Source organism: Acomys minous (assembly GCF_964271855.1).
Source record: "Acomys minous genome assembly, chromosome: 2".
NCBI classification, from domain to species: domain Eukaryota; kingdom Metazoa; phylum Chordata; class Mammalia; order Rodentia; family Muridae; genus Acomys; species Acomys minous.
The window spans coordinates 71,676,261-71,801,734 of NC_140484.1; the positions used below are offsets into that span (position 1 = coordinate 71,676,261).

A 125,474-nucleotide genomic window follows, 5' to 3' on the forward strand; every position below is an offset into this window, starting at 1 on the left:
CTCACTTGAGCGGCAGCATGCTCTTTAGCTGGGAGGCCTGTTCCGGAAAGTACTAGCTGGGGAGGGGGGAGGGCAAGGGTGTGTCCATTACAGTAGGGTAGCTTAGATTGGTAGCTGCTGAGACCCTTGTGAAACCAGAAGAGGGCAAAGGGTGGGCAGGTGTGGAGTGAGGCCAAGGGTAGGGGCTGGCCTCTCAGATCAAGCCCCATCCTGCCTTGTCTTCCTCAGGCTTTGGAGCCATTTGAGTTCAATAAAACTTTTATGTGGTAAGAGACTTGCCCTTACGATGTGTGTGTGGACAATTCCCTGAGCAATGGGAGATGCCAGTCAGAACTGCAGCCCCGGGGTCTTGCCACTTGTGTGGTCGGGGGTTCAGTGAGACCTTAGTGTTTGAAGTTCCTGGCATGGTCTGTTTGCCCATGGGCACTGAAGTTCATGCCCCGTGCCTTTGCATGCTGCAGATTCAAAGGGACCGGTTGCAGGAGGTTCAAAATAGTCCTCAACTCTTCCTAAACAAAGGGTCTGTGCTTAGGTCAAAAAGCACGCATGGGTGCATGTACCTAGGTACAGCTGCTCCCCACTGTACCTTGGCTTAACCCCATCCTGCACCCCGAGTGGGCACTCCCAGCCACCTCCAGTAGGTCTTTTCTCTAGGCTCTTGAGACTGGAGCAGGCAGCTACCTTTTAGCTTCGCCCAGATGGGGCAGGGGCCTGTTTGACCAAGATTAAGGAACCACCCCTCCAGCCCCTTTCCCCCATGGCTTGAGGCGCTGGGTTCAGTTGGTCTGCCTTTTCTGGGGCCCTGTATCAATTGAGGGGACCACCTTGCTTCTACCCTGCTTTCCAATCCCAGTTCCAGTCTCTGGGACTGATGCAGACGTCACATCAGTGAGCCTGGAAGAGAAGAGTACGGACCATTGTGAGTTTAGCAGGGCAGGGCAGCTTACACCTTGGGGAGTCTTTAGGGGACACATTTTGAGACAATGCCAACTGGGAGGACTTGGAGCCCCCTGAAGGTTTGCTCTATTTCACAGAGACAGCCAGCCACAGAGGGCAGTGGTGGTTCAGTCACTGTGTCCAAGACGAGACTTGACATTCCTACTCCCTTCACCCGGCTCCACCTCTGCCTGGAGCTTGGCCACATGGGCACAGCTGAGTGTCTTTGGTTTTTGGGTTCTGGGGTCATTTCCATCCTTAGGGCCTTCAAGTTCATAAAAAGCAAATAGCTTCTAAGGCCATTTCCAACCAGCTGGGTGTGAGCTGCAGCTCTGGAAGGGACCGTATGCTTCAACCTGTTTGCCTGGTTTTCGAAATTAAAAGTGCCTTTGAAAGTAGAACATTATTGATAAGTGAAAGACCTTAATGAACTTAATGCAATCAACCCCTGCTGTAGCTGCCTCTGCCGCTGCCTCCGCCCCTCCTCCCTCCCCCCTCCTCCCTCCTCCCTCCTCCCTCCCCCCTCCTCCCTCCTCCCTCCTCCCTCCTCCCTCCCTCCTCCCTCCCCCCTCCTCCCTCCTCCCTCCCTCCTCCCTTCTCCCTCCCCCTCCTCCCTCCCCGTGCTCTTCCCCTTTCTCCTCCTGAAATGCTATATCCCTATATAACTCAGACTGGCCACAAACTCATGCTGCTGAAGCCCACCGAGTGCTAAGAGTACAGGTGTGCGCACCACAGCATATATATAAGGCTGGGGACTGGCCCTGGGGCAGGGGAGTACCACTTAGGGAGAGTTGTGCCTCTTAGATGCTTAGACAGACTAGCAGTTACTGAGACCTTCAGCACTATACCGCAAATGGAGCTATATCCAAAGATGTCATACCTGGAATTTTATTTTCTAATTTTGAGACAGTCTTTCTATGTAGAAAGACCCCAGCTGATGTGGTACACTTTATGTTGACCAGGCTGGCCTCAAACTCACAGAGATCCACTTTCCTCTGTCTCCCGAATGAAAAGGCGTGTGTTGCTACGCCTGGCTTCATGCCTGGATTTGAAACACTCCGTTCCATAATTTTGTGGGTTTTTGGGATTTATTTGTTATAGTACTGGGGCTTGAAACCAGAACCTGGCATTTGTTAGGCAGGTAGTGTTCTATCACTGAGCTACATCTTCAGTTTAAAATATTTTTTGTTTTTCCAGATATGGTTTCTCTGTGTAGCCTTGGCTGTCCTGGAACTCACTCTGTAGACCAGGTTGCCCTCAAACACAGAAATCCACTTGCCTCTGCCTCCAAGGTGCTGGGATTAAAGGTGTGCACCATCACTGCCCAGCTAAAATATGTAATTTTTAAAATGATTTTTTGGAGATAGTCTTACTATCTAGTCCTCTTTAACATGGAATTCCCAATGTAAACCAGGCCAGCCTCAATTCACTCTGCGTCCTGGTGAAAAATGGGTTTTTGCTGGGTTGTAGTAGTGCATACCTTTAGCAGTTAAGTGTCTGGGTACAAGGCCAGCCTGGTCTACAGAGTGAGTTCCAGGACAACAGGGAGGGTTACACAAAGAAACCCTGTCTCAAAAAAAAAAAAAAAAGATTTTTTCTTTTCTTTTTTTTGTTTTTTGTTTTTTGTTTTTTTGAGACAGGGTTTCTTTGTGTAGCCTTGGCTGTCCTAGACTCACTCTGTAGACCAGGCTGGCCTCGAACTCACAGTGATCTGCCTACCTCTGCCTCCCGAGTGCTGGGATTAAAGGTGTGCACCACCACACCCAGCTTCCCTTTTTTTTTTTTTAAAGACAGAGCTTTACTTTGTATAGCCCAGGCTAGCCTCTGATTCATTATGTAGCTCAGGTTAGCCATGAACTCATGATAACACTCTTGCTTTTGCTTCCCAAATACTGGTGGTTCAGGCTGAGCTGTCTGTCTTGCCTGTAGCCAGTTTTTGTTTTTATAGATTTGATGTGTGTGTGTGAGTTTGCCTGCACATGTGTATATATAATAAGAATGTTCCTGGTGCAGAAGAGGGTGCCCACTCCTCTGGAACTGAAATTACAAATGGTGCTGAGAACTGAAGCTGGGTCAAATGCTCTCCCCACCCCCTGCCCCCCCCCCAATCAGATATTTTTTTCCTAAGGAGTTAATGCAACAAGTGTTCTTGACTACCCGAGCCATCTCTTCAACCCCTGGATTTTTATTTTTTTTAATCCATTGTTTATTTTGTGTGTTTGTGTATGAGAGAGTGTGGATATATATGTAGGCATGGACTTTGTAACAGAGCCCTGGACCTTAGCACAACTGACTCCATGATGGGCGTGTCATTCAGGCTGTAAAACTCAGCACAGAGACAGCACCACCTACCAAACTAAAACAATGGCCTAATCTGTCAACCTCCATAGCTCTGGGAAAGTCTTTGTATGTTCTATTTTGGCTTCTGTATTTCTGCTTCTGGCTAAATGTTCTTGTTAACTGAAATATGTCAGCCCAGGACATGGTTTTTGTGCTTAAAAAGCACCCCCTGAAAAAGGCTCAGGCTTACACTAGGACTCTGAACACCCACTGTAGTCACTGGCTGGCTAGTACTTTCTATTGGCTCAACCCGATGTCTGAGTCGTCTTCTCCGGTGGAGACCCCCCAACCAGCACGACAAGGCTGTGGCCCACTTGTGGAGGTCAGAGGACTACTCCCACGGATTCATCCTCTCGCTCCACCTGTGGGTTCCAGGAGTTAACGCAGGGTTTCAGGCTTAGTAGCCATGCCTAGGATATGATTATGCCCTGAGCAAACAGACTCTGTCCTCAGAAACTCAGTAGAACCCGCTCTCAAAAGCTGGGTTTACACCCCTCATAGAGGGCCAGGGAGAGCCAGGGGACCCATCTGAGAATCCAGAGCACCTATTGTACATAACTGTGCCCTAACTGCACATGGCCTCAGAGAGAGAGAGAGAGAGAGAGAGAGAGAGAGAGAGAGAGAGAGAGAGAGAGAGAGAGAGAGACAGACAGACAGACAGACAGACAGACAGACAGACAGACAGACAGACTAGGATATGTGGATGGACTGGGAAAGCTGAGCCAGCAGTGCTCTGTGTAAATGTCTTTGGGAAAGCTGTCATCCCTGCTAGATCCTGACCTTCCTGGGCAGCCTCTGCTTAGGGGGAGCACCCACATTCCTGTAAGCAGCCCTCGCCTGTGCTCTGTACATATGTCCACTAAACTCATTCGTTCTCCGGAGTGAACTTTGGTGAAATAGTGCCTCGGTTTGTGGTTGGTAAATGTCATTTACACCTCCCCTGGAAAGGAATTTTTGCAACATACCTTCTGGGCCATTTTGCTGGCTGCTGGAGCATGTGTGTGTGTGTGTGTGTGTGTGTGTGTGTGTGTGTGTGTGTGTGTATATATTTGGTTAATTGGTTGATTTGCTATCCTGGACTCACTTTGTAAACCAGGCTGGCCTCATACTCACAGCGATCCTCCTGTCTCTCCCTCCCTGAGTGCTGGGATTAAAGGCGTGCACCACCGCTCCCAGCTTATATATTATTTTTAACAATATCTTGTTTTTATTTTACGTGTCTGAGATTTTTGCCTTCATGCATGTGGACCACATGTGTGCCTGGTACCTGAGGGGCCCTAAAAGAGGACATTGGATCCCCTGGAACTGTTGCAGGTGGTTGTAAAGCCACCAGGTGTGTTCTGAGAACAGGACCTGGGTCCTCTGCAATAGCAGCGAGTGCTCTTAACCAGCAATCCGTCTCTCTAGCCCTGAAACCTCTGTTTGTTGTTTTGGGTTTTTGAGACAGGGTTTCTCTGTGTGGGTTTTTTGTTTTGTTTTGTTTTGTTGTTTTTTGTTTTGTTTTTTGAGACAGAGTTTCTCTATGTAACCTTGGCTGTCCTGGACTTGCTTTGTAGACCAGGGTGGCCTCGAACTCACAGTGATCCATCGCCTGCCTCAGCTTTCTGAGTGCTGGGATCAAAGGTGTGTGCCACCATGCCTGGCACTCTGAAACATTTTAAATTCAGCTTCCAAACATGCTTGTAAGCTCTTGAAAGCTAAGAGGCGTAAGCAAAATGTGTAGGGGCGTTGGTCCTTCATGTTATTTGTCTCTTGGTATCTGGGGGTGGGAGTGACCTGTTCTACAACACACACACACACACACACACACACACACACACACACACGTGCAGTATTTGCACTTGACATGGGCATGCTTCTCCCTCACACCGTTTGCTTGTTTGTGGTGTTGGGAATGGAACCCAAAGCCTTTTGTCAGCTACACAAGTGCTCTGCCAGCACGTCACATCCCAGCTCCGCCCTTACACCTTAACTTAGTTCTAGATAATTCTAACAACTAGTGTAGTATAGATGCTACATGGCTGTTTTACTATATTAAGGAATAATGATGAGAAGAGAAATTTGGCATGCATTCAGGGAAAAGGCAAATTTTTGGAGGTGCTGAAGATCAACCCTATGGCACCCCGTGTGCCAGACACTCACCTGCCACTAACCTCCACCCCCAGGGGCCGGGACACTTTTAACTTGCGGTAGGTTGGGTTAGCAGATATGAAAGCTGAGCACAGAGGTCAGACTGTATCTAAAAACAGATCAAACAAGTGAGAGTGGGACAGAGCAGCTCAGACTCCACCTCTTTCCTTCGTGCCACTCCCGAGGGACCGCCGGAGTCCTTCTGGAGAGCAGCGACCCAGACAGAACACATTTCTCAAGAATCCACCACAAGCTCCAACACGCGGCCTAGCTGTTCAAGGTCCCACATGCCGTCCTGTGGTGCACTGTTCTACACACAGGCTAGGAACAGTGCTCAGCCATTTGCAGCTGTCACCTTCTTTCACGTTGACAGGACTGTGTGCAGCGTTTTGTTGTTGTGGTTGGTTTTGTTTTGTTTTGTTTTGTTTTTGAGACAGGGTTTCACTGTGTAGCCCTAGCTGGCCTGGAACTGACTATGTAGACCAGGCTGCCCCCAGACCCACAGAGATCTGCCTCCCTCTGCCTCCTGAGTGCTGAGATTGGAGCAATGAACTACCATAGGTAGTCTACCACACCCGCAAGGGACTTTCCATGCAGAACAGGCGGGCCTTGAGCTCACTCCTGCCTCGGTCATCCACGTGGCTGGGATTACAGGCATACACAGCCACACCACACAGTTCTTTGCCTTCTTCATTCTCTCTTTCTTTCAAGCAAAGGATTTTCTAGGGTCCACACAGTATGTGCTGCCCTATCACGATTCCAACAGCTCACAAAACAAGGGGTTGGGGGTTGCCATCATCAGGGGTTTTTATGGCTGTGATAAAACACCGTGAGCAAAAGCAGCTTGGGAAGGAAAGGGTCCTTTTCATTTTAAAGCATCATCTAGGGACGCCAGGGCAGGGACTCAATGCAGGAGAGAATGCAGAGGCTGTGGGGGAATGCTGCTTACTGGCTTGCTCACCCTGGCTTGCTTGGTTTCTTTCTTTCTTTCTTTTTAAAGATTTATTTATTATTATGTATGCAGTGCTCTGCCTTCATGTATACCTGCACACCAGAAGAAGGCATTAGATCACATTATAGATGGTTGTGAACCCCATCTCTCATCTATGGTGGGAGAACAGGCGGCACTCTTAACCACTGAGCCATCTCTCCAGCCCAGTTTGCTTTCTTATATAAGCATCCAAGACCGCAAGTCCAGGGGTGGAACGGCTCACAGTGAACTGGACCGTCACACACCAGTCATCAACCAAGAAAACGCAGCAGAGGCTTGCCCACAGGCCAATTCAGTAGGAGAAATTTCTCAATTGGGCTCCTTCTTCCAAAATGAGTCTGGCTCAGGTCAAGTCGACATCAAACTCGCTGGTACGATGCTGTCGTATTGTTTTATTTCCATTTAAACCTCTAACTTAATAAACATCAATAGATGTAGATCTAAACCATGCCAAACGGGCTTTTGAGGGATCTTCAGTAGTTTTTTGGTTTTTGTTTTGTTTTGGTTTGGTTTCTGGTTTTTTGAGACAGAGTTTCTCTGTGTAGCCCTGGCTGTCCTGGACTCGCTTTATAGACAAGGCTGGCCTCAAACTCACAGAGATCCGCCTGCCTCTGCCTCCCAAGTGCTGGGATTAAAGGCGTGCGCCACCACGCCCGGCTTCTTCAGTAGTTTTAAAAACGTATAGATAACTCTATTTGAGTATGTGCACATGAGTGTAGGTGCCCCCAAGACCAAGGACGCTAGGTCCCCTGAAGCTGGGTTTATGAGCAGTTGTAAACTGCCTGATGTGATGCTGGGACGCTTTGCAGAAGGACTGAGTTCTCTGTACTGCTAAGCATCTCTTAAGCTTTATTATATTATATTTTATTTTATTTGAGACAGGGTTTCTCTATGTAGCCTTGGCTGTCCTGGAACTCACTCTGTAGACCAGGCTGGCCTCGAACTCACAGAGATCCACCTGCCTCTGCCTCCCGAGTGCTGGGATTAAAGGTCTGTGCCACCACTGCCAAGCTGTCTTCAGCTTTTAAAACAGAGTATAAGCCGGGCAGTGGTGGCGCATGCCTTTAATCCCAGCACTCGGGAGGCAGAGGCAGGCGGATCGCTGTGAGTTCAAGGCCAGCCTGGTCTACAAAGTTAGTCCAGGACAGCCAAGGCTACAGAGAGAGACCTTGTCTCAAAAAACCCATTTTCCAAAGAATGAACTGCCAGGTTGTTTCAGCATCTTCTTCCATCTAGTGTCTCTCTTCTTCTTCTTCTTCTTCTTCTTCTTCTTCTTCTTCTTCTTCTTCTTTCTTCTTCTTCTGTCCCTCCCTCCCTCCCTCCCTCCCTCCCTCCCTCTCTCTCTCTCTCTCTCTCTCTCTCTCTCTCTCTCTCTCTCTCTCTCTGCCTCTGTTTGGAATTAACCCACACTGTTAGCTTCAGGACAAGGTTAGCTGCCTGAAGTCCATGATGGCAAAGGGGGAGAGGGGTGTTGAGATGTGAAATGTCACCCATGGGTTCATATGTTTGATGAACACTTGGTCCTCAGCTGGTGATGCTGTTTGGGAAGGCTGTGGGCCCTTCAAGGAAGCGGAGCCTCGTTGGAGGAAGTGGGTCAGGGATGGGTTCTGAGCTTTTTCATCCCGTTCGTTCGAGCTCTGCTTCCCAACTGCGCATGCGTAGGAGGACACCCATGCTCCCAGCGCGTGCCTTCCCCGCGCACTGCCTTACAGCCCTTCTGGAAGTGTAAGCCAAAACAAACCTTCCCCTGTAATCTTTTTTTTTTTCCAATATTTTATTTAATTTATATGTGCTGGTGTGAGGGTGTCAGATCTTGGAGTCAAAGACAGCTGCATGGCAGCTGCTGGGAATTGAACCGGGGTCCTTTGGAAGAGCAGGCAGCGCTCTTAACCACTGAGCCATCTCTCCGCCCCCACCCCCACCCCAATCTTCTTAGGGTAGCGCACTTTATTGCAGCTGCAGAGACACAAAACAGAACAAAAAGCCAAACCCAGTACGGGAGAAGAGAAGCAGGGCCGATTATTTTGGTTCTGCTTGGTAAAACGCATGAGGGGAACACATCCGTTTAAATGAGCCCGGCTGGAACGCTGCACTAGCACAAACCCATCAGAACTGGACAGACCCCCGCACCTCCTGGATAAACAGACTCAAGCTCGTGGCATCAGTCACTTTCCTGTTGCTGTGATAAAACAATCGCACTCAAGGCAACTTATGGAAGGAAGTTTATTTGGGCTTATGGTCTCAGGGGTGGGGGTGGGGGAAAGTCTTTGGTGGCGAGGATGCTCAGCAGCCAGAGGCAGGCACGACAGCAGGAAGCTGAGAGACCACAGCAATCGCAAGCATAAAGCCGAGAGTGAACTGCAAGCGGGCCAAGTCTTTAAACTCTCGACCTCTCTGAGCCTCCGATGGGGACCAAGTGCTCAGCCGCCTGAGCCTATGAGGGCCCTTTCCCATTCACACCGCCACATAGGCGCTTTTTCCTGGGGCTCCTTGAACTTCTTCTGGGTGGAAGCTGGGACCTGAATGGAGCCTGGAAAGGCAGAGCCTTGAAGGATGCGATACCAGCGGCTCATCCTTGCTGTTTCTCTACCTTCCCGCAGCCTCCGCTGTCAGTTCAATGACATCGCATCAGGCAACTGCTCTATCCCTCCCTACCCTGTGATGTCACCAGAGACCCCCAAGGTGAGCAGGCTACATACCCTAACCTCAAGGAGCTCACCGAGAGGTAGGAATTCAATACATCATCAGAGAGAGCAGATACAACCCGGCAGACGGAGGCAAGCACAGGCTGGTGTAAGGTGCAGTGTGAAACCCTCCCTTAGCCAGGACAGCGGGAGGCAGGCATGTTCCAGGAGGGAAGAAGACATGAGATCGAATGCAGCCACACAGGATGGAGAATGACTCTGAAAAAGGCCGAGGCAGCTGCAGCCCTGGGTAGAGAGGCAGGAAAGAGACGTAAGAGATGGGTCATCGTCAGCAGAGGCTTGGGAAGGCCTCCTGAGGCTCACCAAGGGATGTCGCCTTTGCTCAAGAAGAAGGCATCTGCAGTAGCAATGCAGTGACACAGCTGGGGTGTGCTTGCTGTCTGGCGACAGAGTCCCGCCTAGCCTCCAGGCAGGAGAGAGAGAGTGTGTGGGGCAGATCCAGAAGGCTGGGACAGCGTGGGGCACTAGGGAGGGCTGGAATATTACTGGGTTCTGAGCTGACAGTTCCTCCAGGTTTATTGCAAAGATTCTCTCAGGCGGACAACAAGGCGGGCTAGCGGAAGGCAGGCTTCACCGATGGCCCTCCTGGCCTCCCTCAGCCGACTTGCCATGCACCTGCGGGATAGTTTAGGAATGAGCTCTATGCTCCAGAGAGAGAAACCGAGGACCAGGAGCAGCCATGACTAGCCAAGGAGAGGGTACATGGTGGCATGCGGCTGAAGCTGGTCAGCGCCAGGGCTGTCAAGTCTATTCCTGGGCCGCCAGTGTATGAGGCCCAGGCCTTAGTCCTTGTCACTGGTGTGGAGGGGTTCCAGACAGTCCAGATCTTTGGTCTCTTCCCCAGAGACTGCCAGAGGGTTAGCGTCTTCGTCAGAGCTTCCGCTTGGACCAGCCCCGTCAGCCTCCATCTTCTCCTTCAGGTTCCGTTTGAAGAAGCCAACCTGTCAGAAGAACACAGAAGCTGAGTGGGCACACAGGCCTGACTGCTTGAGCTTGGTTCCCAGAGCCGCCGCCACCCCAGCGGAAGAAGACAGGCTCCTGAAAGTTGTGCTGTCACTTCTGCCCGTGCAGTACGGCATGCCTCCCCCACCGCTCCCCACCACTAACAAGTAAAGATTGAAACAAAATTAGATTTATGTATTATTTTGTGTGTGTGCGCGCATGTTTTGTATGCACGTATATTTATGCACCAAACACATGCCTGATGGGTGAAGAGGCAGTGAGCCTTCATGTAGTTGCTGGGAATCGAACTCAGGACCTTTGGAAGAACAGACCGTGCTCCTAACCTCTGAGCCATCTCTCCAACCCTTGTAAAAAATTTTTTTAAACTCTTTTTTGTTTGTTTATTTTATTCATTGCATATGAGTGCTTTATCTGCTGACAAGGGCACTAGATCATATTATAGATGGTTGTGAGCTACCATGTGGTTGCTGGGAATTGAACTCAGGACCTTTGGAAGAGCAGGCAGTGCTCTTAACCTCTGAGCCATCTCTCCACCCCCATAAATATTTTTTAAAAGCTTTAAGTTTGGTAGTTTCTTCTTTAGACTCATCTGAATGCCATGTGTCAGCCAGGCGTGGTGGCGTGAGTCACCGTCCAGGAGGAGAAACAGGAGGATCTTGAGTTTTAGCCATGTGGGCTACATATGCTGCTACTCTCTTTGTAAAAATGTCATGTAGGGCCGGGCGGTGGTGACACACGCATGTAGAGGCAGGCGGATCTCTGAGTTTGAGGACAGCCAGGACCACATAGAGAAACCCTGTCTCAAAAAACCAACCAGCCAACCAACAACAAAACAAATGCCACATAGGCTAACGCTGTTGCTCAGTTGGTGGAGTGCTTGCTTAGCGCACAAGCTGTTTCCCAACACTGCATGAAGCCAGGTGTGGTGGCTCAGGCCTGCATTCCTAGCACTGGGGGGGCAGGGGCAGGAGATTCGAGGGTTTGAGATCATTTTCAGCAGTTGTCAGGTCAAGGCCACCCTAAGGCATCTCAACAAACAAAACACAGAACGGGGTTGGAGCGACGGCACGGCGGTAGAGTGCTCAAAGCTGTTGCAGAAGACCTGGGTTCAGGCCCCAGCATCTCCCAAAGCTCCAGAAGACCTGACTCTCTCTTCCAAACACTGTCTGTGGGTTCCTGTGTATACAAGGTAGGTGGATCGCTGTGAGTTCGAGGCCAGCCTGGTCTACAAAGTGAGGCCAGGACAGCCACGGCTACACAGAGAAACCCTGTCTCCCCAGCCCCCCTCCCTTATCTTTAGACAGGGTCTCCAGAGGCACCTCGTGCTGACCTTGAACTTTCAGAGATTCTACCTCTGACCTCCAAGTGTTGGGACTGCGGGTGTGCATCACAGCACCTGGCTGCTGCTGCTGCTGCTTCTTCTTCTTCTTCTTCTTCTTCTTCTTCTTCTTCTTCTTCTTCTTCTTCTTCTTCTTATTATTATTATTATTATTATTATTAAAATTATTATTTTGGGGCTGGAGAGATGGCTCAGCGGTTAAAAGCACTGTCTGCTCTTCCAGAGGTCCTGAGTTCAGTCCCCGGCAACCACATGGTGGCTCATAACCATCTCTAAAGTGATATAATCCCCTTTTCTGGCTTACAGGTGTACATGCAGACAGAGCACTCATATATGATAAATAATTAAATAAAATCTTTTTTAATTAATATTTTATTTTATTTACATTAGTATTCTGTCTGTGTGAGGGTGTCAGATCCCCTGGAACTGGAATTACAGACAGTTATGAACTGTCATGTGGGTGCTGGGATTTGAACCTGGGTCCTTTAGAAGAGCAGCCTGTGCTCTTAACCACAGAACCATCTCTCCAGTCCCCCACACCTGACTTCTTTTCTGAAACTCTGGAGCTTTTTTTTTTTTTTAAATAGAACCTCTGCCCCTTGTCACCCCTATTTTTTTTTACTTGTCTAAATCTCAGTTCAAATGCTACCTCTTCTTGGTGACCTCCCCAGACCTCCCGACCTGCACCAGGCATCTCCGTTATAGGTTTCTGAGTCCACAGACCCCCGGGGTAGAGCCTTCTTTATGTTCACTCGTGTCCATGTCCCATATTGTGACTGTGAACATCATATGAGTGAGGACCATGTACATGTTACATGTCTGTCCTAAGATGGGGCCTAGTGCAGTGCCCAGTGACAGAGTGCATATGCGTTACCTCTTTCCTCCCTCAACCTGGACCTGGCTGGGCCGGTGTTGCCCTGAATGCTGGGGAAGTCTCTCTCACTTGTTCATTCGCTCTTACAGACCTATCTGTGGAAGGATGGAGCAGGCTGGGTCCTGTTTTGGCTCTTACACTCCCCATTCCAGCATGCCCCTCCTGGTCCCTTTGCCCCAGCTGCCTTGGCAGTGCTGGACCATCTGGAGCCTCCTACCTTGTAGAGTGCTAGGAAAATCAGCAACAGTAACAGCAGCCCCCCAGTGCCGCTGAGCACGTACAGGTGAAGCATCTTCTTCTCGTACACCACATCGACCTTCATGAGGACCTGGGGGGCGAGGACGGCCAGGTGAGGGCGGGAAGAGCCCACCCGCCCTAAACATCCCTGTGTGCCTGGTCCTGCCCCTGCTCTCATTTCATATGGATTGTATCATAGCTTTGGCTCTGGCTCTCTCCAGCCTATGTGTCACCCACTGCACTCACTGGTCACGTGGCCACATGGACCACAGGCTACCCTGAGACTTGCTATTGGCCCCAGGAGGAAGGGCCTGAGCTGGGCATTTTACCCTAAAGAACCTGATTGCTGTGTTTAGATCCATCTCTGGCCACCCTGAACTACCTGACCTGAACCACCCTGGGCCTCTGTGCTCACTGCTCTCTCTTCACTGACGACTGGGCTGGCGGCCCTGTGGCCTTAGATCCTCAGAGCTAATCTGTAACAGCTCAGACAAGGGAGCCCCGCAGCGGCTTGCGGCTTGCCTCTCAGTGAGGTAGGACCTCCCAAGCTTCACAAGGATTTGGATTAGAGTAAGCTCTGACTGGGCCAAGCTCCCCTTCTCCCACATGGCCCCTCTATATGCGCTCTGCGTGGGGTCCCCGAACCTCCCGGCCTGGCCTCCGAGGTACCTACCTGGACCTTGGAGCCTTTGCTGCCGTACAGATGGAAGTGCTTGCTGCTGTTGAAGGAGATGGTGAGTGAGCTGCAGAGGCTGAGTGTGGAGGAGGCCTGTGGAGGGAGCAGAGTGTGACGACAGGACTGAGACCCGACACCTGGGCCCCACTTGCACTGAAAAGGAGGGGAGCAGATCCCGGTGAGGGGGCCCCATTCTCTGCCTCGGCTTGGTTCTCCACCGTGTCATTCACTCCTCAGTGTCAGAAGGGGACTTCGTCAGACAGGACATGTAACTAGCATTGGCAAGCAAGTGTGGGGGGTGCATGGCTCTAATCTCACCACTTGGGGGCTGGAGAGATGGCTCAGTGGTTCAGGGCACTGACTAACTGCTCTTCCAGAGGACCGGAGTTCAAATCCCAGCCCTCACATGGCAGCTCAGAACTGTCTGTAACTCCAAGATCTGACACTCTCACATAGACATACTTGCAGGCAAAACACCAATGCACATAAAATAAAGGTAAAAAAAAATATTTTAAAAAATTAATTAATTAAGCTCACCACTTGGGGAGGCCAAGGTTGGAAGCTCATGAGTTACAGACTAGTCTGGCTGCATAGAGACACCCTAACTCAAAAGCAAAGCTTAGGTGTGGTAGTGGACCTAGCCTTTAATCCCAGCGCTCAGGAGGCAGAGGCAGGTTGATCTGTGTGAGTTCTCGGGCAGCCTGATCTACATAGAGAATTCCAGGGTGACACAGAAATCTTGTCTCAAAAAACCAAAACTGAAGAAAAGAAAAACAAACAAACAAACAACCCGAATAAGCCTTCACCACCAAAACAACCCTATACACTTGAAACAAATCCAGGTGGCTTTGCTGTTGTTTGTTTGCAGCTATGCAAACCTGGGTGTTTGCAGGGACCAATGGGGGGCAGGGAGCACATGTGGGAAGCCCAGCCCCACCACTCCGAAGGCAAACAGAGCCTCAACACTCCTCGGTGCCAACTACAAGCAGGTGCTACCTTGATTTCCTTCAAGAGTTCCACGGTCCCGGTCAGTCGGATGAGGGTCTCCCGCCTGAAGACAATTGGGCAGCGGAACTGGACTCCAGGCACACAAGGCTGCGGTGGTCAAGAACACTGGTCAGCGAGGCCCAGCATTCACAGCCGACTGACTGCCCACCTCCAGCCTGATTCCTCAGCTTGCACAGCCATACCTCAGCGTCGTCGTCGTCGGGTGGCCTCTTCAGGTCCTCAGAGTGGCAAGTGACAGGAGGATCCTAGGAATCAATGGTGGGGTCCTTCAGTAGGTCTGAGGCCACTTCCGCCCCCCTACAGCACTCAGGCACCCCCACGCTCCTCCCCAAGAGAACCATTTGTTTAATTCAGACATCCACACCCGCTTCCTACAAGTTCAGTACATGTGTTTCCCGCCACATTGCCCTCTTCTCCGTGGAACTTACCGTCTGTACAGTCCATGTGTGTGTGATGGGGTCCTCACTGTGAGGCCGCGGCACGCCCACCAAGGCCTCCAGTGTCGGGGTGCTGTGGTCGTAGGCAGAAGGCTGAATCTTCACCTGGGAAAGAGCAGACACCGCAGAGCCTGAATGGCAGCTACCCCGACTACCAACCACCCTGTGCGACCTGAGGCACTGCCCAGGTGAACTCTGGGGCCTGCTACTTGCTAGGCAGGACATCTCAGCGGACCACACCTGGCCCTGCTCCAGCGCGTTCTTGCAAGTGTGAATAAGAGCACTGGCTGCTTTCCTAAAGGACTCAGGCTCAGCTCCAAGTACCCACATGGCAGTTTGCATCTGTCTATAGCTTCAGTTCCAGAGGACACAACACCTTCTTCTGGCCTCTGAAGGCACCAGGTATGTAAGTAGTGCACAGACATGCATTCAGGCAAAACACTCATGTGCATAAAAAGATAAATTAAATTAAAACAAATAAAAATAAAAGAAAGTGTGGTGAGCCGGGCTTGGTGGTACACACTTTTAATCCCAGCACTCAGGAGGCAGAGGCAGGTGAATTGTTGTGAGTTCAAGGCCAGCCTGGTCTACAAAGTGAGTCTAGGACAGCCAAGGCTACACAGAGAAACCCTGTCTCAAAAAAACAATAAATAAATAAATAAATAAATAAATAAAAGTGTGGCTTTGAGGACCCTTCCTTATGGAAGTTCATACCTGGTAGAGATGCTGGACTTGTTGGGTCTTGGGACCTTTAGGGGTGAAACTGATATAGAGTGTGGAGTTCTCCTGGCTGTGGAGAGAGACATGCAGAGATGGGGGGTGGAAGGAATACGGTTCAGACCCCTCTGGGCCTCCAGCACTGTGCTGAGGTCCTCACAGGCACCTTGTCAGTCGGCCCTTTGGAACTCAGGCCACTAGAGAGAGACGACTGAAGCCGTGGCATCAGGGCCACACCTTGGGGACCGCGTCTTCGCTACCACACGCCACCTCACTGTCCTGGGTGACCATCTCTTCCTGCATGGCTTTCCCATGTGTCCCGCCCGCCCTCCGGCTTCCTGCGGCTCACCTGCCCACTGCTCTCTCCCAGGCTGCCAGTGTGGGAGGTTGCCCACACCTTTCCCCACTCTCAAGTCCGCCTCCCTGCCTTTGCTAATGCTCCACTCTCTGTCCCCTGCCTGGTCCTCATCCCAGGGCCTCTAGATGGAAGTGCAAGGCCACCTTTCTCCACGCGCCTTCCGTCTCTCCACTACCTGCCCTGATATTTCATATCAACACCTTCCTGCTCGACACTTAATGCTCCGAAGCCCTGGGGACGGAAGCTGAGACACTGGCTCTGTCCTCACCCCATAGAACCACTGTGTAGTGACCACAACACCCAACTAGAGACCCTTTGCTTCCCGCTGCTGCCCACTGAGCGCCGACACCACTGATTCCACGTGAGTGGGTCTGCTCTGACTAGATGTTAGGGGCCAGAGGGCAAAGGTCACTCTGGAACCGGTCCTTGCCTCTCCGCCAGCTCTGCAATGTCAGGAAGGCAGGGACTCCAGGGCAAGTGGACACAGCCAAGCTTTGTTTTCGGACAGACTTGAGCTTAGTCCTTCTTAGCTGCATGGCTCTGGGCAAACGGCGGTGGTCTCTCTGAACCCGTGTTCACCAGTGGGGGTGCAGAGTGGTGACAGGAGTAAGGGACCCTTCAGAGGGAGTCTGCCACCAAGGAGCTCTCAGACACAGCTCTTAAATGGGTCTCCTATTTTGGACCCCTGGAGCCTGTTGTAACGGGGCTGGGTTGAGTTCTGAGTTCTGAGCCTGTGATGTACAAGAGGAAGAAGGCTGGAGGTAGTGGGGGACCCCGGGTGGCAAGGACACCCAGATGGGAGGACACAGTAGAAGGACAGTGTGATTGGGCTCAGCGACACTCACTCCTCAGTGAGGATATTCACTGGGTACAGGACAGGGATGCGGGTGGTGACTGAGTTGTCCTCCAGAAGGCTTAAGTCCTCGTTCTCGCTGTGAGGGGCAAGATGGAGAAGACACTCGTTAGAAGAGCGCGGCTGCGGCTCCTGGCGGTCTGACCCCCAGCACAGGCGGCTGCGGTTCCTGGCCGTCTGACCCCCAGCACAGGCGGCTGTGGCTCCTGGCGGTCTGACCCCCAGCACAGGCGGCTGCGGTTCCTGGCCGTCTGACCCCCAGCACAGGCGGCTGCGGCTCCTGGCGGTCTGACCCCCAGCACAGGCGGCTGCGGCTCCTGGCGGTCTGACCCCCAGCACAGGCGCGTAGACAGCCCTGCTCACCAGCGCACAGTGCCTTTCAGCTCGACAAAGTCTCCCCAGGATGCGTTGAGTAGCGTGTTAAACATCACTTGGAGGCTGACCTGGCAGGGAAGCAGAGATGAGGGAAAACGGCTCAGGAGCAGCCTGAGGGGTCACCAGCCCCCCGCGGTGACTGTGGAGCGTGAAGCGCGTGTGTCTCTGGCACTGCGTAGGTGTCCCTACCGGACAGATGAGGAAACTGAAGCTCTGGGCAGCTGAGTTGCGTGTGCAAGATCATAAAATGGGTAGCCCAGTCTCGGGTTTGCCTCAACCTGAATCAGGCTCAGGGATGCAAAGCCGCTGTGTATACTGCCCCCTTGTGACAGGAGAGACTATTCTTAGCCAGCCACCTGCTCCCTCCCCCTGGGCTGCTCCACACTCACCTCTTGGTCGGCTTTGAAGATGGGAGAGCTTACATTGCACGCCAGTTTCTTGGTCAGGAGATCGGACTCGTCGCTGAGCTCCTCGCAGCTCACAGGCATTTGGCTGTGGGGCTGAGAATGACGAAGCTTGTTGGTGGACAAGGTCCCAGGGTCCCTCAGAGGCCACTAACGCTCAGGGCTGGTAGCTCCGAAGACTCTGGTTGACCCAGAGAGGGGGAAGAGGAAAGCGGAGCTGAACCTAACAGTGCTAGTCTCTCAGGAGGCTGAGGCAGGCGGGTTGCCTGAGCCCAGAAGCGTGAGTCCAATCTGGGCAACATTAGGATGCAATATTAAAGAAACAAAACAAAACAAATCTTGTAAAGTGAAATAAGCCAGACGTGCAGGACGCATGCCGCGAGCCCGTCGCTGCCTGCGGTCTGATATGTAAATTCATAGAGCAGTACATGGGAAATTGAGAGACGCCCAAGACCAGGAAACGGTATCTATTGCTTAGTGAGCTTGAGAGGATCTAAGGGTTCTGAAGAGAGTAATATGACAAGAGACTCAACCCAATGCCACTGAGCTGCATGGTTAGAATGCTAAACTTATAGGCATTCACCACAATCAAAAAAAAAAAAAAAGCTAAAACTCAACCTGAGTTCAGTGCCTGGGAATCACATGGTGGAAGGAGAGAAACGGGGCCTCCAAATTGTCCTCTTACTTTCACACATGTGCTAGAACACGTGTGTTCTGACACTTGTGCACCTGGGTACACACACACACACGCATAGACGTGCAAGGTATGAAATATAACAGCTTTAAAAATTAAAAACCTAGGAGAAAATAACTATGGAGATAAAAAAAAGCCAACTGGAGCCGGGCGTGGTGGCACACACCTTTAATCCCAGCACTCGGGAGGCAGAGGCAGGTGGATCACTGTGAGTTTGAGGTCAGCCTGGACTACAAAGTGAGTGCAGGACAGTCAAGGCTACACAGAGAAACCCTGTCTCAAAAAACCAAAAAAAAAAAAAAAAAAGAACAAGAATTGAGGGGGCTGGAGAGATGGCTCAGCGGTTAAGAGCACTGCCTGCTCTTCCAGAGGTCATGAGTTCAATTCCCAGCAACCACATGGTGACTCACAACCATCTATAATGTGATCTGATGCCCTCCTCTGGCCTGCAGGTGTGCATGCAGGCAGAGCTCTGTATACATAATAATAAATAAATCTTTTTTTTGTTTTTTTGCTTTTCTCTCTGTGTAGCCTTAGCTGTCCTGGACTCACTTTGTAGACCAGGCTGGCCTCGAACTCACAGTGATCCGCCTGCCTCTGCCTCCCGAGTGCTGGGATTAAAGGCGTGCACCACCACACCCAGCTAAATAAATAAATCTTTAAAAAAAAAAAAAAAGAACAGAAATTGAGGCTGAGTGTGGTGGTGCACACCCTTTATCCCAGCACTCGGGAGGCAGAGGCCGGCAGATCTCTGAGAGTTTGTCAAAAAACAAAACCAAACTAAAACAAAAATAGAAATTGCTTGTGTATGGATTTAGTTCAGTAACAGAGCACTTGACTAGCATGTTCAAGGCCCGAGACTCAGTGGCCAGTGCTGCAGAATACATCTACACAGCATAGATGCGGTAACTGCTGAGCTGTCCACATAAACTCCTTGAACTTCTCCATGATTTCCAAGCTTCCGTGGTGACCATTGTGGTTTTTGTTTTGTTTTTCAAGACAAGGTTTCTTTATATAACAGCTCTGGCTGTCCTGGACTCTCTCTGTAGACCAGGCTGGCCCCTGCCTCCTCAGTGCTAGGATTAAAGGCGTGTGCCACCACGACCAGCTACTTATGATTATTAAAACAGTAATTTGAAAAGTAAAAGTTCTGTCTTTGGGGAGATAAGAGTTTCAATTTTCTAGACTGGTCTCGACCTTACTATCTAGCCAAGGAGAGCTTGAGCTTCTAACCCACTCACCTCACCCTGCCCCTACCCATGCCCCCGCCACCCCCACCCCACCCGGACCTCCTTGGTGCTGGGGTTACGGGCAGGCACCACTCTTCCCAGCTGTATGCAGTGATGGAAGGAACACAGCACTTCATGCGTGCGTGCTGGGCAAGCATTCTAAGTTACAGCCCCTAAAAGTTCTATTCAAAACGATGTACAATACTGCTTAAGGGGCTTCAGCTGTCTCCTGAGGGCTTTATTTTCACGTTGCCAAGCACACTAAAGCCACCACCACCCTAAAGCTTCCTTCAGGCGCTCTCTCTCTCTCTCTCTCTCTCTCTCTCTCTCTCTCCTTCCTATTTATTTTTATATTTTAGTATTCATTGTTTTAGCTGGCTCACATCTTTAATCCCAGCACTCAAGAGGCAGAGGCTGGTGGATCTCTTATATGTTCAAGGCCAGCCTGGTCTACATAGTGAGTTCAGGCCAGCCAGGGTTCCGTGGTGAGACCCAGTCTCACAAAACAAAACAAAATATATAAATACTTTGTTTTTCTGCATATGATTGTGTACCTGAATGTGTGTACACACACACACACACACACACACACACACACACACACACCCCACACATAAGCACCACATGCATGTAGGAGCAAACCACCAAAGTCAGAAGAAGAAACAGAAGCCTTGATATTGGGTGCAAACCTGTGTGAGCTTTTTGCCTGGGCACAGAGTCAGGTCTTCATGTGTACAAGATAAATTTACCTACTGTCTGAGCCATTTTTCTAGCCCTATTCCAATGTCCCAGACTCTTTTTTTTTTTTCCTTCTTCTTCTTCCTTTTTCTTTCCTCCAAAAAGAGAACTCAAGGCTCAAAGAGCTTATACCCAGATAGGGGTGGACAAGCAGCACCGGGCTGGGCGAGCAGATGGGACTCTCAGAACTTGTACTCAGGTGATCAGGGACGCCCAAAATTCACTGTGGGAACAGGAGCCAGTGCAGGAAACCACCCAGGCGGCAGGTGGTACCCTCGGGCTCACCTTAAGCATCTCCACTTTGCGGAAAGACAGTCCCCAAGGGAAGAGCAAGCCCAGTTGCACCCAGTAAGCATCTTCTCCCAAATTCTTCAGCGTCCACTCCACAGCAAGGCTGGCAGAGGACGTCAGACGTAGGGCTCCAGAGCTGCAGATTGGGGGGAGGGGGTCAGAGGAAAGTCATGGGGGCCAAGACGGCAGGGAACAGCATCAAGGTGAGGGCTTCAGAGCTGAGGGAGCTGGCTGACCATAAATACCAGCTGCTATGCTCAGGCTCAGCATCCTAACACTATCTAACCCCAATGCCAGCTCTGTTAATGACTGCCTTTCTCAGAGGACAGTGAGGCCCAGAGAGGAAGCGCCCTTCCTAGTGGGCACAGCCCACGGGTAAGGGTCTTTTGACACTATCTCAGTATCCTTTGCAACCACCTCAGGAAGGCTGAATTGAACCAGGGGCCCAGAGACAAAGGCTGACAGACCTGGCTGGGGACGAGAGGGCCAGGTTTGCCTCACACTTCTTGTCCTCACCACAGTTCTTCTCAAAAGGGATCTGAAAGGCCAAGAAGGGACCAGGAAGGAGGCTCAGACCCAGCAGGGCTGACAGGGTCGCCAGGCCCGTGTGGCTGCCTCTTCTCCCTCTTACCTCCTTAGTCACTGCATGCACGGACGGCCTCAGGATCGGCTGCATGTCCCTGGCCTGCTGAGCATGGAGGAGGGAAGACAGTGCTGAGGTGAGTGAGTGGGTCTTGTGACGGGACAGAAGAGGCTCAGGGTTTAGCAGGGATGACTGTGTTCTTTCCCACACCCTACCCATACCCACAGCCAGGGACATGTTCATCTCTAGTGACACTACATAACGGGAGGGTGAGGTTTGGGGCGCCTCTTCCTCCCACAGATGGGTATCTGGGCTGGGACAAAGCAGCCTACAGTCCCACCCTCAGCAGGAGCTCTTGGCTGCTCAGCCTCACCTGCCTGTCTGAGGCCCTTTCTCTGTGGTTTGCCTCTGCCAATCCCTCATCCTCCTAGGCCTGCTCTTCAACTCCTAGAAATTCACTGCCATTTCCTTCCGACCCCGCACCCCACCCCCAGCATTTCCTGAGCTTATCCTCCAGACCAGTCCCTACCTCACCCCCATAAGATGTCAGAGAGTAAAACAGAGAGAGAGAGGGAGAGAGAGAGAGAACACGGCAGCATCCACAGTGGGTGAAGGATGCGGATGAGACAAATACAGAGATGCTTTGGAGCATGGGAAAACGGCTCCTAACGTAGCTGAGGGAGTGTCCTGAAGCGATGGCATCCCTACTAATACTGTATTTGGATCTAGAATGCCCACCTCTCTGTGTGTGCCAGCCTATGGTACAACTGGAAGGTGGCAGGCCCTCTTAAGAGCTAGCTCCTACTTGGAGAATGTTTTATGCCACTGGAGGTGTGTCCTTGAAGTTGACACTGACGCAACAATCCTCTCCTCTTCTATCTCTACTTCCCAGCCACGGTGATGCAAGTAGGTGGTGGCTTTGCCATGCACTCTGCGTCATGATGCGTGCCTGCCATAGGCCCAAAGCAACAGAGGCAGGGAGGGTCATGGATGAGCCCAAGTGAACCCTTCTTCTTTATAAATCGAGTATCTCTCTGAGTATTTGTTACCATAACGGAAAGCTGCACTGAAAAAGGAAAAAGAAGCCAGGTGAAGAAAATGGAGAAGAAAGTTCAAAGGATACCAAGGCCCCAAGGCAAGATATACTGTGCCTCCCCCAAGGCAGCTGCTTGGACTAGCTCCAGGACAGTGCTTTAAAAGGAGCAAGAAGGCATAACAGAGTCCAGGTTCTCCCAAGCCTGTGGGGCAATGCTGGGACACTGAGATTATATTCTGAAGGTAGTGGGGCCCTGGAAGGCCTTCACAGGTTATCACGGTGGGATTGTCTAGAAGACTCCGGACTCTTCTTTAAGTGGAGAGTTCCAGCACTCTCTGCTGCCTGCTCAGCATTCACACAGATGCCCACGACCCATGCCGCCATGAGCCAAGTGGTGTCCAAGGCCTTGAGCCCCTCAGCTGTTTTTCTTAAAGAAGCAAGGGTCGTTTCCCTATCTCCCTTGACTATATCAGAACCACCACCACCACCCCAAGAAACCCGGAACTAATGACACTTTTCAGGAAGGTGTTGACACTGACGGTGACCTCAGGTGCTCGGTCCTATGTGCTGGGTGTCCATCAAAGGCTGGGCAGAGCCTGCTTGGAATCCCAGCATAAGATTCCTCACCTCTTGCCTTTAAAACAGTATCCACTTCAAAACAAAACAAAACAAAGTCCACTCTCCACTTTTTATACTACGTTTCCTAGCCTCTCTTGCAGCTAAGTGTGATCATGTGACTAAGTTCTGATCCCTGGATGTCAGGGAAAGTGTTACGTAGATTTCTAAGGAGCCGGGCTTCAAGGGAAGCTGTGTGCCCTCTATGGGCACTGGCCAGGTGCACAGACGTGACAGCTACAGCCCAGGCATCTGTGAGCACAAGATGTAGCCACCACGGAAACCACACAGCCAAAAGCAAAAAGTACCTGCTCTTTGGTCCTTGCAAATAGTTTGCTGTTCCTGATTTAGAATCACAAAAGCCACACAGCGTCCACCTGCCTTGTTCAAGAGAAAGACCTCCCACATGATGGAAGGACATGATGAAAGGAAAGAGCTTTCTCCCAAAGTTATCCTCTCTCTGATCTACACACACACACACACACACACACACACACACACACACACACACACATTAATACACGTAATAGAAGAACTGGTTTGATGTCTGTCAGTCTTAGCTGGGTGTGACGGCTCACACCTGTATCCAGCAGTTAGGAAGCTGGGATAGCAGGCAGGATTAGCAAGCATTCCAGACAACCTTGCCCCGCCCCCACCAAAATCCCCAAATGAACACCAACAATCAAACTCACAGACAGACAGCTTTAACGTAACCCTCTCTGGTTTGAAGTGGAGTAGGCCTAGCAGGGACCTTGGCCTGCCTAGAGCAGATCCAGTTGCCTCTGTGTGGATTCAGAAGCCCGGTACCACACACTGAAAGGCCGGACCCTCTGGGCTCCCTCCCTGACACGGTTGTGCTCCCTCGAGGGTTCCCTGCAGTGCGGTGTCCATCATCCACCCAGATCCAAATGACAAATGGCTGTTGTCTTTTGCCTCGCACAACATTTCATTAACACGTCTCCTCCTGTCCACCCACACAAAGGGCCCTGCTTCACACCTGACTACAGCCCAGTGGGACACCACCACCACCACCACCACAGCGTCCTCCCTGCCTCCAGGTTCATGTTGGTGCAGTGCAGCCCACACCAGGGCTGGAACCAGATGCTTAAATGTCTGCATGACAGTAGCAAGGCCTCCTGTCTGGTCCCACCCTACAGGGCTTAGGGTGCCTCTATTCATAGTGGGTATGCATATGACCAAGGCCCAGTCCCTGGCATTGGGTTAGAGATGTGACTATGACTTGGTCGCAACAAAAGGAAGGACTCTTCTGGTTGTCAGATGTCTGACAAAGGTAACAATGCCATATTGCTATGCGACACGAAATATGAAGAAATCTTCCTCAGCTTGGCAACAGGCCACATGCCTGTAATCAGGATTCAGGGGGTGAAAGCAGGTAAGCCAGGAGTTCAAAGACAGCCTGGGCTTCATAGAAAGTTCCACACCAGTCTGGGCTACATGAAGGAGGCAGGGGGAGAGAAAGAAAGAGGAGAGACAAGGATGGTTGATGCTTTTGTCCAGGCATCTGGAGACAGATACACACAAAGCTAGGCCTGTGTTTCAGGCGAGGGGCCAACACACACTCTTGTTTAGAGGAGGTTTTAGTTGGGTTTCTGACACCGACACTAAAAATGCCCCAGAGGAGCTGAAGAGATACATCAGCAGTTAGCAACACTGACCACTCTTCCAGAGGACCCAGATTCAATTCCCAGCACCCACACACGGTAGCTCAAAACTCCAGTTTCAGAGGGCCAGAGACCTGCTTCCATGAAGGCATGGACACACGTGTAGTGCAAATGAAAACATGCAAGCAAAACGTTCACACAAATAAAATTAATAAATTTTTAAAAATTAAGCTCACGAATATACAGCATTTCCTTTTCCCACATAAAACGTCTTTGATATTTCCACAATGCCCTTAGCTTCTGACTCATCTTCCTCTTGTGTTTCCATCACCCCAGTGCCTCCAACATCTTTTTGCCTGTGCCACACTATGGTCTTACCTTTCCTTCTCTTGGAGACCTCTGGGTCACCTCTATGGGCAACCTTGCCTTACTTACTCCTCCAGATCTCTGGTATACGTTACTGTAGCCTGGTCCCTAATTTGAGAGCAGCGCCATTGAAGAGGATTGTCACCATGGCTTCTCTGGCAGCAGACTGTGAGCTCCCCCAGGGCAGGTGGACAGCCACAGAACCAGTGCCCAGAGGTGGCGTAGCACACAGGTGGCCCCAGTCAACTCTGCGTACGTGCAGTGCATATGTAGCAGCCGGTACACTGTGCTTGTTTCTTGTAGGCGCTCTGCCATCACCTTCAAATCCCAGCACTGGGCCAGGCAGGGTGCACCCATCGTATGATGCCAAAGGCACAGAGTGAGCTTGACAGTCACCAAACAGAAGGCCACCAGCTCGGGAAGAGTCCCACAGAGGGGAGGCTCTCTTTGTGGGTAGAAAACAGTCCTGGGAGATGGGCGGGGACGGAGTCCACTGAGGTTTTGCCAGGAAAGCCCATAACTGGGTTCCCAGGCCACCTTTCCCCCAGACCCTGCTGGCTCTCACCAGCCCAACCACTTGCTGACTGTGGAGAACTTCAAAGTGAACATCTTACCTCTGGCACTGCATAGGGGGTGTCTGATCTTGGGGATTGGAATAGATATTTCCCCCTCATTCGTTTTATAGCACCCCAATTTGGCACTGAATTGAACACACAAGGGAGCGAAGGTTAATTAAGGCGCCCTGCCTTTGCAATAACAAGGAATAGGCTCCGGCCCAAAGCGAGGCCTTCTGAAGTGTCTTCCCTGGAATTGTGTGCGCTGCATGATGCTAGAAAGCAATGCAGTCAGAGCTGATGCTCAGCAGGGACCTGGACCCCTCAGACTCCACCCACAATCGGCTCTTCCTCAGATCCCTCAGAGCCACCGCCCTGGCTCCCCTTTCTTCCCAGGAGTTTGTTCTAAATACAGACGCCCTTCCCGCTTAAACAGCACATGTTGGCTTTACTACTGCTAACTAGACTTTCCCAGTCTTCCCTTTAACCATGCGCGCCCCTCCCCCCCAGCCAGCCTTACCACCTTTTGGTCCCTAGGTGTTCCTTCCTCCTCCACCAGAGAGAAATTCAGAGAGACGTTGATAGGGGAGATGAGGTCTTGAATGCAGACCTGAGGGTGAGAGCACACTGTCAGGATGAACGGGACCACTGAGAGCATGCCTCGTCTGTGCCTCACCAGCGATGGCGCTGTAGTAGTTACGCGTTAAGACCTATCATTTTCCACTGCATACACTTAAATGCACTAAACAAACTTATTATTTGTCAGGTGTCTATAATGTGCTTCCCAGTACAGACCAAACCCCATGCTAGACATCACTAGTCAACCCCACAGTTTTCCACAGGATTGTAATGGAAGACAGCCCAAATCCCATGCTAGACCCCATGCTAGACATCACTAGTCAACCCCACGGTTTTCCACAGGATTGTAATGGAAGACAGCCCAAATCCCATGCTAGACCCCATGCTAGACATCACTAGTCAACCCCATGGTTTTCCACAGGATTGTAATGGAAGACAGCCCAAATCCCATGCTAGACCCCATGCTAGACATCACTAGTCAACCCCACGGTTTTCCACAGGATTGTAATGGGAGCACTTGAACGCTTTGTGGGCTTGGACTCCAGTGGGTGGGAAGAATTAAGAGGTGTGGCTGTGTTGGAGGAGGTGTGTCACTGAGGTGGGCTTTGGGGTTTCAAAGGCCCATGTAATTTGCACTTAGCTCTCTGCCTCCTGCTTGTAGAGCAGATGTAAGCTGTCAGCTACTTCAGTGCACGTTCTCTGCCATGATGACCATGGACGACTCTCCCTGAGACTGTGAGCAAGCCCCCAGCAAACCCTTCTACAAGTCACCTCGGCCATGGTGTCTCTTCCTGGCAGTGGAAAAGCAACTAAGACACCGTGGTTAAGTTGATCCTGGTGTGGAGGTTCATGCTTTAATACAGGAATTTAGGAGGCTCGCCGTGAGCTCCAGGCCAGCGGGGCTACAGAGGGAGATGTTTTTCAAACAATGTTTTGAAAATTGTCCTGGGGTGGGGTGGGGGGCTGGAGAGATGGCTCAGTGGTTAAGAGCACTGCCTGCTCTTCCAAAGGACCCGGGTTCAATTCCCAGCACCCACATGGCAGCTCACAACTGTCTTTAACTCCAAGATCTGATACCCTCACACCAACACACATAAATTAAATAAAATATATATTTTTTAAAAAAATTGTCCTAGGGAGCTAAAAAGGTGGTTTTATTTGTTAAGAGCGCCAGCTGCTGTTCCAGAGGACACAGGTTCGATTCCCAGGCCCCACATGATGGATCACAACTTTCGGTAACTCTAGAGCTAGGGGATCTACTGCCTTCCGGCTTCCTCAGGCACCAGGCATACAAGTGGTACAAAGCTATACATGCAAGCCAAACACCCATATGCAGAATACACGTATGTATACAACATATGCATAGTATTAGGTATTATGTATATATCTGTTTTAGGCAGCCATTATCAAATTTCATGCAAGAACATTCCAGAACAAGTAAGCCATTAGCTCCTTGGCAAATTTGTGTTTTCAGTTCCCAGCATTAAAAGGGTGGCATGTGAGGAGCGGAAGGACACAGTGTGTAGTTAGGCACAAACCAAGACCGTGAGTGGGTAACAGTTGAAGGTGAGGACGAGCTCCTGGGCAGTGCTTCTAGTTATGACAGCCCAGAGAAGAAACCTAACGTAAGTAACAAGCAAACCCCATCTAGACATTTTGACAACTGTCCAAAATAGTATTTAAAAAGAAATGGGCCAGGCCTTTAATCCCAGCACTTGGGAGGCAGAGGCAGGCGGATCGCTATGAGTTCAAGGCCAGGTCTACAAAGAGAGTCCAGCACAGTCAAGGCTACACAGAGAAACCCTGTCTCAAAAAAAAAAAAAAAGCAAAGAAAAGAAAAGAAAAAAGAAAAGAAAGAAAAAACTAAAGAAAGAAAGAAATGAGCCAGGGCTGGGAAGATGAGTCAGGGGTTAAGAGCACTATCTGCTCTGTTCTTCCAGAGGACCTGGGTTCAATTCCTGGCATCCACATAGTGGCTAACAACCATCTATCATGAAGTCTGATGCTATCTTCTGGTGTGCAGGTGCACATGCAGATAAACCACCATGAATGCAAGTACAAACCAGCCAGACAGGGTTGGGCTGGAGAGATGGCTCAATGGTTAAGGGCACTTGTCTGCTCTTCCAGAGGTCCTGAGTTCAATTCCCAGCAACCACACGGTGGCTCACAGCCATCTATGATGAGACCTAATGCCCTCTTCTGGCATGCAGGTGCACACGCAGGCAGAGCACTGAATACATAATACATAAATAAACCTTTAAAAAACAAAAAACAAAAGTGTTGCACAGCAAGATCCTGTCTCAAACAAAACAAATAATGAGGACTAGAGGAAAATGCCCTGAAGGGTGTTGTGTCGACCACTGAACAGCAAAGGAAATGATAGTACAAAGAGATCCATGTCACCTGCCACCGCTGTGTGGTGACAGAGCTAAGCCTACACCCACTGCTTCCCACTGCAGTCAGCCCTTCCCGGAACATCAGCACAGGCTCCCTTACTGGGAAGTGAAACTGGAAGTCCATGCAGGATTTTTCTGGGGTGACAAATGTGCTCCCACTGAACTTGTGGCTTCCTCCTGGGAACAGACCTCGGCTCCGTGTCCGATGGCCATCCAGCTGCAGGGTGTAGCTAAGGTTGGCAAGCAGGCGACCTGGGCAGGGAGGAAGGCAGGAGGTGAGTGACGGGAGACCCTCCTTGTGCTGGGCAGAGGGCAGGAGGGCAGCACTGACCTTGAAAGCGGGTCGTGAGGGCCTGGATCTGGAAGCACACCTTGAGCTTGACCCCTTTCCTCGGCTCCTGGACGGCTGAGTAGGAGCACTCCACCTCATGTACTGGGATCTCGTCTGGGGAGAAGGACATCTCAGTGACAACGTCCACCACGGGCCTCGAGCTGCAGAGCAGAGAACACTAAGTCTCTCCCTTGGGCACATCCCTGCTGGGTTGGTGACATAGACTTGGGAGCTCTGTCCATCAGAGGACAGATGACTGTTTCCGTGTCCTATCAGAAGTCTCTCAGTGACCATTAGGGTTCCCCCTAGCTCACTACAGACTTGAGATCTATTTTCCTATAAAGAGATGATCTTTGGTTTTTTTTGTTTGTTTGTTAGTTTTTGTTTTGTTTTGTTTTGTTTTTTCCGAGACAGGGTCTCTCTGTGTAGCCTCAGCTGTCCTGGACTTGCTTTGTAGACCAGGCTGGCCTCCAACTCACAGCAATCCACCTGCCTCTGCCTCCCGAGTGCTTGGATTAAAAGCGTGCGCCACCACACCTGGCAAGAGATGATCTTTGTAAAAAGGGAGATCATGGCAGTGAGATGGCTCAGGAGGGGTACAGGCATGGACCACCAAGCCTGATGGCCTGAATTTGATCCCCAAAGGAGAGAACAGGCTCCTACAAATTGTCTTCTGACTTCCACTTTCGTACCATGGCACACACATGTGCCAGTGTGAGCACACACACACATAATAGAAAAAACAAACAAACATTCTTGGTTTTGAGACAAGGTTTCACTATATATCCTTGGCTGGCCTGGAACCTTCTCTGTACACCAGCCTGAACTTGAACTCGCTCCCATCAGTTGTCCCCTGACACCCTGTACGGTGGAAAAAGACAGCCGGCTCCCACCAGCCGTGCCCTGACACCCTCTACGTGCATACTCATAAGCACACGCTGAGCAAATATTAATTAATTAATATTTTTTTTTAAGAGAGAGAGAAGAACAAAAGAAATCAGAGTGTGTGTAGTAGCGCACAGCTACAATCCTAGTACTGGTAAGCCTGGGACAGAAGACCACAGCCTGGCCTAGTGAGACCCTAAGAGGGGGAGAGAGAGACCCAGTTACACCACATAACACAGTGGGGGATTCTGTGCTGGGTTTTGTGGCATTGGGAAATGAACATAGAGATGTGTGCACATTGCCATGTAATATAGATAGACAGACAGACAGACAGACAGACAGACTTAGACAAGGTCTTAATATGTAGCTCCCGGCTGACCTGGAAATCCCTCTGTAGACCAGATCGTGCCATTTAATATTCAGAATAAATTTCAAGCTCTTTATTACCAATAATGCCTTGCCTGTCTCAGTTGTCTTATGCCTCCCACAATGCCCTCTGGGACAACCACATTCCAGCCTCACTTCCCCTATCCTGCCAATCTTCCATCTTCCTTCTGGCCTTGGCACATGCTGGGCTTCCTACAAAGCCCTTACCTAGGCTTTCTGCTGGCCCGACACATTCTCAGCTCTCAGCTCTTGGCTCCAAGCCCGGCCCTTCAGAGAGGCCCCAATCTGCAATAGGCTGTCACTGCTACTGTCTCACAGGAGCCTGCTCACTTCCTTGTAGCACTCAGCATCTAACTGCTGATTTAAGTTTTCATTACACAAATCCTCACACACACTCAGGGCCCATTGTCTGACTCACGGTTCAAGACACAGCATGTGCTGGGCATGGTGGCACGCTATAATCCCGATGAAAGGAGGCAGAGGCAGGAAGACTTTGGCCTCAAGGCTAGCCTGGACTACCATACTGAGCTCTAGGCTAGCCTGCATTGCACTGTGACACTGTCTTAAAAAGACAAAACAGGCCGGGTATGGTGGCGCACGCCTTTAATCCCAGCATTTGGGAGGCAGAGGCAGGTGGATCACCACGAGTTCGAGGCCAACCTGGTCTGCAAAGCGAGTCCAGGACAGCCAAGGCTACAGAGAGACCCTGTCTCAGGGGGAAAAAAAAGTCAAAACAAAATCCCCCAAACGAGCACGCACACACCACACACACACACACACACACACACATGCATCTTTAAAGGCATAATCTGTAATAATATCCATCTCCTGTATCATGACACTAACAAAGCAGGAAATATCACACCATCACTTCAAAAATGGAGGCATTTGGGTCCCAAGAACTCAGGCCAGAAGATTTTAACTTCATACAATGATTTTTTTTTTTTAGGACCAGAAACACTTGGGTGCAAATCCCATTTCTGCCTCTCAGTAGCAGCTGCTGAGCCAGGCGTGAGACATGGAAGCCAGGAAGGAGGGCCGGCCTCATAGTCAGAGAGCAGAGCCCCAGCTGCTCCCTGAAGGAAGAGAGCCGTGATGGTCAGGGCAATGCTGGACACCCCCTTACCTCAGCACGATCACTTGGCCCTTGGCTCCTACAACCACATCTGCCAGCCTGTCCCCTCCAACGTCCTTCACCCCATGGATGGAGCGTCCAAACCACTGGATCCCCGGGGACACCTGGGCTCCTTGTATTCGCTGGGAGCAAGAGAGAAACGGATGCTAAACCAACCGGAGAGGAGGCCAGGTGAGGGGAGTCAGACTCAGACTTGAAGCTTGGAGGCTTCAGGGTGCACGGGATTGCAGTTGGGTGGGCAGGCAGGGTCCCTTACCTGGCTCGGCTGGGGACTGAGCCCACCAGGCTGCCCGTTGAAGATATACACAGCCCCCTGCTCCTCCAGAGGGGCTCCAATGGCCACGTCTGTCAGCTCATCTCCGTTGAGGTCTGTCAAGGCAGTTATGGCAGCTCCAAACCGCCCAAGAGGGTGGCCAGGGTCACCTTGCAGCTCTGAGGCCATTTCGAACAGTGACTGGAGAGAAGACAGTTCACACATTCACCTCTTAACCACAGCAAACCTTCCAGAATGTGACATTGTGGTAAACCCATTAAAGAGCACAAAAGAAATGTGTGACCAGGTCCCTCAAAGCGTCAGAATGCCACTGTCAGGCTGGCCTGCGCTAAGTCCAACCCAGTGTGTTTCTGTCTGCACGACCTTGCGGCTCTGAAGAGTGATGGAGCCTCCCAGCCTTGTGTTCATATTTGTACCATAAGGATTGTAGGTGCTTAGGAGCCGATCAAACAGTGAAATGAGGCCATGGATACAGGATGCTTAGCGCTGGACCTTGCACACTAATTCCTCAACTTATCAGCTGCTGTTTGTTGTTTAAAAGGTTTGGTTGGGGGCTGGAGTGTTGGCTCAGTGGTTAAGAGCACCATCTGCTCTTCCAAAGGTCCCGGGTTCAATTCCCAGCACCCACATGGCATCTCACAACTGTCTGTAACTCCAAGATCTGACACTCTCACACCAATGCACATAAATTTAAAAAAATTAAAAAAAAAAAAGGTTTGGTTGGTGTAGCAAAGCTGTTCCGAGTAACCCACACCTGATCAGGACTTCACACCTCCCCGACAGTCAGCACCCCCCTCCCCCTGGCCTGCCTCACTCAGAACCCTGGTTCTCACCTGTCTTCTCCGGTAAACGAACACTCGGCCTCCTCTCTGCTCTCCATAGAACATGGGTGCCCCAATCAGCAAAAGCTCTGCCTCTTTGTCTTGGTCCAAGTCGACACTACACAGCTCCCCACCAAAATAAGATCCAATCTGTGAGGACAGGAAGTCATCTGAGGAAGAGTCAGCAGGGCCAGCGGGAGAGGCAGGTCCCCTCCTGCCCCTCGGTCACACCATGCCCACCTTCCCCCACCTCAGAGGCAGGATCAAGGCGTGGCTTCCCCCTTGAGCTCATGGGAATTAAGACAAGTTGGGACCCTGTATACGAGTCAATGTCTTAAGGCAGAGTGACGAGGCGGGGTGGGGGGTGGGAGGGTGGGAGGGTGACAATTCCCCCCCCCGCCCCCCCCCCCGGCTGCCCTAAGCAGCAAACGTGATTCATCCTACACAAGCGCAGTGCTTGCAAGGCATGGCCAGTCATGGCTCATGTTTCGCTGGCAGGTGCCCTTCATGTCACTCTCACCTGAGTCCCCTCTATCTTCTGGGTCTGCTTCCAGTGTCCTCCGGCCTCTGGTGCTTGAAAGAGCAGCACTTGCCCCACATGCTGGTACCGTGGGGCTCCTGCTGCCAGGAGTGGCAGAGAGCTACGGGAGGGCAGCCAGGCCACAGTGTAACCTGATAAAACAGAAGTGAGGGACTGGAGTTAGAGGCACAAAGGATGCCGGAAGGAGAACCCGGGACAGTGGGCTCATAGCACGGACGCATGGAAATAGCCAGAAGGGCTTTTGCTTGCGCCATGTGCGTGAACAGCATTACTACCCCTGTACCTCTCAATTATGAAGGGCCTGCTCACTCAGGGAGCCGTCAGTCCTGGGCCTTCTCATACAGAGTGTCTGCTGAAGCATTATTTATCTTATTTCATGTATACAAGTGTTCTGCCTGCGTGTACATGTGTGTCCCGTGTGCATACTTAGCAACCACAGACAGCAGAAGAGGGTGTCAGATCCCTTGAAATCAGTGTCACAGATGTCTGTGAGCCACCATGTGGAATGCTGGGAAACCTCAGTCTTCTGCGAGAGCTGCCAGTGTTCTAAACCTCCGAGCCATTTCTCCAACCCTTCCCACAAGGTTTAATCAAGGAGCAGACGTGCACTCTGATTGGGGACAGAATCATTTCCTGCTAAGCTCCTGGATGAATGACAAACGGAGCTGAGTTGACTTCAGATGAACTGTGACCTCAAATGCCCGCCACCACGCCTTCCCCACCACAGTGTGCTGTGCCCCTCCCAACTGTGAGCCACAATGAAGTCCTTCCTTCTCTTGGCTACCTTTTCAGATTTCTTGTTTTAGCAACAAGAGAAGAGAGTATGCGCTTATTTTGTATCCTGCCAGTTTGTTGAAGGTGTTTATCAGCTGTAGGATTTCTCTGGTGGAATTTTGGGGGTCACTTATATACACTATCATATCATCTGCAAATAGGGATAATTTGACTTCTTCCTTTCCCATTTGGATCCCCTTGATCTCCTTTTGATGTCTTATTGCCCTGGCTAGAACTTCAAGAACTATATTGAAGAGATATGGGGAAAGTGGGCAGCCTTGTCTGGTCCCCAATTTTACCTACCAGGAAAGTGGGTCAGAGGGGAGGACATCCTATTGAGACCTTAGGTGAGAGAAGCCTGGGGGAATGAGGAAATAGAAGGATCCAGAGGGTCCTGGAAAACTGTATGACAGGCGGATCTGGGCCCTGGGGTCCTTCTCAAACTATGGCACCAGCCAAGGAAAATATAGGCAGTAAACTTCGAACCCCTACCCAGACTAGCCGATGGACAGGACATTCTCCACCGTTAAGTGGAGAAGGAGATCTGACTTTCACACAAACTCTGGTGCCCCATATTTGACCATGTCCCCTGGATGGGGAGGCCTGGTGGCACTCAGAGGAAGGATAACAGGTCACCAAGAAGAGACTTGATGCCCTATGAGCACATACAGGGGGAGGAGGTCCCCCTCAGTCACAGACATAGGGGAGGGGAGTAGGGGGGAAGCGGGAGGGAGGGAGGAATGGGAAGATACAAGGGATGGGCTAACAATTAAGATGTAATATGAATAAATTAATAAAAAAAGAAAGTATGCAATGTGCTCAGAAGAAGAGGGCAAGGAATGGGGCATGGTACGCATTCAGGAGGCAGAGGCGGCGGGGGTGGGGAGGGGTGGGGGCTGGGGGGGGGCTCTCTGAGTTTGAGACCAGCCTGGTCTACTGAGAGAGCTCTAGGACAGCTGGGGCTACACCGAGGACCCTGGCAAAGTTGATGTGCATACTGGAAACAAATAGCTGATGCGCTGCTGTTTGTACTCTTAACACTCAAGGGCCATGACAGGGTATCTGCAAATCCCATGCCAGCCCTGGCTACTCACAAGAAAAGACTCACAAGAAAGGGGAGGGAAGGAAGGAGAGGGCACTTAAGACACTTCCACTGTAAACATGTTACTTCAAAACCCTTTTTAGGACTGCAGCAGTAAAGAACACTGGCTGCTTTCTTTTTTTTCCCCAGAGGACCCAGGTTTGAGTTCCAGTAACTATGGTGGCTCACAGTTCCAGGGTACATGACTCCTCTTTCTGGTTTTTAAGGGCACTGCATGTATGTAATGTACAGGGATACATGCAGACAAAATTATACACATATATAATATATAAAAATATATAAATATATAAATCTCGCCAGGCGGTGGTAGCACACGCCTTTAATTCCAGCACTCAGGAGACAGAGGCAGGTGGATCACTGTGAGTTCAAGGCCAGCTGGGTCTACTAAGGGAGTCCAGGACAGCCAAGGCTAACATGGAGACACCCTGTCTCAAAAAACAAACAACAACAAAAAAAAGGAACAGCACCAGCTGCATGGAAGTGATGGAAGTAGTTCTGAGAATCAGATGAAACCACAGATATGAAATGCTCAGCATCTGCTAGTGAGAGCTAAAGGCTAAAAGTCAGCAAGAGACATGAAAGGCCAACCATATGGAGTGAAGTGAAGGAGCAGTGGGGTGAAGCCCCAGGGCAGCCTGGGAAGAGCAGCTCATGTTGGCAGGCAGCCTGGAGCAGCACCTGGTACGACCTCACAGGACATAAGCAGAAACCACACTGGCGACTGTGATTAGACACAGGTCTCTTCTCTGTGACTAGCATGATTTTTGTTTGGTTGGTTTTGGGTTTGGTTGTTTGAGACAGGGTTCCTTTGTGTAGCCCTGGCTGTCCTGGAACTCACTCTGTAGAGCAGGCTGGCCTCAAACTCACAGAGATTCATCAGCCTCTCTATCCTGAGTGCTGGGACTAAAGGCATGAACCCCACCACCCAGCTGATTTTTAAAAATTTAGTGTGTGTGTGTGTGTGTGTGTGTGTGTGTCTGTGTCTGTGTATCTATGTGTGTCTGTGTGTGTTTGGGAGCCAGAAGAGGGTATCAGAGTCCCTGGAGCTGGGATTACAGGTAGCTGTGAGCTGCCCAATGTGGATGCTGGGAACTGAACTCTGGTCCTTGGCTTGAGAAACAAACACTGTTAAACTCAGAGTCCCTATTCCCAGTTCGTTCCTGTCTAGAAAAAGAAATGTTCACATCTGTTATCTAGCATTTGGGAAGCTAAGAGAAAAGGCTTGCAGCGAGTCCCTGGCCAGCTTAGACTAGGAAAGACCCTGTCTCCAACTTTCTTCTTGAGAGAGAGAGTCAGAGACAGACAGACAGACAGACAGACAGACAGACACAGAAAGAGAGAGAGAGATATAGAGACAGAGAGACAGAGATTGGTATTCCATTTTTATTTTGAAAGCTAGTCTGAGCTACTTACTCTCCAACCAGAAAAAAACAAAAAACAAACAAACAAACAAACAAACAAACAAACAAAACAGCAGAAAAGCAAAATAGTTACCCAGATAGCCTGCTCTCACATCTGTGGTCAGCGATTCATGTCCCACAAATGTGACATCGTGCAGCTCTTCATTGAGGTCCAGAAAGCCCCCGGCCCAGTCCTTGGCCCCAACTGCTCCCACAACTGCATGGCCCTGCTCAGGGGAGGAGAGGAACGGGGTGAGTGTCATCCTGAGCCAGCTGAGTCCACTGTACCCACCAAGCACCCCTCGGCTCGTCACGGCGGGGCACCTTGCTGAGGTCTGCACTGATCCCGCTGGAGGACAGCTCCATGTCAAAGGACGTCAGGTCCTGTTTGCTTGTGCCTGAGGGGACAAAGAAGATCCAAGGAACAGTAAATAAGGAGACATGTGTGTGGACAGTGAGCAAGGGCACAACACCGACCTTAGGATCGGGTAGAAGGCATAAACTGAGCATTACAGAGTCACTGTTCCTCAGGGACCTGACTCCAGCGGACGGCTGCACACCCATTGGAACACAGGCAGTGCTGATAGGACTCAGGGTATTTGTTGTTTGGGGTTTTTTTTTTTAAATGAGGGCTAGAAATTGGGAGGAGCCATGGTGAGGGAGTCTGCAAGGAGCTATAGGGTGAGAGTGAGGAGGAGGATTAAAATACACTATATGTTGAGTCAGGAATGGTGGCACACCCCTTAAATCCTACCACATGGGAGTGGGGGCAAGAGGCAAGCAGATCTCTGTGAGTTCGAGGCCAGCCCGGTCTAGAGAGTTCTAGGACAGCCAGAGCTAAAATAGAACAAAACACAACAGAATTCTCAAAGATTAAATAAAATAGTATGTATTTTTCGAGAGGTCTACAACTGAGGGATGTGGTATACTCTGACCTCTGGAATCAAAGACCAAATAATCCTTCTGTCTGCAAGTTGCCTTAGCCAAGGCATTATATCACAGAAACAGAAAAGTAACTAAGACAAGGTTATTTTAAGAGAACTAGCTTTGGTACTTTGTTACAGAGGCCACAGGGGACCAACACAGCATGAATAACTGGTATTCTCTCTCTCTCTCTCTCTCTCTCTCTCTTTTTTTTTTGTCAGGGAGATAGGGTCTCTCTATGTAGTCCTGTCTGTCCTGGAACTCACGATGTAAATCAGGCTGATCTTAAACTCACTGAGATCCTCCTGCCTCTGCTTCCTGAATGCTGGAACTAAAGACACGTGCCACCGTGACTGGCCCTTATTGGTCTCATTTAACAGAAAATAACAAAAGTGAACGGAGAAGGCAGAGATGTGTCTGAGGTCACACAGCAAGAGGCAGCAGGGGTCCTTGACCAAGTCGGCCTAGTTCCACCCTGTGCACCACAATGTGTCTTCCACTGAGTGTGGCACCTATGTCCCAGCACAGGGGACTTCCCTATGCACTGCCTCCTGCTTGGGTGCCTGAGGGAAATGTCCCCGTTATCAGCCTTCCATCTGCTGGCTTTGTCCAGAACCTCCTCATCTTCTCGGTCAGGAAAGGGTGCCTGCGGGCTCCTCGCTGCTGGCTCCTGCCACGTTGCCCATCTTAGGCAATGCGCTGCCTACAATCAGCGAAGGTGGGGCGAGCGATCCATGTAGCTCCTCCCCCTCCCCACCTGCCGCCAGCGTGGGCGGCCACTCACCCTCGATCACGTAAATCTTCTTCTGCAGCTCAGTAAACAGATCCTTCAGCTTCTCAAAGGTGTCCAGGATCTTGACGAATTGCTCCGTGGGTTTTGAGGCAAATAGATGGAGGGTCTTCTGGCTCTCTGGGTTGTTAAAATGCCTCCCAATCTGTGAGAGAGGAGAGGAAGGAGTTGGAACGCCCCCTCCCCTCAAAAAACAAAAAACAAAAAACAAAAAACAAAAAAAACCTCTGACCAGTTTATTATCAGTCAGAAGACCTTGGCACAGAGAGGAAGAAACTCAGGGCTCAGGAGAAGAGGAGGGAGGACCACATGAGCCTGGAGACCATACCCCGATGATGTAACGGACGACGTCTTGGGCTGCGTCGATGTCCCCACTGTCGGTGGCCTCCCCATCTGTAATGATGATGAGCACCTTGGTAGCATCTGGCCTGGCACCGGACTCTTCTGTGAACACATTTTTCCTGTGTCCAATAAAAGGGCAGGTGAGATTCCCTCCCAAAGCTTTAGCCCAAGGCCTCCCCTCCCCCACTGCTCACTGAATCAGTGCCAATCACACAAAAGCCCTCTTCTCAGGGACTGGAGAGATGGCTTAGAGGTTGAGAGCACTGATTGCTCCTCCAGAGGTCCTGAGTTCAATTCCCAGCAACCACATGGTGGCTCAGGACCATTTATAATGTGATCTGATGCCCTCCTCTGTCTTGCAGGTGTACATGTAGGCAGAGCACTCTATACATAATAAAATAAATAAATCTTTAAAAAAAAAAGCCGGGTGTGGTGGCGCACGCCTTTAGTCCCAGTACTTGGGAGGCAGAGGCAGGTGGATCACTGTGAGTTCGAGGCCAGCCTGATCTACAAAGTGAGTCCAGGACAGCCAAGGCTACACAGAGAAACCCTGTCTTGAAAAAGCAAACAAACAAACAAACAAACAAACAAACAAAAGTCCTTCTCCAATCTACCAATCAGATGTTCCAAGCGTCCAGGTGTTCTCCTCGGCCCCTACCTCACCCTTTGAGCATCCTCCCCACCTCTGGACTGGTGAGCTTCGAGTTATTCTGGGTGGTCCAGAGGTGTAGCCCAGAGTTCACACATAGCAATAGGGAAGCAATAAGGCTTTGCCTACCCTCCATTCTGATCACACGACAGACACAATTTAGTCAGCTATAGGTGTTTGTCTATCTGAAATTCCAATGGGGAAAAGGACTCTGTGGCCAGAGACATTTGGAGTCACTTTTCCTGAGTAAGCGGCTCATCACCAGCTTCTTCCTCCCTACCATGCCTCTGCTATAGCAGAGGAATTTTTTTTTTAAATCTATTTTCAAGACAAATATTTTAGGCCATCAACCTATCAAGACAAAGGTTGCCTTGGGTGCTGCTGTATGTGTGCCACTGCATCGGAACCTGGGGCCCTGCAGTGCCAGACAAACATGCTACCACCAAGATCCCATCCTCGGCTCAGTTCTGGAAATTTCAGTCCACGATCATCCAGGTTCTATTGCTATAGCTGTTGTGGCCCATCATGCCAGGAGGATATGGCAGAGAGAAACTGTTCCCCTAGTGACCTGCCTCCCGTAGTGAGGAGACTCCAGCATCTGTGTTTGTACCATTTGACTACACCATAAAGTGGATCCAGGCCACAGCTGAGTGGACCTTGACCACCCACATCAGGCTCAGCTAACTATATTTTCTCCTCCTGGAAACTGGACTCGAGGTTGGCACATCTGAACTAAAGGAACTGAGACTGCTAACTTCCAAGCCAGCGTGGCTCAGCTATGTCCCCACCACAGCCTCTACAGAGAAGATGCAGTGGCCACCACACATCAACTCAGCCCCCAGAAGAGAGAGAGACAGAACTGCTTTCCTAGGTCATCCTCAAAGGCACGCTGCGTGCGGCTTGCTTTACATTCAACTCCGTGTGCTCAGCAGAGAAGAGAAAATGAGAAAAAGAGGTGAAATGGTAGAAAGCCTTCCTTTTCTTCTCTTCACACAGGCTGAGGGTATGTCACGGTGTCATGACAGGAAACAGGAGATGTACATTCTTTACTCCTCAAATTCGTCTCCTCTCCCAACCCTGTGCGTGTGCAATGTGTGACTGTGTTTGCATGTGATGACATACATATGCTAACGCGCATGCGTGGGAGCTTCCCTCTTGTTTGGGCCAGGGCCTTTTTTTGGGGGGAGGGGGGTTAGGCTGTGCTGTGCAATCAGACTATCTGTCACCGCAACCTCCAGGTGGCTCATCTCCCTCCTTGCCACAGCAGAGCCAGGGTTATGGAGGACAAGCGACACTATCTCTGGTCTTTGCATGGAATCTAGGCACCTGAACTCGGTCACCAAACTCACACAGCCACCACTTTTGCCCTCGGAGCCACGGCCCCAGGCCCTGATTGACTTTTGTTGTTGTTGTTGTGTTGGTTGGTTGGTGTTATTGTTGTTGTTGTTGTTGTTGTTTGAGACAGGGACTCTCTACAGAGCCCTGGCTGTCCTAGACCTTCCGAAATAGACCCAGCTGATTTCAAACTCACAGGGAGCCTCCTGTTCTGTCTCCTGTCTCCGGGGCCCTGAGATTAAAGGGGTGCACCACCACACCCCGGCTGCTGTTTTAGTTTTTGAAGATGGGGGGGTCTCACCATATTGCCCGGGCTGATACTGAACTCCCGGGCTCAAGTGGTCCTTCCTGCTTCTGTCTCCTGAGTAGTTAGGATGAAAAGGAGGCTCCCCTATGCCTGGCTCAAGGGAGTGGGGATTTTCCTAAAGATGTAAGTGTGAGTGTGCATGTGTGCACATGCCCGTGCACTCATGTGGAGACCATAAGGAGACCTAGTGTGCCTCCCTCTATCACTCTCTGTATATTTGCAGCAGGCTCTCTCCTTGAACCCGGGGCTCCTGTGTTCTTACCTACACTGGAAACCAGCAACCCCTGGTGATCCTGTCTCTGTCTCCGACACTGGGGTTACACGTGTGCATTGGATGCTCGGCTTGTTACGTGTGTATTGGGTCCCTAACTCTGGTCCTTTTAACTGCTAAGCCGTCATCCCAATCCTCTGATTTTGGGTGGTAGGGGGTGGGGGTGGGGCAGGGGGGTTCTTATTATGTAGCCCAGGCTAGCTTCAAACCTATAAAAACCTGAAGTCCTCCTTAGGAAGCCTCCCCAGGCTTCAATCAAGGTGTGCGTCAACCACATCCTACTCTCCGCTTGGATCTACACAACAAACCGCCCCATTCTACACCTGCCCGCTGATCTTCCGCTGCCGCTGCCGCTGCTGCCGCCACAGGAGCGAGCTCACACAGAACGGGTGCCCAGACCTGGGCACACCTTTCCTCCAAAGGGAACTTACACCACGTAGTTGATGGCACCGAAGGTGTTGGTCAACCTGCACATGTGCTTCACCGAGTCGAGTAGCACGTCGGGGTTTTCCTTGTGCTTGACATAATCCAAGAAAGTAAATTCTGTCTTGAACAATGTGGAAAACTGAACAGCAGCAAACTGGGAAGGCAAGAGAGAGATGGTTTGGCGTTACAGGTCCCTTCTCAATGACTGGTCTCTGCTTGCCCCCCCATGGGACCCCCCCCTGCCACCGCACCCCCACCCCCGTGGAACCAGGGCCCTGTGATTGCTGGTCCAGCACGGCCGCTCCGTCAACTTCCCAACCCCAGTCTCTGCTTCTTTTTTGGTTGGTTGGTTGATTTTTCGAGACAGAGTTTCTCTGTGTAGCCTTGGCTGTCCTGGACTCACTTTGTAGACTAGGCTGGCCTCAAACTCACATCGATCCACCTGCCTCTGCCTCCTGAGTGCTGAGATTATAAGCGTGCGCCACCACGCCCAGCTTCAGTCTTTGTTTCTTATGCCGACCCCCAAGTAACCCAATTTCACACCCTGCCTCAAATCGTTCTTTGGAAAAATTAAGATAAATATGAACGTGTGTAAAAACAAGCTCAAAGAAACCTCTGCTTTCTTATTTTATTTTATTACCTCTGCTTTCTTACCTAGAGATGTGGGCTCCTGGTCTCTGGGCTCACCTAACTCACTTGTAGGAATGGCTCCCAGTAACCATGTCAGTGAAGAAAACCCCTCAAGTGGCCAGAGATGGTCACCCAACTAAGGCTGAGCCAGTCAGGATCTCTTTGGAACTGGGGCTTTGCAGAAGGAGGACGTTAAAGTGTCCTTTTGGAACTTTATCATGCAAAGTTAGGAGTTTTCTACAGGCCATGAAATTTAAAGAAAAAAAGGGAGCCAGCTACAGAGAAAGTGGAGAGCACAGAAATACTGGGCCACTAAAGGCACCTGGTTCTTGATGCTGCCAGAGGAGTAGGCTCAACCGTGCTCACATGTTCTGGAGACACACCTCACAATATACCTAATGGCTAAAGCCAGCACATGGGGGAGGGGCTGGGGGTGGCATCTCTGGCCTGCAACTACAAGTCCTCACGCACGCGGTGTACCTGGGTACCTAAGCCAGCGACTACAAGTCCTCATGCGGGGGCGCACCTGGGTACTTAAGCCAGCGACTACAGGTCCTCGTGCACGGGTGCACCTGGGTACCTAAGCCTGTGACTACAGGTCCTCGTGCACGGGTGTACCTGGGTACCTAAGCCAGCGACTACAGGTCCTCGTGCATGGGTGTACCTGGGTACCTAAGCCAGCGACTACAGGTCCTCGTGCATGGGTGCACCTGGGTACCTAAGCCTGTGACTACAGGTCCTCGTGCACAGGTGTACCTGGGTACCTAAGCCAGCGACTACAGGTCCTCGTGCATGGGTGCACCTGGGTACCTAAGCCTGTGACTACAGGTCCTCGTGCATGGGTGTACCTGGGTACCTAAGCCAGCGACTACAGGTCCTCGTGCACGGGTGCACCTGGGTACCTAAGCCTGTGACTAAGGTCCTCGTGCACGGTGTACCTGGGTACCTAAGCCTGTGACTACAGGTCCTCGTGCACGGGTACCTGGGTTACCTGGTAGGAAGTGTTGCTGAGTTTCCTCATCACATCCTTCATGAACTCCAGGATTTTTACAAATTCCTGTTCCTCCAAGCTCCCTGAGCCATCGAACAGAAATACCAGGTCCACGTTGCCCTTCAGACACTCTGCAGAGACCACATGTAAACAGACGGGACTGAGTAAGTTTAGCCTGCTGGCGCTGGTTCCTGTGGAAGCCAGCTTCTCAGAGGTGTTTTTAACCCACTGGGTCTCCAAATCCTCACCCTGATAAGCAGGTCGACTTTGTAACATCCGTCCCCTCAGGCTCTGGGGAAAGTAGTAGCACAGGCCACTGAGGTAGGAGTTCTGGTCACATGACCGAGACAGTCCAGGATCACAGGCCTGAAAGAAGCAAAGGGGGAGGGGGGGGAAAGTTTAGGCTTCTTCTGTTATGTGTCTTTCAGGCACTATGCGCAGAGAAGGAGAGCCCTCAGAACCCCGTCTCCTCCCTCGCTTCCAAAGGGCTCTCAACGCAAAGCATGTTTGCCTTAAAGGGTCTCTGCATCCCCAGCGCCAGCTTCTCTGTCAATAAATGAATGCTCGCCATCTGCAGGATGACCTCTAACCTTACCTTATCACATGTTCTGTGTATAGCTGGGCATTGCCCCACGTTTCCAGGACTGCCCCTCCCAACCACACATCCTGCACTCACCAAATCCAAACCTCACTTTTCCAAAGTAGACAGTACGACCCCGTCCTTGTACTTATGCCTGCTCTGTTCTGTCAGGCTGCGATTTATAGACAGGGCTTTTGTCCTTTGGATATCTTTGTATCTCAGAGCCTTACTTCAGGGGATCTAGCACAGTGTTGACCTATAATAGTAGTTAACTAAGCAAGTTGCAATTAAACACTGCATCACATGGGGCACGGGGCCATATGCCTACAATCCCAGTCCTGGGGAGGCTAAAGGAAGAGGGCAAGTTTCAGGCCAGCCTGGGTATATAACAAGACCCTGTATCAGTAAAACTAAACTAAACTAAACACAACACCCAGCCAGGAGGTGGTGGCACACACCTTTAATCCTAGCAGTCAGGAGGCAAAGGTGGGAAGATCTCTGAGTTTGAGGCCAGCCTGATCTACCGAGGAGTTCCAGGACATCCATGGCTACACAGAGAAACCCTGTCTCAAAAAAAAAAAAAAAAAAAGCAACCAGGCATGGTGGTACATGCCTGTAATCCCAGCACTCTGAGAGGCAGAGGCAGGTGGATCTCTGTGAGTTCAAGGTCTACAAAGTGAGTCCAGGATAGCCAAGACTACACAGAGAAACCCTGCTCAAAAAAACAAAAAACAAAAACAATAAATAAATAGAAGCATCCTGGATACCGATGAGGTGTGTAGGTCAGTTACAGGCAGGGGTATTAATAGCTCAAGGTCAACCTCGGCTATTTCATGAGTTTGAGGCTAACCCAGACTATGTGAGAAAAGGAAGACACTGGCTCCTACTCAGTACTCAGTGAGCATCAGTTGAGTCAACTCTCTGATGCTGCTAACACTTCGTCAGATCTTTTATCTATTTCTTTTTCCTTTCTGAGACAGGGTCTCATTATATATAGCCCAGTCTAGTTTGTCACTATGCAATCCAGGCTGTCCCAGCTGCCCCTGTGCTGGGATCACAGGTCTGTTCCCCACATCTGGCTTCCCCTCCCAGCCCTTTCAACCTCCCTTTCCCAGCGGGCAGCTCTATGGTCTCTGATGTCATCATACAAAATTCTTACCAAAAGGTTTCCCTTGGCGGCTTCTGTCACCAAGGTCATTCCCAAGTACTTGGAGGTATAGTTAGAACCTGTAGGCAGCGGAAAGGCAGCGTGAGGGAACTCGGGCAGTCAGATGTGTCGAGGTCAGCCTCGGTTCTCCTGGGACCTCACTTCCCATCTCCTTCCCTCCTTACTCACCACGCAGGCTGACTGGTTGGCAGGAGCCACTGCTCGGATGACAGTGAAAGAGGCTCCCAGTGCTGTTCCCCTCACCTGGAGCTCCCACGACAATCCTGAGGAAAAATCTCCCGTGTGAGATGAAGTTGCCCAGGCCTTTGCCTACCCAGGCCCTCTTTTCTTATTTCCTACCCATTACTCCTTTTCTTTCTTTCTTTCTTTCTTTCTTTCTTTCTTTCTTTCTTTTTTCCCTCTTTGAAACAGGCCTGTAATCCCAGCACTCGGGGAGGCAGAGGCAGGCAAATCTCTGTGAGTTTGAGACAAGACTGGACAACCAAGCCCAGGACAACCAAGGCTGCACAGAGAAACTCTGTCTCAAAACACACACACACACACACACACACACACACACACACACACACACACGAAAATAGCATCTACTACATAGGTAGCTCTGGCTGTCCTAGAACTTGCTATGTAGCCCGGGCTAGTCTTGAACTCACAGAGATCCAAGTTTCCTTGCTTTCCCAGGTGCTAGGATTAAAGTCATGCATCACCACACCAGGCTCCCTTAAGTATCTTCCCCCGACCCTCGACCCCAAAACAGGATTTCCCTGACTGTCCTAGAACTAGCTCTGTCGAGGCTGGCCTTGAACTCAGAAATCCATCTGCCTCTGTTACTGAGAGCTGGGATAAAAGGCATGCTTCAGCACCTCCCAGCTATGTGTCCTAAATACTTCACAGTGACTCGAGGCTGCCTGTTGATAGCTTATGAGCTGGAACAGAGGTGCTTAGCAACCTTGACAACCCGAGTCTGACTTGCTCTCCAAGACCCGAGCGGTAGAAGGAGAGATCTGCCTCCAGCAGCTGTCCTGACTTCTACATGTGTGCTACAGTACACCCCAACAACTATAATAATCATATGTTTAAAAAAAAACTTGCTAGCCGGGTGTAGTGGGGCACACCTTTAATCCCAGCACTCAGGAAGCAGAGGCCGGTGGATCGCTGTGAGTTTGACACCAGCCTGGTCTACAAAGTGAGTCTAGGACAGCCAGGGCTACACAGGGTAACCTGTCTTGAAAAACAAAAAAAAAATCTTGCTGAGAAAGCAGTGCAGCTCTCACTCTTTAGGGGAGCTCTTCGGTACCCCCTCTTTCCTAATAGTCAAATAACATAATTCTAGAACAGTCTAGAAGATTCGAGGGTCAAAGAATGGCCTGTCAGATGGGCTTAGGACTTCATCCACTTAGATATCAATTCAAAAAGCTATTTGTGACTAGGTGTGGTGACGCAGGTCACCTCTGCCACTCAGAGACTGACAGGCAGGCGGATAGCAAGCCCCAAGCTAGCTGTGGGAATTTAATAAGACTCTGTCTCAAGCTAAAACTAGAAAGAATCCAGGCCTTGTGGATCCAGCACCTCAGAGCCAGAGGCTAGGGGTCAGAAGTTCAAAGTTACACTGAGCTACAGCAAGTCTGGAAACAGCTTGGTCTACAGAGACCCTGTCTAAAAGCCAACCTCACGTGGTCCTGAGGGAGCCTGTTTCTGTTTCAAAGGTGACACCTGCAGCCCCTGCTATGTGACAATCCCCACCCCCAACTCCAGGCCTTCGTGTCCCTGGGCAGATGTGGGGCCCTGCATACTCTGCTGGTAGAAAGGAGTTGAAAGGGTAACAGCTCACCCATCTCCGACCTGCAAGACCCGATACCCAAAATGTCTTCCAGCCGGTGCCAGGAAGCTCTGTGCATGCTGAGTGTCCAGGTTGTAGCTCCAGGCCTTGGCTGAGGGAAGCAAACCCAATCAGCTGTTTCTTGTCTGGACTCCCACATACCACGTGCTACCCCAGGGAACCTATTTCTCCAAACCCACTCAGGCTCCAAGATTGCCAACGCCCAGGCAGAGAAGGATGGTGCCAGGACCTTCCCTCCAGGGCTTAGACTGGAGTACAGGAGACCACACACTCTGTCTCGGGGCACAGGCAACTCCTCCCTGACCCTGAGGACTCAACTTCCCCTTTGACCTATTGACAAAGAAAGAAGGGGCAAGAAGGCCCGTGACAGAGAAAGTCCCTATGGGGCCCCCAAGCAGAGGATGACCAACAGAGTGCCCTGAGGCCCCACATGACCAGCCTGGAGGGTTCCCCATATCCTGAGCCCAGCAGTTGACTGACCTCATCCCCCCCACCTCTACCCACTATAATTCAACCCACCCCCACCCCACCCCTAATCCAGATAACTAGAGTGACATCTACAGACTTTAAACTGTCCTCTTCTGGCCCAACTTTCCTCGCATTCAGACTTAGCGCCCTGTGTCCTAGGATGTCAGAGGTGAAGAGTACCCTCTTTTGTTCAGGAAGGGAGGGCAGACCTCCAAAGGGGACAAAACTTGCCTAAAACTGCAAGGAGAGCTAATACCATGATAGAGGTGAGGTGGTAACCCGGTCCAGCCTTCTCCTCCAGTCCCTGGGTCCCACAACCAGCCACCTAAGCCCTGGAAGGCCCACTCGGCCTCCCGCCCTCTGTCCTGTCCTCTGTCTTGGCAATCAGGCTTCTGTGGGTAACGGCTTCTCTCTCAGGGACTCCCGGGTCCCACATCCCCTACGCCACCCACCCCTGAGAGTGGCTCCTTGTTTTCTTCAGCTCTACAAAGCCTCCTGGTTTCTCCCGCCACAGCCAAAGTCCCTTTTCCCCCTCCCTCTGGATTTCCTACCAAACAGCTGGAGAACCAATAGCAGCAGTCTGGGTCGGGTACTCCACAAACTCATCTGCGCCAAGGAGGGACCCGTGGGTGGGTCCAACCTCACTCTCGGAGAGCCTTGAGATCTTCTGGCAACCTAGACAGGGTGGAAGAGGGAAACGGCGATGCGTCTTGCATGGGGCCCCTTGCAGTGGAACTTTCTCAGGGCCACCAGGCTGGTGGCACCGGGGGTGGGGGGGGGTGAGGGGGGGCGGCGGGAGGCGTGTGCTCCTGCCGGGTTGTGAAACCTCGCAGTTCAGAGAGGAAGTACTAGCAGGTTAGATACATTTCCTGTGCCTGCTTGCATTTTCACATCATCCCAGAGCAGACAGCAAGGCGGTTAAATTACTGTCACTTCAGCTAAGCAGCATCTGCTCTCACACCCTGCCCGGAAGACTCTTCAAAGCACGATAGAGGGGGAGGGGTATGTGGGTTTGGATGGAGGAGGGGCAGTGGGGGGGGGGGAGAAGGGCTGTAATTATAATCTAAAACAAACAAACAAACAAAAAAAGAAGGTTGCCAGGAAACAACCCGAAGGCGATGTTGCTGAGCCACAGAGGAAGAGTGTGGGTGACAAAAAGATGGAGGCGCGATACAGCCTGGAGCAAGCTGCTTCTTCTTCTTCTCCTCCTCCTCCTCCTCCTCCTCCTCCTCCCTTTCTTTCTTCTTTCTTTCTTTCTTTCTTTCTTTCTTTCTTTCTTTCTTTCTTTCTTTCTTTCTTTCTTTCTCTCTTTCTTAGACAGAGTTTCTCCATTCAGCCCTGGCTATCCTGGAACTCACTCTGAAGAGCAGGCTGGCCTCAAACTCTGAGGTCAGATCCGCCTGCCTCTGGGGTCACTGGCATGTTCTACCACCACCTGGCTAATTTTGTTTCTTTAAAAAGAAAAAAAAGAAAAGAAAAGAAATCCTTAGGATGAAAGAAAATATCTGTAAAATACATAGAAGATGATGCAGGCATACTCAAGAATATGTATGAAGAACTCAGACAGACAGACAGACAACAAAAAGACAACTTTGGCAAGGGTGGCTGAGTGGGGGGGGGGTTGTCTTTTTTTTTTTCCTTAAAAAAAATCAATTACTGGGGCCACAAGCTGGTTCCGTGGATAAAGAGATTTGTGGTGTTAGCATGACAACTTGGGCTCCAACCTCAGAACCCACAGGAAGGTCAGCGTTGACCTCCACATGTGCTCCACCCATCGTACACACATGGTAATTTTAAAAAACCAAAGTTTTTTTTAAATATATTTTTTAATTAAAAATAAGCTATTATCTATCTTTTGCAGGGCAGGGGTCACACTGATGGCTTCATACTACTGCTCTACTGCCAAGCTATGCTCTTCAGTTCGTATTATTTATGGGTTTTTTGTTTGTTTGTTTGGTTGGTTTTTGGTTTTGATTTTTGGCTTTTTGAGACAAGATTTCTCTGTGTAGCTCTGGCTGCCCTAGAACTTGCTCTGTAGACCAGGCCGGCTTCAAACTCATGGAGATCCACCTGCCTCTGCCTCACAATGCTGAGAGATTTTTTTTTTTTAGACAGGGTTTCTCTGTGTAGCCTTGGCTGTTCTAGACTCACTTTGTAGACCAGGCTGGCCTCGAACTCAGAGATCCACCTGCCTCTGCATCCTGAGTATTGGGATTAAAGGTGTGCGCCACCACACCTGGCATCTAAAGATGATATAAAAATAGCCGAAAAACACATGAAGAGGTGCTCAACCATATTAGTCATTAAAGACAGGGAAGAGTCAGGCGTGGTGGCGCCCGCCTTTAATCCCAGCACTCAGGAGGCAGAGGCAGGTGGATCTCTGTGAGTTCAAGGCCAGCCTGGTCTACAAAGTGAGTCCAAGACAGCCAAGGCTACACAGGGAAACCCTGTCTCAAAAAACCAAAAAAAAAAAAAAAAAAAAAAAAAAAGAAAAAAGAAAAAGAAAATAAAAGAAAGAAAATCTAGAGGATGAGGCTGGTGAAATGGTCAGTGTGTTAAGCACTTGCTGGCAAGCCCGATGACTGCAGTTCAATCCCTGGAAGCCACACAGTAAAACTCAAGAACTAAGCCGGGTATGGTGGCACAGCCTTAATCCCAGCACTCGGGAGGCAGAAGCAGGCAGATCGCTGTGAGTTCCAGGCTAGCCTGGCCTAGGACAGCCAGGGCTAGAAACCTCATCTTAAAAAAACAAACAAACAAATAAATAAATAAACAAAAAACAACTAACTCTCCCAAAATTTGTCCTCTGACCCACACGTGCATGCCCCCCACAATCAATCAATCAATCAATAAAATGTTAAAAATAAAAATCCTGCCAGGCATGGTGGTGCACATCTTCAGACCTAGCACTCAGAGGGCAGAGACATACAAATCTCTGTGTTCAAAGCCAGTATGGTGTATAGAGCAAGTTCTAGGACAGCCAGGGCTACACAGAGGACACTTGTCTCAGATAGATAAATGGGTAGGTGGGTGGATGGATGGATGGATGGACGGACGGGCAGACAGATATCTAACAATTTTTTTTAACAGACTGGCATTGACAAGAAACCCTGTCTCAGATAGATAGATAGATAGATAACACATACTTTTTTTTTTTTTTTTTTTTTTTTTTTTTGGTTTTTCAAGACAGGGTTCCTCTGTGTAAACTTGGCTGTCGTGGACTCACTTTGTAGACCAGGCTGGCCTCAAATTCACAGTGATCCACCTGCCTCTGCCTCCTGAGTGCTGGGACTAAAGGTATGCGCCACCACTGCCCAGTATATATACCGTTTTTTAGCAGACTGGTGTTGACAAGGAACTCTGTCTTAAATAAATAAATAATAAATATCTAACATATATACTTAAAAAAAAAAAGACTAGAGTTGAACTCCTAGACTGCTGAGGGTGACTCTGGCTCCTTCTTCCCCCAGCACCGTTGTGTTGGCATCGCCACAATGTGCCACCACACCTGTGTTAGACAGGGCTAGAATTGACCCCAGCCTTCAACCCTCCTAGGTAAGCAATGGAGCAACATCCCTCTACAACCCAATTCTAAATAACAGCTAGTGCTGTAGAAGGAGCCTTACGCATTCCTTTATTAACTGGTTTTCTTTAATAATACAAATGCATACTTTTACCATTTATTTTAAAAATCATAAGAACAGGGCGTAGTGCTATGATTAATAGAAAGAAAATAACATGATAAGATAATAAGATGCCAGGCAACAGATATTATATGAGGTTTATTAAGTGAGCATGGGAAGAGAAGGAAAGGGGGGAGGGGTACCCCAGAGAGAAAGTAAGCTAGTAGAGCAGGTAGAGGTGAGGGGGGGGAGATAAGAGGTAAGAGAGAAGGAGGGAGGGAGGGGGGAGGGTTAAGGGGGGAGAGAGAGGCAAGAGAGAGAGTGGGGGGGAGGAGAGAGGGAGAGGGAGAGAGGGAGAGGGAGAGAGAGAGAAAGAGAGAGAGAGAGAGAGAGAGAGAGAGAGAGAGAGAGAGAGAGAGAGACATGGAGAGTCTGTCTTTTATAAGGCCCTGGGCAGGGCCACGCCCCCGTGGCAGGTAAGCAGTGACATCACAGGTAGGTCGACTGAAGCAGAATCCTAACGCATAGTGTCTCACGAACCTATAATCCCGGGCTACTGGAGAGGTTGAAGCAGGAGGATGGCACGTTTGAGCCTTGGTAACTTAGTCAGGAAGACCTTGCCTCCAAAGAAAAAGGAGGACGAGGAGGAGGAGGAGGAAATGGGCAGTAGCTAAGGGGAAGAAGCACTTGGCAAGTGCTCTAGGGTGTCCCCCGTGCTGACAGGGAACGGGTAAGACATTGGGAAAGGAGTTTCTATTCTCTCTGTGCTGAGCAACATTCTCAGCCTGCAAAGGTCAAAGGCTTTTCCCACCGGTTCCTGGCCCCGCCCCTCACCCCACCCCCTTCTCTCTCTCTCTCTCTCTCTCTCTCTCTCTCTCTCTCTCTCTCTCTCCCCCCTCCCCCTCTCCTCCAGGGCTTTTCTTTCTCTGTGTAGCCCTGGCCAGCCTGAAATTCATTCTGCAGACCAGGCTGTCCTGGAACTCTTGGTCCACCTGCTTCTGCCTCCCAAACGATGGGTGTGCCACTACACCCGGCTCCTACATTGTCACCTCAGTGGGATTCAGGTGGGACTTAATGTACAGTTTACCCCGACGGCAAAGGGAACCAGATCTTCTTCTAGTTTTGAGCCAGTCACGCGGAGAGCGAGTTAAGAGCTTCCAAGTTCCAGTGGAGGAACAGGAGCAGGGTGGGGAGATTCTCATTACCAAGGGACAAGTTAGAAGCCCAGCAGCAGTGTAGAGGGCAGGGAAAGGACGCCCTCAGCACGGGGCAGTCCCGAGTGAACCAGGGGATGTTGGTGCACTCAAGGTCAACCTGAGCTACATAGCGAGGTGGCCCAGCAGGCAAAGGCTGGTGGCTCTCAAAGTCCTGCCACTCCAGCTCCAAGGGCTCTGACGCCTCCGTCTGGCTGTCCTGGACTCCCCACGCTCATAAATTAAATAAAGGCTTTTTTTTAAAAAAGGAGATGGGGACAGATAGTCTCGTAAGATGTAATGTCATCTGTAAGGGCAGAGTCCTCGGGGCTGCCATGCCCAAAAAAGGGGAGGCAGAGAGAGGGAAAGACAGGCATGGCCTCTGGGCGGGGTGACACCCAGAGCTCTTCTGAGATACACCCCAGCCCAGTTCTCACATATGGCTGTCTCCTCCGGGGTCTGTGTTCATGGAGGGACGTGTGTATTTGAACCACAGCCAATACTTTGTTTTCCCTTCAGTTTAAGAACTACGATGCTGGGGCTGGAGAGACTGCTCAGCAGTTAAGAGCACTGGTTGCTCTTCCCGAGGACCCGGGTTCGATTCCCAGCAACGGCATGACAGCTCACACCCGTTTGTAGATCCAATTCTAGGGGACCTGGCACCTTCACAGACATACATCCAGCCAATGTATGGAAGGAAAAGAAAGACCAATGCACATAAAATAACAATAAATAAATCTTTTCAAAAAGAAAACTGTGAGGCTGAGGAAGCTGTGAGGCCCAAGAGTTACAGGAAGTCAGGGTCAAGCCAAGAAAGTGATTCTCCTGAGGAACTTAGCCACAATATCTCAGACTGGGACCACATGGGGGAAGTCCTGAAGCAGCTCGTGTGTCTCTCTGTCTGTCTCTGTCTCTGTCTCTGTCTCTGTCTCTGTCTCTGTCTCTGTCTCTGTCTCTCTCTCTCTCACACACACACACCTTTGTAGTCAGTTATCCGGTCCTTTGAACTTTGTTGTTGTTGTTGTTGTTGTTGTTGTTGTTTTGTTTTTTCGGTTTTTCAAGACAGGGTTTCTCTGTGTAGCCTTGGCTGTCCTGGACTCGCTTTGTAGACCAGGCTGGCCTCGAACTCACAGCGATCCGCCTGCCTCTGCCTCCCGAGTGCTGCTGGGATCAAAGGCGTGCATCACCATGCCCAGCCTTTCAACTATTTATCCCCGTTCCTTCTGTTCAGATTTTCCTTCGATCCTCTCTAGAACTAGTAGCCGTAACCACATCTCCCCCCCCCCCCCAGTTTTTCTCTCGAAGGGACCACCATATTTTAACCTCAGACACTTCAGGCCCTCTTCTGCTTTGTAAACTTCTGACAGCTGGCCATGGTGGTGCACATCTGTAATCCCAGCATTCCAGGCTGAGGCGGGAAGCATATAAGGTTCAGGCCAGTTTGAACTATGTAACGCAAAGCAAAGGCCAACCCAGGCTATATAGCAAGCCCCTCTGCCTCTGTGTGTGTGGGGGGGGGGGCAGGGGGAGGGAGGAATAAGGGAAGGGCAGAGGCACAGTGACGATGTGTGGTGAGTGTGAAGGCCACCTTGTGTCAGGAGGCATCCTTACCCCCAGAGAGTTATCCTTCTTGGTCTTTTGTTTCTGGCTTGGTTCACTCACGAGGTGCACTTGAGGCACTATGACGCTGCGTGTCCAATCGCCTCTCACCTGAGAAATGCACTCACTTTGCTCTCCTCAGCTGGCAGGCAGGCATCTGGGCTGTTTCCAGTCTTTAGTGACTATAAACAAAAGTACAGTGAGGGTAAGACTACCAGCACTTGACAGGTGGACCAGGGCAATCGAGCTCGAGGCTAGCTTGGGATACATGAGACTCTGTTAAAGAAAGCTGGGTACGTATGCTTGTTTTATGGTGCCAGAGTTTGTACCCAGGATCTTGTGCTTGTTGGCCAAACTCCTAAGATACACCCTTAGTCCTGGCTTTTTGTTTATTTGTTTACTGGAGTGTCAGTGTTTTGTTGCTGTGATGTTTCTGTTGTTTGCTTTCTTTATATATATATATATATATATATATATATATATATATATATATATTTTTTTTTTTTTTTTTTTTTTAAATTGTAGTGAGGTTACAAAAGTAGGTACAAGTCAAGCATGGGGGTGCATATCTTTAATCCCGGCACTTAGGAGGCAGAGCCAGGTGGATCTGCCTGAGTTCAAGGCCAGCCTAGTTTACAAAGTAAGTTCCAGAACAGCCAGGACTGCACAGCTACACAAAGAAATCCTATCTCCACAGGGTGTGGGGGCTCATGCCTTTAATCCCAGCACTCAGGAAGCAGAGGCAGGCAGATCATAGTGAGTTCGAGGCCAGCCTGGTCTACAAAGGGAGTCCAGGACAGCCAAGGCTACATAGAGAAGCCCTGTCTTGAAAACAAACAAACAAACAAACAAACAAAAAAGAATCCCTGATCCTTGTCTCAAACCAACAAACAAAAAAGACACAAAAAAATTTTTTTCTCTAAAAATACAGTTAACTGACTTAGAAAAAGAAAAGTTTAAGTTGGACGTGTTGGCTCACACCTTTAATCCCAGCACTTGGGAGGCAGAGGCAGGCAGATCACTATAAATTTGAGGCCAGCCTGGTCTACAAAGTGAGTCCAGGACAGCCAAGGCTACACTGAGAAACCCTGTCTCAAAAAACAAACAAAAAAAAACCAAACAAACAAAAAACCAAAAAAAAAAAAAAAAAGAAAAAGAAAAAAAGAAAAAAAAAGTTTGAAATTGCATTGCAAATCTAGGTGAGGGACATTTTAAGTCTAGATGGGAGCCAAGACTAAGTTCTGCAAACTGACAGAGTTAGTTTGCCACAGACCCACACAGAGTGCTCTTCTAGACGCCGTCTGGGCTACCCGGGGCCACGGCACACAGGTAGATTTATAGAGTGCCTGTCTATGTGCCAGAATCTGATGGCAGAAAACCCCAGGGGAATTCCAATGTAGTCGCTCCAGTGAGAAGGCTGCTGCCACATGAGGTCCCCGAGCCTTTCACAGTCCAGCATCAAAAACAAATGCAAGACTAGGAAGACCGGAGGCTCCTGCTCTCCCCTCTGCAGAGAGCTACAACAGGAGAAACCAAATCCACTCGCTGATCTCTGGAGGAAGGACCCTGCCTGCTGAGGCTGCTGGCGTTGTTTAGGGCAGGGCTCCGTGCTGGCGGGGGGCGCAGCCCTCACTGGAAACCCACTTCTAGGGCTACACCCTTCATTTCTGGTGAGGTAACGACAGCTCTGAGAAGCCCTGCTTCTAGTGTGACCTCAGTGCTCAGACAGAAGTCAACCATGTAATCAGGAAATGGCAATAGGGCTTGCAAAATTCGTCACCTCCCAAGATTGTGCCTGCTGCCTTTATTATCCGTCAAAGAGAGCACAGATCTTCAAGTCTCCACGAAGCATGGTACCACCCGGGCTTGAGAGATGGCTCAGAGGTTAAGCATGGTACCACTCACCGGCAATACTAGCCTAGTCCTTGGGGCTGTGAGTTCAAAGCCAGCATGGCCACACAGTGACATTGTCTTAGGGTTTCTATTGCTGTGAAGAGCCACCATAGCCATAGCAGCTCTCATAAAAGAAAACGTTAAATTGGTACTGGTTTACAGTTCAGAGGTTTACTCCACTATCACAAGGGAGGGAAGCAAAGTGGGGCGTGGTGGAGCACATTTTAATCCCAGTGCCTCCTAATGGCACCACTCCCTATGGGCCTATGGGGGCCACACATTCTGAATCAAAACCATAACAAAACAAAGGCTGGGAATATACCTCAGTGAAAGAGCGGTTGCCTTGTGTGATGGCTCTTCTTGTCTATCACCTGTCCCGGCCCCACAGGGTTTTCAAACGGGAACCTGGGAAGGGGTGCAGCAGTGAGAGAGGACAGGAGACACAAGCAACAGGAGGCAAGTCTGGATTCTGATCAAACCTCGTTTATTGAAAGTTTTCACCGGGTTTTTATAGGCACGGCGGCATGGGTATTTGTGCAAGCCGGGGTTGCTATGGATACCTAACTGTGAGACGCTTCAGCAGGTGTCTACCTTTACAGCTGCTAAAATCACAGAGGGGGGAGACATTCCAGAGATCGAGGGAAGTTGTAAAAGATCTTGTTAGTCAGGAACAATTTCCTGGAAATGCTGCTGGCAGGCAGCTGGCCTTTATCTGGTTTTACCAGTAGTCTTACTGGAAAAGCTAGTTTATAGCCAGAAAGGAGTAGCTCTTATTATGAGCTCAGGGGTCTTAAAATGACTGTCCCCCCATAATCAACTTGCCTAAATCTGGAGTTAAACCCAAATGGCTGGGTATACCTGTGAGGGATTTTTCTTCACTGGATTATATGAAGTGGGCAGACCCACCCTAAATCCACCTTAAATCTGGGCCAGACCTTCTGAGGTGGGGAGAGCCACCTTAAATCCCGGCCCTACCTTCTGCTATAAGTTGTAAGGAAGCTGCTGCTCTTGACCTGCTCACCCTCAATCTTGCTGGCAAGTCCATTCCCTCACTTGTGCTGGAGCTTACTTCTTTAGGATTCTGGCCTGTACTGAAGACCAGCTGAGGCATCCAGCCTCCTGAACTGAACAACAGTTGGATTCTTGGACTTTCTGTGGGAAGACAGCCATTGTTGTACAAGCTGGACCACAGCCTACAAGGCACTCTAATAAATCCTGTGTGTGTGTGTGTGTGTGTGTGTGTGTGTGTGTGTTTTATTCGTTCTATCAGGTCTGTTCCTCAGAGAGCCTTGACTAATACACCTTGCATGTATGTGAGGCTCTGTGTTTGATCCCCAGCAAGGCATAAATAGAAGAAGAGAGGGGCCAGGAACATAGCCAGCAGGAAAGGCACCCAGTGAAGCCTGGCGACCTAAGTTCAGTCCTAGGGACCCACACAGTGGAAGAAGAGAGCTGCTACCAGTGGTTGTTCCCTGGCCTCTGAGAGAGAGAGAGAGAGAGAGAGAGAGAGAGAGAGAGAGAGAGAGAGAGAGGAGACAGAGACAGGAGAAAGAGAGGGAGGGAAGGAAGGAGGGAGGGAGAACAGTGTGGGTGTGGCAGGGCACTATTGATACTTAACAATGGAGAATGGCCTAGTGTAGTGTTGTCCCGATGATGTAAACAGAATGAACAAACTACAGAACAGATGTGCTATCTTCCTTATCTCCTAGACAGGAAGTCTTTCTTTCCGGCCACTTCTCTCTACCCTCTCCCCCGACCCCACCCCACCGCCACCCTCCCCCAGACAGGGTGTAACAGTTCTGGCTCTCCTGGAACTCGCTCTGTAGTCCAGGCTGGCCTCAAACTCATGGAGATCCATCTGTCTCTGCTTCCCAAGTGCTGGGATTAAAGGCGTGTGACACCACCACCTGGCCCTCTGCCCCCCTTTTTAACCTTGGAAAGTGAGCTCCCTGGGCGTGCTAGGAAAGTGCTTGGAGCTATCCCCGAGACCCTGCCTTGTCTTAAATGTCTATTCCTTAATAAATGTATTCAGAAAGGGATATATTTTGAACTTGGTATTATTATTCTTTCTACATCACAGAGATGCTTTGAGTTGTATCTAGAGATAGAAAATAAAGTTTTAAGAAATGTCTAGGGGCTGGAGACCTGGCTCAGTGGTTAAAAGTTGAGACTGCTCTGCCAGAACAGCCAGGGATACACACAGAGAAACCGTGTCTCAAAAATAAATAAATAAATAAATAAATAAATAAATAAATAGCTCACAAAAGCCTTTCTTTAAGCCAGGCATGGTGGCACACACCTTTGATCCCAGCACCCGGGAGGCTGAAGCATGTGGATCTTTTCGAGTTCGAGGCCAGCCTGGTCTACAGAATGAGTCCAGGACAGCCAAGGCTAAACAGAGAAACTCTGTCTCAAAAAAACAAAAACGAAAAAAGAAAGCCTTTCTTTATATAACAAAAATGACATTTCTGTGTGCTGCTAGATAGGTACATATATAGATACATATATGAAATTTAAATTAAATGTACTTTTCCACCTGTACTGGGAACTGAACCCAGGGTCTTGCACTTGAAGGCAAGCACTCTACCACTAAACTAAATCCAAAACTCATCTTTTGGCCTTGTTTTGTTTTGAGACAAGGTCTCCTGGAGCTCAGGGTGTCCTCAAGATGACTATGTGGTCAAGAATAACACCGAATTTCTGATCCCCCTGCCTCTGCTTCCCAATTGCCAGGAGTGCAGGTGTGCGCCACCACACCTGGGTGCTGGGGATGGGAGCACCAGGAGTGCAGGTGTGTGCCACCACACCTGGATGCTGAGGATGGGAGCACCAGGAGTGCAAGTGTGCGCCACCACACCTGGATGCTGAGGATGGGAGCGCCAGGAGTGCAGGTGTGCGCCACCACACCTGGGTGCTGAGGATGGGAGCGCCAGGAGTGCAGGTGTGCGCCATCACACCTGGATGCTGGGGATGGGAGCGCCAGGAGTGCAGGTGTGTGCCACCACACCTGGATGCTGAGGATGGGAGCGCCAGGAGTGCAGGTGTGCGCCATCACACCTGGGTGCTGGGGATGGGACCCAGCGTGCTAGGCAAGCCTGGTCTTCAGCTCCATATTACTTTTTTTTATTTTATTTTTATTTTTCGGTGGCAGAGTCTCTCTGTGTACCCTTGACTGTCCTGGACTCGCTTTGTAGACCAGGCTGGCCTCAAACTCACAGCGATCCGCCTGCCTCTGCCTCCGAGTGCTGGGATTACAGGCGTGCACCACCACGCCTGGTTTCATATTACTTTTATAATCAGAAAAGATTAATGAAAGTTTCCAGGTGTTTTTGTTGTTGTTGTTGTTTTTGTTTGGTTTTTTTTGTTTGTTTTTTGAGACAGGGTTTCTCTGTGTAGCCTTGGCTGTCCTGGACTCACTTTGTAGACCAGGCTGGCCTCGAGCTCACAGTGATCTGCCTGCCTCTACCTCCCGAGTGCTGGGATTAAAGGTGAGCGCCACCACGCCTGGCTCGTTTCCAGTTTTTTGATAAACTCCAACAAGGCAGCATTGGCCTCTTCCCTCGCCATGTTCTTTCCATCCAGCAAACATCTGAAGAGGTCTCCCACCTTTTCAGGTTATGACTTGGTGTTTTCATCTACGGGTGTATTGATCTTGTCTATAGCTACCCAGGGACACAAGGCTTTCTTTGCGCTCTAGGATCACAGAGCCTAGTGATGCAACCTTAGGACAACCCCAGCTTACAAAGCATCCCAGGGTGTGAACCTCCTTCTGTGGTGAAGCCAACAGTGCTTCCTGAGCAGAAGGTGGGGGGGGGGGGGAGAAAAAAAGCCAGGCAAACGGTTTTTTGAGTACCTGAGCAAAGACCCAGAGGCAGATAACATTGTGGTGCCTTTTATTCATCCGCATCCCATACCTCACTCTTCAAGTCACCCCAGCCCTCGCTGGGCGTCTGCTGCATATGGCTCCTGCAGTCTGTGCTCATTACAAAGCCTTAGGGGCCTTCCAAAGAGCACAACCTAGCCATGTCGTGCCCAGCTAAAAATCCTCCTCTGCTCTCTTCTCAGAGAAAATAAAGCCTTTAATCCTTGACAGGACTCTGTGAGTGTGAGTGTGAGTGTGAGTGTGAGTGTTTGTGTGTGTGTGTGTGTGTGTGTGAGAGAGAGAGAGAGAGAGAGAGAGAGAGAGAGAGAGAGAGAGAGAGATTTCTGTTCTGTTTTGGGGACACAGTGTCATATAGCAAAGACCAGTCTTCAACTTGCTATGTAGTTGAGGATGGTCTTGAACTCCTAAACCTCCAAGTGCTAGCTTTTTTTTTTTTTTTTTTTTTTTTTTGGTTTTTCAAGACTGAGTTTCTCTGTGTAGCCTTAGCTGGCCTAGACTCACTTTGTAGTCCAGGCTGGCCTTGAACTCACAGTGATCCACCAGCCTCAGCCTCCAAGTGCTAGGATTACATGTATGTGCGAGCATGACCAACCCATGGAAGCTTGCACACAGGAAATGCTGTTGGCTTTAAGTCTTTCCAGCATCTGGTCTCTCAGCATGTCTAATTGCCCAGGGCAGGGTACGTCACTGCTGCTCCCTGGGCTTCTGAAGGACGTTTTGTAGCAAGTGCTCTGCTTCAATTTCCCAGCCTTTTACCCTCCTCCTGGCCGGATGCCGATGTGTGACAGCCTCTTTTCTGAAAGCCCAGCACAACCTGGCCTGAGGGTGTCGCTGACACACCGCCTCCTCCTCTCCCTCACCCTTGGCTGGCAGCCACACTTGCCTGCTTGCTCTTTCCTTCACAGGTCAGGTTTGCTTGGCTGCCGCCATCAGCACAGTGCTGACTGGGCCCTAAAGGCCTCAAGCCCAGATCATTAGTGTTCTCTCTCAAGCCCATCCTGTCTCCTCCAACTCTGGCTTCTCCCCCGCAATTCCTCTGACATTCAGAGGCAGCTCCTCCCCCACGCCACCCCTGCCCCCTGCAGGAGATGACTCACATTGGCTCCAGATACCTCACTCAGGCTCTTCTCTCGTGAGGATGGATGGTGGGGAGGGTGTGAGCCCTGTGGTTCTGGGTGTTGATCTCAAGTCTTCCCAGGCGGATCCTGTTGCTAGAAGCCACAGAGTAAGTTCCAGGAAGGTAGGGGCTAGGACTGAGGCTGAATCAGGCCTGGAAAGAGCAACAGGGTCACTGAAGGGAGGAAAAGGTACTTCAGAGACTGGGTCTCCAGTTTTTGACTGAAAAATAAAATATGAAAAAAAAAAAGAAAATATGTTTTAATTTTTTTATTATTTATTTTTAAGTGTATAGGTGTTTTGCCTACATGTATGTGTGTCTGTGTATCATGTGTGTGCATGGTGTCTAAAGAGGCCAGAAGGGGGCTGGAGAGATGGCTCAGTGGTTAAGAGCACTGGCTGCTCTTCCAAAGGTCCTGAGTTCAGCTCCCAGCAACCACATGGTGGCTCACAGCCATCTACAGTGAGATCGGTGCATGTAGTTGTACATGTAGATAGAACATGTAAAATAAATAAATAAATAAATAAATAAATAAATAAATAAACCTTAAAAATATTTTAAAATAAAAATTAAAAAAAAATAAATTAAAAAAAAAGAGGCCAGAAGAAGGCATTGGATTTCCTGGAACTGGAGTTACAGACAGTCATGAGCCACCATGTGGGTGCTGGATTGAACAGTCAGTGCTCTTAACCTCTGAGCCATCTCTCCAGCCCCCAGCATGATTTAACAAAGAAAACCGCAGCGAAGTGCGTGCCTAGAATACACAGACTCCGGCAACAACGTGAAGTTGTCAGTGCTGTGATGATCTGTGAGCCCGGGAGGCCTCAGGCCCTGCTGCTGTCCTGTGGGGCTCGAGTCGCCTGAACTCTGCCTCCAGCTCTGCTTTCCCGCTCATTAGGCACTGGTTGCTCACCTCTGTTCCTCAGACAGCGGTGTGCTCTGTGCTCTGTGCTCTGTGCTCGTTCACTCAGGCCTTTACTTCACAGGCATCTGCTCAGGGAGGCTTTCACACAGCACTCACTCAAAGGCCACACCTCCCCTTCAGCTCCAGGAGGTGCTCGCCTCTGTTGCCATCTCTTCCCACTAGAGTGAGGACAGAGGGGCTTAGCTTCACACGTGTGTGTGTGTGTGTGTGTGTGTGTGTGTGTGTGTGTGTGTGTGTGAGAGAGAGAGAGAGAGAGAGAGGACGTCTTGCGCCCTGTTCAGTATGAGGTGACTGCAGTCCATACACACACAGGAAATTGGTTTGTTTGTTTATTTTAAAGTATAACTTCCATTTTATATTTCCAAGGTGTTTGTTTGTTTGTTTTCTTTTGTTTTTTTCGAGACAGGGTCTCTCTGTGTAGTCTTGGCTGTCCTAGACTCGCTTTGTAGACTAGGCTGGCCTTGAACTCAACAGAAATCCACCCGCCTCTGCCTCCCGAGTGCTGGGATTAAAGGTGTGCACACCACGCCTGGCCCACGGTGTTTTTTGAAGCCACCTTCTGACATGGCTTTGGTGGAGGTCATGGTGGGGTACTGGTAGGTCTAAATCACGGTGGGGGTGTTCCGTACTTCTAGGCTTTACAAGATCAATTCCTGACTACCTTGCTACGCACGACACAGCTCCCACAGTAATACAACTTGACATAGAATTTGGCAAGCACATAAGCGTCACCATTTACTTTGGATGTGTCCCTGACAGCAGTGGCCCCTACGATGTTCTGAATACGGAACTCAATGTCCTTGTCCTTGGGCATGCTCCTGGAGCGGTTGGCACAAGGTCATGGCCCTTCGTTGGCACCACCATTGTTTGTTCATCTTGGAGCCCAGACCTGAAAGAGCTGAGGGTGTTTTGTTTATCTCTTTGTTCTTTTGTTTTTGAGAGTAGCCCACACAGGCCTAGAATTGGTATAGCCAATTCTGAACTCAAATTACAACAATCCTTCCACCTCAGCCTGCGGAGTGCTGGAGCTACGGGAGTAACGCACCGTGCCTAGCACGGGCTTAGGCCTGAGATGCAGTGGCAGTTTAGGTTGTTTTAACTTCCCTAGACTGATTTCCCCCACAACAGCAGCAAAAGTTTTACGTGGAGCTGAAGAGATGGTTCAGCAGTTAAGTGTGCTTACCACTCTGTGCCACCAATACGTCTCAGCACTTGTCACCAAGCTTGAAGACCCGAGTTTGATTCCCGGGACAAAAGTGCCCTCTACAAGTGTGCATGCACACATACACACACACACACACACACACACACACACACACACACACACACAGAGGCACACACACTTAAATTTAAAACGAACTCAAGGGAAGAAGAATTTCTCTTGTCTCTTGATTTTCATCAGGAGTGACTGGCCACGCTGCCATTGCCTCTTGTGTGGCAGCAGCATATAGTGTGGCAGAGCCGCAGCCTCCCTGAGGTCAGGAAGGAAAAGCATTACAGAAAGGAGCCTGAGGCAAGGCTCACTGGTCAGGACCTGCAGTGACCTACTTCCTCTGGCCTAGGCCCCACCTCTTTCCATGTCATCAAGTCAGGAATTCATTCAAGGGTTAATTTATGGATTAGATCAGAGCACTTGGGACCCCATAACTTCAAACTCACCAGATCCATCCGCTGGGGCCTACGTCTTCAACATGTGAGCCTTGGCGGACGGTTCCCATCCAGACTGTAACATCAGCCTACAGGACTGACTTACTACAAATGGGACAAATTTTAAATTGGATGTGGTGGCGCACGCCTTTAATCACAGCACTCAGGGAGGCAGAGGCAGGCAGATTAATGTGAGTTCAAGGCCAGCCTGGTCTACAAAATGAGTCTAGGACAGCTAAGGCTACACAGAGAAACCCTGTCTCTGGGGGTGATGGGGGGGAGTGGGGGGGGAATGAGGACCAAAAAAAAAAAAACAGAAAAGGGGAGGGGACAAGTTGTAATTGTAATTGAAAGGGGAAAGTCCAAAGAACAAGAGAGAAGGCAAACAGCAGGTCTACCCAGTCTGGTCACTATTTAACTTGCCAGGTGATGACAGAGCTTTTTTCTCTTTGAGGCAGGAGGCTCCTTTAAGTGTGCCATATGCTGAGAAGCTGCAAAGGTCTTTATGCTTGACTCTTTCCTCCTGTCACTGTGCTGCCTCCTAAACAGGAATTATGGTCCCCAATTTACTGAAGTGGCACAGAGGGACAAGAATGTCCTATCATTTCCTCAAGGTCACAGCTTGATTGAATCAACTATAGAGGCTAGATCAAAGGTCGAAGGTCAGAGATTGGCAGGCTGGCCCCACATTCCTAACGACCAAGACAGGAGGACAGAAGAGAACCAGCCTAGAAAAGGAAAGGGATCGTCAGAGGGGAGAGGAATGGAGCGGGCTCCAGGGCTAAGTAGGAGACGGCACGTACTCAAGAAGTGTCATTGGAAACACATTGTTATGTATAATTAATATGTCTTAAGAAAAACTAGCTGGGTGTGGTGGTGCACACCTTTAATCCCAGCATTTGGGAGGCAGAGGCAGGTGGATCACTGTGAGTTCCAGGCCAGCCTGGTCTACAAAGTGAGTCCAAGACAGTCAAAGCTACACAGAGAAACCTGTCTGGAAAAACCAAAAAAGAGAAAAAACTTAAAAAAAAAAATCCAGAGATTTTTTGCTTCCTCATCTATTGTACCATTTTTGCTTTTATAAATTCTAAAATATATACTTTACTTTTTCTAAATTACATCTTTGTGTGTGTGCATGTGTATGTGTTTATGTGTGGATGTGCATACATGTGTACGGGTGTGAGTGTGTGTGCATGTGTATGTATGAGAGCATGTGTGTGTGTGTGTGTGTGTGTGTGTGTGTGTGTGTGTGTGTGTGCACATGCATGTGTGGACCCCTATGGGAATCGGTTCTCTCCTCCCACTGTTTGCACACCTGGGCTCACACTCAGGTCCTCAGGCTTGGTGGCCAGCAACTTGACCCTTGAGCTTTCTTTTGGGCCCATATTTTCCTCTTTTTTAAAAAAAAGTTGAGGGACTGGAGAGATGGCACAGAGATTTAAGAATGCTGTGTGGTAGCCCGGTGTGGTGGCGCACGCCTTTAATCCCAGCGCTTGGGAGGCAGAGGCAGGAGGATCTCTATAAATTCGAGGCCAGCCTGGTCTACAAAGTGAGTCCAGGACAGCCAAGGCTACACAGAGAAACCCTGTCTCAAAAAACCAAAAAAAAAAAAAAAAAAGAACGCTGTGTGCTCTTCCAGAGGCCCCAGGTTCAGATGCCAGCCCACATACGGGCATCTGTGATTCTGCTTCCACTTACATACATATGGGAAAAACACTCATTCACACAAAAGAAAGATCCATCTATTCTTAAAAAGTTGAAAGCAGAGTGTGGTGGTGCATACCTTCAATCTCGGGGACCCAAGAGGCAGAAGTAGGTGGATTTCTGTGAGTTCAAGGTCAGCCTCCATTACACAGTGAGACTATGTCTCAATAAATAGATAAACAAACAAATAAATCATGTTCTCAAGTCTTAAATGCTGTCAAATGTCTTCTACAGTACTTCAGGCAGGCTAATTGATGGGCTCTAATTTGCAGCCGCTCTGACTCGGTGGTGACCTTGAATAGGACACACCCATACCTCATATTCTTTCTTTTTTTTTAAATAATATCTTATTTTAAGCCAGGTGGCGCTTATTTCAAAATGGTGGCACATGCTTGTAATCGGGAGGCAAAGACAGGCTGATGATATGTTGCGTGCAAGGCCAGCCTGGTCTTCAGAGTGAGTTCCAGGCTAGCCAGGGCTACCGAGAGAAACCCTGTCTCTTCATCTTCATGTATGTGTGTGTCTAAGGGCATGACACATGTGTATGAATGAGGAAACTGGAAGAGGTTCTTAGCTCCCCCTGGAGATGGAGTTATAGGGTAGGAACGTGTGAGCCACCAAGTGAGAACTAAGAAACAAATTTGTCTTCTGAAAGGGCAGCAAACACTTTTAGCGGCTGAGCCTTCTCTCCAGCACCCTCTCCTTCTACAGTGAAAACAGAAGTCTAGGCCCGGGTGTAGTGGCGCACACCTTTAATCCCAGCGCTCGGGAGGAAGTCTAACTCACAGTGTTTTAATGAAAATTAAAATAGCTAATACATTAACAACAACTCACAGGGGTGTTATGAAAGCTATAGCTTATTTTAAAATTATAATCCCGGGGCTGGTGAAACAGCTTAAACAGTGATTAAAAGCATTTACTGTGAAGATCTTTGGTTTCGGTTTTGGTTGTCTCTGAGACAAGGTTTCTCGGTGTGGCCTTGGCTGTCCTGGAACTAGCTCTGTAGACCAGGCTGGCCTCAAACTCACAGAGATCCGCCTGCCTCTGTCTTGACAACGTCAGTGAGATTCCATGAGTCCATGCAAAGGTGGAAGGAGCGAACCAACTACACAGCCATCCCTGGACACCCACACACATCATCAGAGACAACAGCAGTAATGAAAGATTTATTTATTTTTATTTTGTATGTGTAGGCGTGTTTTGACCGCATGGTTGACTGTGCACGCATATGTGTCCCCAGTGCTCTCAGAAGCCAGAATAGCACATCAGATCCCCTGAAAGCTGGAATTAGAGATGTTAGCTACCATGTACGTGCCAGGAACTGAACCCAGGTCCTCTGCAAGAATAGCAAGTGCTCTTAACCTCTGACCCATCTCTCCAGCCCCTATTTTAGGTATTTTTGAGACCAGGTCTCACTGTGCAGCCCTGGCTGGCATGCAAGTCACCACCCTCCTCGCTCAGCTTCCCAAGGGCTGGGATTACACCCGATGACAGCGGAAAATCTATTCATTTATTCATTTTAGGGTTTCAGTGTATATAGTCCAGGCTGGCCTGGAACTCACTCACAGTGATCCTATCAGTCTCCCAAATGCTGGGATCACAAGCAGGAAACCACTACTCTGGCGTTAGCATTTACAATTTTAATAGACACTGGCAAAACTTCCTTCCTGGGTCTATCATGAATTCTCCTATATATTAGCGTCAAGAAATACAGACATCTTAGCACAGAGCAGCCAGGTAAGCTACTCTGTTGCATCAATAAATTAACTCGCGCTGGAGACAGCAACCCTACTGGCAGTTAATGGGCAAAACAGTACCCAAACCTGTGCAGGACTTTAAGTCCCTGTGAAATTTCACAACATCGATGCTGCAGTTTGCTTACATAATGATGGTGTTTGCTTTGTAATGCCCCTTTTCTTCCCCCGGTTCTCTCCTCAAAGTGTTTTCTTACCCTGGATTGGCTTTGTGTCTAGTCAAATGACCCTAGAACTATTCTGACCTTCATGGGGTTAACCAAGCAGCAGGGCTTCCTTCTGCCAAGTTACTTAATCTTTAGTAAAGCGATCCCAACACAGACGACTTGGCCAGTCAATTCCAAGACCAGGTTCACATTTTTAAGCGGGCGGGGGAAGGCGGCTGGGCATCGTGGCTCCAACCTGTAACACCAGCACTCGGGAAACTGAGACAGAGGGATGGACACAAGTCCGAGGCCAGCCTGGTCTACATAGAGACCTGCGTTCCAAGCCAGTTACAAGGGTCTCACGTGACGATCTCGCGGTAACCGGTTGTGCAAGCAGACGGTTAAATTGTCACACACCTTTTTGAGCAAAGGAAGCCCGCCTCTCGGTACCGGAGTCGTCATTGGGTGGAGCGGCTGTCAATCACGCTGTCTATAAATAGAGACCCCGCGCGCGGCGCTCGGACAAGCAGCGTGGCTTTGCGTCCTCCGGCCGGGCACGTGTGGGAGACCGTCTCCTCTGGGAACCTTGCCGGCTGTGGCAAGTAGGCTCGCCTGCAGGTACCAGGGCCTTGTGGTCCGCCCAGCCTCCCCCGCGGGCGGCGCGATGGCGGAAGCGGCGGCGGCGGCGGCGGCGGGCGCCAGCGGAGAGGCCATGGCGGCGCTGGTGGCCGCGGAGGGGTCCTTGGGCCCGGTGGGTTGGTCCGCTGGCCGGAGTTTCTCCAACTACCGGCCGTTCGAGCCCCAGACCCTGGGCTTCAGCCCGAGCTGGCGGCTGACGAGCTTCTCCGGCATGAAGGGCTGAGGCTGCAAGGTCCCCCAGGAGACTCTGCTCAAACTCCTGGAGGGACTGACGCGGCCGGCGCCGCAGCCCCCGCTCGCCTCGGGTCTGGTCGGGGCCAGCCAGGAAGAGACGGTGCAGGAAGGGGGCCTGTCCACCAGGGCCGGCCCGGGCTCCGCCTTCCCCTCGCTGAGCATCGGGATGGACTCCTGCGTCATCCCCCTGAGGCACGGCGGCCTGTCGCTGGTGCAGACCACCGACTTCTTCTACCCGTTGGTGGAAGACCCCTACATGATGGGGCGCATAGCGTGCGCCAATGTGCTCAGCGACCTCTACGCCATGGGCATTACGGAGTGTGACAACATGTTGATGTTGCTCAGCGTGAGCCAGAGCATGAGTGAGAAGGAACGAGAGAAGGTGACGCCCCTCATGATCAAAGGCTTTCGGGACGCCGCGGAGGAGGGAGGGACGGCAGTGACAGGTGGACAGACAGTGGTCAACCCCTGGATCATCATCGGCGGGGTTGCCACTGTGGTGTGCCCGCAGAATGAGTTCATAATGCCTGATAGCGCCGTGGTGGGAGATGTGCTGGTGTTAACCAAGCCCTTAGGAACCCAGGTGGCCGCCAATGCCCACCAATGGCTGGATAATCCTGAGAAGTGGAATAAAATCAAGATGGTGGTTTCCAGAGAGGAAGTAGAGTTGGCCTACCAGGAAGCTATGTTCAATATGGCTACTCTGAACAGGACTGCCGCTGGCTTGATGCACACCTTTAATGCCCACGCAGCCACGGATATCACAGGCTTTGGCATTTTAGGACACTCTCAGAACCTAGCAAAGCAACAGAAAAACGAAGTTTCCTTTGTCATTCACAATCTGCCGATCATTGCCAAGATGGCAGCCATCAGCAAAGCCAGTGGGCGCTTTGGCCTCCTCCAGGGAACGTCTGCTGAAACCTCCGGGGGATTGCTGATTTGCCTGCCAAGAGAGCAGGCAGCCCGCTTTTGTTCAGAAATCAAATCCTCCAAATATGGAGAGGGTCACCAGGCATGGATCGTTGGCATTGTGGAGAAAGGGAACCGGACAGCCCGCATCATTGACAAGCCTCGCGTTATCGAAGTTCTACCTCGGGGAGCCCCTGCTCCTGCTGCCCCCGCCCCTGATAATTCCAGCACAGCCTGTGAGCCTAGTTCATGAAATGGAGCATCAGAAGTTGTCGCGAGCTCAGAGCCATTCTACATGTGCACTGGCTGTCGGCCAGGACTGACTTTAAGACCCATCCGAAGGCTGCCTGCATAGCACCTCCAGGTGCCCAAAAGCTGCCTGTGTGTACACCCAGGGCCAGAAGGAAGATGGGGGCGGGGGACTGTGTGTTCATCTGCTGAGGGGATGAGCAGTAGGGGACCTTTTCCCAAAGCGAGCTGAGGCTATTCCAGGTTGAGATCTTTTCCTTTGCACTGAGTTGATTCATTTCTGCACAGGGAGTGAGATTATTAAGATGACATATGAAAAAGTAAACTGCAACATGAAATTATTTGGACCAATATATTGATAAGTCAAAATTGTTACAAGAACTCTCACTGATTCACTGTCAAGTTACTAATTTTTTCTGAGAAACCGCCTCTTTTCCTGTTCTGGGCAAGAGTTGAGCAACTTGTCCAACCAGGAAAGGAAGACCTCAGCCACCTGATTTGGTCTCTGTTGATGATGTTTCTCCCTCTAACTCCTGCTAGGGACTGGGAGAGACTGAATAAACCTCAGAGCCAGGTGTTGGTGGTCATTAAGATACTAAATCTTACTGAAAATTCCCGGAGATTTAATTAATAAAATTTCTTCCAGCTAACTAAATAAAAGGGATGTTGTTGGAAAACTGTTGTGGCTAACGTTTGGTTCTGTGGGTCGTTTGACAGGTTCTCAGGTAGTGGAGAACAGCCTCGACTAAGCTCTCCTGCTGCTTCCAGGGTGCTGCCAAAGCCAGCTGGAATTCTGAATCTTTTCCTCCCTTGACACAATATTTAGAACCTGCAAAATAGAAAGATAGAAAGTGGATGTGGTCTCTGCCCCTGAGCCAGGGGGTTTGGGTTTTCACTGGCCCAAGATGGCTAAAGAATACTTGGAAAGGATATAAACTCTAGGGATTATAAGGTAGACAAAAAGTATCACACACTCACATACAAATCACAAAGTTTCTTGTTTGGGTGGTTTTTTTGAGACAGGGTTTCTCGGTGTAGCCTTGGCTGTCCTGGACTCCCTTTGTATTCCAGGCTGGCCTCGAACTGCCAGCCTTTGTATACCAGGGTGGCCTTGAAGTAACAGAGATCCACCTGCCTCTGCCTCCATGAGTGCTGGGATTACAGGCGTGTGCCACTGTGCCATACTACCAAGTTTTTAAAAGCTAAGAAGTTGAGAGGGTAAAACCAGCTTAGCAGAATAGAAGAGGCTGTCTGAAAGTGGGGGACACTGACAGGAAATGCTTCTGGAAGGATTCAGCAAGGAGTTGGCGTTGAGAAGAGACACTGGCTAAAAGCTTATGCACAGGTCAAGTATGTCTTCACACTTTGCATCACCCCGAGACACACAGTTTGAGGTAGGCCACTGCCTCTGGCCTCTGGGAAGAAAAAGACAGGAATTATAGGCACAGCAGTAGACAGCCTGACTGAAAACTCTTAGCCATTAAAATCCAAGCCAAGTGCTGGGGATGCTTGCCTGGCATTCCTGAAGCCGTGGGGTCAGTCCTTAGCACCAAACAAGCCCGGTGTGGTGCCGCTGACACTTGGGAGGTAGAAGCAGAAGGGTCAGAAGTTCAAGGTCATCTTTGGTTGTATAGTTCAAGGCTAGCCTGGGCTACCTCTATGTGAGACCCTTCTCAACACTCCCCTGCAAAAGAAAACTCTGAGCTAGGATTTGTTGGAGAGTGCCTAGCTGGTGTAAGAGCTTTGGTTCAGTACCTAGTACTTAGGACATTAGGCTGGGGGGGGGGGGGAGTTGTGTGATAAAGGAGAAAGAGAAAATAGGTTTTGAAACACTGGCCAGAGGGTTGAGGTGTAGTTCAGTATTACAGTGACATAGCTTGGGCAAAGTCGTACTTTAATCTTTACCATCAGAAAAAAATAACCTTGGCCTGGAAGCTTCACACACACACACACACACACACACACACACACACACACTTTTTGACAGCATCTTGCGCTTCAACCCAGCTTTGTCCACACCATTGTCCTTTGGCTGGAAGCTTCACACACACACACACACACACACACACACACACTTTTTGACAGCATCTTGCGCTTCAACCCAGCTTTGTCCACACCATTGTCCTTTGGCCCTCCCTGACTCAAATTTTTTGCTATGTCAGCTTCCTGTCTATGCTGAGAATGCAACTTTGTTTTTTCTATTTGCAATGTTGCTTCTTCCCTTGTGCAGGCTGGATGCCAGGCAAACACTTCTGCCGAGCTCCGCTCCCTAGCCACCTGGTATTGCTTTAAACAAGGACCTGCTGTATAGCCCTGTCTGCCCTGTAGCTTGCTAGGTAGACCAGATTGACTTAGAGCTCAAAGATCTGCCTCCCATGTGCCAGGATTAAATGTATGTGCCGATGTGGGAGAGAGAAACATGTTTTTGTGTTGATCCCAAGTGTGGGATGGGGAACAGACTAGTAAGAGAGAAGGATGCTTTTCCACTTAGAAGTCAAACCATTTCGTGGGGGAGCTTGGATGTTACCAGCTGAAAACATCCTAGTAGAAACTCTGAGAGGACATATATGTATGAGCCCCAAAACAAGAGGCTGGAGAGAGAGAGAGAGAGGACTTGGGATTGTTTTGGCTGTTCATCCCCGCACTTCGAGAGACGCTTCTAGAGAGAACTGCTTCCGGGAAGGCTTCAAGGCTTTGGGCTCCCGCTGAGGCCTCAGCTGCTGTTCCAGGTTCCAGCAGCAACTTTGGTTGAATTGTGGGTTTGCTGAGGGCCTGCTGACCAAGCCGGGAGACTCGTTCCTGGGAACTGAGATCCTTAAGGTTTCATTATTGTGTTCTTTAATCTCCTTTTCCTATTGTTTGCGTTCGTCGGGTTGTGAGTGAGGTACGCTCTGTTAGTGAGTGCATAATAAAGTATAATTGTTAAGAAAATTGAGCCAACATGCCACCATAGCCAGCTCTTTTTTTTTTCCCTTTATTTTATTTCACGTATATGAATGTATACATTGCCTGCACGTGTACATGTAGCACGCACGGACAGTGCCCTCTCCCCATGAGGCCAGAAAAGGGCTTTGAATCCCCTGGAACTGGAGTTACAGAGGGTTGTAGGTGCCATGTAGGTCATATGGATGGCATCTGGCTTCCCTGCAAAACAGCCAGTGCCTTTAGCCAGCGTCATCTCCCAGGCCTCTCATTCCCCTTCATTGTTTCTTTTTTCTTTTTTGAGACAGGGTCTCACTGTGTAGCCCTGGCTGTCCTAGAACTCACTTTGTAGACCAGGCTGGCCTTGAACCCACAGAGCTCCACTTGCCTCTGCCTCCTAAGCGCTAGGACTAATAGCTTACACTATTATGCCCAGCTAGGCCCATCAATCTTTTTGTTGTTTTGTTTTGTTTCCACACAGGATTTCTCGGTGTAGCCCTGGCTGACCTGGAACTCACTCTGTAGACCACACAGGTCTGAATCTTAGAGATGCGCTTTCCTCTGCCTCCAAGTGCTGGGATTAAAGTGTGCAACACCACTGCCAAGCTCATTCTTAAATTTTAATACAAGCTACCAACTTGAAGAACAAAACAAAAACTGAACAAAAAATAGGAAAGACAATTCAGGAGTAAGTGTGAGAAAGAAGAGAATGTATCTCCAAAGGTTGATTAGTAAAAGGCAGAACACGAAGGCTCTCAAAAGCTAGCCATGCAATGCAGTGAGAGGAGATAAGGTCGGAAAAGGCTATCAGAAAACAAAATTACAAAAAGACGTGGACTAGACAAAGAAAACATGAAAATGAGGTAAGCCAGGAGACCCAACATCACAGAGGACAAGGCAGGAGGAAGGGAGAAACTTACCAGCCTGGTGCACAGCGCAAGTCCAGGATAGCCAGGGTGTTGCAGAGGAACCCAGTGTGGGAAAACCAAAAAGGAAAAAGAAATAAAAGAACTGAAAAGAAGCTTATCAGAGAATAATGCAAGTGTTCTCAAACTCTGAGACCTGAACATCCTGGCTGGAGACTGCTGTTGCGGTGAACCCAGGTAGGTACCTCCTCAGCCCCCACAGGATGGCTCAACCATCTGAAACTCCAGTTCCAGATCAGACGCGCTCTTCTGAACCAAGGGCCCCATGTCATGCTTATACACACGTGCAGGCAAAACATTCAGACATGTAAAAACATTTTTAAAAAAGGTTTTTTTGTTTTGTTTCGCTTAAGTTGAAAGTAGTTAGGCCTGGTAGTACATGCGTGTAATCTTTGCACTTGGGGGTGGAGACAGGACGATCATGGGTTCAAAGTCACCAACATGTATGTAGAGAGCTCCAGGCAACTCTGAGCTGTATGAGACTCTATGTTTGTTTGTTTGTTTTCGAGGCAGGGTTTCTCTGTGTAGCCTTGGCTGTCCTGGACTCACTTTGTAGACCAGGCTGGCCTTGAACTCACATCGATCCATCTGCCTCTGCCTCCCGAGTGCTGGGATCAAAAGTGTGTGCCACCAAGCCCGGCCCGAGACTCTGCCTTAAAACAGAAAATAAGTTGAAAATCACATACCCTTTCAATTCCTAGCATAGTGAATTTTTTTTATTACTGTTTGCTTTGAGGAAGGGGTCAGATTTTGTAGCTAGGACTATGTTGGAACTCACTATGAACTCAAGGTTGGCCTTGAACTTGTGGCAATCTTCCTGCCTCAGCTTCCCAAGGACCAAAATTACAAGTTTAAGCCAACATGCCCAGCTCTAGTGTTGGGACTTTGCTTTGGTTTTGTTTGTTTGTTTGTTTGTTTTTTGTTTTGGGTTTGTTTTTTTGGTTTTTTGAGACAGGGTTTCTCTTTGTAGACCAGGCTGGTCTAGAACTCCCAGAGACCTGCCTGCTTCTGCCTCCAGAGTGCTGGGAAATAAGGCATACACTACCCAAGTATAGGGACTTCTAAGACATACTAATTTTTATGAAGCTTTACATTTACAAAAGTAAAGATCCTGAGTTCAAGGCCAGCCAGAGCTACACAGTGAGACCCTTTCTCTTAGTCACTGAGCCATCTCTCCAGCCTGAGACCCTTTTTCAAAAACAAAGATATTTCGAAACATGCAAATTATCAGAATGGTTTCATCTTATGCATTCTTTCTCAGGAAACTACTGGAAGGGCTAAGTGTGTTTCAGGGGCTGGAGAGATGGCTCAGTGGTTAAGAGCACTGGCTGCTCTTCTAGAGGTCCTGAGTTCAATTCCCAGCACCCACATGACAGCTTATAACTGTCTATAACTGTAGTCCCATGGGATCCAATGTTCTCTTCTGATGTGCTGGTGTACGTACAGATACTCATATACATAAATAAATAAATCTCTTTTTTAAAGTTTAAAAAAAAAGAATGTTTTTCAATGGTGGAGTGCTTGCCTAGTGTGTGTTAGGCTCTGTGTTTAATCCTGACCACCACAAACAAAACAAAACAAAAAGCCTGTTGGAGGTTGTATCCCAGAGCGCGCAATAAAAGGGGAAGCCACACTCTGGACTAGAGAGGTGAAGCCCACAGCTACACTGAGGAGACCACCTCAGTCCTAAGACGTTCCTGGCAAACCTGGAATGCTTACAGTGACTGTGTTAGCTTAGGTAACGGTTCCCCAAGACAACTCCTAGATCTGAGAAGAGATTTTTATATGCAGGAATCAACTTGCTAAATGGCCTTTTGTGTAACAATTAATAAAAAGCACTTCAGTGAAGCTGTTAGTGTGTGTTAGTTGATCAGAACTGATCCCGCAGCTGCTACTGAGAAGCCTAAACTCATCCTGCAGTGTCTCTCTTTCTTTGACTATCCCGTGAAACCAGGGCACTCATGTGGTGCACAGAAATGCAGGCAAAACACTCATTTTAAAAGAATTAAAAAAAAAAAAAAGCAAGTAGGTTGACCAGGTGATGGTGAGCGCCTTTAATCCCAGCACTTGGGAGGCAGAGGCAAAGCAGGTCTCCTCAAATTTGGGGCCAGCCAGTCTACAGAGTTCCAGGACAGCCAGAGCTGCACAGAGAAACCGTGTCTTGAAAAAAACAAACCAAACAAACAACAAGTAGGTGCTATAGAAGAAGGAAGAGAGGGATGCAGTGAGAGCAGACAGGAGGGAGCAGAGAGGGATGCAGTGAGAGCAGAGACAGGAGGGAGCAGAGAGGGATGCAGTGAGAGCAGACAAGAGGGAGCAGAGAGGGATGCAGTGAGAGCAGACAGGAGGGAGCAGAGAGGATGCAGTGAGAGCAGAGACAGGAGGGAGCAGAGAGGGATGCAGTGAGAGCAGAGACAGGAGGGAGCAGAGAGAGATGCAGTGAGAGCAGAGACAGGAGGGAACAGAGAGGGATGCAGTGAGAGCAGACAGGAGGGAGCAGAGAGGATGCAGTGAGAGCAGACAAGAGGGAGCAGAGAGGGATGCAGTGAGAGCAGAGACAGGAGGGAGCAGAGAGAGATGCAGTGAGAGCAGACAGGAGGGAGCAGAGAGGGATGCAGTGAGAGCAGAGACAGGAGGGAGCAGAGAGGGATGCAGTGAGAGCAGACAGGAGGGAGCAGAGAGGGATGCAGTGAGAGCAGAGACAGGAGGGAGCAGAGAGGATGCAGTGAGAGCAGACAGGAGGGAGCAGAGAGGGATGCAGTGAGAGCAGACAGGAGGGAGCAGAGAGGGATGCAGTGAGAACAGAGACAGGAGGGAGCAGAGAGGATGCAGTGAGAGCAGACAGGAGGGAGCAGAGAGGGATGCAGTGAGAGCAGAGACAGGAGGGAGCAGAGAGGGATGCAGTGAGAACAGAGACAGGAGGGAGCAGAGAGGGATGCAGTGAGAGCAGACAGGAGGGAGCAGAGAGGGATGCAGTGAGAGCAGAGACAGGAGGGAGCAGAGAGGGATGCAGTGAGAGCAGAGACAGGAGGGAACAGAGAGGGATGCAGTGAGAGCAGACAGGAGGGAGCAGAGAGGATGCAGTGAGAGCAGAGACAGGAGGGAGCAGAGAGGATGCAGTGAGAGCAGAGACAGGAGGGAGCAGAGAGGGATGCAGTGAGAGCAGAGACAGGAGGGAGCAGAGAGGGATGCAGTGAGAGCAGACAGGAGGGAGCAGAGAGGATGCAGTGAGAGCAGAGACAGGAGGGAGCAGAGAGGGATGCAGTGAGAGCAGACAGGAGGAAGCAGAGAGGATGCAGTGAGAGCAGACAGGAGGAAGCAGAGAGGATGCAGTGAGAGCAGAGACAGGAGGGAGCAGAGAGGGATGCAGTGAGAGCAGAGACAGGAGGGAGCAGAGAGGGATGCAGTGAGAGCAGACAGGAGGGAGCAGAGAGGGATGCAGTGAGAGCAGAGACAGGAGGGAGCAGAGAGGGATGCAGTGAGAGCAGACAGGAGGGAGCAGAGAGGGATGCAATGAAAGCAGACAGGAGGGAGCAGAGAGGGATGCAGTGAGAGCAGAGACAGGAGGGAGCAGAGAGGGATGCAGTGAGAGCAGAGACAGGAGGGAACAGAGAGGGATGCAGTGAGAGCAGAGACAGGAGGGAGCAGAGAGGGATGCAGTGAGAGCAGAGACAGGAGGGAACAGAGAGGGATGCAGTGAGAGCAGAGACAGGAGGGAGCAGAGAGGGATGCAGTGAGAGCAGAGACAGGAGGGAGCAGAGAGGGATGCAGTGAGAGCAGACAGGAGGGAGCAGAGAGGGATGCAGTGAGAGCAGAGACAGGAGGGAGCAGAGAGGGATGCAGTGAGAGCAGACAGGAGGGAGCAGAGAGGATGCAGTGAGAGCAGAGACAGGAGGGAGCAGAGAGGGATGCAGTGAGAGCAGACAGGAGGGAGCAGAGAGGGATGCAGTGAGAGCAGACAGGAGGGAGCAGAGAGGATGCAGTGAGAGCAGACAGGAGGGAGCAGAGAGGGATGCAGTGAGAGCAGAGACAGGAGGGAGCAGAGAGGGATGCAGTGAGAGCAGAGACAGGAGGGAGCAGCAGACCCAAGAGCAGGGATGGCTACCCAGGCAGCCTGGAGACAGATTCACTGCCTCCTCTCCTCCCCAGCCAGAACAGACAACACCCTTCATTTTCTGGGTAGTGTCACACACTGGTTTTCCTCAGCCTGAACCTGCTTTCTGTCCTCTTTGGGCCTCAGACTCATACTTGTAACTTAGGTGTAGCCAAGTTGAGCATGATGAAACACATGTATCCTGGCCCTTAAGAAGCTGAGGTGGGAGGAAACAACCTGAGCAACACAGTATGCTTGGGGCTAACCTGGGCTACATGTGAGTTTCTGAATTTAAAAAACAAAAACAAAAACAAAAAACCGGCAGCTGGGCATGGTAGTGCACACCTATAATCCCAGCGACCGGGAGGCAGAGGCAGGCCAATCAGTATGACTTGGAGGCCAGCCTGGTCTACAAAGCGACTACAGGACAGCCAAGGCTACAACAGAGAAAGCCTGTCTCGAAAGGCCAAACCAAACCAAAACTAAAAAAAAAACAAAAAACAAAAAACAAAAAAACAAGTGGCCACACACAACTAAGGAAGGAGAGTTATGAAGGACACACAATGAGACATACCAGGTGTCACACCTTTAATCCCAGCACATGGGAGGTAGAGACAGGCTGACCTCTGAGTTCAAGACCAGCCTGGTCTACAAAGTGAGTCCAGGACAGCCAAGGCTAACACAGAGAGACCTTGTCTCAAAAAACCAAAAAATAAATAAATAAATAAATAATAATAAAGCCTTCATAGGAAGCGAGCTTGGTGTTCTCTGTGCACTGTGTAATAGTGACCCATCGGGCTGGAAAGTGAGCAAAGGCTAGACCCTATCTGCTTGCTACAAATTCCAGCGTCGTGTATTCTATGATGCAGGTAAGGAGGAATGCCTTCCTCTTCTTGTAGGACAAAGATGGGTTCATTGCTTCCAGTCTTTGGAATCTGATGGGGTAGGACACTGTAAGGGAATACAAGGCTTGGGTCCTCCTCAGGTCTGGCAGTCCACACTCTGTCTCACCTACCTCATCCAAATTGTGTGAAGGTTATCTGGCGCCGTAAGCAGTGTCCCCAACCCAGAGACAACGCATGCGCTGGTCTTCATTTGTAGGGGTTTTTTTTTTTTTCTTTTTTCTCTCAGTGGACCGGCCTCCTCCGCGCTGCCATTTCACTTTGGCGCCATCTAGCGCCCATTGAGCAAACAACCTCGCTTTATGCTTTTTCCCCAGAGTGAGCTGGTACCTTTCCCTTTAAGAAGTTTCTCTAGCGAGGAAGAACTCGAGGGTACAGACCAAGAAATACACTTGAAGCTCCCTCAGATTGGTCCAGTCCGGAGAAGGGGCGGGCCGTCACAAAAATACACCTATATGATTGGGTCCGCCTCCGGCTCCGCCCCGGGAGCGCACCGAGGCGCCGTGATTGGCTGGGACCCGGGAGGCGCCTCTAAACGTGGCGCGGGGTTTGCTCCTGCGAGGCTGGGACCGGTGGGCGGAATGTCCCAAGCTGGTGGCGGTGCGCGCGGTGATGCCGGTCAGGAGGACTCTGCTGCTGCGGTCCCGTTCAGCTTCAGCCCGGAGCCTACGCTAGAGGACATGTAAGCCGTCCTTGCCCAGCCTCGGGTCTAGGAGAGATTGACCCTTTTGTTGTAGTGGAGAGGGTCCCTCCACGTGGTCCGCAAGAAGAACCACATGCTCGTGTCCGACGGGGGTCCTCCTGGTGGAACTCTGGTGGGGTGTAGCTAAAAACCTCACCTGCGCGGTGCACACCTGAAGCCGGGGAAATTGGGTGACACCCCCGGACTTGTTAGTACCAACCGTTATTATTACCTTGGGGAGATAATCGGGGGTCTGGTGGCACCTCTGCACCCCGGCAGTGATAAACAGGCTGAAATGTAGAGGGATTTTGTTTTGTTTTTCTTGCAGAATATCAAGGAAGGCCTCAGGGGACAATGTCTCAAAACTGCATTCTGTGATTAGCTAGACGTAGGCATGCAGAAACAGGGGCGTTAATAAAAAGTGTTGCTAAATCTTGCTTGAGGCTAAAATCTGTACAGGGACGGGTTCGTTTCCAGATCATAAGAAAGTCTTGTTAAAAGGTAGTAATTTAAAGACATCCAACAAATTGACTGTAGGATCCCTAGTGACGTCTGTATGAGGGACCGGCCACCTGCCTGGGACTTGCGTCTTGTTCCTCACCCTCTAACCCTGAGAGTCGAACCTCCCCACCCTTTCTATTTATTCCAGTCGACGTCTCCATGCGGAGTTTGCTGCGGAGCGGGACTGGGAGCAGTTCCACCAGCCTCGAAACCTGCTTCTAGCCTTGGTGGGAGAAGTGGGCGAGCTTGCAGAACTCTTGTGAGTAGATGGGAGACTTCCTGGAAGAGGCATGTTGGGGGGCGGGGGGGACTGGACGGACACGACCAGGGACATGTGTTTAAGCCCCCACGATGGTGGTTCATTTTCTTTTCTTTACCGGTGGATTCTGTGCTGCAGCTGGGGATACAGAGATGACAGATGGATGGGTCCCAGCCCTGTAGGGAGATGGGAAAAGTTACCGAGTTGAGAATGAAAGTGCAGCAACAGTGAGGAAGGCCTCGGTCTGAGAAGAAGTGGTCAGCAGGGCCTTTAATCCCAGTGCTTGAGAGGCAGAGGCAGATGGATCTGTAAGTTGGAGGCCAGCCTGGTCTACAGAGTGAATTTCAGGACACCCAGAGCTACACAGAGAAACCCTGTCTCAAAGGAAAGGGGGAAATGAAAAGGCCGTGGTATGGGGACCGTGGGCACCAGCATTTTATCTCTGTGTGGAGCTGAAAATAAGGAATTTCCATTTACAAAGGCAGTTAGGGGGTCTGCTCTTGCAGAGCAACTGGGTTCAGTTCCCAGAACCCACAAAGCAGGTTACAGCCTCCCACAACTGCAGTTTCCGGGGATCTGACGCTCTTCCTCTGGCCTCAGAGGCTCCTGCATATCCGTAGTTCACAAGTAGGCACACAGGCGCCTGCATATGCCTGTAGAATAAATAAATCCTTTCTTAAGAAAAAAAAAAAAGAGCCGGGCGTGGTGGCGCACGCCTTTAATCCCAGCACTCGGGAGGCAGAGGCAGGCAGATCCCTGTGAGTTCAAGGCCAGCCTGGTCTACAAAGCGAGTCCAGGACAGCCAAGGCTACACAGAGAAACCCTGTCTTGAAAAAACAAAAAAAAAAAAAAAAGAAAAAAAAAGTAGTGAGGTGAGAAAGGGCAAGTTAAATTCTGTGAGAATCCAATTCAATATTAGCTTTCCCAAGAAAGGGGAGGGGTTTCGAGTCCTTTCTCTTCTCTGTGTGCCCCGGGTGTCTGGCCCATCGTAGGCTTTTTGTAGACTATGGAAGTGTGGAAGACAAGGGTGGAAGGCAAACCCAAGCAGATACGATTGGAGTTAGAAGGTGCTGGGATTCAGGCAGAAGGCCTGCTCTAACCTGAGGAGCAGAAAGGCCTGTGTGCCTGCAGGGCAGAGAGGACGCCTGACAGAATGGAGCAGAGCAGGCTGGGGTAGAGCTAAATCTGGGAATCTCATCGTGGGGATGAGCAGCCATCGGGATGAAAAAGAGAGGGCGCACAAGATGCACCTGAGGTTAGGCCAGTCCTCTTCTATGGATGAATTAGCATCACCTGTGCCTTAGGTCCTCTGGAAGCAAAAGATGGGGCCTTGGACCAGGCTGGCTCCATTCCCGGTGGAAGGAGTTTATGATAGTATATGGCCTGAACCTGTGACCAGGGTCAGAGGGGCAAGAACGTCAGATGTGGTGGGGCGTGATGTAATCCCAGCCCTGGGGGTCAGGAGGTGGGGTGGTTAGGTGTGCATTCTCAGCCGCATGGAGAATCTGAGACCAGCGTGAGCTACAGAAGAGTCTTGGGAGTGGACCGGAAGGAATAACACAAGAAGGGAAAGTTAGAGTTTCTGGGATGGTAGGGGCGTGGTGGGGCGGTGCTCATGGCAGAAGACACGGCGACCGCCAACAGAAAAGTTTAACAGCGGCTTTAGGTGGGAGAGTATAGGTGAAGATGCGTTATCAGGAAGATGAATTTCTGCACTGACTCAGGCCTAGGATTTGGCTTGGAGCAGCAGCGGCTGGGGCTAGTGAGGAGTAGGACTGAACCTAGCAAGCGCATGTGTTTGTCTGTCCTGTTCTTCTAGTCAGTGGAAGTCCGATGCGGAACCCGGTCCTCAAGCATGGCTGCCAAAGGAACGAGCGGCCCTTCAAGAGGAGCTTAGTGATGTCCTCATCTACCTGGTAGCATTAGCAGCCCGCTGTCACGTGGATTTACCTCAAGCAGTAATCTCCAAAATGGACACCAACCGCCGGCGTTACCCAGTCCATCTCTCTCGAGGTTCTGCCTGCAAGTACACAGACTTGCCCCGAGGGCCCATCTCTGAGGACCAGGCTGCGGGGGCTGCAGACCCTGCCTCTGAGTTGAAAGACCAGACCTCCACCTAGAAACAGTGTCTCAAGAGCAGAGATGGACTTGTTCTAGTGTTTTCTCTCTCAATAAAATGACATAAGGCAACAACGTCTAGGTTTTTTGTTTTTGTTTTTTAAGTAGCTAGAGAGAGTTCCTGGAGTCCTGCAGAGGAGCAGGGCTCTGCCCTGTGTGACTGATGGCTGTTTTGCCTTTTCAACTTAAAACTTGCAAAAGCAGAGAACAGGAAGTAAATATGGGCCACAAGTCTTTGATGAGTACAGCTTCCTTTCCTGTTTGGTCCCGTGGTACAAGTAAAGGTCACCTACCTGTCTCACCTGGCCAACTTCTGTTCTTCCTCGACAGCTAGATGGTGGGTGTTGTTGTTGGCTGCTGCTGCTGCTGCTTCTTCTTCTTCTTCTTCTTCTTCTTCTTCTTCTTCTTCTTCTTCTTCTTCTTCTCTTCTTCTTCAAGACAGGGTTTCTCTGTGTAGCCTTGGCCATCTGGACTGAATTTGTAGACCAGGCTGGCCTCGAACTCACAGAAATCTGCCTTCCTCTGCCTCCCTGAGTGCTGGGATTACAGGCGTGCACCACCGTGCCCGGCCATAGATGGTGTTGAGTGAACAATATATGTGGTGTGCAACCACATCCCTTCCCCAGAGACACCTAGGCCTGGCTCCCTCCGAAAATGGGTAATGCAGAGTAATTACCTTCCCCTCTTCTCTAGCGACCTTCTTGCCTTCCCAGGTAAAACAGTTCATCAGATTAAAAGTGTTTTACTTTATATTCCCAAATGCACTGACTGTTAACAACATTTAATTTTATTCCCTCTCCTGTAGTCCTTGTACTTAGTCATATCCCATGCAGTCCCCTCATTTGTCTCTGCAGCTCCTGACTCCTCTTTACCTAGATAATATGGGGGCGGGGCGGGTCAAGACTGGGTTTCTTTGTTTAGTCCTGGGTGTCCTGGAACTAGCTCTGTAGACCAGGCTGGCCTCTAACTCAGAGATCCGCCTGCCTCTGCCTCCCTGGTGCTGGGATTAAAGGCTTGAGCCACCACTGCCTGGCCAGATGAACCTTTTTTTTTTAAAACAAAGATTTATTATGTATACAATGTTCTTGCCTGCATGTGTCCTTACTTGCCAGAAGAGGGCACCAGATCACATTATAGATGGTTATGAGCCACCATGAGGTTGCTGGGAATTGAACTCAGGACTTCTGGAAAAGCAGCCAGGGCTCTTAACTTTTGAGCCATCTCTCCAGCCCCCCCCCCCTTCTTTTTTTAAAGATTTATTTATTATGTATACAGTGTTCTGCCTACATGTACACCTGCACACATGAAGAGGGCACCAGATCTCATTACAGATGGCTGTAAGCCACCATGTGGTTGCTGGGAATTGAACTCAGGACCTTTGGAAGAGCAGCCAGTGCTCTTAACCTCTGAGCCTTTCCAGCCCAGCTAGATTAATCTTAAAACATGACTTCTAGGGGCTGGAGAGATTGTTCAGCAGTGGCGTGTACTGCTCTTTTTTATATTTATTTATTTATTGGTCTTTTTGTTTATTGAGAGGGTCTATGTGTTGTTGGGCTAGCCTAGAGCTTCCTATGTAGACCAGGCTGGCTTTGGACTCACAGAGATCCATCTGCCTCCCAAAAGTGCTGAGATCAAAGACCCCCACCACCACACTCGGCACTTAGTGCGTTTGCAGAGGACTGAAGTTGTGTTGCCAGCATCCACATCAGACAGCTTACACACCCCTTAACTCTAGCTCCAAATCTTCCACTTCTGGACACTACTATATCTGCACTCAAGGATGCACAAATCCACAGCCATAAATAAAAAGCAAAGCCAGTAGTTCGGGCTCATGTGATGGCTCATCAAGTAAATTGCCATCGAGCCCAATGACCCAAACTCTATCCCAGAGATACACATAGTGGAGGGAAAAAAACAGTTCCTGCAAGTTGTCCTTTGACCTCCTCCATACACAGAGACCCCGGGGCACACAGTCCACCCTCTCACCTCTAAATTGCCTTTTATGGTTTTGGTTTTCAATGTCTTCGCGGCATGGCGTTGCATAACGCCGGTAATCCCAGCATTAAAGAGGCTGAGGCAGGAGGACACACGTTGGAGGCACTTTGGGCTACAAACCAAAACTGCACAAATGTTTTACCTTGTGCGTCTGTGCTCCTATCAGAGAGTGCCTGGTACCCGCTGAGGTCAGCGGGCGCTGGAGCCTAGACCTGGAGCTAGGGGTGGCTTGAGTGCTTGGAATAGAACCCAGATCCTTTTTTGTTGTTTATTGGAGAAGAGTCATGGTCTACCTTCCCTAACCCATTACAGTTCTGGTGCTGCCTGCAAAAGTGGATCTAAATTGAAGTTTGCACATTTGTACCCTCAGGATTCAGGAGGCAGAAAGATGATTCCTCTAAAGTCCCACGACCAGCCTGGTGTATATATTGAGCACTGTCAGTTTGGGGTCCTATATGGAAAGCCTCATTAAACGGAGGAGGGGGAGGCTGGTATACTTATATAAGGAAGCTTTTAATCTATTTACAAAGCCCCATTTCTCTCCTTTCCCATACTGACCCCCAGGGGCTGCAGAACAGTCACCTAGTCATGAACATATCTGTTTATGGCTTTTTCCGGAACTGAGATTTGAGACAGAGCCAGCCACGTGTGTGGTCCTCCCCTTCCCACCCACCTCACGTACAGGCACCGTGAAGTGAGGATAGAATACTTTATTCACTTATAAGGGCCAAGGGAATGTAGTTGGGGACGGGGCACGGTTTCTAGGGACCCCGGTAGGGCACTCCCTGTCGCCCAGTCCTAGAGCACCCCGACCCAGGTGCAGGCAAGGGAAGGAGCCATTCGGGTGCAAGTCCCAAGTGCCCTTCGCTGCCCCCGCCGTGGCTCAGCTGCCCTCGCACTCCGGGCAGCGCTCGGTGGGCGTGGCGGCTGTGGCACTGGCGGGTAGCTTGAAGTCTCGGCCGCAGCCCGCGCAGATGTAGAGGCGGCGCCGCATATGCGCGCGACGGTGGCGGATGAAGTGTGAGCTGAGGCGGAAGCGCCGGCCGCACTCCGTGCACGGGTAGGGCCGCTCGCCCGTATGCGTGCGCGCATGCTCCGCCAGGTTGGAACGGTGGCCGAAGCGCCGGCCGCACACGGCGCAGCGGTGCGGCTTCTCGCCCGTGTGCACGCGCCGGTGCTTGGCCAGCGCCGAGCTCTGAGCGAAGCGCGTGCCGCAGTCGGCGCATGCGTACGGGCGCTCGCCCGTGTGCGTGCGTCGGTGGCGCGCCAGGCACGAACTTCCGCCGAAGGCTCGTCCGCAGTCCGGGCACGCGTAAGGCTTCTCGCCCGTGTGCACGCGCAGATGCTGCGCGTAATTGGAGCTCTGCGCGAAACGCCGGCCGCAGTGTGCGCATGCGTACGGCTTCTCTCCCGTGTGACGCCGCCGGTGCTGCCGCAGGTTCGAGGCGGCGGAGAAGCGCTTGTCGCACTCCGGGCACTGGTAGGGTCGCTCGCCCGTGTGCGTGCGGCCGTGCTTGGTCAGCGCCGACTTCTGCGAGAAGCACCGGCCGCACTCAGTGCACGCGAAGGGACGCTCGCCCGTGTGCGTGCGCGCGTGTTTGGCTAGTGTGGAGCGGCGCGCAAAGGCACGGCCGCAATCCGGGCACGCGTGGGGGCGTGCCGGGTCGGCCGACGGCGCTGGCATCTGGCTGGCAACCTGCAGGGAGAGGGAGGACAGGTCAGCCTTAAGAGGCCCCAGCGAAACCTTGGTCTCCAGCACACTGCACATACTTTGAGCCTAAGTTCTTCCATCTGTGAAACAGGGAACTGTGACTTTGTGCCTTTCATGACTTAATCACGAGGCCGGATGGCATTATAGTTACTTGCATTAATTCATAAAATTTATTGGACACGGTCTGCGCCGTAGAGTTAGAGGCACTGGTGATTTGACATTAAGTAAAAAGTGCTAGGTGTCGATAGTACCAACAAAAGAGCATCAAGAGACCCAGGCCACCTGGGCTGCATATGGAGACCCTGTCTCAAAACCCAGTGCTGGCAATGTAGCAGTGACAGAGAACTTGCCTACCAATTGCCTCAGCCCTGGAGGGATCCTGCGTAGAGTAGTCACAGGTCTTCTTGGTATTGCTGGACCACTGTAGATTTTAAGTAGGGCTTAGGAGACACTTGTTGTGATTGGGTAAGTAATACGGAGAAGGGAGACAGAGGGGCCTTTCTTCCTTAAGGCCGGGCCAGGGGGAGAACTCTAGTTCTTTATGTAAACGAGAGGGAGAACCGCTAGAGAGGGGCTCTGAGAATTCTCATCAGGAAAGTGATGGCCACACGTTTTATAGGGCTCTTTAGGAACCCAAATGAAAGAGGAGAAACCACAGAACCAAGAGGCTAGTGCCCACGTCTGACAAAACACTAGCTGGCCTACGCCAGGAAACTAGTAGAAAGTGGAGCCAATGAGAAGCTGGTTTCTTTATCCACGTTACAGTTTGAGCAGAGAGACGACAGCAAACTGGCTGTGAGGTGGGAAGGGCTTAGTTAGATCTGCTTGCGTCTCTCTCTTCTCCTTGGATTAAAGGCCTGAACTACCACGCCTGGCCCCAACTAACCAAGGTGTTTAGGTTTAGAAACTGCACAGTTGGAATTGCCATTTACAGAGGGAACCAGGTAAGAAGTAAGTTCTGCCTGGGGCTGTGTGGAGCCAGGTCTGGAGATGAGGGGGTTTCAGCCTATAAGTGGCCGGTCAAGCCTAGAGACGGAAGAGATCACCCAGGGAACGGCAGAGGGAAATTAGAGCAGCAAGCTGGGGCAAGGGTGAGCAGAAGCCAGGACAGGGACAGCTTGGCCAGGACCAGACTCAAACTTGTCCAGCAAGCACTTTAAGCTCTGAAGAAAAGACCAAATGTTGTTCTCACGCCTAAGTTATGATGCTTGAGATGAGTCCGTCGGGACTTGGAGAGAGAAGTCAGGAAAAGGAAAGAATGCTGTGTAAGCAGGGGAAGGAGAAACATTTGTACTAAAGAGTGACAAGGAATATTGAAGGCAAACTACCCCTTCTAATAAAAAGAAAAATACCATGCATAGATGGCTGACAGCATGGCACAGCTTCCTACCCTGAGGGAAGTGTGTGACTGGGGTATGGTTTCTTTCTTGGTGGGGAAGAAGACAGGGAGAGACGGGGGTGGGGGGAGTAGCTGGGGATGGGGGGGAGTGGAGGCATCCCTTAGTAAAACCGATGATGAGTACAGTGAGCCAAGCAGTGAAGAACATTAATTCATGCTGAGCGTGGTGGCGCACACCTTTAATCCCAGCACTTGAGCAGCATAGGCAGAAGGAATCTCTGTGAGTTCGAGGACAGCCTGGTCTACATAGCAAGTTTCAGGACAGTCAGGATTACAAAGATTGATCCTGTCTTAAAAAATAAACAAATAAAATACACACACACACACACACATTAGTTCATGAACAAAGAATCACCTGTCACATAGGACAAGGGACCCACTGCCTCTCCCATATTCAGTCCACAACCACCTGCTTTTAAAGAGGAAACATCTAAGACAGAAACCAGAACCTTCCCCTTCAGAACTGTAGTAGAGCACCTTGAAGGCCATCAGTCCTTTGCCATAAGAAACTGGCTTTGGGACCAGGTAAGGTGGCACATGACTTTAATCTTAGCACTCAAGAGGCAGAGGCAGAGGTAGGTGCATCTCTTGGGAATTTAAGATAGCCTTGTCTACATAGAGATCCAGGCCAGCAAGGGTTTGCATAGTGAGACCCTATCTCAAAACAAACAAAAAATCAAAAAAGAAAGTGGCTTTGAACTCAAACTAGAAAGTATGAGAGCTTGGGAAAATAGCAGCCAGCTAAGAGAGCCCTGGTTTCACAGTAACAACACTCCTCCCTTAGCGGTGGCTTGACGTTCATTCCCTACTTTCAGCTGCCAGCTGTCAATCATGGTCTGAAAATATTACATGGAAAATTCTACAAATAAACAATTTGTAAATTTAAAACAACTTTTATTATTATAGTATATTGTTATATTTTACTACTGTTAAACTCTTACTGTGTCTACCTTAGAAATTACAGGTTTTTACCTAAAGGAAAACACAGGCCAGGCATGACAGCATGCCCGTAATCCAGCACTTAGACTGAAGCAGGAGGATCAGGAGGTCTTGGCCAGCTTGGAGAAAACAGCAAGAACCTGTCTCAACAGCAACCTAAATACAATCTATAGATAGGATTAAAACCACTCAAGATTTCAGGCAACCATGGCAGGGTGTATGCACCTTGAATTTACTATCTAAAGAGCTTCTGTAGTGAAGATCCTGTCCGGCTTTGATGGCATTGCTTTATGTAAAGTATCACAGTAAATCTTCCTGTCACCTCTCAGTCAGGTGCGACAGTATCTTAATAGCTCAGGCTAGCCTCATACTTACGGAAAATCCTGCCTCTGCCTCCTGACTGTTGGATTACAAGTGTGTTCCCCCATGCAGGGTTATTTCGTTTTGAACTGTTTGGATGGTTAGTTGGTTTTGGTTTTTTAGAGAGGCTCTTGCCATTTAGCCCAGGCTGGCGGAGAATTTGCGATCCTCCCTCGTCTACCTGCTGAGTGCAGGGATCACAGGGTTAACACCTGACTGCAGACAACACCAAGGTTTGGAGAGACTGAGTTGACAAAGCACAAGGAGGTGCCACTCTCCCCTGAACTCACAGCCAGGACAGGACAGAGGCTCCTCTCTATGCCTCCATCTTTCTCTGAAAAAGCGTCCATACTAAAGTACACCCTGGGAGGTCCAGTCTGAAGTACTCCAGGGTCATGCTTCCTCCCTTGCCCTGGTTTTGACATCACAGAGTCTGTTTCAACATGAGACCACTAAGGAGATAACCTTTCTTTTAGATCCTCCCTCCCGCAACCCTCGCACCTTTCTCTTAAGTTAGTGCTGCTCAGTCTGGGCCTGCCTTCCTTACACTGGCTTCCCTTACTTAGGAGAAAGAGCTCCTTCCAATACTCATGCTCATGTCTCCAGGGCAGGAGGAGGGGCCTTGGGTACCTGGAGAAGAATCTAGCTCCCTGAGACATAGTAAGGTCAGGAGAGGTGACCCTTATCCTAGCATCCGAGCATTTGGGTAGCTGAGGCAAGAGCATCCTGAGCTTGAGGCCAGCCTGGGCTATACAGTGAAACCTTGTCTCAAACCAAAATAAGCAAATGACTTCAGCCCCATCATATAAATGAAGAGATAAGACACAGACATCAACTGAGTACCTGAGGCCATACAACTAATAAACAGCAGAAGCAAGGATGCATTCTTAGTCATGTGAAGTGTGAAGCCACTGAGGTAGCCTGTGTCCTCCCCAAACCCTTTAGACAACATCTCCCTGTTTTCCTACAAAATGTAGAACACACCCCCTAAGGGCAAGCTCCTTACTACAGGATGTGGCCCACACACTGGCCACATCAGAATCACTGGGCACTTGTGAAAAATACAGTCTCGGGTTGGGAGTGAGGTTCAGTTGGTAGGGGCTACTGAGCATATGGGAATCCCCAGGCCTAATCCCAGCCCTGCATACACTGGCCAGTGTGGATGCAGCTGTAAACCCAGTGCTCAAGAGATGGACGCAGAAAGATCCAAAATTCAAGGCCAGCCTCCACTATGTAGTGACTTCCAGCCAGCTCCATTCCTGTCATTCCAGCATTTGCGAGGCAGAGGCAGGAGAACCAGGAAGTCTAGTTCTTCAGCTGTACAGAGTTCAGGGACAGCCTGAATCTCAAGCTCACTCAAGATTTACTGTGTCGTAATCTTCCTTTTAAGGGTTGAAGAGCCTGCTCTGCGGTTAAGAGCTCAAGCCACTGTAGCAAACGACCGAAACTTGTTTCAGAGGGTCCAACGCCCTCTTCTGGCCTCTGTGGGAACTTCACATATGTAGTACATACACTGAGGCAAAAATACTCAAACACATAATTCTTTTGGTTTTGTTGTTGTTGAGACAGGGTTTCTCTGTGTAGCTCTGGCTGTCCTGGAACTCACTCTGTAGACCAGGATGGCCTCAGACTCAGAGATCTGCCTGTCTCTGCCTCCCAAGTATTGGGATTAAAGGCGTGTATCACCACTGCCTGACAATAAAAAAAATCTTTAAAAAAAAACAACTTCATATTATGCTGGTGATATAGCTCAGTGGTACCAAAAATGCACAAGACCCTAAGTTTAATTTCCAGGGTTGAAAAAAAAATCACTACTAAGCTCCCAGTCATCTGCCTGCGTGTTTAGAATTAAGTCCATTTGCCTGCAGTGGATAGTTACAGCACACACCCGTAACCCTAGCGCTCTGGAAGCTGAGGCAGGAGGATCACAAGCCCAGAGTCTGCCTAAACACCACACATAACAAGACACCCATCTCAATCAGAAAGAAATTTCAGCTGGGCGTGGTGGCGCGCACCTTTAATGCCAGCACTCGGGAGGCAGAGGCAGGTGGAGCTCTGTGAGTTCGAGGCCAGCCTGGTCTACATAGAGAGACCCTGTCTCAGAGAGACATCATCAGACATCAGTCTGGGACCTGGGTAAGCGGATTAGCAGGAGGGTGAACTGGCTGAAGGTCACACACAGCCGCAATTGGCCCTGTGCCAACAAGGTAGTGCTTGCTGTGTAGCCTCCTTTGGCCTCTTCCCTCTGTGTACACATTAGTTATCTCAAAAGTGCTTTCCTGCTAGCATGGCGGTGCATATCTGGGATCCATCCCAGCTCGAGGGAGGCCAAGGCAGGAGGTTTGCAAGTTCCAGGCCAGCATGGCCTACAGAACAGGTGCCTCTCTGGGGTGTGGCACCCAGCACCATCAGACTGGGATCGGGCTGGGTGTAAAGGTGTGCATCACCAGGCCCAGCACACTCAGTGATCTTATTATCCATTTAACATTTGGAGAAGCTGAGGCAAAGCAGGTAAATGGCAGAGCTAGAACTTAATTGCTACTGACTGACACTCCACAGTCTGGCCCAGTGGGCCTTCTCTGACTTTTCTGCTAAACCGTCTCTCTATCCCTCAGCCTTAGCTGGTTCTGGGGGTGTCCAAATACCAACACGCTTTCCTCTCACTGCTGCTGTCACTTCAAAGCAGACTACTTACCTTGGCAAACAATGTTTTCTTGCTTTTTGTTTTTGGTGGGGTGGGAAGGATTGTTTTTGTTGTTTTTGAGGTAGGGTTTCATATAGCCTAAGCTGGCCTCAAACTCACTACGTAATTTTGTTTTGTTTTGTTTTTTTTGAGACAGGATTTCTCTGTGTAGTCTTGGCTGTCCTGGAACTCACTGTGTATACTGAGCTGGCCTCAAATTCACAGTGATCCTCCTGCCTCTGCCTCCTGAGTGCTGGGATTAAAGGCATATGCCATAACACCCAACACCAGTGGCTCTTTTAAATAGAAAATCTAATTATTTTCATCAGTTGGCTTAAGACTTCCCATGTCACAAGATAGAACACAGTATGGCCAAGGTGCTATCCTGTCGTGCTTAGCAGCCGTTTACACTCTGGCCCTAATGAAACCTTCCTAGTGTCCCACTGTCTGAGCTTTGCTCTTTCCTTTCTTTCACTCACCTCCACAGCAAACACCCTTTCTTGAAGTCCTCCCCCTGTGTTGGTAGTTTGCCTCAACTGTCTGCCCGCCTAAAAAAGGCTCTGATAAAAATGAGCTGGGAGTCCAGGAAGAAACAGGGCTTGTCATGTAGCTCTGAAAAATCAAGTTCTGTCCCTGGAATTCACGGTGGAAGGAGAGAACTGACTCCCAAAAGTTGTCTTCTGACCTATCTGTACACACACACACACACACACACACACACACACACAAACATAATGGTTGAGCCAGGTGTAGTAGCACACACCTTTAATCCCACTTGGAAGGCAGAGGCAGGCGGATCTCTGAGTTCCAGTCAGCCTGGAATATAGATCAAGTTGCATGTCAGCCAGGGCTACAACTCACAGAGAAACCCTGTCTTGGAAAAACAAACAAACAAACAACAACAAAAATAGTTGGGCCTTGTACCCCTCAGTGCTGTGGTGGGAGGGTATGGAAGGTCAGTGGGACTTGCCGGCCCCCAGCCCAGCCCCAGGCTCAGTGAGAGACCCCTGTCAGGTACCTGCCGTCCTCACCCAGCTTTGACCACATGAGCAGGTGCACACATTCACGTATACCACTCACCCACATTCACAAAGAAAAAATATGGAACTATTTACACATGTTTATGTGTGAGACACAGCTCTGACTCATGTATTCACTCAGTCCTTACATCTCTGAGGTAAATGCTGTTATGCTCTCCCTTTTATTAATGAGGAAACTGAGGCACAGAGAAGTTAAGAAGCCAAGCAGCTTCGCTCAGATCTGAAATCCCACTCAATTCATAGGAAGGCCAAGGTCAATGGATTGCCTACCTGGGCTATAGAATACATTCTAGGCCCCACTGGGGCACTTGGTTGAGATGCTGTCCCTGTGGAAAAGGGCTTGGCTCTAGTATAGAGACATGCAATGCCTCGGTCAGTCCTTAGAACCACAAGAAAAATGAACAAGACTGAGAAACTTGCCACTTGGTAGGTGGATGACTGGGATGGAAGTCCGCCCTAAGCTCTAGCCCCTTCATGTTCAAACAAAGGGGTAAGCAGGCACCCACAGGGTCTGAAAGGCAAGCTCGGCTAGGATGACAACCCAAGACAGCTGGAAAAGATAGGACTTCATAGTTAATTTACGGTGGAAGAGGCCTAGAGAGCAGGCCCCCTTTCCCATCGACTCACCATAGCCACTAGGGAGGGTTCTAGAATTAATTCCCCCAAGATGTGGGCCTTGAAACCCAAGGGAAGGAGGAGAGATGAACTCAAGTCTCCTAAGGCGGATAGCCCAGGGCCCTGGCAGTTCTGGGAAGTGGACTAGCTGGTGACAGTTAAGGTCTCAAATGGCGGACTCTAACTTATTCTGATGTCCTTAAAAACCTTCAGAAGAAAACCCAGACTCCCAGCACAGTGTGCCAACCAACCTACCTGGAGCCACACTGCAGTGTGAGGGAACTCCTGGCCCGCAGCTCTCTGCTGACAGGCCACTCTTTCTGTCTGGGGCAGTCACTAACTAACTTTGAGATCTTAGGTCAGTTGCCTCAGGTCCTCACCTGTAAAACGGGGTCAATACTACCAACAAACCAGATTGGAGATGCTTAGAACAGCATCTGGCGAGCAGAAACTATGCAAAAGTCAGCTGTTGCTACTGCTGCCTGACCTCATCTTCCCTCACCTCTGGGTCTAAATTACGCTCTCACCTCTGGCCTTCACTGCTCCTACGTCTGGACTCAGGACACAGGAATGTGAGTTTACGGACAAGCTGCGTGGAGACTGAACGCAACCATTCGGAATGGTGCCTCAAGCAGCGCAGCGCCTGGCTCCCCTCACAGTGGGCCAAACGTCTGTCCGATCAGGTCGGGTAGGGGGTGGGGGGCAGTGGAGAGGATGGGCCAATCCTGTGGTTCTAGGTCTGGGATCCACCAGAAGGTGGGGGTTAGGACTTCTGACTTCAGTCTGAGGAACGCTGAACCTGGCACAGGTTTGAGGTGGGGGGTGGGGTGGGATCAGGGTGTAACACGTACCTCCTTGTTGTCCACAGGGATCTTGAGTTTCACCACCTCATACTTCTCCTCACCCTCCTCCTCCTCACCCTTCACCAGCAGCACCATCTCCTCCTGCATCTCTTCCTCCTCCGCCTCCTCTGCCTGCTGTTCGCCAGGCATCTTGGTGTCCTGAGGCGGGGCGCTGGATCAGAGGCTCAGGACCCGCCCCCCTCCCCCACCCCCCCACTGTGGCCCCGGCCCAGACAAGGCGGTGCAGCCGTGGCTTCCCCCGCCCTGCCCAGGCTCCGAGTCTAGTCCTCTCCCATCCACCCTAGCCCGGCCCCAAGCTCCGGCACTGCCCAGGGCCCAGCTCAGAAGACACCCGTTCTCCCCACTCATCCCGGCATTCAGGGCCCTGAACAGTTCGAATCTCCAGCTCCCGCGAGTTGCCACCCTCCTCGCGCTGAGTCACTCCCCGGAGCCTGAGTCGGCGACCCGAGCGCTAAGGGACCGGCTGGAGGCCAGCTGGAGCTGAGGCCCCTGGGGTGGGGTGCGCACTCACCAGCCCGAGGTTCGGCGCTCGTGCGGCCCCGGGCCTGGGCGAGGGGCGGTTGGGTGCTCCGCGAAGGCCGCGGCTCCGGAGGCGGGGGCGGGGCGGGGCCCCAGGGGCGGCCATTCATTGGCTCTCACGCCTGGCCCCGCCCCTGAGGGGGAGAGGCCGAAGGCCTGGGCTTCTGTCCCTAACCGCCCCGGGAGGGGTGGGGGGCGCGGGGCGGACCGGGACTCGGAGGTGTCGGCCGTCCAGAAACTCCTAACGATCAGAAGATGCCTACCCCGGCCTTCAAGGCCCCGCAGCCGAGTCCCGACCACCCGCCGCCGGTCTCCGCCCAGCTGCTGGGTCTCTAAGCCCCACCGAGATTGCTGCGCCCGCGTAGGCCACGTGCGCTCCCGTGTGTCTGGGCCTCTATCTGGAGAGCCGGCCCTGCTGCCTCCTCTCTTCTTTTTCCTTCTCCGTTCCTCCTTCGCGTCTGCTGGCCTGCCAGACAGCTTGCTGTTTGCCCGCACGCGGCCCAGATCCACAGTCACCCAGTCTGCCGCTTTCGTTTACCATGCTTCTGACTTTTGAGAGTGCCTCACTATGTAGCCCTGGTTAGTTTCGAACTAGTGGAGAGCCTAGCTCTAGTTGTACCTCCCCCAAGGCAGACACTCAGGGCCAGGGCTCAGCTCAGAAGACAACCGTTCACCGCACTCTGTGCCAAGAGTACTATCAGGAGTTGCTGTACCTGGCTTACATATCTTTTTGTGTCACTTTACTGACTATTGACACGCTTGGTCACATTTGCTCAGCCCAAAGTATCACGGCCCCTTTACACATGTTCTTGAACAAGGTTCAGAGAGGACTGATTTGCCTACGTTATAACAGTAAGGGAGCATTTCTGACAACTGGTAGTGTGGGTGAAGAATTAGCCCAAGGTCAAACAGTCTACAATACTACAGTACTATCTCTAGATATTTTTAGCTGGGCATGGTGCCCCTCAGCATTGGGGAGGCAGAAGCAGGTGGATTTCTGTAAGTTGAAGGCCAGGAAGGCCCACATAGCGAGACTCTTATGTATTTTTTTTTTAAAGGAAGGAGAGAAGAGAAAAGCAGAGAGAACAGTTTGTGTGTTTGTTTTTAAATGTTATTTTTCATTTCATTTAATCATTTTATTTTATGTCCATTGGTGTTTTGCCTGCATGTGTCTGTGTGAGGGAGTCAGATCCCCTGGATCAGTTTTGAGCTGCCATATGGGTGCTGGGAATTGAACCCTGGTCCTCTGGAAGAGCAGCCAGTGCTCTTAACCCCCGAGCCATCTCTCCAGCCCCAACAGTTTGGTTTTAAAGGCACAGTTCTGATACTACCAACATCTAGTGACACTATGGACACCATCGGCTCCTGATAGGACTGGGAACAGAAATTAAGTGGGGTGTGGTGTCTCATCTCTGTAATCTAAGTTACTGAGTTCAAAGCCAGCTGGGCAACAAGATAGAAGACTATTTAAAAAAGAGAGGGCTAAACAGACTGAGGGAAGCATGGCATGAGGTACCAGAAGAGGCAACTGTAGATGTGTGTTAGAAACTGTCTTCTGATGGTCAGAATGCTCCTTTGCAGTTACATGCTTTTTCAAAAGGTTATTGCTTAAAAATATATATGTCTGTGTTGTGTGCACACATGCTGGCAGGTGCCCAACCAGGCCAAAAGAAGGCATCTGATCTCCTGAGGCGGAGTTATAGGTAGTTGTGAGGGGATGCACATGGGTGCTGGGAACTAAACCCTGTTCCTCTGAAAGAGCAGCAAGCACTCGTGACAGAGGAGACAGCTCTCCAGCTCCTTAAAGGTTTTGTTTTGTTTTGTTTTAATGTGTATTTGTGCATGTGTGATGACATATATGCGTACCATGTTCCTGCAGGAGCCTCCAGAGGTCAGGAGAAGGCATCAAATCTCCTGGAGCTGGGGTCACAGATGGTTGTGAGCTACCACGTGGGTGCTGGGAACCAAACCCACGTCTTCTGCAAGAGCAGTAAATTCTCTTAGGCACGGAGCCCTCTTTCTAAGCCTAGTTTAATATTCTTACCGTGGCAGTTGGGTTAAGGAACTGTACCTTGCAGCACTTTGCCATTACCTGTGTGCCAAGGAAGGTCTGCCTTCTCCCAGACCTCGCCTCACATCGTTTGCACTGTGGTTTGACTCCTTCCCCTCTCTGTTTGTGGGCGTTTCAAGGGTAATGTGGAAAGAAATAAGGTGAAAAGGTTCGATCCATCACGGGTGGGGTGGGGAGGGTGGGGGTGGGGAGGCATCTTCCACCATGAATAGGATAGGCTTCCACCTCAGAATCTTCATTACAACTTAAAAGTCCACAAGGCAGGACGCAGGAGGCTGCTTATCCCCGCTGTCTTGGATCACTCCTCTGCAAATCTCTAAGCTTCAGTTCTGTCTCCTCTGAATTCTCAGTGGAGGAAGAGAGCGAAGAAAAGGCAATGCAAGTGGCAGGCCTAAGGGGAAGGCTAAGAGCAGTTGATAAGCCAGCCTGCCTCCATCTTAGGCTTGAGTGCCACCTGCAAGACAAAACTAGACTCATTTCTGTTTCTGAGGAAATCCGTGTCTCAGGGATTGGGCCATGCCCCACCTGTAACCTTAACACATGGTGCTGTCCCGCCTGTTCCAGAAACCATCAACCGTGCCTTTGTTTCAAAAGGCTGTTTATCACCATCTTGCAAGCTTGTCTTTGTTTGAAAAAACGGTGGTTGTGCCTCCTGAAGCAGCAGCCTGTCTCCATGTGAGGCTTGAAAGCCTTCTTACAGTAAAGGCGGCGGGCTAGCTTCATTCCTGTTTATGATTAAACCCGTTTCTCAAGGATCGGGCTATGCTCCACCAGTAACCTTAACTACAAATGGTTCTGTACCTCATGTCCCAGGAATGGCAATTGTGTGTGTGTTTCAAAACGTTGTTTATAACTACCTTGCAACCCTACCTTTGTTCTGAAGGTTCCACGAGCACCTCAGACTACCTGTTGTTATGACTACCTTGTAAGACCATCTTACAATCCCGTCTTTGTTTCAGGTCATTATGACTTCCTATGCTTATGTCTCTGCTGCTGTAAGCCCACCTAATTTGTCTGCCAAATCCCCCTTTTGCCAGTCCCCAACCCATGAGCTGTAAAAGCCTTGTCTTCCTCACATCCAATACTGACCTCTTGAACCCTCCCTTGGGGGGAAGTCAGCCTGTGTACACGAATTAAAAAGCTTGTTTTAGTTGTTTGTTTTAATTTGGCCATGATTTGGGTTGATGGTCTTTCTCCTGAAATCTTTGGGATTAACAGAGGTTCACACCCCACACCCGTTTCAAAAATGTTATGGGTGCAAATGTTTGCTTGTATGAGCACCGTGCACATGCCTGGTGCAGCAGCGTTCAGAAGAGGGCGTCACATCCCTGAAACCGGAGCTAGGGGTGGTTTGTAAGCCACTATGTGGGTCCTGGAAACAGAATCGGGTCCTCTCCACCACTGAGCCATCTGTCCAGCCCAGGAGTTGTGCCTCACACAGAGAGATGAAGCGATGACAAGGTTCTCAATGGAGCAGTGGCATGGTCTGACAGAAACGTTCAAAGTGTACTGGGGTGTGCCTGGATAAAGGAGACAAAGCATCAGCAAGAATCTTCAGAGTCCCTCAAAGGGCCCCACGCACGACCAAGCAGGTGCTCATGTACTGGGGTAAGCAAGCCTCTTCCAACCCTGGGGAGATCGCAAAGCTACGTTTCGGTTATGCACAAGAGTCTGAAGCAATGGACTTCTCAGAAAGCCAGTCAGATGGCTAAGATCTCGAGAGAACCTCTCTGATTATTCCTGAACAACTAGCTGAGTTACCAGGTCTGGCAGGAACTTGCCAAGTAAGATGAATGGAGCTAATGATTCCCGCCACTGGCCAATTAGGTTAGCTCCATCCCCTGACTTTTGCCACTTAGAACAAGATAGGCACCTGCTTTCTGCTCCCTAGGAAGCTCTGGTGCTGGGGAAGTAATGGGATTTGTTTGTTTTTCGAGACAGGGTCTCTGTGTGTAGCCTTGGCTGTCCTGGACTCGCTTTGTAGACCAGACTGGCCTGGAACTCACAGTGATCCACCTGCCACTGCCTCCCAGGTGCTGGGATTAAAGGCGTGCGCCACCACACCGGGCCAAATAACGGGACTTTTAAAGCCTGGGGAAGCAGGTCTTCTCACATTCCCTTGTTGATGAATTACCATCCTGACGACTCTCTGAACCTGTACCAGGCAGGTTGGCAACATTCCGTCAACCTCACTGACCACTGGCCCTTCCTTCTTGGTACCTCAGTTTTTTTTCAAGGGTCCTGTTTGTAGCTAGGTTCCTGTGGGCAACCAGATCTTGGCCTAAGGCATCAGCTGACAAACCTGAATACTTAGTGTTTCCTTGGCTCTGGTTCTTTATAGCCCAGCCTGTCCCAGATCCAAGCGACCCTCCTGCCTCATTTCTCCTCAATTCTGGGATTACAGGCATGAACGATGATACCTTCCTCCAATGAAAGCAGCTAAGTTTTCTAAGACAAACTCTTTTATTTAAGGGACCTATTAAGAACCATGGCTCAGGGCTTTGCCTATGGCAGTGCTGCTACACCGACTTCAGGCATTGCTGAGGGTTGTGTTTTCTCATGTACACATACACACACAGACTCAAACCTCAGACAAGGGACAATTTATTAGTAAGGAGACAGACACTTAGCTGTGGAGACTTCAAGCTTCTCTGGCCTGCACTGGCCCTGCCCTTGCTCAGCAAGCTGGTCTTCACAGATGTCCATCCTCAATGACCTAAGCTTTGTATACAGACCGGAAGCTCTGAGTGTCCCGCTAGCTTTGCTCTACTTCACCAGTGTTCCAGTGCCAGGGTGGGAAGGGCCCTCAAGCGCTCATAGATTGAAGCTCTTTCCCCATGTGCCCTTCTTGGATAATCATGCCCAGTAGACCCACCCCACCACAGCGACACTCCCCCTCAGGGTGGTCAAGATGCCCCTGCCTTGTTTGACACCTTAAACTCAAACACTCTGTCCTCAAAGCCTAAAGTTGGGAGGATCAAGTATTTTTGTTTTGGTTTGGTTTTCTTTTTTGTTTCACCACGTAGTCCTGGCTGACCTAGAACTCTGTGTAGATCAGTCTGGCCATGGACTCAAGAGATCTGCCTGCCTTTGCCTCCTGAGTGTTGGATTTAAAGGTTGTCCACAACTGTGTGCAGCTGCAGGGTGAGTTAACAAAAGGCAGTAGGGTTGTAGAACTGAGTCCAGCTTATCAATTTTACAACTACTGAGGGCCTACTCTGCTAGGCAGTGTTCTAGAAGCTGGGATACGGCTCACGCTGGCAAGATGCCAGCCCCTAACAAGACAGTTCCCTGAGCATGAAGGTTCCGGTCTCTAATCTGTTTCTATCTATGCTCATTCTCCTCATCCCTCCCACTGTTTCCCAGGCTCCTCTCTGCCCTCAACAGCAGATACCCTCCCTGTAATGCTCTGGGCCTCTAGCCTCCTCATCACTCCATTCCAGTTGGTGCCTCTTCCTGGAGGGGCCTTGACTGGCCATCCCCCACCCCAAAGGGCCTTAAGACCAGATGCCCACGCTGGTGCTTCATCCGCGCAGAGCTGTCACCAAAGCCCTTGCCACACTCTGCACATTTGTACGGCTTCTCCCCAGTATGTGTACGCCTGTGTTTGACTAGATCTGAGCTCCGGGGGAATTCTTTCCCACAGAAGCCACACACATGGAGCTGGCTGGGTCCAGAGGGCTGGCCCTGCACTTGAGACTGGGGGTCTACGGGTACAAGACCAGGAGGGTTATGTGGCCGTAGGAGAGTGGATGGCAGCGGCGGTGGTGGTGGTGGTCTGGTGCGTTCGCCCTGGTGGGTGCGGAGGTGCTTGACTCGGGCAGAGCTGTCAGCGAAACCCTTGCCACACTCGGGACAGAGGTAGGGCTTCTCCCCTGTATGCACACGATGGTGTTTTACCAGGTCAGAGCTTCGGCGGAAGCCTTTGCCACACTCAGGACACTTGTGAGGCTTATCACCGGCCAGCGGTGGGGGTGGCTCCCCGGCCTGGGGGCCCCCGGGCTCTGGTTCTAAACCAGGCAGGCCAAAGGGCCCGTCACTGGAATGTGAAGGGCTGCGGGGCGTCAGTGAGGGGCTAGTGCCCAGAGGGGCTGGAGGTGGGCTGGGAAGGAGGGAGGCTACAGGGTAGGCTGAGAAACTCAAGTCCTGGGGCTCCACATGGGTAAGGCGGTGCCGGAGGAGGGTGGAGCTGAGGCTAAATGTGCGGTTACATTCTGGGCAGGCGTGAGGCCTCTGGCCGCTGTGGGTGCGGAGGTGCTTTACCCGGGCAGAGCTGTCAGCAAAGCCCTTGCCACACTCAGGGCACAGGTACGGCTTCTCACCTGTGTGCACCCGCAGATGCTTCACCAGGTCGGAGCCCCGGGCAAACTCCTTTCCACACACATCACAAGCAAAGGGTTTGGGTCCTAGGTGACTGCGCTGGTGGCTCAGCAGGCTGCAGCTCAGCACGAACCTTTTGCCACAGTCAGTGCAGATATATGGCTTGTCCTGGGCCTTGGGACTGTGTGTAGCTGTTGGAGGTGCCTGAGACGGCTGCCGTCCAGGGGGAACCACCAGCTGGGGGAGCTGCTCCCCTCTGTGTGTCCGCTGGTGCTTTATTCGGGCAGAACTGTCACCAAAGCCCTTGCCACAGATGCCACACTTGTAGGGCTTCTCTCCTGTGTGTGTCCGCTGATGTTTTACCAGGTCAGAGCTCTGCCGGAAGCTCTTGCCACATTCGCCACAGATAGTGGGGCGTTCACCAGCAGGAACCCGAGATCGAGGCGTCTTGGGAGGACCTGGGGCTGCTGGCTGGACCCGAAAGGGCTTCTCCCCTGTGTGAGTTCGTTGGTGTTTGATTCGGGCTGAGCTATCCCCGAAGCCCTTGTCACAGACCCCACACTTGTAGGGCTTCTCCCCCGTGTGTGTCCTCTGGTGTTTCACCAAGTCTGACATCTGCCTGAAACTTTTGCCACACTCACCACACACAGCAGCTCTGTCGTGGCTACCCTGTCCCCAGCGGGGCTCTCCCAGGACCCGGGGGACTGGGTCTTGAGGCTGACGCTTTCCAAGGCCTTCTCTGCGGACCCAGAAGTCATACCAGCTGTGGATGCCTTCAGGTTTGAGAGAAGCGCTTTGCACTTCGTGGCCTGGGGCTAACTGTTCCTCTTGCTTGAACTCTGAGCCATCCCTGTCCTGTGGAGCGTGTTCAAACTCTTCCACTGGAGAATCCTCCATAGTTTCACGCTTAGAGCTAGGTAAAGAAAACAGAATTATAAATCTCACAGTTGGCTCAACCCCATCTTTTCTTTTGGTGCTATGGGAGTGGACCCCAGGGCCTCTACCCTAGCGGCAAATTCCAGTGACTTCCCAGTAAGACTTTTTTAAGGTTGCGCGATGTCTACTGAATTTAGGAGCACTAATTACCTATCTCTCGGTAATTATAAGTGCTACTGTGCTGCATCCCCAGCTGAGACAGGGGTTTCCATAACTTGCCCAGGCTGGCCTTGAACTTTCATTCCTGCCAGGCATGGTGGCACATGCCTTTAATCATAGTACTGGGGAGGCAGAGGCAATAGTTCTGACTTCAAGGCCATCCAAGGAGGCTACATAGTAAGAACTTGTCTCAAAACAAACAAACACCTTTCTCAGCCTCCCAAATCCTTGGATGAGAGGTGTGCACCACCATCCAGGCTTACCATGTTTTTAATTAACAGTCACTACACTAAACAACATGGGACCCTCAAAATCCTGTCTATTAGTCTTTTTATTTTACACTCATGGAAACAATGAGAATTAAGGTAATTTCTCTTTTTTTTTTTTTTTTTTCGAAACGATGTTTCTCTGTGTAGAGAGGCTGTCCTGGAGTTCACTCTGTAGACCAGGCTGGCCTCGCTGCCCCTTTTATTTTACACTCATGGAAGCAATGAGAATCAAAGTAATTTGTTTCTTTCTTTTTTTTTTTTTTTGAAACAATGTTTCTCTGTGTAGAGAGGCTGTCCTGGAGTTCACTCTGTAGACCAGGCTGGCCTCCGCTGCCCCAGCCACCACCACATGAAAGTTAGTACAGAATAGCAAGTTTCTAATTCCCATCCACCCAAGCCTGTGTCATATTACAATATTTCTGTTTCAAAAGCCTAGTATTTGGTCTACTCAATCTCTGTTTTGGTTCCCCCCCCCCCCCCAGTTTTTTGTTTGTTTTGTTTTGTTTGAGACTGGGTCTCTGTGTAGCTTTGGCTGTCCTGGACTCACTTTGTAGACCAGGCTGGCCTCGAACTCACAATGATCCACCTGCCTCTGCCTCTGAGTGCTAGGATTAAAGGCATACGCCACCACACCCGACTTTCCACCAGTTCTTGAGACTGTCTTACTATACTGCCCAGGCTGCCTTTGAATTCTCCACTCTCCTTGGATTACAGGCATGTGTCACTAACACACATCCCTTGTAAATTAAATGATCCTGTATGTACCTACTTCCCTATAGATACACAGATATGAGGTGGTAGAAAAAAAAAAGGACAAAAGTAGTAATGATTCTAACTGTGGGTTACGCACAGCTCGGCTGTCCCAAGAGAGACAAGAGATAAAAAGTCAAGGACAGACATCATTCTACAGCAAAAATAAACTATGAGGAGGAATGTGGCTATGTGGGAAAAGATACTGAGACTGGTCTGCGCACACAAGGTTTGTACTTAACACTAGTTTCACTAAGGCTTTTTTGACTAATAGAAATAAGGAGACTGGGGAGGTTTTGAGAAGGCCGGCAGCGTTAGGGCTGGGTTTACATCAGACTGGCTGCAGATCGCATGCTGAGGAGGAAAGAGCAGGGGAGGTTAGCACAATTGAGCCAGGGGGCCTACAGTAGGGCTGAGGCAAGTAAGGATGAGTGAAGGCCCGGGGGGAGGGGGAGAGAGCATTGGGGAGGATGCCCCTCATGGCCTGGCACACAGTAGGTGCTCAGAAACCTTGGCTCCTTCCCCTCGGATTTTGCTCTCCGGCCCCTTCACCCATCCCCGACTTTTCCTGGGTCCCCAACCATCCATTACCTGTCAACGCGGCCCTCACCTGTGCGGATGGCTGAGCCGCTCCCCGGAGTGCGCTGCACGACGGAGCTCTGCGCCCCGGGTCTGGGTCGCACGCTGCACCGTCGGCCCACGACCGGGGTGCGGCTCCGGTGATTCCGCGGGCACCGGTGGCCCGTTCCCCGCCTAGCAACAGGGGCCCTAACCGCCAGTCGCTCGGATGCGGGCACCGCGCCGGGCAGTGCCAGGAGGGGGCTCGGCCCACGTCCCGGGCGCCGCGGGGCGGGACGGGAAGCGGAAGCACCGGCTGCAGCGAGCCGCTCTAGGACCCGGAGGAGCCGCGGGCTCCGCGGCGGCGGCGACTTCTTCTAGCGGTGCCCTCTGAGGGTTAGCGCCGTGCCTCCTCGGCTGGTCTAACTGGCGCCGTGGGGCCCGACTGCCCGCGTGGAGCAACCGGAAAAGAGCCCGGGGATGGAGTGGGAGAGACCGAGGCAGACAAAGGGCTACGGAGAGCCGGCGGGCGGGGCGGAGCGACGAGGCGGGGGGAAACAAAGCCCGGCGCCGGGTGGGGGCTGGGCTGGGGGCGCTCGGGCCGAGCTCGAGCCTAAGAGGCAGGACACTGCACGGAGACTGGTGCAAGGGACTGGGTACCGGAGACAAAGAGATGTAGAAACCGATTAAGAGTGGCCCCAAGTCACCCAGGCAGAGTCAGGGGCCCTAGGAGGAGGGGAGCCTGGAGAGAAACAGGCGGGAGGCAGAACAAAGGACAACAGGCGGACACAAAGGTAGATCGGGAAACAAAGGAAGGCAGCCAGCTTTGCAAAGACCACGCACAAGGAGGGACTGAAGAATTAAACCCTGCCTCCATCTTGCTGGGACCATGTCTCAAGGGACGCAGGCCCCAGAAGCATAGACCCAGGATCTCGTCTTGTAGGCGAGCTTTCCTTTGTAGGGGTGAGTATCCAGAGTCTTCGGTCCTGCCACAAAAAGAGAGCTAACGGGGTTTTTATTCATATGTATTAGCATCATACACGAAAACATAAGTTTGAGGTAAAGTTGAAACATGCATCGTCTGTCCCTTGAGTGCTACCAGTTTTAAAGAAAAGCTTACAAATCATTAGAGAGGCCGGGCACGATGGCACATGCCCTTCATCCCAGCACTTGGGAGGCAGAGGTAGGCAGATCGTTTGAGTTCGAGGCCAGCCTGGTCTACAAAGTGAGTCCAGGCCAGCCAAGGCTACACTGAGAAACCCTGACTCGAAAACAAAAAAAAATTAAAAAAAAAAAAAAAACACAAATCATTTGAGAGTCTGGGCCAGTGAGATGGTCAGTAGGAAAAGGTGATTGTCACCAAGATTGACAACTGAATTCTGCCAGGGAACCCATGTGGTAGATGTTGTGCAAGTTGTCCCTGACCTCCACACCCACTCATACAACGCATCCCCCATTACTCCAACTTAAAAAAAAAAAAAGCTAAAAATTGCTGGTTCCTGTTTGTAAGTATACTGCTCCAGTCTGCCTAGCAACCTATGATGTCATTACCTACCTGCCCCTAGGTGTGCCCCTGCCCAGGAGTATATAAAAGGAGGAACCACCTATCTCTCTTTTGTTTCTCTCTTATCTCTTCTCTCTTCCTCTGTCTCTGTCTGTCTGGGGCACCCTCCCTTTCTTCTCCCCGCATGTTCATATAATAAACTCCATATCATCTCTGTCGTGTGGTGCATATTTCCTATTTAAAATTGGTTCCCCTTACACTCCAATGTCTTTTTTTTTTTTTTTTTTTTTTTTTTTGAGACAGGGTTTCTCTGTATAGCCTTGGCTGTCCTGGACTTGCTTTGTAGACCAGGCTGGCCTCGAACTTATGGACATGCCTCTGCCTCCTGAGTGCTGGGATTAAAGATGTGTACCACCAACGCCCTGCTTCCAAAGTCATTTTTTAATTATAGGAAAAGGGAGGAATCCTGCCTCAAACTGCCTAGCAACCTATGATGTCATTATCTACCTACCTGCCCAGGAGTATAAAAAAGAACAAACCCATCTTGTCTCTTACCTCTCTCTCTTGCTCTCTTATCTCTCTCTCTCTTCTTCCTCCATGCTGATATAATAAACTTCTCCATATCATATCTGTTGCCTGGCATCTTGTTTTTCATATTTAAAACTGCTAATCTCAGAGATGGGAGGAGAAAGACCACTGACCCAAATCATCATGGCCAAGTTAATTAAAGCAAGCTTTGTTAGCTCATGTACATGGTGTTAGCATGCTACCACAGTCTGCCTAGCAACCTATGATGGCATTACCTACCTGCCACCAGGTGTCCCCCTGCCCAGGAGTATATGAAAGGACAAACTCACCTCTTCCCTATCCTTTTCTTTGTCTGTTCCTCTCTTATCTTTCTCTAGCTCTGTTTCTCTTCCTCTCTGGGGTACCCCTACCATTATAATAAATGCCTCCACATCTTGTCTGTTGGCTGGCATCTTATTTTTCATATTTAAAACATGGCTTGCCTCCGACTAAGAGAGACCCAAAAAGTCAGCATTAGTCTGGAGGAAATGGGGTGGTTATAGCTCAGGGGTAGGTGGGTTTTCAGGCAAATAGATGGGGCTACAGCAGCAGAACATGAGAAGGTAGGCATAACAAAGTAGTCACAACAGCCTTTTGAAAACAATGGTAGGGTTGCAAGACGGTCATAACTTTTTGGAACAAAGACACGGTTGCTGTTTTCAGGAACAGGCAATGCAATACCATTTATAGTTTAGGTTACAAATGGGGCATGTGTTAGGAACTACCCCCATTCCAGAACCAGGTGCACCCCCAGCCTGCCCTCAGTGACACAGTGCCAGCAGCCACATCATCACAGCTGCCATATCCTTTACAAAGCCTATGTCATCATGGCACCTCCCCTCTCTCTCTAGGGGAATGTGTAGGCTCTGTTTCTTAACAATTAAACTTTATTGTACAACCCAACTAGCTTACACAAGAGGGAAAAAAGGCTAAAGGGAAAAAAGAGTAACCTTCTGGTATCTGCCAGGAACCAAATGGCCCGTGGCCGACCCTCACCCATCCAGCACCTGCAGCAAACATCCTGCTTGGCCACTCACTAGGCACGCAAGGCATCCGGCTTAGCCCTGAGAAGAGAGCGATCCGATCCTGAGATAACCACAGAGACATCCTGCTTTGCCCCAACTAGGAAAACCCCTCCCCCTGCAGATGTTCCTGGGGCTCAACCCCAGAAGATTCTGTACTTTTCCATTACCCTCCTCGCTTACCCCCGCCCTCCCTAAAGCAGGTTTTAAAAAGCCTGCCCTTACCTTCAATAAACGGCTCTTGACAAGCTACGGTTTCCCTGAGCCCTGCCTCTCTCTCGCCCATTTTTTATCCACAGGTTGCGACCCTCCTCGGCTCCCCCTAATAACTGACCAGCTGGCCTGGTCGAGTGGCGCCCAAAGTGGGGCTCGAGGCATGGGTTTCTCCCCGAATGGATTAAGGGACCGGTCCACTGGATTTTTCATGACCAGCCGAGCTCGCCCGGCCGGCCTCGTCATTAGGTGAGTCATCTGTTCGCAAATCTCAAGAATGGGCCATTCGCTGTCCAAGGAAGCGAAGTTCATAAGAGGCTTAAAGGACATACTCAGAGAGAGGGGTATTAGGGTAAAAAAGAAACATTTGATTGAGTTTTTTGTTTTTATTGACCAGACCTGTCCCTGGTTCATGATTGATGGACCTATTATTCATTCTAAAAAGTGGCAAAAGGTGGGGCGTGAACTTAATGCAATTATCCAAAAAGATGGTAATGCAGCGGTTGCAGACAGTATTTTTTCTTATTGGGGCCTTATACGGGACATAATTGAGTCCAGCGAAAACGAAAGCAGACAGAGGCAACTCCTATCCGTGGCTGAACTCTGCCTGCGCGAATCTCTCCCTCCTTCTCGTGTTCCTTCCTGTTCCTCTTTGCAGGGTTCCTCCCTTACGCTCATTGACATGTCCCCTGATTCTGTTTCTCCTACATCCTTGGAGCCCTTAAAAAATCCTTCCCCTGCGCCCGCTTCCAACCCTTCCCCTTCCTCCCGCCTATGAGGACCTCATTTCCGCTATGGAACGCGGGTGTTCGCCGCTTTGTGCCCCTGTTTTTCCCCTAAAAAAGGCACCCTCTGTCCGGTCCGGTCCGCCAGCCTCTCCTGTTCCCCCTCCGTTGGCCACCCCTTCACATGCCCCCCCCCCGCCATTCCGCCATTTTCCTTTCTCAGGCCCCAGATGAGCCCTTGGACCCAGATGCTGCCGCCACCCTTGAGGAGGAGGCTGCTCAATACCATTCCGACGATGGCCTCCTCCGCGCGGCGCCAACCTTTTCTTCCTCTACCTTGCTCACTCTTCCCCCTCCTCTTGCTGAGCCCTACCCTGCCTCCCGGCTCCCGCCATCTTGTTCCCTCCCAAACTGCTTTTGCCAGACGGAGGCCCATCTCCAACACCAGATCTCCCATGCGACCCAGATTCTTCAACAACGGCTTTCACTTTTAACAACGCGCCTTTCCTCCACAGCCCCATTTATTTTCCCCGTCACCCGTTCTCAGAGCCAGCCTGCCTCGAGCGGGGCAAAAACTGAGGCCACTGATTCAGGCGCTGCTTCGGGAGAGCCACCTGCCCCTACACCCTCCCAGTCGTCCGCGGCCCTTGTAGATTCTGATAGTGAGCATGATTCCTCAGGTTCGGAGGGAGAACAGAAAGGTGGTGGAACGGCTCCTGACCCTACCCCCACTGCTTATCATAAACTCAAATTTAAAAAGCTAGAAAAACTTAACACGGCTGTCCGTAGTTACGGACCTAATGCGCCGTTCACACTCTCCCTCCTTGATAATTTGGCAGATGGAGGCCATCTAACGCCCAACGAGTGGATCACCACTGCACAGTCTGTCCTCACTCGAGGACAGTTCCTTTCTTGGAGGGCGGACTGTGCTGATCGCTGCCGTGACCTTATCCGAAAAAACGTACAGCAGGGACATCGTGAGACCCGTAAATGGTCTCTTGACAAACTCCTTGGCCAGGGCAAATATGCCACTGACGAAAAACAGCATGCACTCCCCTTCTCCTTACTTTCCCATTCTAGTTCTGCCGCCCTCGCTGCTTGGAGAACTATTGCCTCCACGGGCTCTGCCCTGTCCCCTATTACCAAGATTCTTCAGGGACCTCAAGAGTCCTTCAGCGACTTCGCTGCACGCCCCCTGGAGGCTTCAGAAAGATCCCTTGGTCCTGGCCAGACAGACAGTAAATTTCTTACACAATTGGCCTTTGAAAATGCCAACTCAGCCTGTAAGGCAGTTCTTAGACACAAATACAAGGGCAGGGATCTTGATGAGATGATTCAGCTTTGCTGAGAGGTTGACCCCCTAACTGATAAGTTTACCAAGGCCATTATGGCCGTCGGAGCTTTCCCTAGCAGGGCCTCCTGTTTCCGGTGTGGCCAATAGGGACATTTTGCCCACGCCTGCCCAAATGAGCGTAATTGCCCACCCTCACAGGCTGGACAGCCACCGGTCGTTCCGCCACCCACTGGATTCCGGGGACCTGTGGCCCGCCCCCCCCCACTACGCTCTGCCCTCGTTGCCGTAGAGGTCGTCATTGGGCCAACACCTGCCGTTCCACTGTTGATGCCGTGGGTAACCCTCTCCCCCCGCGTTCGGGAAACTCCTCTGGGGGCCAGTCCCGGGCCCCTCACCCTATCCAATTCCAGCCTGCGTCGGGACCGGTGTCACAGGCTCCCCCCAATCTACAGACCCGCTTCCATCCACAGACCTCCTACCCCACCTCCTAAACCCAACCTCCTCCCATTCCAGCGGCGGCCCCTTGCCCTCCCCCACAGGATTGGACTTCCGTGCCACCTCCTCCACAATACTGACGCCCGAGGATGGAACCTTGTCCTTGCCTGTCTCCCTCTATGGAAACCCTCCCCCTCTTCCCCTCCTGGTCCTCGGCCGCGCCTCTTCTGCCCTTATCGGGCTACTCATCTATCCCCTCGTTCTAAAACACCCGCTCCCTTCTCCTGCGCTCCTCCTTGCCGCCGCTACCCAGGGCCCTCTCTCCATCTCTCCTGGTCAGATTTTGGCCTGGGCCCTTCCTTTAACCCTGGCTGACGCTGTTGTCTCTCCTCCCACCGCCCCGACTCCCTCCCTGCCCCCCTCCACTTTTTGGGTCCAACGCTTAACTTCCGATAGACCCCATCTTACACTAAGGCTTGATGGCCGCCCCTTTGAAGGCATCATTGATTCCGGGACAGATTCGACGGTTCTGTCCCAATCTTCTTGGCCCTCGTCTTGGCCCTGTCAGCCCTCCCTTACTCACCTTCAGGGCATCGGAATATCTACCAACACCCTTCAAAGTTCTAAGGTCCTTCGCTGGACTGACCCTGATGGCCAGACGGGGACGGTGCAACCATTCATTGTCCCCGGGTTACCCGTTAATCTGTGGGGCCAGGACATACTCTCCCAGATGGGGGTCTTTATCTATAGCCCCTCCTCTCCTGTCACGCATCAACTTTTGGATCAAGGCTATCTGCCAGGCCAGGGCCTCGGCAAGCTGGGACAGGGGCATCTCGAGCCCATTGTCCCTACGCTTAGGACTGGTCGCCAAGGGCTGGGATATAAAAAAAAAAATTTTATAAGGGCCACTTATCCCCCTGCACTCCAGGCCAATAAAATTACTTGGAGAACTGATTCTCCTGTCTGGATCAATCAGTGGCCCCTTCCTTCCCGTAAACTGGCCGCAGCCTCAAGGCTGGTGCAGGAGCAACTTGATGCAGGCCATGTTGAGCCCTCTACTTCCCCCTGGAACACCCCCATTTTTGTCATCCAAAAAAAGAATGGTGCCGGGCGACTCCTCCAGGACCTCAGAGAAATTAACAAGACCATGATGCCCATGGGAGCTCTGCAGCCTGGTCTCCCCTCTCCTGTAGCTATCCCTAAAGGATTTCATAAACTCGTTCTCGACCTTAAAGATTGCTTCTTTTGCATTCCCCTACACCCTGACGATTCCAAACGTTTTGCCTTCAGCCTCCCTGTCGTTAATCATGTGGGGCCCTCACCCAGATTTCAATGGTGGGTGCTTCCCCAGGGCATGGCCAACAGTCCTACCCTTTGTCAAAAATATGTAGCCCAGGCCCCCGAGATCAGACCTTGATTTTCACCACTGCTGAGGTATGACTCAATCATTTGTTAAATCTGATCCTAAATTTACTTAGAGATTCTCCCACGTGGCTCTGGCTCTAGCCCCTACACATGGCCTGCCTTGCCCCAGGCCCCTCCAAGTCCTTTACCCGGCCTGCAAGATTCCAAAAGGGGGTGTTCTTTGCACCCTTCTTTCATTGGCTTTCTGTTACAGACCCCCGGCCTCGTTAAAAGCTTAACCTCTGTTCTTCCTCTCTGATGTCTTTCTATGCTCTCAAAAAATATCTCTTCAAAATTATATATTTACGACATACTGTATATGATTCAACCTTGGTTCAAAATGTTTTTGTTTTTTAAAGATTTATTTATTTATTAAGTATACAGTGTTTTGACTTCACCTGCACACCAGAAGAGGGCACCAGATCTCATTATAGATGGTTGTGGAGCCACCATGTATGTGGTAGCTGGGAATTGAACTCAGGACCTTTGGAAGAACAGGCAGTGTTCTTAACCTCTGAGCCATCTCTCCAGCCTTGGTTCAAAATGTTTTTAACTACCTATGTCTTCACTAGTTCTTGGATGAATGCTGCTCCTACTTCCACCAGCTGCTCTGGGGTCATCTGCAGGCTTCCTGGCCAAAGGGTTTGCCAAAATAAATTCAAATGTAACTTTAGAATTGTTCTACAATGTTCTGCTATATTGCCAGCTGTGGAAACTGTGATGTTTAAATTCTAGAGAAATTCATTTGTTTACATTGTTAGAACTTGGATATTATGCCCAACCTTCATTCTCAAATGCTTAACAATCACTGTATTAGAAATATGGTTAGCCTTGTTTTCCGACTATGACAATGTTATTAATCTATAGTATAACTTTATACTTTTAAAGCTGTGGACTTTCTATAAACTAAATCATACAGGAAATTGTTCTGCTCTCTTTATGGACTGTGTTTGTGTTTTTTAAGGCTCCAACTTAACAGGGATGAAACCTAAAGTCTTAGTCTTTGATGATTAAGATAAATTATAGACCTTTAACTGATTGCAGGATTAAGCTTTATTTAATATTTAGATGTATTTCAAATACACATGGTCCTCAAATACTTATCTACAGAATATGGCATAATCACAGATCAAAGCATTCTATTTTATGTTTCCAGGGTGTAGTTAGAGCAAATAACTAAATACAGACATAAATTGCTTCACTCAGATATGCTAACCCTCAAGTTTGTCAGAGACCTGCTGAATATGGCATTTAACATGTGTAGTTTAGCCAGGTGCAGTGGCACCCGCCTTTAGTCCCAGCACTCAGGAGGCAGAAGATCATTATGAGTTCAAGACCAGCCGGGCCTACAAAGCAAGCCAAGGACAGCCAAGACTACTCAGAGAAACCTTGTTTCAAAAAACAACAACAGCTGGGCATGGTGGCACATGCCTGTAATCCCAGCACTTGGGAGACAGAGGTAGGTGGATCACTGTGAGTTCGAGGCCAGCCTGGTCTACAAAGTGAGTCCAGGACAGTCAGGGCTTCACAGAGAAACCCTGTCTCGAAAAACTAAAAGGATTAAAAAGAAGAAGAAGAAGGAGGAGGAGGAGAAGAAAAGAAAGAAAAACAACAACAACAAAACATATGTAAGTTTATTATGATAAACAAAGATTTCCAAATCCTAGCAGTAGTTCCTCAAAGTCTCCAAGAGGATCTGGAACAACAGATGCCCTCAAGCCTGGATTGTGGTACGCTACCGCTGGACAAGATCGCCCCCAACGCCTCGCCCTCTGCTAGGGCCTGCCTGAACCGAGGGCAAACTGAACCCCTGCAGAGTTACATCTCACGTTGTCGAGAATGAGGTGATGTCAGGCACTCCCATGTTCTTGCACAGAAAGTCTCTCCTCCTCTGTGGCTGATGGCCAGACAGCCTCTGCTCACCGGGCCATGAAAACCACAGGAGCTTGGGGCAACTGTCTATGTAGTGGACTTTGACTAGTCATCGCTGTGATTTTTTTTTTTTGATACATAGATTCATTTTGGTTACAATTTATCCTTCTCAGGTGTCTGGTGGCATTGAAGGCTAAGCTAATGTTAGCTTGGTAGCTAAGCAAACAATTAGCTCCTTAGCCTATAGTAACCCATCATGTTACTTTATTAGTCAGTTCACTAGCTAATTAAAACTACTGGATAGGAGATCTTTTATTTAAAAAGGGAAACATGTTTTCCCTTCTCACAGACCTCATGCTAAAGCTTCGGATGCTTTCTCAGCCCTCTCCGTGTACAAGGGAGCAGGCTGTAAGCATCACTCCGAGAGCTATTGCTGCCAAGTCTAGATACAGTCTATCTTGTAACCAAACTTAAGTTGTTGGTGGTGGGTTTTTGTTTTTGTTTTTGTTTTTGAGACAAGGTTCTTCTGTGTCCTCTGTGCAGCCTTGGTTATCTGGACTCACTTTGTAAACCAGGCTGGCCTCGAACTCACAGAGATCCACCTGCTTCTGCCTCCCAAGTGTTGGGATTAAAGGTGTGTGTCACCATGCCCAACTATAACCAAATTTAAAAAGCAGGTCTCAGAGACAACCTTTTACCATTCTTTTAGCTAAAGGACAGTGACTGCTCACAGCAATTTCACCTGTGTTTCATGGGAAATAATTAGATAAGAATACAAAGGTTTAAGTTAAAAAGGAAGGCATTTTAAGGTTGGGAAATGCAAGTTATGAGGGCTAGAGTGTCCAAAAGGTGATTTAAGGCATCCAAAAATAGATTAAAATGCTTCAGATTTATTCTTGATGCTATGCTATTGGTTTTTACAAAAGATTTATTTATTATTATGCAGGCAAAACACTGTATGCATAATAATAAATAAATCTTAAAAAAAAAACAACCAATAGCATAGCTTCAAGATTTTGCCTGCATGTAGACTTTCATGCCAGAAGAGGGCACCAGATCACATTATAGATGGTTGTGAGCCGCTATGTGGTTGCTGGGAGTTGAACTCAGGACCTTTGGAAGGTTAGGCGGTGCTCTTAACCTCTGAGGCATCTCTCCAGCCCATGCTATGCTATTGTTGTATTGACTGTTTAGAGCTTTGACACTAATCACTGGAGCTATGACTTATTAATCTAACTATGGTAAAAAAAAAAATAAAAATAAAAATAAAAATAAATAAATAAATAAATACTAAAAATTTTTTTTTCCACTATCATAGTCCAAGCTCAAGATTTTAAATTCCTTTTGCTTTGTCTTTTAAATATATGCTTAAAACGTTTCTCATTGTGCCAGACTTATATACATCCAGTCTCTTCTGGACAAAGGGAAGAGGCCCCTCTTTCATAATGTGTACTGATGCTGAAAATCAAGATCAAGTGAGCTTTGGCGCCTCCTACTTCTCAGAAGGCTTCTGTCTTCTCTGAGCTCACCGTAAAGAGTGCTCATGCTGTTAACAAGGGATGTGTCTACTGCCTTTTCTGCAACGTGTATTTCACTGCAGGCTGCAAACAACGGCGCTGTCTAAAATCCATCTCTTTTTGTAAACTTAAAAGGATTCTTGTAAGCCACAGGAAATCCACCTCTCGGATCAAATGGAACCCAGGTAAGAACTGCCAATCAGCAGCCTACGATTCCCACCTTTCCCCGATTTCAGAGGGTGGGGTTACATCCCTTTCCCCAGTTGCCAGCTTTCTGCACCCAACACCAGCTGATTGGTGCAAATGCCTCCCTTTGTCTGAGTGCAGGTACCCCGACCTCGGTCTTCATCACTTACGGCTGGCTCTCTGGTTTACGGGGGAGTGCGGGTACCCCAGCCTCTGTCTTCATCACTATGGCTGGTCCTTTCTGATGACCTTCAGGGAGGAGCTTTCCCTTTGGGTGAGCTGCCTCTCCAGCACAGTGTCCCCACCTTCCTTAGGTGAACTAAGACCAAGAGCTTTGACCAGTGCTGACAAATTGCTGGAACAGATTGTGCCAATTTTTGAGTCAAACCTTGCTCTGGGGATGGCTGAACAGGTCCCTGACTCTCCCTCCCTCCAGGCTCCCCTCGGGGATGCCTTCTGGAGAATTTCAAATCCTTACACCCGCATTAAGGGCTACTAAGCTTACACGCCTCTGCAACCTAAGTTGAACAGATCACATACAGGACATTGTGGAAGGACCGCAGGCTTTGTCTGGGGTGGAAGCAGTCTTGACGGGCTTTGCCCCCTTGGAAACACCATGGACACCCCACTGAGATGGATACTGTGATAGATTCAGAGGAGCCATCCTCAGGAAACAGACTGGGGACTCCAGCCAGGCTCTTAACATCGATGGGAGGAGGGAGCCTGAGGAAAAACCAGAGACTGCGGCCCTAGAGAGAGATGCAGGCGGAGAGGAGAAGGCTGCAGCTTCAGACCACGAGGGTGTGGATTGCTTCCATCTGAGAGAACATCAGTGTGCGGGGGTGGGGGGTGGGGTGGCGAAACACCTAGGAATTCGTCCCGTGGAGCTGATACCTGGAAGATTTATTCTTGTTCCCCGTAGCCTCTTTTCCCTCTTGTATAGGATAATTGGGTTGTATAATAAAATCTAATTGTTAAGAAACAGAGCCAAGGGCCAAGTGTGGCGCACGCCTTTAATCCCAGCACTCGGGAGGCAGAGGCAGGTGGATCGCTGTGAGTTCGAGGCCAGCCTGGTCTTCAAAGTGAGTCCAGGACGGCCTGGTCTACAAAGTGAGTCCAGGACAGCCAAGACTACACAGAGAAACCCTGTCTCGAAAAAGAAAAAAGAAAAGAAAAGAAACAGAGCCAACAGATATATTTAACTATCGCCAGCAATCTGGGGAACGGAAGGAGGTTCCCTACATTCAAGGTTTTTCTTGTCTTCACTCCAAACCTTCCACCTCTGCTTGCTCTCCCAGAAGTTTCAGATGTGCACCTAAAAGAAAATTTCTCCCTCACCTACTTAACTTTGTCTTCTGCCCATACACATGTTCCAGTACCCTGCCAGACTTCCTACATCCAAGACAGCGAGCGCCAAAGCAGCCACCCACAGGAGCTCCAGTCCAACCTCACAGATTGTGCCAGCTGGACCTGCATTTTTCCTCCTAGCCACAGATGTTCTCAGACCCTGGACAGCCTGCTCTTCCCTGACTTGGCCAACACTTCAGCCTCTTGACCCCATCCCTGTCGCTGCGCCATTGTCAGCAGGCAGCAACCAAAGGTGACTGATTTCTTTATCGCATATCCATTTATTAGCAACAAAAGGCTACAGTGGTGTGCTTCAGACCCGGGATAAACAGCCCCAGGTTCTCCCAGCACTCCTCCGTCCCTATCTGCTGCAGGACATGGCTGACATACCCCACCCTCCACCCTGAACCCTCCAGGGCAGGGCCTCTTCCTTCCCCTCCGCCATATAATCTGGACATTTTGTTGCTCATGATTCTCCTCTCTGTCTCTCTGTCTCTCTCTGTGTCTCTGTCTGTCTCTGTCTCTCTGTCTCTGTCTCTCTCTGTCTCTCTCTGTCTCTGTCTCTGTCTCTCTCTGTCTCTCTCTCTGTCTCTCTCTCTGTCTCTCTCTCTGTCTCTCTCTCTCTCTCTCTCTCTCTCTCTCTCTCTCTCTCTCTCTCTCTCTCTCCCCCCTCTTCCCTCAACTTGCATGGTGGCCAAGAGCTGTCCCCAATGAACATACATTTACATTGCTGTAACTTGTCTTACATGAGAAGCAGTCTAACGTCCTCAGCTCTGCCACCCCTCCCTAGCTCCTGGGTTTTTTGTTTGTTTGTTTGTTTGTTTTGTTTTGTTTCGTTTTTTTATTATAGAAAAAGGGAGGAATGTTAGTTCACAAGCTGATCTGCTAGCCTGCTGATCCAATCCGCCTCTAGGTTGCTTAGCAATCTCTGACATCATCATCTGCCACCCGCCACCAGGTGTGTGCCAGATATAAAAGGACAAACCCACCACCTCGCTGCTTCTCCCTCCCTCCTCTCTGTCCTCTCCTCCCACCTCTCTCTTGCACTCTCTCTAAGGGATAGCTCCTTTCCCTTTCTCTCTCTCTCCCCTCACGGCCCACTCAGACCCTAACTCCTCTCCCCTTCCCTTTTCCCAAATAAATCTCTCCATATCAGATCTGCTGTCTCACTCTATTTATAATGATAACACATATCATAAACCAAAAGTTACACAACAATCACCAGTAACCTTTGTCTTTCATTCAGCCCAAAGCATTTGGTAAGAAAATGCAGATAATACAGCAAAAAGAAAGTCTTCATCTTTAAAGTGCATCCTTGGGGGCAGCAAATAAAGGTGCTTGTCACCAAGTCAGGCAACCTTAATTTGATCCCTGGGACCCCCACATGGTGGCAGCAGAGAGCTGACTCTGGCAAACTGTCCCCCCCCCTCCACCCCCACCCCCAGGTAATAAATAAAAATAAATAGGCTGGTCAGTAGGGGCGCACACTTTTAATCTCAGCACTCAGGAGGTAGAGGCTAGTAGATCTCTGTGAATTCGAGGCGAGCCTGATTTAGAAGTCCAGGGCAGCCAAGGTTACAGAGAAACACCCCATACATACACACACACACACACACACACACACACACACACACACGCACACGCACACGCACACGCACACATACACATGCATGCTATTTGCATTCATCTTTTGAGAACCACTCACTTAGTGTATTTTTCCTGTGTGGTGATTGGCAGTTTGGGGGTTTGGTTCTCAATTTTTATAGTTCTCTCTCTCTCTCTCTCTCTCTCTCTCTCTCTCTCTCTCTCTCTCTCTCTGTCTGCCGGTTTTTGAGTTGTTGTCTTGCAGTTTATTTTGAGACAGGGTTTCTCTATATAGCTCTGGCTGTCCCTGAACTCACTCTGTAGACCAGGCTAAACTTGAACTGAGAGATCCACCTGCCTTTGCCTCTAGAGTGCTGGCTGGGATTACAGGTATGAGCCACCACCACTTTGCTTTGTTTTTTTTTTTGTTTTGTTTTGTTTTGTTTTGTTTGAGACAGAGTTTCTCTGTGTAGCCTTGGCTGTCCTGGACTCACTTTGTAGTCCAGGCTGGCCTCGAACTCACAGCGATCCGCCTGCCTCTGCCTCCCGAGTGCTGGGATTAAAGGCGCGTGCCACCATGCCCGGCCCACCACTTTGCATATAAGACTTTTTGTTTGTTTTGTTTTGAGACAGGGTCTCACTATATAGCTGTCTTGGAGCTCACTATATAGACTAGTCTGGCTCAAAACTCAAAGAGCTCTGCCAGGGTCCTCTGGGATAGCATCTTGTGCTCTTAACCTCTGACCCATGTCTTCAGTCTATCTCTCTCTTTTTTCCTTCTTCCTTCCTTTTCTTTTTTTCTCTCTTTCTTTTTTTAGACAAGGCTTCTCTGTGTAGCCCTGGCTATCCTGGACTCACTTTGTAGACCAGGCTGGCCTCGAACTCACAGCGATCCACCTGCCTCTGCCTCCTGAGTGCTGGGATCACAGGTGTGCACCGTACCTGGCTCTTTTCAGTCTCTTTTTGTTTGTTTTTGAGACGGTGTTGCTATGTAGCCTCAGCTAGTCTTGTGTCCAATGTGTATCCCAAGCTGGCCTCAAACTTCAGACAATCCCCCTGCCTCAGCCTGTCAAGTGCTGAGATCACGGGTACAGGACAACTGTAACTAGCTGCGTTTTGCTTTTTGAAATTATTGAATCCCTCCCTGAGGAAAGGAGACCCATTTCCACGGAGGACAGACACGATTTGGAAGCCAAGCGGATATGTTTGTGGAGGGTGCGTGTTAGAATCTGAGTCTCGATTGCCGTCTTCACTTCTCTCGCTCTATAATTTAAGACAGGTCTCAACATGCAGCACAGACTGGCCTGGAACTTCAGATCCCCTGGGCTCAGCATACTAGGATTACACACAAGTACAGAAACCCGTAGCCTTTCCTTGTCTTTCTCTGCCTCTCCCTCCATCCTTTCCTCTCATCCTTCTCAGTGCCAGGATGCAGGGTGTCACACTTCACACTCCATCTCCCTACAAATCTGTTCAGTCTGAGAAGAAGACAGAAAGAGGAGGGACAGTGGTGTCGTGTGCAAGGACGTAATTATCCCTTTCTTTTGCTTGTTATGTAAACGTGGTTTCTCTGCTGATGCTGTTATCATCAGTGCTATGAATCATACTCTTGGCCGTCTTCCTCCTCCACGGCTGCGATGCTAACTGAATTCACCCTGTCTGTGTCGACAGAGCTTCATACAGGAGAGTGGTCCCTAGGTTTAGCTGACACCAGACTATACTGCTGAGCTTGTGAGAAGATAAGCAACGTCTCCCATGAACTCATACCATACCCTAGGCACTATTCTGAGAGTGTCACATGTGTGCATTAGCTCAATGCTATCATCTCATTCAATTTGGTTTTTTATTTTTGTTTTATGAGACTGGGTTTCTCTGTGTAGCCCTGGCTGTCCTGAAACTCATTCTATGGACCAGGTTGGCCTTGAACTCAGAGGTCCACCGGACTCTGCCTCCTGAGTGCTGGGATTAAAGGCGTGAGACATCACCGCCTGGCTTTCATTGTGCCGTTGTGAGGAGAAACGATCAATGAAGCCATTGGACAGATAAAGAAATGGAGTCACTGACGACACGTTATGGGAAGATGGCCACGGTCACCCAGCCCTGAGTGACCATATGTCTCTATAATCATATGGACTGCTGTGCTGGTTGTGGGGTTTTTGTTTGTTTGTTTGTTTGTTTGCTTTTTGTCAAGTTGATACAATTTGGAGTCATTTGGGAAGAGGGACCCTTAGGTGAGGATTCGCCTCCATCATATTGGCTTGTAGGCAAGTCTGTTGAGGATATTTTCTTGGTTAGTGATGGATGTGGAAGGACCACTGCTGGACAGGCGGTCCTGAGTAGTGTCTTAGTTACTACTGTTCTATTGCTATGAAGAGATACCTTGGCTAAGGTAACGTACAAAAGAAAGTGTGTAACTGGGATCTTGCTTAGAGTTTTAGGGGGTTGGTCTATGACCATCATAGTGTGTAGCATGCCAGGGGCTGGCCTAGCTCAAAATAAATAATGAAGGAGCCAGTGCCGCCAGGCAGACAGGCTTGGTGCTGGAGCAGTAGCTAAGAGCTCACAATCTGATCCACAAGCAACAAGTTGGCCTGGAAAGGGCTTTTGAAGCCCCCCGCCAGTGACACACATCTTCCCACACGGCTGCACTTACTCCAAGAAAGATCCACTTCCTAATCCTTCCTGAACAGTCTACTGACTGGGAACCAAACATACGAATGTATGAGTGTAGTGGGAAATTGGCTATGAATGTTTACTATTAACCCACAGAGCATTACGGAAGTTACTATTTAACTAACACATCAATAAAAGGCTCGGACACCTTGGGCTGGGCAGAAGCTAACTAACCCCTTAGGCCACCTTGTTACCTCCCAGCCCCATGTCCCATACCACTTGCTTTAATCATTCCTGTCTGGGCTACTTCCCATCCATAATTCCCATAAGCACTTGCTCCTGCTGTCCATCTGGGTATTTTCTCTCCATCATCAATCCTCAGCGCAATCTCCCCACAGCCACTTGGTTCTTCCTTACACTACAAACGCATGGCGACTCTGCTTCTTCTGCTTCTTCTTCTTCTTCTCTTCTGTACCACTCTCTCCTCTCCCTCCCGTGATCCTTCTGTCCCCCACGCCCTCGAACCTTAGCTCCAACTATCTCTCTTTTGCCTGCCCAGGGGTAAGCATTTTATTGGTCAGTCAGGGACTATTTGGAGGCAAGGTAACATAGCAACATTTGGGTATGTGTTAGTCTGCTCATCAAAGACAGCAAGCAGACCTCAGGGAGCAAAATAATTGACAATTAAATACATCCCAGCATTCAGGGAGGTATGTGCATTCAAGACTAGCCTGGCCAGGAGTGGTAGCGCACGCACTTGGGAGGCAGAGGGAAGCGGATTGATGTGAGTTCGAGGCCAGCCTGGTCTACAAAGATAGTACAGGACAGCCAAGGCTACACAGAGAAACCCAGTCTCAAAAAAACCAAAACCAAAACCAAGACCAAAGAAAAAGACTAGCCTGGCCTACCTTGTGAGTTTCAGGATAGCCAGAGCTACATAGAGAGACCCTGTCTTAAACTTTAAAATGAAAACAAAGAAAAGAAAAGAAAGAAGCACAAACAAACTGGGCAAGCGAGGAGGAACAAGCCAGGAACAGCGTCCTCGTGGTGTTTGCTTCAGGTCCCGCCTCCAGGTCCCTGGCCTGTTTGAGTTCCTGCCTTGACTTCCCTCCACGATGGACATACAAGCCAAATAAATCCTTTCCTCCTCATAGCGGCTTTTGATCTTGGTCTTTATCACAGGAACAGGAAGCAAAGTGAGACACAGTGCAGAACTTGTGAGTTGAATCTGGTAAGGGCTTTTGATCCCATTTGATAGGTAAGGAGCAGAAAAGCTCACAGAGGTGACTTTTCACTCCTCCACCTCTGTGTGTGTATGTGTGTGTGTGTGTGTGTGTGTGTGTGTGTGTGTGTGTACACATGTGTTAGGAACTGAGCCAGGGTCCTCATTAATACTGCACAAGAAATCCCACCATTAGCCAGGTGTGGGAGGCACACACCCATCCCAGCACTCAGGAGGTGAGGCAGGAGGTTAGTGATCTCTAGCCCAACCAGGGCTCCATAGCGAGACCGACAAGATGGCAACTCTATTGTGCTACACCTGCCATCCTGAGAGGTGATTTTTCTAAGGTCGTAGAAGGAGAATAGGTCCGGAATGTGTGGTTGAAGCAAGAATAGGCATTCACATGGTAGCTGAGGATGTAACTCCATCATAGAACACTTGAGCAGCATCCATAAGACCCTGGGTTCCATCCCAGAGACACCCACACACACTCTGCAAAATCACTATGTGTCTGTGTGCTGTGTGCACATGAACGTGCAGATGTGCATGCCCCCCTGTGTGCATGCAGAAGCAACACTTTGTGTGTCTTTCTCTAGCGCTGTCCACACTATTGCCTTGAGACACCGTCTGTCACTGAACTGGAAGGTAGCCTTGGCCCCTGGCTGGCTAACAAGCTCTCAGGACCCACTTGGCTCCACTGCCCAGCGTTGCTATGATGCCATTCCCATAGGCCTGAAGCGCTGGGTCCTCCACACGCTGTGCCCACAGCAACAGTACATTCACTCAGGAATTTGTCTACGAGTTCATTCAAGGCTCCTTTCACTTCCCGCAGTAGTGGGGCGCACCTGTGATCCAGGAATTTGAGAGGCAGAAGGAGCACTGCATGTGTGAGGCCAGGCCGGCCTACATATTGTCTCAAATAAACAAGACAAGCACAGCAACAAGCCAGGCATGGTGGCACACGCCTTTAATCCCAGCACTCGGGAGATAGAGGCAGGTGGATCGCTGTGAGTTCAAGGCCAGCCTGGTCTACAAAGCGAGGCCAGGACAGCCAGGGCTACACAGAGAAACCCTGCCTCGAAAGACAAAAAAAAAAAAAAAAAAAGAACAGCAACAAAATACCAAAATAAAACAAACCCACCAAAATGCGCAGAAACAACAAATAAAAAGAACACATTAAACATGTTATCGAGGCTGTCTTAGACAGGGGTAGAGAAAGTGGGGAGAACACTGTCCTAGTCACTGTGCTCCTGCTGTGAAGAGACACCATAACCAGGGCAACTCCTATAAAAGAAAACGTTTAATTGGGGGGTTATTTATAGTTTCAGAGGTTTAGTCCACTATCATCCTGGCAGGAAACACAGCGGCAGGCCAAGTGTGGTACCGGAGAAGTAGCTGAGAGCTACATCCTCATCCATAGTCAGAGAGAAAGATGCTCAGCCTGGTGTGAGCTTTTTTTTTTTTTAACCTCAAAGCCCACCCTCAGTGACACACTTCCTCCAATAAAGCCACACCTTGTAATTCTTCTCAAATAATGCCACTCCTTGATGACTAAGCTTTCGATTACATGAACTGTGGGTCAAACCACCACACTCTTCTGACAGGACAACGCAGACTGGGTGGCGTGAACAAGCATTTACATTCTCACGGTTCTGCAGATTGTCAATCCAAGATCAAGGTGCAAGCAGGGTTGGTATCTAGGGATGCCCTCTCCTTACAGATAGCCACCTATCTGTTGTAGCTTGACTGAGCCTTTTGTCTATACATGGGGTGGAAGGACTAGATTTTTCCCCCTCTTATAAGGACATTAGTCCTACTTGACTAAGCCACCAAACTTATTTGCCCTTAATTGCCTACTTCCACACTCTCTATGCACATAGGGCTTCAATGTATAAGTGGGGGAGGGGAGCACAAACCATTAAGTTCAGGCCATAGTAGAGACTAAAAGGAATATAATAAATAGAATAAAAAGGAATAGAGAAGCCAGGCTAGACTGCACAGGCCTGTAATCACAGCACTGGAAGGTTGAAACGAGAGGGTGAAAACGCCATCCTGGGCTACATAGGGAAAGACCCTAAAATAGTGTTAAAAGTGGAGAGCGCGCAGGGTCCAGATCAGATGGGGTCTTGTAGACTGCGAGCAGTTTTAAAAGTGCAGAGTTCATTTACACACCCAAGGTCACAAATGTTACAAGGTTTGTCTATCTGTTGGGATGCTGTGGTTGTTTGAATAGGGTTGGCTCCCACAGACTCATGTGTTTTGTTTGAACGCTTGGCTCATGGAGAACAGCACTATTAGGAGACGTGGGCCTGTCTGAGGAAGTGTGTCACTGTCACTGTGTGTGTGTGTGTGTAGGGGGGACTTTGAGGTCTCCTGTGCTCAAGCTCTGTCCGGTGTGGAACCGAGCCCCCTTCTGCTACCTGCAGATCAACACGGACAGCTCTCAGCACCACGTCTGCCTGCACACTGCGTGTCCACCATGACAACAGTGGACTAAACCTCTGAACTGTAAGCCAGCCCAATTCAATGTTTTCCTTTGTAAGAGCTGTCTTGGTCGTGTTGTCCGTCCACAGCAATGGAAGCCCTAACGAAGACAGATGCAAAGCCCAGGTCCCAGAAGACTCAGGGTGGTTCTGATGACATGCTGAAATATGGAGCCGATCCTTTACAGCTTTGTGGGCTCTTCTTTCTTCCACGTGGATTCACCCCCTTTCTTCTTCCCTCTCAACCCAGATAAGAGAGAGAGAGAGAGAGAGAGAGAGAGAGAGAGAGAGAGAGAGAGAGAGAGAGAAGAAAGAGGATAGAGAGGAAAGGAAAGAAATCCTTGATTAAAGTCAGGGGTCAGAAAGGGGAGAGTTACTGTTGGACTACTCCCTGCTAATTACGGGTGCCAAGTTCCTTGGGGCAAGTTTGGTCTTCATTGTTACGACATCTCATTTCTTGTCATTGCTGTTTCTTCTTTGCGCAGGGCTATTTAACAAACTGTGACCAACAGCAACCAACAACCTATGTTCTCAGGAGCCCTAGTGCTTATACACCCTTCCGAGAAGCCTCTAGAATTCCAAACATCACACAATAGTAGGAACTGTCTGCACCTGGCAAAACCATGCCTCTGCTAGAGCGCGAGGCAAATCACAGTCAGCTGCTGTGAAGTGGCCCCATTTCCCATACCCGGGACTAAAACAAAAACATAGCCGGGAGTGCTGATGCACACACCTTTAAAGTAGTACTCAGGGAGGCAAAGGCAGGCAGATCCCTGTGAGTTCAAGGCCTGTCTGGTCTACAAAGTGAGTCCAGGACTGCGAAGGCTACACAGAGAAACCCTGTCTCAAAAAAACCAAACCAAAAAAAAAGAAAAACCCATATTCTTATAATATTTCTATGTTTTGTTTTTGTTTTCCCAGAGCTGAGGACCAAACCCAGGGCCTTGCGCTTGCTAGGCAAGTGCTCTACCACTGAGCTAAATCCCCAACCCCTATGTCTGTGTTTTTTTTTTAAGAGAAGCCAAAATTATAAAATTCTCACTACAGAAATGTGTGTCCTTCATTTTACCTTGTGGAGTTGAGAGAGGCCAAGTGACTTGCCTAAGGTCACACAGCGAGTCGGTAGGAGACCTAGCCCTTGTGAGAGCTTCTTTCTGACCCCAAAGCAAGGCTCAGCTCTTTGTTTATGTTCCATAGACCTTCTAATCTTTATTCTGCCCAACTTCATTTATTCCTTCTGTTTGTTTCTACACAGAGACAGGCTTTCTCCGTGCAGCCCTGGCTGCCCTGGAACTTACTCTGTAGACCAGGCTGGCCTCAAACTCAAAGATCCACCTGCTTCTACCTCCAAAGTCCTGGGATTAAAGGATGTGCCACCACCACCCAGCCCACTTACTCATTTTCCTGTGCACACATGCACCTAACAAATCAAGTGTTATGAAGCACCCAGAATACAGAAGTTAAGTTCCTATCTCCAGAGTTCAGCCAGGGCATCAGACACAGACGGTTAGGCAAATGTGGGCACCAAGGGGCCTCAGAAGGATGCTAGGCACTTTAAAACAGAAAATCAGTCAGAGGCAACTGGGGAAGAGTTCCCTGAAGAACTGTTCACCTGATGCAGAACAAGAAAACATTACAGTTGGGCATGGTGGCGTACACCTGTAATCCCAGCACTCAGGGAGGCAGAGACAGACATAACCCTGTGAGTTTGAAGCCAGCCTGGACTACAAAGGGAGTCCAGGACAATCAAGGCTTGAACAAAAAACCAAACAAACAAAAAAAGAAAGAAAAGAAAACAGAGCTGATTGAATAGCTCAGTGGTAGGGTGTTTGCTTTGTGTGGAAGCTTGTATAAAAATGTCACCCTTGGGCTGGAGAGATGGCTTAGAGGTTAAGAGCACTGGCTGCTCTTACAAAGGTCCTGAGTTCAATTCCCAGCAACCACATGGTGACTCACAACCATCTATAATGAGATCTGGTGCCCTCTTCTGGTGTGCAGGCATACATGCAGGCAGGACACTGTATACATATAAAAATATATATATATTTTAAATGTCACCCTTAAGCTTGGGTATTTGAAGATTTGGCCCCCAGTTTCACTGTTTGGAAGGGTGGGGCAGCCTTGCTGGAGGAAGGGCATTACCCCGTGGGGGTCTTTGAGCGTTTGTAGCCTGGCCCAGCTTCCAGTTCGCTCTATCTTTTTCTGTGTCGAAGGCATTATTTCTTAGCTCTGGCTGTGTGCTACCACGCCCTGAATGATGGACTCTTATCCCTCCGGAACCATAAGTCAAAATAAAATTCCCTTCTTCTGTAAGTTACTCTTGGTCATGGTATTTCATCACAGCAACAGAAAAGTAACGTTGGCACACCTGAGCTGCATTAGGGTCCCAGCCCTAGCCCTGCCAGGGAGGAGCTCAGGGCCTAGAGAGGTGGCACAGTGCTTCAGAGCACTGGCTGCTCTTCCGGAGGACCTGGGTTCAAATCCCAGCACCCACACAGCAGCTCACGCCTTTCTGTAACTCCAGTTTGAGTGCATCCTTCTCTGACCTGTGTGGGCACTACATGCATGTGATACAAAGACATACATGAAGACAAACACCCATACACATAAAATAACAAAACTAAAATGTTGTGGTTAACATAAAATATGGCTAAAGTTTATTATTAGCCTTATAATTAGTATGGTGGTATTATCTAACCCGCTGTCACAATCAATAAAGACACAAACACGTGATAGATTTTAGAATAGCCTCATTTCACCTGGGGCACGGCAGGTATTACCTCTTGAGCTACCTTTACACCCTGAGCCCTCATACCATGCATCTGTTGTAGTAATTTCTTTCTTTCTTTCTTTCTTTTTGGTTTTTCGAGACAGGGTTTCTCTGTGTGATAGCCCTGGCTGTCCTGGAACTTTCTTTGTAGACCAGGCTGTCCTCGAACTCATAGAGTTGGGCTTTTTATTGGTCAAACAGGAATAATTTCCTCAGCAAGGTTTACACAACAAGAACAGGTATATCATCTGGCAGCAACTAGATCTTGGGAGACAGTAATTAGCATCAGAATACATATCAGCAGACCAACCCCCAACATAAAAAGGTTAAAAAAAAGTGTGTGGGGGGGGGACTCAATGTGCAAAGGCAGCCACAGATCCTTGAGGGGGGAGACAGGTGGGCAGGCAAACGGGGACAGACTTTGCCTGTCAGCCAGAGTGCAGACACATCCTGATGTCGCTGAGGGGGTTCTTGAAGGGTTTGAATCAGGATTTCTTGGGCCTGGATTTTTGAACTATCTTTTTCATAGTTGTGACCAGATGTCAAGTGTTGGGACTCTACACCTGTAACACCAGTTTTCCACAGCCAGAGGCAAAGTGAATCAAGAGCCAAAGGGTCATCAGAGACAACAAAGCAAGTCCAAGGCTAGCCTGGGCTACATGAGATCCAGTCTCACAAACAAAACCAAACAGCCAGGCATGGTGGCGCACACCTGTAAATCCCAGCACTCAGGAGGCAGAGGCAGGTGGATCTCTGTGAGTTCGAGGCCAGCCTGGTCTACAAAGCAAGTCCAAGACAGCTAAGGCTACACAGAGGAACCCTGTCTCGAAAAACAAAACAAACAAACAAACAAACAAATCAAAATATCCAAAATCCATTGGGAGCTGGGAGTATAGTGGGAGTTGAGCTTGGTAGTACCCAAGACTTGATTGAGTTCAATCTAACTACTGCACCCCTCAAAAAGAAACCATGCGTGAGCTAGGGAATTGTTGGCTCCTTCTAACCTCCAAACTTATTATGGTTTTTCGTTCACTAACACCCTGGAAACTTTTTTCTTTGTCTTTTTCCAAATCATCTTGCTAAACCCTTATCAGACTTGCTAAGGAGAACACCTTGCTTCCTCTCTGCCCATACCCACCTCTTGCCGTTAGGACAGGGGGGCTGCCCTGCCGTGTGGCATAAACATGTGGAGGGCAA

The 125,474-nt window shown here is 50.0% G+C and overlaps 6 protein-coding genes and 1 long non-coding RNA gene across 14 annotated transcripts in view; 4 read left to right on the forward strand and 3 right to left on the reverse strand.

Annotated features, from left to right (window-relative positions):
- Nucleotides 1–285, forward strand: part of ZNF768 (zinc finger protein 768) — a 4,356-nt gene extending 4,071 nt beyond the window's left edge. Inside the window, exon 2 of the mRNA XM_084751345.1 lies at nt 1–285. This exon is cut by the window's left edge and continues 1,831 nt beyond it. The gene's annotated coding sequence lies outside the window, so the exon portion shown is untranslated.
- Nucleotides 286–9,600: 9,315 nt separating this feature from the next.
- On the reverse strand, nt 9,601–62,562 carry ITGAL (integrin subunit alpha L). 8 transcript variants are annotated; one of them, XM_084772754.1, is made up of 36 exons: nt 62,307–62,562; nt 59,703–59,943; nt 55,744–55,874; nt 55,045–55,127; nt 52,842–53,011; nt 46,966–47,089; nt 45,938–46,037; nt 44,278–44,372; nt 44,101–44,168; nt 42,610–42,727; nt 42,362–42,492; nt 40,746–40,894; nt 37,739–37,871; nt 37,405–37,555; nt 36,021–36,094; nt 35,791–35,923; nt 32,400–32,551; nt 31,892–32,029; nt 31,041–31,238; nt 30,776–30,906; nt 28,378–28,538; nt 28,147–28,298; nt 25,592–25,681; nt 20,927–20,983; nt 20,763–20,833; nt 20,290–20,431; nt 17,329–17,439; nt 16,928–17,007; nt 16,557–16,643; nt 15,351–15,426; nt 14,628–14,741; nt 14,382–14,444; nt 14,188–14,286; nt 13,189–13,284; nt 12,496–12,606; nt 9,601–10,043 (listed from the first exon to the last, which is right to left on the reverse strand). In XM_084772754.1, exons 6-36 carry the CDS (start codon nt 47,018–47,020, stop codon nt 9,885–9,887), a joined length of 3,495 nt encoding a protein of 1,164 aa, XP_084628880.1. In that variant the 5' UTR covers nt 47,021–47,089; nt 52,842–53,011; nt 55,045–55,127; nt 55,744–55,874; nt 59,703–59,943; nt 62,307–62,562; the 3' UTR covers nt 9,601–9,884. The 8 variants fall into 8 exon arrangements, with proteins under 8 accessions (XP_084628880.1, XP_084628882.1, XP_084628886.1 ...); XM_084772756.1 differs by lacking the exon at nt 55,744–55,874 and having other exon boundaries at nt 59,703–59,875; XM_084772760.1 differs by lacking the exon at nt 55,744–55,874 and having other exon boundaries at nt 20,927–20,980; nt 25,595–25,681.
- A 3,779-nt stretch (nt 62,563–66,341) lies between these two features.
- Nucleotides 66,342–68,606, forward strand: SEPHS2 (selenophosphate synthetase 2). The gene has a single exon (XM_084772795.1). It carries the CDS (start codon nt 66,563–66,565, stop codon nt 67,931–67,933), a length of 1,371 nt encoding a protein of 456 aa, XP_084628921.1. The 5' UTR covers nt 66,342–66,562; the 3' UTR covers nt 67,934–68,606.
- An 8,661-nt stretch (nt 68,607–77,267) lies between these two features.
- DCTPP1 (dCTP pyrophosphatase 1) lies at nt 77,268–80,408 on the forward strand. Its single transcript, XM_084760116.1, has 3 exons — nt 77,268–77,454; nt 78,104–78,214; nt 80,034–80,408. The coding sequence occupies exons 1-3, from the start codon at nt 77,354–77,356 to the stop codon at nt 80,332–80,334; spliced, it is 513 nt and encodes a 170-aa protein (XP_084616242.1). The 5' UTR covers nt 77,268–77,353; the 3' UTR covers nt 80,335–80,408.
- Nucleotides 80,409–83,022: 2,614 nt separating this feature from the next.
- ZNF771 (zinc finger protein 771) lies at nt 83,023–92,577 on the reverse strand. Its single transcript, XM_084773554.1, has 3 exons — nt 92,449–92,577; nt 91,926–92,075; nt 83,023–84,023 (listed from the first exon to the last, which is right to left on the reverse strand). The coding sequence occupies exons 1-3, from the start codon at nt 92,560–92,562 to the stop codon at nt 83,211–83,213; spliced, it is 1,077 nt and encodes a 358-aa protein (XP_084629680.1). The 5' UTR covers nt 92,563–92,577; the 3' UTR covers nt 83,023–83,210.
- Nucleotides 92,578–97,115: 4,538 nt separating this feature from the next.
- On the reverse strand, nt 97,116–101,963 carry ZNF48 (zinc finger protein 48). The gene is made up of 2 exons (XM_084772773.1): nt 101,572–101,963; nt 97,116–99,760 (listed from the first exon to the last, which is right to left on the reverse strand). The coding sequence occupies exon 2, from the start codon at nt 99,742–99,744 to the stop codon at nt 97,957–97,959; it is 1,788 nt and encodes a 595-aa protein (XP_084628899.1). The 5' UTR covers nt 99,745–99,760; nt 101,572–101,963; the 3' UTR covers nt 97,116–97,956.
- Nucleotides 101,964–102,364: 401 nt separating this feature from the next.
- On the forward strand, nt 102,365–113,046 carry LOC311592431. Its single transcript, XR_014777407.1, has 4 exons — nt 102,365–102,482; nt 104,912–105,074; nt 111,948–112,257; nt 112,400–113,046. It is a non-coding gene; the product is annotated as an uncharacterized lncRNA (long non-coding RNA).
- The last annotated feature ends 12,428 nt before the right edge of the window (nt 113,047–125,474 follow it).

What these genes read in the sequence shown, in the direction of transcription:
- ITGAL (XM_084772756.1), bottom strand. Translation starts at nt 47,020, where the DNA reads ATGAGTTTGTGGAGTACCCGACCCAGACTGCTGCTATTGGTTCTCCAG. An exon ending in TCAGTCCCCAGCCGAGCCAG is followed by an intron (nt 30,907 to 31,040) that starts GTAAGGGACCCT and finishes TCTTGCTCCCAG; the next exon opens with CGAATACAAGGAGCCCAGGT. An exon ending in GCAAAGTGGAGATGCTTAAG is followed by an intron (nt 17,440 to 20,289) that starts GTGAGCCCGAGG and finishes CGTCATTCTCAG; the next exon opens with CCCCACAGCCAAATGCCTGT.
- DCTPP1 (XM_084760116.1), top strand. Translation starts at nt 77,354, where the DNA reads ATGTCCCAAGCTGGTGGCGGTGCGCGCGGTGATGCCGGTCAGGAGGAC. An exon ending in GAGCCTACGCTAGAGGACAT is followed by an intron (nt 77,455 to 78,103) that starts GTAAGCCGTCCT and finishes TATTTATTCCAG; the next exon opens with TCGACGTCTCCATGCGGAGT. An exon ending in GGCGAGCTTGCAGAACTCTT is followed by an intron (nt 78,215 to 80,033) that starts GTGAGTAGATGG and finishes CTGTTCTTCTAG; the next exon opens with TCAGTGGAAGTCCGATGCGG.
- ZNF771 (XM_084773554.1), bottom strand. Translation starts at nt 92,562, where the DNA reads ATGGCCGCCCCTGGGGCCCCGCCCCGCCCCCGCCTCCGGAGCCGCGGC. An exon ending in GAGCGCCGAACCTCGGGCTG is followed by an intron (nt 92,076 to 92,448) that starts GTGAGTGCGCAC and finishes GCCCCGCCTCAG; the next exon opens with GACACCAAGATGCCTGGCGA. An exon ending in TCCCTGTGGACAACAAGGAG is followed by an intron (nt 84,024 to 91,925) that starts GTACGTGTTACA and finishes CTCTCCCTGCAG; the next exon opens with GTTGCCAGCCAGATGCCAGC.
- ZNF48 (XM_084772773.1), bottom strand. Translation starts at nt 99,744, where the DNA reads ATGGAGGATTCTCCAGTGGAAGAGTTTGAACACGCTCCACAGGACAGG.